A 107,298-nucleotide genomic window follows, 5' to 3' on the forward strand; every position below is an offset into this window, starting at 1 on the left:
CAGTCAGCTTTCGTAGGATATTGTTTCTAGCATCTACTTTTTGCTTGATATTCAAGCAGTGCTTGTAGGTCTGAGGAAGAAAATGGTTAATCAGGGGAATAGTAGTAGTAGTAGTAGGAATAATAATAATAATAATAATAATAATAATAATAATAATAATAATAATAATAATAATAATCCGGTGGTGATGGGCACATTGGGTGCCGTGCCAAACGATCTCAGCCGGCATTTGGAAACAATAGACATTGACAAAATTACGATCTGCCAACTGCAAAAGGCCACCCTGCTGGGATCTGCACGCATCATCCGAAAATACATCACAGAGTCCTAGACACTTGGGAAGTGTTCGACTTGTGATTTTCTGATATGAAATCCAGCATATCTATCTTGTTTGCTGTGTCATAATAAAATAATAATAATAATAATAATAATAATAATAATAATAATAATAATAATAATAATAATAATTTTATTCTTATACCCTGCCCCATCTCCCCGGAGGGACTTGGGGTGGCTTACATGGGGCCAAGCCCGGTCATGACAATATAAAGACAAGCAGTAAAACAAATCAAACAACAATAAAACAAGTTATAAAAACACATACAATACATCATGATAAAATCATGGATAAAATCTGTAGGAAACTGGGCTAAAGTGCTAGTTAAGTTGATATCATCAGGAGGGAGTGGTTATCCAAAGTGTCATAGCCATCAAAAGTGCTAGGAGAGGCGTATAAACGGGACTATTAGTGAAAGGCGACTGGTTAATCTTACTAGCTCAATTTTCAAAGGCCTGCTGGAAGAGCCATGATTTTAGGCTCTTCCGAAAGGAGAGAAGGGTGGGGGCCTGCCTGATCTCCCTGGGGATCGAGTTCCAGAACCGGGGGGCCATGACGGAGAAAGCCCTCTCCCTTGTCCCCACCAACCACGACTGTGAAGGTGGTGGAAGTGAGAGGAGGGCCTCTCCCAACGAGCGAAGAGATCGTGCAGGTTCATAGGGGGAAATGTGGTCACGAAGGTAGGTGGGTCCCAAACCGTTTAGGGCTTTATAGGTAACTAGCTGTGCCCAGCCACGCGTTGCTGTGGTTAGGACTTTATTTTTCTTTTCTTTTTGTTGTATGAACGTAGAGGCGTGGATGAGAGGTTGTGCTGTCAATTTTCAAGGTTATGGGGCATTTAGTTTAGTTGTTTTGTCCGGTGCCGTGATTCCATTACCCTTTAATATATATAGATGACCTGCACCTTGAATTGGGCTTGGAAAATAAACGACAGCCAATGGAGCTCCTTAAACAGGGGAGTAGAACGCGCCCTGTAATTTGCTCTGGTTAAAACCTGGCTGCTGAGCGTTGTACTAGTTGCAGTTTCCGGGCCGTCTTCAAAGGCAGCCCCACGTAGAGTGTGTTGCAATAATCCAGTCTAGAGGTAACTAAGGCATGGACCACCCTGGTCAAGTCTGACTTCTCAAGGTACGGTTGCAGCTGGCGCACAAGTTTTAATTGTACAAAGGCCCTCCCAGCCACGGCTGACACCTGAGCCTCAAGTGTCAGCGCCAAATCCAGGAGGACCCCCAAGCTGCAATGGACCTGCGCCTTCAGGGGGAGTGTGACCCCGTCAAGCACAGGTTGCCACCCTCTGCCCCAATCGGACATACGACTGACCTGGAGGACCTCTGCCTTGTCGGGATTAAGTCTCAGCTTGTTCGCCCTCATCCAGATCAATACAGCGGCCAGACACTGGTTCAGTATCCCAGAGGCTTCCTTTGATTTAGGAGCCTCTGGTGGCCTAGGGGATAAAAGCCTCCTGACTTGAAGGTTGGGTTACTGACCTGAAAGCTGCCAGGTTCGAATCCCACCCGGGGAGAGCGCGGATGAGCTCCCTCTATCAGCTCCAGCTCCCCATTTGGGGACATGAGAGAAGCCTCCCACAAGGATGGTAAAACATCAAAACATCCGGGCGTCCCCTGGGCAACGTCCTTGCAGACGGCCAATTCTCTCACTCCAGAAGCAACTCCGGTTGCTCCTGACACACAAAAAAAAAAAAAAGGTGGAAAAGAGTAGAGTTGGGCACCATCCACGTAGAGATGGCACAGAACTCCAAAACTCCGGATGACCTCACCCAACGGTTTCATGTAGATGTTAAAGAGCATGGGGGACAGAATGGAACCTTGTGGGACCCCACAGGTCAATGGCCAGGGGTCCGAGCAGGAGTCCCCCAGCTTCACCAACTGAGAGCGACCCTCCAGGAAGGAGCAGAGCCATTGCAAAGCAATGCCCCCAAGACCCATTCTTGAAAGCCGTTCCAGAAGGATACCATGGTCGATGGTATCGAAAGCCGCTGAGATGTCCAAGAGAACCAGCAGGGTCACACTCCCCTGTCCAGTTCTCTGCGGAGGTCATCCACCAAGGCGACCAAAGCCATCTCAGTACTGTGACCAGGTCTGAAGCCAGACTGCGAGCGGTCCAGAAAATCAGTATCTTCCAAGAATCCCTGGAGCTGAGAAGCAACCACCCGCAATAATAATAGTAATTGTCCGACATGTGATCCAGTACAACAGCCAGCCGAGTGTCTGCTGTGGACTCATCTTGTTGTGTTTCAAATAATAATAATAAGCCTTGATATGTACCCTGCCTCCATCCTCCATAGGGACACAAGGTGGCCTACACAATGACACACAATAGTGCCATCGCATATACAATATGACAATATATCACTCAGAACCCAATAGATAAAAACCAACATATAGAATTATTAAAAGCAACCTCAATTAAGTAGAGACAGTAAAATATGGTCATAGCCACAATTAGATCCGCACAATGGTTCAGCATCTCAACTGTATCATCTTAAACTATTGAAGGTGCTATTATAATGGCAATTAGGTTGGCAATTGTCTCAGGTAAAGGTAAAGTTTTCCCCTGATATTAAGTCTAGTTGTGTCCGACTCTTGGGGTTGGTGCTCATCTCCATTTCTTTCTTTCTTTTAATTTGTTTTTATTAATTTATCAATCCAAATGTACAAGCTCACATTTTCCTCATTCTACAATATCTCAAACACATCACGTTGCATACAATCCGACAGCAAAAAAAATAAAAATAAATAAAAAATCAAGAACATCCCCAAGCATATTTCTTTTAACTTTTCCATTACAACTTCACTATACATCTCTCCACTACACACCCTTCATCTACCTATACATGTTTTATTTTCAAGATTATTATTATTACTCATCTCCATTTCTAAGCCGAAGAGCCGGCGTTGTCCGTAGACACCTCCAAGGTCATGACTGCATGGAGTGCCGTTACCTTCCCGCCGGAGCAGTACCTATTGATGTACTCACATTTGCATGTTTTCGAACTTCTGGCAATTGTCTAAACAGTGTGAAAACAAATACAAATACATTTAAAATTCTTTTCTAAAGTGTTGTATTGTGGAGGCTTTTCTAAGGAAGAAGCAGTGGATGGTCTTGGCCCATTCTGCTCAGTCCCTTGAGTTTGTGAAGTCAGAAATACTCTGCAGATGCTCCTGAGCAGCCCTGTCCATACTTTGGGTTCCAAGTTGGAAGAAGGACGTGATGCAAATGAAACCGACCCTTTCTGCCCTCACATTCCAAGCTCAATGTCATGTTTGTTCGTGACTAGAGTGCAGAGCTTCAGCCAAGACTCGTAGAGTCAATTTGTCTTCCCTCGACCAGTTTCAGGTCAAGGCTAACTCAGGGGTGGCCAATGGGGCACGACTTGCAGCAAGGTGGGTGGATCAGAGGTAATCTCTGGCCGGGAGCCTGCGTGGGGCAACCCTGAACTCCCAGCAGGGCATCACAGCTGCTCTACGTCTCCCTTCAATCAGTCGAGCTTCTACCCTTGTGTGATCGGAGTTCCAAAACAGGGAATTCATAGTTTTGCCAAGGACGCCAGGCTGGAATGATCCCATAATCCCCTATCTCTCCCCATGTGGGAACCTAAGGCTTTTTCCATGGCCCCACATGGCAATGCCCCTGTAACCCAAACTAACATCTGACCAATTTGGCTATTACCGTATATACTCGAGTATAAGCCGACCCGAATATTGTTACCAGGTGAGTGTATAGCGGAATCAGTAGCGTCCAGATAACACCATGTGCAAAAGACTCAGACCAGGCAGAGGAATTGAAATGAACAAAAGGAAACTTTACTCTTGCTTGTTGAGTTGAAATCAAATAAACAGTTCTGCAATCGTACAATGTCCATGTAGTTGCATAAGATCAATAACTGTCACGACCCAGGCTACAGAGCACCAATAACCATACGCAGAGGCCAGATTCTATCTAATATCTTTATTAAGGAAATATATAAAGTTAGTAAAAGCAAATGTAAAAGATAGTCCAGTAGCAGACCTTTCAGGAAAGGTCAAAATTAGTCCAAAGAAATAATGTCCAATATGAAATATTAAGGTCCAAAGTTGTAATCCAATAACCGAAACACTCACTTTGACAAGCAAAGTGAGGGGAGATGACAAGGTCCTTTAGTCCATGAAACTTGAGCGAGGCTAGGAAATAACTTGATACTTGAAACAAGGCTTGAACGTGGAACAAGGTAACTAAGAACAAGAACAAGGTCCGTGGAATAACTTGATAAATCCGTGGAACAAGGCAAGGATTGATCCTGGGAAACAAGGCAAAGTCCGTAGATAAACAAAGGCTGGGAAGCAAGGCGAAGGCTGGATAGCAAGGCAAGGCTTGAGCAGGAGCGAGGCTTGAACCGGAGCGCGCTGTCCAGACACAACTCGCTCCGTAGGCTGACGAATTGACTCCGCGAAGTTACTACGCGGGCAAAACACCTATATAGAGTCTAACTTTCCCACCGAAACAGTTCTCTGGGAATCAGAAACGAAAGCTAAACTCTGAGACCAGATGTTAAACTCCTTAAAGATTCTCACGAGAAGCAGTCTTAATTGGCTACATTCTTAGCTGCAATTCTTGCACTCCTGCGTGAAGCTGAATCCAAACTTCTCTGTTGTTTACAAAACTCCCGGCGCAAGAACACGGGAGAAGTAGGCTCTGGGCTTGTTTGACATACTTCTGGGAGACAACTTTCTTGCAGGTGCAAGGTTCCCAGATCTGCCTGGGAAAGATCTGGCTGAGAGGAATCCAGTTCAGACTGGGAAGGTAAAAAACCCAAGTTTTCATCTTCATCAGGAATTACCATGTCCTGAGCAGGACTACAAGGCCCATGGGTCATCACACTATCCCCCTCCTCAAGGCCCCTCCCAAACTGGGGCCCTCTCCCCGAGGCGCGAGGTCGCGGCTTGGCGGGATAGGTCTGATGAAAGCGACGGGTTAGCTCAGGAGCATGGACTGTGGAGGCGTCTTCCCAAGAGCGTTCCTCAGGGCCAAAACCCACCCAGTCAATGAGATATTGTAGGCGGCGGCGGTGAAAGCGAGAATCCAAAATGTCCTCAACCTCGAACTCCTCCTCCCCATTCATCAAAACAGGAGGGGGGGCCGGTTGGTCTGTATCAGGACGCACACCATCCGCTGGAAGGAGCAGGGAACGGTGAAACACTGGGTGAATGCGCATTGAACGCGGAAGTTGGAGTTTGAAAGTCACGGGGTTTAATTGCGCCACCACTGGATAGGGGCCAATGAAACGGGCATCTAATTTCCGGCAAGGGCGGTGGGAGGGCAGAAAGCGAGTGGACAGAAAAACCCGATCTCCTACCTTGATTTCGGGGCCCGGCTGGCGATGTTTGTCAGCGTGGCGTTTATAGTCCTCCTTGGCTTGGTCCAGTTGCTGGAGCAAAAGTTGTTGTACCGCTGTGAGTTCCTGCAGCCAATCCTCTGCTGCGGGAACTTCTGAAGTTTCAATGACAGGGGGAAAGAAACGTGGATGGAAGCCGTAGTTTGCAAAGAACGGCGTTTCTTTTGTAGAAGCTTGAACTCCATTGTTGTAGGCAAACTCAGACAGTGGTAACAGAGAAGCCCAATTGTCCTGTTGGTAGTTTACATAACAGCGAAGATACTGCTCCAAAGTGGCATTGGTGCGCTCCGTTTGCCCATCTGTTTGGGGATGATGAGCTGAAGATAAGCGAGAGTCTATGCCCAATAGTTTTTGTAGCGCCTTCCAAAAACGAGAGGTGAATTGAGATCCACGGTCTGTGACTAAACTCTTGGGCAATCCATGTAGTCTGAAAACATGTTGAAGGAATAGATCCGCAGTCTCTTTGGCCGTGGGGAGGCCTTCGCAGGGAATGAAATGGGCTAACTTGGTGAAAAGGTCCACCACCACTAAGATCGTGGTGAATCCACAGGAAGGTGGTAGGTCAGTGATGAAATCCGCAGAAATTATTTCCCATGGGCGAGATGGGGTAGGAAGGGGGTGTAAAAGTCCTGAGGGCTTCTCCCTTCTTATCTTGGAGCGCTGGCATACTGGGCAGGTGTTGACATATTTTTCCACATCCTTGCGGATCTTGGGCCACCAAAAATCCCTTAGGATCAGATGCATGGTTTTAAATAGTCCGAAGTGTCCTGCTGGTTTGCAATCATGACACAGACGAAGCGCTTTTTCCCTGCCCGGTCCGGGTGGGATATAAACATGATTTCTATAGCAAAGCAGCCCATCCTTAAGCGAAAAGGGAAAATGCAGACCTTGGCGAAGTTGGTCCTGCGCCCAGGCATCTGCTTGCTGACTAGCCCTGATTTCTTGAGCACAGAGGGGTCCTGGAGTAGAGGAAGTTGAACCAATGGGAATGGATTTGGTGTTCCCCACTGTGAGCGTGGCAAAGTTCTCGGGTTGTAGTAGTTGGGATTCAAAGGTCTCCTTGCGTCCTGCAGCGTATTCCGGTTTACGTGACAGGGCGTCTGCTTGCTTGGTCTGGGCTGGGGTCACATAATGAATCTGGAAGTCGAAACGTTCGAAGAATAAAGCCCAACGTTGCTGCCTCTGATTTAGTTTGCGGGCAGTTCTTAGATGTTCTAGATTACGATGATCAGTGTGGACTTCAATGGGAAATTTGGCCCCTTCTAGCCAATGTCTCCAAGTTTCAAAGGCTGCCTTTATGGCCAGTAGTTCTTTTTCCCAAATGGTGTAATTCCTCTCTGGTGTGGTTAGTTGACGAGAGTAAAAGGCACAGGGATGGAGGTGATCTCCCACCGGTTGTAAGAGTACAGCCCCAATTGCCACATCTGAGGCGTCCGCTTGCACAACAAAAGGGGTTCCAGGATTTGGGTGCTGTAGAATTGGCTGGGAGGTGAATAGTTTCTTTAGTTGCTGGAACCCTTTCTCTGCTTGATCAGTCCAGCGGAAAGGCTGCTTTCCACGGATGCAGCTAGTGATGGGGTCGGACCAGCGGGCAAAATCTGGAATGAACTTGCGGTAATAGTTCGCGAACCCCAAGAAACGCTGCACCTCTTTCTTGTTAGTTGGCGCCCGCCATTCCAATACTGCTGAAACCTTGGCTGGATCCATGGAAAGCCCTAGAGGCGAGATGCGGTAACCAAGGAAATCTACCTCTTGTAGATCAAAGGCGCATTTTTCCAGCTTGGCATAAAGTCCATGATCCCGCAATCGTTGTAACACCATTTTGACGTGGTTCTCATGTTCTGATTGTGATCTAGAAAACACCAAAAAATCGTCCAGGTAGATTATCAAGAACCTGTCTAGATAGTCCTGAAAAATGTCATTGACAAAATGCTGGAACGTTGCGGGAGCTCCGCATAAACCGAAATTCATAACTCGGGACTCGAATAATCCGAATTTGGTCTGGAAGGCGGTCTTCCACTCGTCCCCTTCCCTGATGCGAACTAAGTTGTAAGCCCCCCGAAGGTCCAGCTTGGTGTAAACCTTGGCTCCTCGAAGCCGATCCAGTAGATCCGAGATTAAGGGCAGGGGATAGCTGTTCCGCTTGGTGATATTGTTCAATGCTCTGTAGTCCACCACCAAGCGTAGTTCCCCTGACTTCTTCTTCACAAACATCACTGGGGAGGCGGCTGGGGATTGAGAGGGTCTGATGAATCCCTTGCGAAGGTTTGTCTCTATGAATTCCCTGAGAGCTTCTTGCTCTGGTTCAGTCAGGGAGTAGAGATGCCCTCGCGGGATCGGGGCCCCCTCCACCAAGTCAATGGCACAGTCATAAGGTCTATGTGGGGGTAATTTTTCGGCTTCTTTCTCATTGAATACATCCCAATACTCGGAGTACTTCTTTGGCAAGGTGATGATGGGCTCGGTGTCCGTGGCATGGCAGACCTTGGCTACGAGGCAATGGTTTTGGCAGTACGGTGAAGCAAACTGCAGTTCTCTGTTGGACCAGGAGATGTTAGGGTCGTGGAGAGTCAGCCATGGAATTCCCAAAATCACAGGGAAATGGGGAACCTCGGTAACAAAGAAGGAAATCTCTTCCATATGTTCCCTTATCCACATCCTGGTGGGTTCCGACCACTGACTTACGGGGCCCGTCTTGAGGGGGCGGCCGTCTATGGCTTGCACCACACGGGCATTCTTGAAATCATGATATTGTAATCCCAGAGAGTCGGCATACTCTCTATCAATGAAATTGTTGGTAGCTCCAGAGTCTATCATGGCGTGGATCATGACGGGTCCCCTTTTTGCTGACCATAATGTGACCACGAGAAGGAACAGGACCCCGGTTGGCGGCTCTTGAATGGATTTTTTGACCGGGTTGGCGAGCCTCTCTACACCCGGTCGTTGGCTTCCCCCGCCGGCTGTGTGCCAGTCGGCTCAGACGCCTTCGTCTCCGTGGAGGACGCCGCCGCAAGACGGGCGGCAGGCTTCCCTTTGGCTGGGCACTCTCTGGCGAAGTGGCCCCCGTTCCCGCAGTACCAACAGAGGTTTAAGCGTTGACGACGGGCCTTCTCGGCGGCATCTAGTCTGGGACGCACATTGCCCAACTGCATCGGCACCTCCTCGCCTCCTCTGGGGTATGGGGTTGGCGGTGGGGGTCTCCACACTGGACGTGGCTGAACGCTGGCGGGAGCGGGGGGTTTTGCCCCGGCTCTACTGCCCTGGCCTCGAACCCACTGTTTCCTGTTGGCAATCATGACTTCAGCCCGTAAACATTGATCAATGAGTGCCTCGAGGGTCTGGGGAGGATCCACCTTGGAGATTTCTTCCAGCATTTCAATGTTGAGACCCTCCCGGAATTGTCCTCTGAGGGCTACATCGTTCCAGCCGGTGTTGTGGGCCAGCACTCGGAACTCGGCTATATACTGAGACATAGGTCTGTCTCCTTGGAAAAGGCGACGGAGTTTGTGACCGGCTGCCTCCAAATTGTCCTCGATTCCCCAAGTCTCCTTGAGGTGGTCCAAGAAGTGTTGCGCTGATCTTAGGTGTGGAGAGGCTTGGTCGAACAGTGCCGTCGCCCAATTGGCCGCTGGCCCGTCTAGAAGACTGTAAACCCACGCCACTTTGATGTCTTCTTGGGGAAACTCGGCATCACGGGCCTCTAGATAAGCTTGACATTGGCGACGGAAAACATGAACCTTAGAAGCTTCTCCAGTAAACTTGGTAGGCAACGCCATGGCCGGGAGGCGGATTCCGCGCTCCCGCAAGCCCTTTATTTCTCCATCCTGGGCGTTGAGTCTGTCGCGGATGCGATCCACTTCGTCCTTGCTGATGGTGTAGCTCAGTGGCTGCCCACCGGGCACGGTTCCGGTAGACATTCTGGCCGAGGTTAATTGGTGCTTAGGGTGGCGGAGTCAAACTGTCACGACCCAGGCTACAGAGCACCAATAACCATACGCAGAGGCCAGATTCTATCTAATATCTTTATTAAGGAAATATATAAAGTTAGTAAAAGCAAATGTAAAAGATAGTCCAGTAGCAGACCTTTCAGGAAAGGTCAAAATTAGTCCAAAGAAATAATGTCCAATATGAAATATTAAGGTCCAAAGTTGTAATCCAATAACCGAAACACTCACTTTGACAAGCAAAGTGAGGGGAGATGACAAGGTCCTTTAGTCCATGAAACTTGAGCGAGGCTAGGAAATAACTTGATACTTGAAACAAGGCTTGAACGTGGAACAAGGTAACTAAGAACAAGAACAAGGTCCGTGGAATAACTTGATAAATCCGTGGAACAAGGCAAGGATTGATCCTGGGAAACAAGGCAAAGTCCGTAGATAAACAAAGGCTGGGAAGCAAGGCGAAGGCTGGATAGCAAGGCAAGGCTTGAGCAGGAGCGAGGCTTGAACCGGAGCGCGCTGTCCAGACACAACTCGCTCCGTAGGCTGACGAATTGACTCCGCGAAGTTACTACGCGGGCAAAACACCTATATAGAGTCTAACTTTCCCACCGAAACAGTTCTCTGGGAATCAGAAACGAAAGCTAAACTCTGAGACCAGATGTTAAACTCCTTAAAGATTCTCACGAGAAGCAGTCTTAATTGGCTACATTCTTAGCTGCAATTCTTGCACTCCTGCGTGAAGCTGAATCCAAACTTCTCTGTTGTTTACAAAACTCCCGGCGCAAGAACACGGGAGAAGTAGGCTCTGGGCTTGTTTGACATACTTCTGGGAGACAACTTTCTTGCAGGTGCAAGGTTCCCAGATCTGCCTGGGAAAGATCTGGCTGAGAGGAATCCAGTTCAGACTGGGAAGGTAAAAAACCCACGTTTTCATCTTCATCAGGAATTACAATGTCCTGAGCAGGACTACAAGGCCCATGGGTCATCACAATAACTAATCAATCAACATCAATATATACAGCATAGCATATTCAAAACTACTACTTGACCGTAGCTAGAGAGCCCTGTCTTTTTCTGTGCTCTCCCTCCAAGCTCAAATTCCAACTGACATTCTCAGCCACCTGCCATCAAACCGATACATTGTTTTAGGCATGGCTTTGCCTCTGCAAAGCTGAGCTCTTTTGCAGAGTTCCCTTTGCAAACCAACTTTGCAAGGATTTCTTTACACACACACACATATAGCAATTTGGCGCAATAAATATAAGCCGAGGCACCTTCCCCTTAGACGTACCGCTCCGGCAGGAAGGTAACGGTGCTCCATGCAGTCATGCCGGCCACATGACCTTGGAGGTGTCTATGGGCAACGCCGGCTCTTCGGCTTAGAAATGGAGATGAGCACCAACCCCCAGAGTCAGACATGACTGGACTTAACGTCAGGGGAAACCTTTACCTTATAATATTGATAATAATATTATAATGTAGTACAACATAACACTAATAATAATACCATATAATAATATTAATTATATACTCTATATTACATATAATATTACTAATAATATTACAGTATAGTGGTACAGTTCAATATAGTAATATATAATGCTAATATTGTGCTATGCTAATCTATATATATAAAAGAGTGATGGCATCACGGCAGCGGACAAAACAACAAAAGTAAACACCCCACAACCTCGAAAATTGACATCACAACCCCTCATCCATGCCTCTAGGTTGATACAACAAAAAGAAAAGAAAAATAAATTCCTAATTAGAGGGAGAGGAATAATTGTTTTTATCCAATTGCTGCCAGTTAGAAGGCTAAGCTCCGCTCACTTGGTCTCCTAGCAACCCACTCAGCCCAGGGGACCCTTTACCTTAACTACCACCAATTCCTCAATACTTTATTTCCCATACCACCATACTTCGCCACAGCAACGCGTGGCCGGGCACAGCTAGTAATATAATATATTGTATGTACATATAATTTATAAGCCACTCTGAGTCCCCTTTGGGGTTAGAAGGGTGTGATACAAATGTAGTAAATAAATGCAGTAAATAAATAAATAATAAATAAATAAATTTTAGACTTAGGCTCGCCCAAAGTCTGAAATGACTTGAAGGCACACAACAACAACAACAACAACAACAACAACAACAACAACAGCAACCCTAATTAACTTGACTATCTCATTGGCCAGAAGTAGGACTACACTTCCCATTGAAATCCTGATAAATGTATGTTGGTTAAAAATTTTATTTTTAAATATTGTATTGTTCTTTCATTGTTCTTGTTGTTGTTGTTGTTGTTGTTGTTTTTGCACTACAAATAAGACATGTGCAGTGTGCATCGGAATTTGTTTGTATATTTTTTTCCAAATGATAATCCGGCCCCTCAACAGTCTCAAGGATTGTGGACCGGCCCTTGGCTTAAAAAGTTTGAGGACCCCTGGCCTAAGCTATCGCTGAGTTGTTGGGCAAACATTGGTCACCTTAATGTTATCATTTTTACATTGTTTCCCCCCCTGGCTCAATACAGGAGAAGTCCCACGTTTCCTTATTGTTTCCTGAGTTCCGTGTTTTAAAATTATTTTTTTCCCCTTTCCTTTTAAAAAAAGTTGGCCTTTTAGGGACTGCTCAACGGTGTTGGCGGAAAGAACCCATGGCCGCCCCCAACGATAAGCTGTTTTCTTTTCTTACTCCCTTCCTGCACATTTTGTACAATGCTTTCTTCTTTCCCTATATGAGAAACCCCAGCAGCTTTGTATTGGGGGCCCCTGGGTGGGGTCAAGAGGCCACAATAACCAGAAATATAATATAATAATATAAACTATAAGACAGTATTTCCTATATATGCTACTAGCTGTGCCCGGCCACGTGTTGCTGTGGCGAAGTATGGTGTTTTGGGAAATAAAGTATTGAGGAATTGGTGGTAGTTAAGGTAAAGGGTAAAGATTTTCTCCTGACATTAAGTCCATTTGTGTCCAACTGTACACTGAAGTGGATCATATGGCAGTGTGCAGTCAAGATAATCCAGTTCAAAGCAGATAATATAAGATTATAAATGGGTTATATAGCTGTGTGGAAGGGCCTTGAGTATACACTGCCATATAATCCAGTTAAAATCAGATAATCTGTATTTTATAGGCAGTGTGGAAGAGGCCTAAGTGAGGCCTAACTCTGCCTGTCCCCTGAGCTGAGTGGGTTGCTAGGAGACCCAGTGGGCAGAGCTTAGCCTTCTAACTGGCAGCAATTAGATAAAAACAATTATTCATCTCCCTCTAATTAGGACTTTATTTTTCTTTTCTTTTTGTTGTATGAACGTAGAGGCATGGATGAAGGGTTGTGCTGCCAAATTTAGTGTTTCTGGGATGTGTAGTTTTGTTGTTTTGTCCTAGGCCGAAATTTCATTACTCTTTTATATATATAGACTAGCTGTGCCCGGCCACGCGTTGCTGTGGCTTAGTCTGGTGGTGTTGGTCAGTCTACATTAGGTTGTATTTATGCTGTGACCTCCACCCTTCTTTATACTCACATTAGTCGTAGTATTTGAAGTCTGTTACCTTCAAGTTTTGTGTTGATTGATAATTGCTTGAGATCCCTGTTGTCTTTTGTTTGTTGTTAATCGTGATGTCTGATTCTGCTGAGTGCGGTTTACATCTTATTGTGGTACAATAGTCTTTTTTCTTGTTTTGCCTGTGTAGGTGTTTATTATTGTTGTTGTAGTGGTCATGAAGGCTGGATAAGTTAGATGGTACTGTTTTGTTTTTTGGAGGCCCAGGGTAGCACTGACTGGCCTCTCAGCCTCAGTGCCTGGCTGCTTCTTGCCTGTGATGGTGTAGATTCTTATTGTTGTTGTTGTCATGATTATTGTAATTGTTTTTTTGGAGGCCAAGTGTGAATGTAGGGATTGGGGAGGTGGATGAGCACTGAATGGCCTTGTAGACTCAGTGCAACAAAAAGAAAAGAAAAATAAAGTCCTAATTAGAGGGAGAGGAATAATTGTTTTTATCCAATTGCTGCCAGTTAGAAGGCTAAGTTCCACCCACTTGGTCTGCTGTCAGTTAGAAGGCTAAGCTCCACCCACTTGGTCTCCTAGCAACCCACTCAGCCCAGGGCCACTTCAATCAGGCCTCTTCCACACTGCCTATAAAATAAGATTATTGTGACGCCCTTGGCTGCGAAAGCACTGGAAACCAATACACCGAGGCCAATAAACAATCTAATATCTTTATTAAGGAATTAAGGAATTAAAATGAAAACAAGTAAAAAATATAGTCCATCAATAGACCTTTGAGGAAAGGTCAAATATAGTCCAGTAATATATTGTCCAATATATAATATTAGAGTTCAAAGTTTGTAATCCAAAACCGAAACGCACTCAAACTTCCAACCAGTTTGAGTGGGGAAAATGTCCAAGTCTTTCACTAGAGTTCAAACGAGTCCAAAGGCAAGGAATTGAAGACAAGGCTGGATACACAGCACGACAAGACAAGACTGGATTCATGGCAGGACAAATCAAGGAACACGGCTTGGCAAAGCTTGACAAGGCTGGAAGGCAGTGGACTTAACGCAGTCCACACTTGGCTGGAAACGAAGTTATTCCTCCAAACTCACACGTTGACTCCGCAAGGACTAGCCAGTGCGGGGAACTTTTAAAGAACTTCAAATCTTTCTGCAAAGCAGGTGTCCAATGCTCCTTTTCCCAAGGGAAAAGAACTGAAACAACATTTTCGGCCAGATGCGAACCTCCCTAAGAACTCTCAGGGAAAATGAACTAATTAACGCCCTGTCTGGCCGCTAATCGGGCGCTTTTTCGTGTTTGCGCTTTCTCTGAGCGGCTAGCCTCCCAAAACTCCCTTCTCGCAAAGGGGGGAGAGGTGTTGGGAATAGGCGCCTGTTCAAGGTCCTTTTTAATGAGCTCCGGGCTAGAATTGTCAACAACAGGCAGTTGGAAAGGAACAGCATCTTGCTGAAAAGGCAGAAATCCCATTTCCTCATCATTTTGATCCATAATGGCGCTGTGGTCACGACCCAGGGGCCCATGGGACATTACAATTATCTGATTTCAACTGGATTATATGGCAGTGTAGACTCAAGATGAGCAGCAACCCCCAGAGTCAGACACAACTAGACTTAATGTCAGGGGAAAACCTTTACCCTTTACCTTAATTACCACCAACTCCTCAATAATTTATTTCCCATACCACCAGACTTCGCCACAGCAACACGTGGCCGGGCACAGCTAGTAGATATATATGTATGTACATATGTTTCTTTTCTCTTTTCTTTTTTTTCTCTTTTTTTCTCTTTTCTTTCTGCTTTTCTATAATTTTTTGTATATTTATTTTTATTATTATGTTCCTTTTCTTGTCCTTCTTATTGTATTTGTTCCCACACTTTTTATGCATTTGGAAAATTATAAATAAAATGTTAAAAAAAATTGGCAAAATTTAATGCCCAAAATGCAATCATAAAAACAAAACAATATAAACAGATCTATTAATAACATCGTTAAAACACATTATAAAAACCTTAAAAACGTATATATAATTAATTCCATTCATCCGAGATCCTCATGCTTCATCCTTAAATCAGGCCATGTCAACTTTGTCATTTTCTCATCAAAAGCTTGGGCACATAACCATGTTTTTACGGCCCTTCTGAACTAACAACTCATAAAAGTTAGAACTGATATATAAATCAACTAGCTGTGCCCGGCCACGCGTTGCTGTGGCGAAGTCTGGTGGTCTGGGAAATAAAGTATTGAGGAATTGGTGGTAGTTAAGGTCAAGGGTAAACGTTTTCCCCTGACATTAAGTCCAGTCATGTCTGACTCTGGAGGTTGGTGCTCATCTCCATTTCTAAGCCGAAAAGCCGGCGTTGTCCGTAGACTCCTCCAAAGTCATGTGGGATGACTACATGGAGCGGCGTTACCTTCCCACCGGAGCAGTACCTATTGATGCACTCACATTTGCATGTTTTTGAACTTCTGGGTTGGCAGAAGCTGGGGCTAACAGTGGGGGCTCTCTCAGCTCCCCCAATTCAAACCTGCAGCCTTTCAGTCCAGAAGTTCAGCAGCTCAGCGCTTTAACACGCTGCGCCATCAGGGGATATTATTTCCTAAAGGTTGTGAATATACAATATTTCTGATTGGTTTTTTTTGTTTGTTGGAGGCAAGTATGAATGCTGCAATTAGGAAAAATGATTAGGATGTAATGGCCTTGCAGATTTAAAGCCTGGCTGTTTCCTCCCTGAGTGAATTTTTTGTTGGGAGGTGTTAGCTGGCCCTGATTGTTTCCTGTCTGGAATTCCCTTGTTTTCAGAATGGCGTTGTTTGCGATATTTTATGTGCTTCTACTGTCTGTGGCCCTGAGAAAACAGAGGATTTGCCAGACTTTGATGATAGGAATACTTTGTTGGGAGGTGTTAGCTGGCCCTGATTGTTTCCTGTCTGGAATTCCCTTGTTTTCAGAGTGGTGTTGTTTGCGATATTTTATGTGCTTCTACTGTCTGTGGCCCTGAGAAAACAGGATTTGCCAGACTTTGATGATAGGAATACTTTGTTGGGAGGTGTTAGCTGGCCCTGATTGTTTCCTGTGTGGAATTCCCCTGTTTATTTACTGTCCTGGTTTTAGAGATTATATTGTTCTGCATTATTCTATCCCAGTAATTATTTCATATTAAAGAAGAATCTCACTTATCCAACATTCGCTTATACAATGTTCTGGATTATCCAACCCAGTCTGCCTTTTCATAATCAATGTTTTTGTAGTCAGTGTTTTAAATTCATTGTGATATTTTAGTGGTAAATTTGTAAATACAGTACAGTAGAGTCTCACTTATCCAACATAAACGGACCGGCAGAACGTTGGATAAGCGAATATGTTGGATAATGAGGAATTAAGGATAACCCTATTAAACATCAAATTAAGTTATGATTTTACAAATTAAGCACCAAAACATCATGTTAGACAACAAATTTGTCAGAAAAAGTAGTTCAGTACACAGTAATGCTATATAGTAATTACTGTATTTATGAATTTAGCACCAAAATATCACGATATATTGAAAGCATTGACTACAAAAATGCGTTGGATAATCCAGAACGTTGGATAAGTGAGACTCTACTGTAAATACTACATAGCATTACTGCGCATGGAACTACTTTTTCTGTCAAGTTTGTTGTATAATATGATATTTTGGTGCTTAATTTGTAAAACGATTACCTAATTTGATGTTTAATTGGCTTTTCCTGAATCCCTTCTTATTATCCAACATATTCACTTATCCTGCCGGCCTGTTTACGTTGGATAAGTGAGACTCTACTGTATATTTCTAATCTTATATTATCTGCTCAGAACTGGATTATATGAGCCCCCTTCTTCACAGCTGTATAAAATGCACACTGAAGTGGATTATATGGTAGTGCGGAGTCAAGATAATCCAGTGCAAAGCAGATAATATAAGATTATAAATGGGTTATATAGCTGTGTGGAAGGGCCTTGAGTCTACACTGCCATATAATCCAGTGCAAATTAGATAATCTGTGGAAGAAGCCTAAGTGAGGCCTAAATCTGCCTGTCCCCTAACTGAAACCTGGCTGTCCCTTGGTTGCTAGGCAACCAAGTGGGCAGAGATTAGCCCTCTAAACTGGCAGCAATTGGATAAAAAAATTATTCCTCTCCCTCTAATTAGGACTTTCTTTTTCTTTTCTTTTTGTTGTATCAACCTTGAGGCGTGGATGATGGGTTGTGTTGTCAAATTTTGAGGTTGGGGGGCCTGTAGTTTTGTTGTTTTGTGAATTGCCGTGATGCCATCACTCTTTTATATATATAGACTAGCTGTGTCCGGCCACGCGTTGCTGTGGCGTTGTCTGGTGGTGTTGGTGAGAAATTGTTGAGGTAGTGGTGGTATGGTTGTCTTTATGTTTAGTATGCGCACTGAAGTGGATTATATGGCAGTGTGGAGTCAAGATAATCCAATTCAAAGCAGATAATATAAGATTCTAAATGGGTTATATAGCTGTGTGGAAGGGCCTTGAGTCTACACTGCCATATAATTCAGTTAAAATCTGATAATCTGTGGAAGAGGCCTAAGTGAGGCCTAACTGTGCCTGTCCCCTGGGCTGAGGAGGTTGCTAGGAGACCAAGTGGGTGGAGCTTAGCCTTCAAACTGGCAGCAATTGGATAAAAACAATTATTCCTCTCCCTCTAATTAGGACTTTATTTTTCTTTTCTTTTTGTTGTATCAACCTAGAGCCGTGAATGATGGGTTGTGTTGTCAAATTTCGAGGTTGGGGGGCCTGTAGTTTTGGTGTTTTGTCCGCTGCCCTGATGCCATCACTCTTTTACCCTGTTTCCCCTAAAATAAGACATCCCCAGAAAATAAGACCTAGTAGAAGTTTTGCTGAATTGCTAAATATAAGGCCTCCCCTGAAAGTAAGACCTAGCAAAGGTTTTGTTTGGAAGCATGCCTGACAAACAGAACACCAGAGCAGGCAGGATCGGTAAATGTATGTACCGTAGATTGTTGTACATGGAAATAATCGTAGTAACAAGAAATTCTTGATAGGAATCACAGTTTGTCTGGTTATGCTGGTTTGTGATGACAACTACTGTACAGTATATAATAAATGTTCATTTTTTTGTTCAACAATAAATGTGAATTCTTCTTCATGGAAAAATAAGACATCCCCTGAAAATAAGACCTAGCGCATCTTTGGGAGCAAAAATTAATATAAGACACTGTCTTATTTTCGGGGAAACACGGTAAATCAAAGTAGAAATACATGGGGTAGGCAGTAGGTGGGGAAAAAGTCCTGTGGTGAAAAACAACTGTAAGGTGGAATAAAATAATTTTATTTTTAAATTTTATTTTTAAAGAGCCACAAAGTGGTTATTCGTTTTGCTCACAGATCCATCCGAGCGTGCTTTGCTCAGCCTCTCTTTCCGATGCCTGGGGCCGGGCTCTGCTCCAAGGGAAAGCTTTTGCTCCCGAGCCCTGGACTTTCACCTGGACTGTGCCCGGGCCCAGCACTCTCCTCACCTGAACTCCTGGAAGAGCCGCAGAGACAGGCAACGGAGTGCAGGGAAGGCAGGGAGTGCCGAGCATGGATGCCCTGAGCTCCGTGGCCTCCCACCCCGTCTGGTTTGCCTGCGCCTTGGCCCTGTCCACGGCGCTCTGGGTGCGCAAGAAGAGGAGGTGGGCTCCGGGTACCTGCCCCGTGGATCTGAGCGGCAAGACGGCCATCGTCACCGGGGCCAACAGCGGTGAGTCTTCTGCCAGGGCCGGGCCTGCAGGAGAGGGCCGTAGAATCATAGAAACAAGCCAAAATGTCTAAGGCAGGGGTCCTCAAACTTTCTAAGTGGAGGGCCGGTTCATGGTCCCTCCAATTGTTGAGGGGCCGAATTATCATTTGAAAAAAACACACAAAAACAAATTCCTATGCACACTGGACATACCTTAGTTGTAGTGCAAGCCCCCCCCCCCCAACAATTATTTATTTATTTGTACATTTATACTCCACTCAGAGCGGCTTACAAAGTGTATGTACATACAATATATTATATTATTAGCATGGTACAATATTAGCATTATATATTAATATATTGTACTATACCACTATACTGTAATATTATTAGTAATGTTAAATTTAATATATAACTAGCTGTGCCCGGCCACATGTTGCTGTGGCGAAGTCTGGTGGTATGGGAAATAAAGTATTGAGGAATTGGTGGTAGTTAAGGTAAAAGGTAAAGGTTTTCCCCTATAAATGGGTTATATAGCTGTGTGGAAGGGCCTTGAGTCTACACTGCCATATAATCCAGTGCAAATTAGATAATCTGTGGAAGAGGCCTAAGTGAGGCCTAACTCAGCCTGTCCCCTGGGCTGAGTGGGTTGCTAGGAGACCAAGTGGGCAGAGATTAGTCCTCTAACTGGCAGCAATTGGATAAAAACAATTATTCCTTTCCCTCTAATTAGGACTTTTCTTTTTGTTGTATCAACCTAGAGGCGTGGATGATGGGTTGTGTTGTCAAATTTCGAGGTTGGGGGGCCTGTAGTTTTGTTGTTTTGTTGGTCGCCGTGATGTCATCACTCATTTATATATATAGATATATAATTAATATTATATTATACATTATTATTATATTGTATTATTATTTTACCCGCCCTGAGTCCTCTATTGGGTGAGAAGGGCAGGGGTAGAAATACTGTAATAAATAAACAAATAAATACATAAATTTGGGGGGGGGGTTTGAACCCCCGACCCACCCGCCCCCTGGGGTTCAGACCTGTCAATATCTGCTTGAAATAGTGCCTGGAGGGATTCTTAATTTTTTGCGTCTCATAGACTTAGCATGGGGATTTGGTTAACCAGTTAAAATTCATGAGTAAACCAGGGTTTTTTTTTTAACTTGAAAAATTTCGGGGGGGGGGGGGGTTGAGCCCCTAACCTCCCCCCTTGGCTGCAAGCCTGTGTATTACATTATAATATTATTATCAAGATTATATGTATACACAATATATTATATTATTACCATAGCACAATAGTAGTAAATGAAAGAACAATGCAATATTTAAAAATAAAAACAGTTTTAACCAACATACTGTAAACCTCTCAGGATTTCAATGGGAAGTGTGGGCCTGCTTCCGGCCAAAGAGATAGTCAAGTTAAGTAGGATTGTTGTTGTTGTTGTTGTTGTTGTGTGCCTTCAAGTCATTTCAGACTTCGGGCGAGCCTAAGTCTAAAACTGAGGGAGGGGGCCGGGTAAATGACCTTGGAGGGCCACATCCGGCCCCCGGGCCTTAGTTTGGGGACCCCTGATCTAAGGGAAGAAACAACAAGTACTGGAAATGTAAAGAACAGGAAGGAACTTTCTTCCAAAAGCAAAACTCTGCATGACATTCTCCTGTCAAAGGACCTTATCGCATTAGCAAATATAGTAGAGTCTCACTTATCCAACCTTTGTGTTCTGTATTATCCAACACAGTGTCCAGACCAGGCATGGGCAAACTTGGGCCCTCCAGGTGTTTTGGACTTCAACTCTTGCAATTCCTAACAGCCGGTAGGCTGTTAGGAATTGCAAGAGTTGAAGTCCAAAACACCTGGAGGGCCCAAGTTTGCCCATGCCTGGTCTAGATCCAGGGAATGTAGGCTACCCTTCTATTCCGCCATAATAATAATAATAATAATAATAATAATAATAATAATAATAATAATAATAATAATAATAATAATAAATCACACATTCCTAGACACTTGGGAAGTGTTCGACTTGTGATTTTGTGATACGAAATCCAGCATATCTATCTTGTTTGCTGTGTCATACTTATAATAATAATAATAATAATAATAATAATAATAATAATAACCATCTGCCAGCTGCAAAAGGCCACCCTACTGGGATCTGCACGCATCATCCGAAAATACATCACACAGTCCTAGACACTTGGGAAGTGTTTGACTTGTGATTTTGTGATACGAAATCCAGCATATCTATCTTGTTTGCTGTGTCATACTAATAATAATAATAATAATAATAATAATAATAATTTATTTTTCCATCCCGCCACCATCTTCCCGAAGGGACTTGAGGCGGCTAACATGGGGTCAAGACCAAAATAGAAACAAAATATGACAAAACCAGTATCAATAACTAAAAGCAGTGTCAGCACAACAATCACATAAAATAAACAATTAAAACACAAAATACAATAAAATTCAATCGTGACCATATAAAATGAGGTAACAAAACAAGTGGCAGACTTGTTGTAAAACATGATGTTTTAGTGCTTAATTTGTAAAATCATAACGTAATTTGATGTTTAATAGGCTTTTCCTTAATGCCTCCATATTAGCCAACATTTTCGCTTATCCAACCTTCTGCCGGCCTGTTTATGTTGGATAAGCGAGACTCTACTGTACTGTGTTTCTGAGACTGTTTGGGAATGGTTTCGAATGGGTCCCATCACACAACGTTTGCCCCATCCCGTCTGTATTCCGTCGGAATCCGTCTGCAAAGCGTTGCAGAAATGGATTTTTTCAGGCGGAATTTTAATTGTATTTTTTTCAAACATTATGGATTCTTCCATTGCTGAAAAGATCTCGGAGTCCTTGTGGACAACATGAGCCAATAATGTGATGTGGCTGCTAAAAAAATCCTAATGGGATTTTCGCCTGCATCAATAGGAGTCTGGTGTCTAGATCGGGTATGGGACTATAGCTTTCTTCTGGGCAAACTTGGGTCCTCCAGGTGTTTTGGACTTCCTACCGGCTGTTAGGAATTGCAAGAGTTGAAGTCCAAAACACCTGGAGGACCCAAGTTTGCCCATGCCTGGTCTAGATCCAGGGAATTTCTGCTCCCTCTCTATTCTGCCTTGGTCAGACCACATCTGGAATCACTCTGTGTCCCATTCTGGGCAGCATAATTGTTGACTCTAAGCTGGAATGTGTCTAGAGGAGGGCGAATTAAAGGATCATGGGTCTGGATAACATGCCCTATGGGGAGCGGTTTAAAGAGCTGGGCATGTTTAGTTTGCAGAAGAGAAGGCTGAGAGGGTACAATATGGGATTTGAAAAGTATGTGGGAAACGGGGTTACAAATCATGGAACAAGAGATGAGAAATGTGGTAGAGACAATAGGGATGAAAAGGAATACCAGAGTACGAGAAATGAGGAGGAAAATATTGCACAATTTTTCGTACACCCTGCCAATGAGCATACTACTACCCTGTTTCCCCGAAAATAAGACATCCCCGGAAAATAAGACCTAGTTGATTTTGCTGAATCATAACCTAATTTGATGTGTAATAGGCTTTTCTTTAATGCCTCCTTATTATCCAACATATTCACTTATCCAACGCTCTGCCGGCCCATTTACGTTGGATAAGTGAGACTCTACTGTATTTACAAATCGTAAGAATCAGGTGTGATGAGGATACACCCTGTCTCAATACAATAGGCATCCAGTCCTAAAAACATAAGGGATGCATACTGATGTAAACAGACTATATCCCAATGTGATAAGGTCCAAAGATACAATTGGAGCCCGAATTATTTTTATTGGGAAAGTTAAATAACCAAACAAAATCATTAAAGTATTGCTACATGGATAACAGCAGCAAGAACAGTGCATATATACATTTGTTTCACTGTTTTTTATGAATATGTAAATTGTAAATAAAAACATATTAATCATGAGAATCATAGAAACTATATACAAATCAATGCACCATTAAAATCCTAGAATCCTAGAGCTGGAAGAGTCCCCAAAGGCCATCCAGTCCAACCCCCTTCTGTCTGGCAGAAAGACACAATCCAAGCCCTCCTCACAGAGGGCCATCCAGCCTCTGATGAACGGCCATTGGACTCCCAGGCAGCGGCATGTTCTACGTGCCCATGTGAGCCGCCCCAAGTACCAATTTGTTGTTGTTGTTGTTGTTGTTGTTGTTATTATTATTATTATTATTATTATTATTATTATTATTATTATTATTATTGCTGAACAGCTCTTACCATTAGGAAGTTCATCCTAAGGTTTAGGTGGAATCTCTTTCCCTGCAACTTTAATCCCTTGCTGCATTCTGTCCCATCTTCCAGGGCAGCAGAAACCAAGCTTATCCCCTTGTCTATGTAGATTTCAAATATTTAAACGTGTCTACTGTGTCCCCTTTCAGCTTTGTTTTCTCCAAACTAAACACGTTTAATGTATTGTCAAAGGCTTTCCTCATAGCGCTTGGCTTGCAGACCTTTGATCGTTTCGGTTGCCTTTTTCTGGACACCTTCCAGCTTTTTTGAATTGTGCTGCCCAGAGCTGGATGCAGGTTATTCCGGGTGAGGTTTCACAAAAACAGAATACAAGGCGACTCTAACTTTCTTCAGTCTAAACCCTAGACTCCCATTGATGCAGCCTAGAATCACATTGGCCTTTTTTAAGCTTCTGCATCACACCGTTGACCCTTTTCAGCTTGTGGTATCTTAAGACTCCTAGGTGCCTTTCACATGGAGTGTTTCCAAGCCAAGGTATCACCCATCCTGTATCTGTGCATTTTATTATTACTGCCAAAGTGTTGTATTGTACATTTCTCCCTATTGAAACTTAATTTGTTAGATTTGGCTCAGCTCTGCATTCTTTTCAGGTCATTTATTATTATTGCCAAAGTGTCATACTGTACCTTTTTCCCTGCTGAAAACCACTTGGTTTGTTTTGGCCCAGCAATCCAATTTACATTGCAACAGCAGCAGTAGCTGACATAGTGGAAGTGACCATAGTGGAAGCTGCCAAAAGGTGGTTTCCAGTAGGCAAAGCCTAAGGTGTGGAACTGGGTGGGAGGGGGTGAATTTGACCTGGATTGTGTTAGTGAGTGAGTATAGCGGAACCAGCAGTGTCCAGTTAACACCATGTGCAAAAGACTCAGACCAGGCAGAGGAATTGAAAGAACAAAGGAACTTTACTTGTTGAGTTGAAGTTAGATAAACAGTTCAGCAATCGTACAATGTCCTTGTAGTTGCATAGGATCAATAACTAATCAATCAGCATTCAATATACCCAGCATGGCATATTTAAACTGGTACTTGACCGTAGCTAGAGAGCCTGTCTTTTCTGTGCTCTCCCTGCAAGCCCAGATTCCCAACTGACAAACCCAGCCATCTGCCAGCAAACCGATACATTGTTTGAGGCGTGGCTTGCCTCTGCAAAAAGCTCAGCTCCCTTTTTGCAGAGATCTTTTGCAAGCAACTTTGCAAGGATTTCTTTACACACACACACACACACACATAGCAATTTGGTGCAATAGATTGCAGGTGAAAACTGAGAAAACTGTGGAAACTGAGATGTCTCCCACTGGTTCATCTCCAAGCCCTGTCAAAGAAACAATGGAAGAGGAGCAAAGAGAAGAAGCTGTTCGACTAATATGAACAAGACTGTGTCTGATGTGCAATGAAAGCTCAATGAGTGCAAAATCCACAGACTCCATGGCCAGGATATGTATTTCCTGTGTATAAGATTTTGACCCAAATAGCTCAGCGGATTCCCCTGGTTGGCCTACTCATGTCATGTACAAGTAGAGCTTTGTAAGTATGGTGTGGTGTTTGGAGGAGAAGGTGGGGGTCAAAGTGGTCATCAGAAGCTTGGTGCATTGGTTGCTAAACCAATCCTGCGATGGAAAAATGCAATAGAAATCTGCAACAGACACCCAAAAACAGAGTCTCATCAGAACAACTTGTGCTGGGCTGAAAACTTCTTGCTAATTCCCAGTGGAAAACGTCTTGATGAGAAAGGAAATACAGTAGAGTCTCGCTTATCCAGCAGAATGTTGGATAAGCGAAAATGTTAGATAATAAGGAAGGAATAAGGAAAATCCTATTAAACATCAAATTACTTTACGATTTTACAAATTAAGCACCAAAACAAACTGACAGAAAAAGCAATTCAATACACGGTAACTTTATGTAGTAATTACTGTATTTATGAATTTAGCACCAAAACATTGCAATGTTTTGAAAACACTGACTACAAAAACTGACTACTAAAAGGCAGACTGCGTTGGATAATCCAGAACACTGGATAAGCGAAGGTTGGATAAGCGAGACTCTACTGTAAGAAGAAAACAGAAAGAAACTTCTTCCAATTGTGGAAATGATTGTCCTTTGTCACTGACAAGAACTGATTTAAAGAGGGAGCAAAGACTCAAGACTTTTTACCTGTGAAGAACCTTTGCATAATGATGGTAATTTTAGGGCCTTGTTGAGATCTCGTGCCAGATCAGGAGACATTGGACTCAAAAGTCATCTGGGGAAAAAGTTTCAACCTCTCCCAAATGTTTTTTCTGGCTATGGGCCTGTATGTTGGGTGGGATGGTGGCCTGTTTTCGGAGGGTTGCCAGGGGCGCTTCTGCACCCATCTATATAGCAATGTCTGGCTCTGCAGGGATCGGGAAGTACGTGGCCCTGGACCTGGCACGCAGGAACGCACACACCGTCCTGGCCTGCCGCAGCTTGGAGCGGGGCCGAGCCGCCTTGGAGGAGATCCGCCGGGCCACAGGGAACCCCCGGGTGGAGCTGCGCCTGCTGGACACCAGCTCCATGGCCTCGGTGCGGGACTTCGCCCAGAAGTTCTTGGAGAAGAACAAGCGGCTGGACATCCTGGTCAACAACGCCGGAGCCTCAGGTGAACGGGAAAAGGCCTCAGGGGTTCAGGGGGGATGAGGAGCCAAGAGACTTTTCTGTGTAGTCTGACATGATGGCCGTCAGAGTGGCCCAGAATATCTGACTGTTATGACTCAGCTGGCACCTCAGTGACTCTGATGAGGATGATGGGGTTGTGCCGTCGCGCCTGGGGCTATAACTCTTAGTGAAAGAGGCATGGATGTGATATCTTTCCCCAGGGTAAAAGAAAATATACATTACAGTCTTTGATTGTTTTAAGTCTGTGGAGCTTTTCCAGATCCCTCTTTCTCTGGCTGTGAATGCCGGAGCAAACTCAGCCTCAGTCCAATGACCTATGTCTGAAGACAGAGTCTTCCTCTGTTGCCAAAGGACTGATATGAAGGCGCTTGAGACTCCTCAACGTCGTTCAGGTTGGCCCTGAACATGAAGCGTAAGTCCCAAGGGTAAGAACCTCAGAATTGGTGCTGAGAGGTAACTTTTAAAAGGCCTTTAGTTCCAAGTCTCTCTCTCACGTACATCCGATAGAGAGCTTGCTGGTGGAATGAAAGGAGGAAACACTGTCCTACTCCAGGAAGAGGTGGAGTCAAACAGTTTAGCTGAGTGAGCAATATAACAGGTACAAACAACATTGATTGGCAGATATAAATAACCAATCCAACTACATTTACAGGGTAAGGGCAAAATCAGGCATGATACAACTCAAATCTTGCAACTTAGTTTGACATATAGATGGCGCCACTCGCGCCGTCACAGGGGTTCAGGTTCAAAGTCAGGTTCAAAATGTTCCTGTTGTAGAAGATGAGGAAGAGAGAGTTCATTTTCCCACAGCAAGGAATGAGGTTGTTGATACTGAGGCTAGCCAGGTGCAAATTGACTGGGAAAAGGAGGACAATGAGGTTCTCTGATAACCTCTGATAATGAGGTTCAGCAGCAAACTAACAAGCAGGCTGACCTTGACGAGACAGATGAAACAGGTTTCTTAGATTGAGCTGACCATTTGGAATTCAGGGTTCGGAGGAGTACGAGATTAGCAAACAAGAGGGAGGTCAGAGGCCAAAGAAATGCTTTCATTCTGTGCAAAGGGTATTAAAGTAGCATGTTTGGAGATGAACCTTTATCAAAGCAACTCTCGTTTAACCAAGAAAGCAAGTGCTCGGTTTTCCTGGATTATCTTGCAGATTAAGGATTCATGCAGCCTATGTGTTCATGTTTGTGTGACTTTTGCTATGTTTTAATGGGACTTTGTCATTCCATGTGGTTCCCTGGATTATGCTCTAAGGATTTATTTTGGAACAATCTTTTGGAACTTTACTTTTGCTTTTAAAGAACTTTTCTAGCTTTTATTTCCTAATAAATTAAAAAGACTTCAACCTGTGTGGAGTTTGGTGTATATAGCAAAGTGAAGCTAGCCTGAGGTGCGATACTGACAATAACATGTCAAATCAGCTCTCTCGTTGCCCCATCTCCACACCATTGCTCCTCTTGTGTCCCTTCTCAGGTTTGCCGCATACCATCACCGTCGAGGGCTTGGAGCTGTCCTTCGCCACCAACGTTCTTGGCCCCTTCCTTCTCACCAACCTTTTGCTAGGTAAGCCCAAGCAGGGTTCTCTCCCCTCACAACATGACCCTCGGGATTCCCAAAGGGAAGCCAAGCCCTACCTGGGCCCATGAAGGTGACAGGAGAGTCTGGCCAGGTGCCTCCTCCATGAGGACACGGGCGGGAGTCCTTGCTCTAACCTTCCTTTCCCTTCTTCTGCCCTGCACAGATGCATTGAAGGCCTCGGCCCCTGCACGCATCGTCAATGTATCATCCTCCATGCATTACTGGGGCTCTGTGGATGTCAGGTGCCTTACTGGAGAGGAGCGGATGAAGAGCAGCAGCCAGGTCTACAACAGCACCAAGCTCATGAACGTGATCTTCACAACCGAGCTGCACCGGAGGCTGAGAGGGACAGGTGAGCACAGTAGCATGTAGTAGTAGTAGTAGTACACTCAGCGTGTAGTAGTAGTAGTACACCCATCATCATCATCACCATCATCCTCACCACCATCATCGTTTGTTACCTAGCTCTTCTCACAGCTTGTGGTGAGGTACAACATAGTTAACACATGGCGACTAAAAACACAACACCATCAAATCCATATATTAAAACCATACAATGGTTTTAACTGTTGATTTTTTAAATATTTCCAATGGGTTGTTCTGAGTTTCCAATGGGTTGCTCTGTATGGCCATGTTCCAGAAGCAGTGTCTCCTGATGTTTTGCCCACATCTGTGGCAGGCATCCTCAGAGGTTGTGAGGTCGGTTAGAAACTAGCCAAGTGGGGTATATCTACCTGTGGAATAATGTCTAGAGTGGGAGAAAGAACTCTTGTCTGTTTGAGGCAAGTGTGAATGTTGCAATTGATCACCTTGATAAGCATTAAATGGCCTTGCAGATTCAAAGCCTGGCTGCTTCCTCCCTGGGGAAATCCTTTGTTGGGAGGTGTTAGCTGGCCCTGATTGTCTCCTTCCCCTTTTCTTCTGGTTTCTCTGGAATCATACCCTTCCTTTACTTCTCCTTCCTTCCCTTGAGCTCACTAACTGTCCTTGCCTTCCCTCACACGAGTGTCGGTCAATGCGCTCCATCCCGGCATCGTTAAGACGGAGATCATGCGCTACTACAGCTGGTGGGCCCGCCTGCTCTTCAACATGTGTTCTTTTTTTCTCAAGGTGAGGCTGGGCAGAGCATGTCCCTCTGCATAGGAGCAAGGGAGGCAATGCGGGTGGGTTGGGGCTTATAGGAGAGACACCCTGGGGCACGGTAGGGTGGCCTTGTTGGTGGTGGCTGCTGTCAGGTTATGTGGGACCCACTCCCAGGAAAGACTGGTCCTTCTCTGTCCCCCATCCACTGGCAGGCAAAGGCCTCATTATCCAAACAGGTATTTGGCATTGGCTGGAGGGGGCAGAAGCACACACGAGGCCAATGCTCCAGCCAGCCTCCCTCTGTGACTAGCCAGATGCGCATTAGAGCCTCCTCCTGCAGTGGGGACACACCTTCAGGTGTAGGTAAGGCATCCATCGTGAGGGCACATGCCTGGCGACTCCTCCAAGTCTGCAGCAGTAAGAAGGCAAACTGGGAAGCCCATGGCAGGTCTGATTCCAGGTGTCCTGCCCACCTTCCTGACACCCCTTTCAGATATTTGGGTATTTGCATTAAGCTTGGCATCGAAAGGACTCAGGAAGGTGTACAATAAGATCTGGCCATACATGAGTTCAAAACAGCATACAACAACTGACATGGGCTTAAGATACTAAGCATTTGGTACCAGGCATGTCGATGCATTTGTTGGAGGTCTTGCACTTGCCAGTTTCTACATAGTCCTACATACTCTGCTCCTTGCTGCAGGGCCTAGTGGTCAGCGCTCAGGCCTCTCTCCGTGTTAATGTTATTGATTTTATTGAGTTATGTTTTAATCTCTGGTTGGTTTTAATTTGTTGTTGGATTGGGCATGTTCCCTGTGTAAGCCGCCCCGAGTCCTTCTGGGGAGATGTAGGCAGGATATAAAAATAAAGTTGCTGTTGTGATAATTGTTATTGTTTATTATTATTAGAAACACAACAAGATGAGTCCACAGCAGACACTCTGCTGGCTGTTGTACTGGATTACACGCCAGACACTTCCCAAGTGTCTTGGACTGTGTGATGTATCGGCGAATAATACGAGCAGATCCCAGTCAGGTGGCCTTCTGCAGCTGGCAGGTGGGGATTGTGTCAACGCCGATTGTGTTTAAGTGCAGGCCAAGGTCTTTAGGCACTGCACCCAGTGTGCCGATCACCACTGGGACCACCTTGACTGGTTTGTGCCAGAGTCTTTGTCATTCGATCTTTAAATCCTCATATCGTCGGATTTTCCAGTTGTTTCTCCTCAATCCTGCTGTCACCTGGGATTGCAACATCGACAATCCATACTTCGTTTTTAAACATGATTGTGAGGTCAGAAGTATTGTGCTCTAAAACTCTGTGTGAATTCAGGTTGTTGTTATTATTATTATTATTTTATTATGACACAGCAATCAAGATAGATATGCTGGATTTCATGTCACAAAATCACAAGTCGAACACTTCCCAAGTGTCTAGGACTGTGTGATGTATTTTCGGATGATGCGCGCAGAGGCCAGTAGGGTGGCCTTTTGCAGTTGGCAGATCGTAATTTTGTCTATGTCTATTGTTTCCAAATGCCAGCTGAGATCTTTTGGCACGGCACCCAGTGTGCCTATCACCACCGGGACCACCTGCACTGGTTTCTGCCAGTCTTTGAATTATTATTATTATTATTGCATGGGCCACTTGGGCAATGGCGTGATTGCACAGGGAAGATCATTAAGGACCATAACATCTTCAGGGAGGAGGCAGGGGCCTTTTTGCTGGGTCCCACCCTTACTATACTACCCTTGGGAGAGTCCCCATGAGAAGCCCCCTCCCCACCTTGTGTTCACTTCTCCTCCTGTTCTTCCAGACACCAAAAGAAGGAGCGACCAGCACCATCTACTGTGCCGTCTCCCAGCAAGTGGAGGGCATTTCTGGGAAGTACTTTGACAGCGACTGCAGCCTGGCCGTGCCCTTGCCCTTGGCGGAGGACCCGGCCATCGGGCAGAAGTTCTGGGAGGCTGCAGAGAGGCTGACGGGCCTGGGAGGGGGCGGGGAGAAGCTTGGGGGGAATAAGTGATCACCCCAATATCACAAAACTCTGGAAAGCCAGCAGGCTGCTCCAAGGTCTGCCATGAGTTGCCATTCTGCCCCATGAAGGAGAGGCAGCATCGTGCCCCTTGGATCCACTGGGTGGGTTTGTTTTCTGTGTCTCCATGTCCATGTACGCCACCCTAAGGCAAATCTATCAAGGGGTTTCTTGCCACGAATGGCACCCAGCCAGCGCTCAAGAACAGAGCCTGCTTGTTGAAAAGGCAGCATTTCATGTCTTATTATAGGCAACACACAGACTCCGTATCCCGAAATATTTCTTTCTTTGTTGCTTAGACAAGCCCTTCGACAAGTCAAGCCAAACACAGAGACAAGGCTGATACAAAAAGACTTTATTCAAGAATACATAAAAGTTTTTTACAAAAATATATTCATATAAATTTTAGTGTTGTGTCTTATGTTATACTTTTGTTTCCACAGTTCACCCTTGATTTACCTGTATGTTTTGATTTACCCTTTCATTCTGCAGTTGAAGGCTGAGAAAGAGTGTGCATTAATAAGGCTCCCTCTCCTCAACCTGTTGGCACGGTTCTCCTAGCTACTGGGAGGGGTTACAGTCCCCACCAGCCACGTCTGTTTCCCCAAGTTACTTCTGCCCTGCATGCGTTAGGGGCCCATTGTCTACCCTGGAGCCCAGCTGAAGCACCTGTTGGATGAGGATGTTGGGAACCCAGGAGGGTAGCTGCAGGAGCATTGTGCCCCAAGTACAAACTCTGTCCCACAACATGAAACTTTCCTCCAGTCCCCAAATTTCTAACATCACAGAGAGTGAGACACATGATACCCGTTCTCATCTAGAACACTTCCCTTTTCAGTATTACCAGTTGCTGGTCCTCCTTGCCAACCCCTTTGCTGAGGCTCTACTGAGATTTGAAATGAGTGCAGAAATTGGGAAGCAAAAGACTATTTCACAGGGAGTGGAATTCTTATATAGGGAGTGATGTCTGCATTTTGCTCCCTGCAACTAAAGCCCTGATGCAGTCTTTCAGCTCAAGGACTGGGATGCGTTCCTCCTTTAGAAATCATCTATGGCACAAACTGACAACCAACAACGTGGTCCCATAGCAGGGATGTGGGGCATAAGGGTCAAATAAAGTCTGGGAATGCAGCCAGGCTCAGCTCATAAAATTGGCTTGTAGTTCTAACCTGGTGGTCTGGTTTCCAACAATGGCACTGCCAACATGGGCAAAACATACAGGAGGAAAGCAAGCTTTAACCTTTCTGCAACTCTTCACCGTTCATTGCCCTTTCAAAGTCACACCTTTTCTTCCTTTGGAGCTAGCGCCATTCAGAGGTCGCCCTTGGACTACGCAGTAGTCTTGCGCATTCGAATAGAATCACTATCCATTCCTGTTTGTTTCATTCGTAAGGCCTCGTTTTAGTTTTCAACCACCTCTCCCGAAAACAAGAGGCTTTCCAAATGGGCTTTTCTGTCCAAGGTCTGAAAAAACATTTTTTTTCCGGCCCATTGGCAGCAAAGCGCCAGGGCCTGCATCCAGGTGCGCCAAGTGAGAGGCGCTTGGCTGTAGGCCCTGAAAGGCTGTAGGCCCTGCCTTGGAAAGAGAGTGCATGTGTGGCGAGAAGGCTCAAAGTGCCTGTGTCTGCCAGGGCCTGCAGCAGAGCACCGAAAATCAACCAACCAAACGGTTACCATTCCCACTTTCTTTTTGTTTCACTGATATTTCTGTTTTGGAGGGAGGTGGACCATTTTGTGCATGAACAAAATGGTACGAAAACACAAATTAAATGGAAGAGACAGTAATCGGGCCCATGACTACTACGAAGTCCAATTTTTATTACAGCAGCAGCAGCAGGGCCAGCTGCTGGGGGCCAAGGCACAGTTTGAGTTTGAGTCTGGGGTGGAAGGCTCCTCACTTCCACTCAATGCGCATCTCCAGGCCTTCCCTGCTGACCCGCCGGAGCAGCTCTTCATAATCCTTCCGGTAGATGTCTGGGCAGCGGTCCAAATCAAGGGAGTTGAGCGGGTTCTCCAGGGAAAGGATCTGGTGGATAGTACTGCTGGAGACTTTGCACTCAATCAGCGATAATTCGATGAGGTGGAGGAAGACCGCAGTGGTGCCAGGGGGGCCCAGCACTTCCTCGAAGACCCTGTCCAGGGAGAAGGGCAGGCCAATCAGCATCACAATCTGCAAGCGAGGAGAGCCCTTTAGCAGGGAGACCAGGCTGGCCGTCAAGCCCAGGGCCTCTGGAGGATCCTTAGCATCAAACACGTCGGAAAAGGTCAGGGTGAACTCCTGAAGCTGGAGGAACGAAAAGGGGGGCAGGCTAGCAACTTGGGCCAAGGCTTCTTCACCAGGGCTGTCTTTCTTCAAGTGGTAGAGGGAAGCACTGAATATCTGGAGGTTTGGGCAGTGGCTCAAGAGGACATGGAGGGACACCTCATCGTCCAAGGAGAAGCCGTCCAGAGAGAGGGTCTCCAGCTGGGTCCCCAGGCGTGCCGTGACAGGAAGCAACTCCTCCAGACGCCGAAAGTTGCAGTCCAGGCTGAGGCTGGTGAGGGAGCCCCAGGGAAGCAACCGCCGGGCCAGGACTGAGCTCTCCTCCAGATTCACCGTTACCTTTGCCAAGTGTGGGCAAACAGCAAGGACAACGGACAAATAGGACTCGCTCACTTCCAGGAGTTTTTTCAGAGGCAGCTTGAGCTGGGAGGGGGACCTGCTCGGGTGCAGAGAAACCCAGCGCTTCACCACTTCCTCCATAGTGGGAAAACCAGGAGGAACCTGGGCACCACTGAAGTCCCGGTCATGGATGAGGCACACGGCGTCTGTGGTAGTCTCATTCTCCAAGACAATCAGATTGGGCAGAGCCAGCAGCAAGTAGGCCAAGGCCCAGGGCAGGTCATCACAGCGCGGGCTGCTCTCCATACCGTCAACCTCCAGTGTCTGCAAGGCTGGGCAACAGAAGGCGCTGGCTATGGGATCGTAGGCTAGATGGAAGAGGGAGGCTGGAGAGAGTTTCTTGCAGTCGGAGATGTCCAGCTCTCGAAGCCTGCGGCAGGTGGAGCCTACGGCAGACAGGACCTGTGTGTTGCACTGGGTCCCTGAAAGGTCCAGCATGGTGAGACCTAGCAAGCCTTCAATGAGGTCCACCAGAGCATCTGTGGGAACCCGGCTGCAGCCGTGGAGATTCAGCGAGGTCAAATTCTGGCCCCAGGACATTGGGGTTAAAAAGGGACAAGGAGGGAGTGAGTAGAGAGAAAGAGTAATTATCACCATTTATTTCAAATTGTATCCAAATTGATGGTCTTGCCTCAGTCTTCCCTACAACAGCTCCCCTACATGGACATCTAAGGACCCCCATCTGCCTGCATTTCTCCCCCTAAAGCAGTGGTTCCCAACCCCCTTTTTTGACCAAGGACCACTCTCAAACATTACTGCCAAAAGGGTCACAAATCAGCTTTTGGTCAACTTTAGATTTGGTTTGGTTATCTGGGGTGCTGATTCAGAAAACTGCATTGGGTAGACCACATCAGCTCTCATTTCTGATACAGAACATATGCCATCCAGGAGTCACTATCTGCTCACCCACAGAAAACCATATTTAATAATCTAGGGCTGATATGGTCTATCCAACACAATTCTCTGAATCAGCACCCCAAATAACCCCAGGAACAGGCCTAAAAATGAAGACAACAAGGCGCCCCCGCTTTCAGGTGCCCTCCGCTCAGGAGGAGGGAGGAGAAGCAGCAGTCAGGAAAATGTAGTCGTGCCTGCCTTTCGTGGGTGGTCAGCCTCTCCCCTTCTGACATCCCTGTTGCCTCAGCATTATAAGAGAGTTTTGCGAGACCAGTCGCTCTCACTGCAACGGTGTAGTAACAGTGAGGCTGTGGACCGTATTTTAGTTCTTGGGGACCACTGGCGCTCCATGAACTACAGGGTGGGAACCACTGCCTTAAACCAACTTTTGTGCTGCTGGCATGGCTGCTAGACGTCCTCAGACAGTGGCCATATCTTAACTGGGGGGGGGGGGGAGGGGGAGAGGTAATGCATACGAATGTCATAGCCCCTGATAAGGTAAAAAGAAGGAAACTTGATGATATAATACTTCATGTCTAGTTGATGTGACAGAAGGAAGGAGTGGAGAAGCCACTGCCTTGTGGAGACTACCTGGCCTCAAAGACCTCACTGTGGTCACTCCACAGACCCACCCAGGTCCACTTGGAGGGGGCAGGTGAGGGAGCAAGTGCACAAACTGCTTGTGAAATAGGTCCAGGTGTTTTCCCTTGTGCCCTCAAGCAAGTGGAGGGCCAGGCAGATGCAAACCTGTTTCTGAGACCCAAATGATAACAAACAAGGCAGGAGGCAGGATCACGCCCCCACCCCCTCACTCCGGACACTTCGACTCCCTGCTCACCTTGCAGCGTATGGTCACCATCTGGGTGATGGTGTTGCTGACCAGCTTTGGGCAGGGGGACAAGTGCAGCTCTGTCAGGTGGGGCACCAGGAGAAGGTGCAGCATGGCGCGGGTCAGGCGCTTCCCCAGCAAGTGGATCAGCTCTTGGACCAGGGAGCCAGCTGAAGGCAGGCAGGTAAGAAGAGAGAAAATACTCAGCGGTTAACTCAGGGCCCACAGGGCACATGTTTGCTTCTGGCTACTTGATTTTTAAAGAACCAAGACCTGGAGAATATATCCCGTAAGAGCCAAAAGAGAAAAGGGAGACATGTCACAGGAGGATAAAAACTGGACACGTCTGGCCTGTTTTGGATACTCTAAAGCTCCTTCTAATAGTCAATGTCTGAACAATGAGCTCCTGCACCATTTCCTAGACAGAGGAAAGTGCCTACCTCATCTTCCATTGCCTGTTTGCTTTAGTCTTTGCCCAAATGGCCTTTGGCACTGCCCTCCCCTGCCTGCCTGTTGCTCACCCAGTTCGCTGAAGGGCCCCTGGATGTAGCGGAACTGGTATTCATCCAGGTAGTTGTCTGTGTAATCCTTGGCCCAGATGCGCTGCATGTTCCCAGCGATGTTCTCCAGGCAGAGCTTCTGGAGCGACCGGTGGATTTTCTTCCTGGGCATAATTGTGCAGGTGATGCTGTGGCAGAGAGAAGCAATTCATTGTACGAACATCAAATGGGAGTTCTTTTCTCCTACTGTGTAAACAGAAGCAACCCAAGGTATCATGCCAGGATTACAGCCCCACAAGGAGGGAGCACTGGATGTGAACTGCTATACAAAATGTCTATCAGGCACTGGGCTGGCAAAGACTGCTCTAGGAGCAAAAGTGTTAATATATTATTGTTTATATTGTGAAAATGCACAAGATTTGACTGGGAAACACTTTGTAAACACCTATGATGGGGAGGGGAAAGGAGGTGGATGAGGTAAAAGCAAGATTTGAAGTCATGGTTCAATGTTGTCATATAATATTGTATACAGTGAGAATTTAACCAAAATATATATTAAAAATACACAAGTGGCAATCTACAACACTAAGTGAATGCAAACAAAGATTCATGGCACTTTGGCATAACAGCAAAATCCAGATTTGGTCACTGCCATGTGTACTGTTTCTTATTCCAGGAGATCTAATAATTTTTCTAACCAATCCAAACTGTTTGTCATGACATCTTAATGTGTAGGTGTGTTGTACAAACATTACAAGAAACCTCTGAGCCTCTGCGAAAGAAGCCACAAAGCCTATATACTGTATTTACTTGAATCTAATGTATTTACCTAGAATTTTCTACTTACAGACACATCTGCTTTCGAGCTGCTTAGGTCAACAGCAAGCTAGAACTTTAACCCCGACCTGGGCTTTTAACCAATGACCTCACTGTCAGTGGTGATTTATTGCTGCTTGTTACTAACCAACTGCACCACAGCCCGACCCAAATGCTTTTAATCCTTGTTCTGCTTTTAAATTATATTTTACTATGTCATTTTACTATTTTGCTATGTTCAGTGTATAATTATGTTTTTATCCTGATTTAATTTGACTTGTTGATGATTTGTGTTATCTATGTATTTTATTTTGTTCTGTTGTACTTACCTGGGCTTGGCCCTATGTTAGCCACCCCGAATCCCTTCGGGGAGATGGAGACAGGGTATAAAAATAAAGTTATTATTATTGTTGTTATTATTGAATAAATAATAAATGTTTATTTAAATGCTTTAAATAATTAATATTTAATAAATATTTAAATGCTTTAAATCAGGGGTCCTCAAACTTTTTCAGTGGAGGGTCAGTTCATGGTCCCTCAGAAGGTTGGGGGGCCCGACTATGATGAAATAGTCCAAAATTAGGATTGTTGTTGTTGTGTGCCTTCAAGTTTTTGCAGATTTAGGTCAACCTTAAGTCTAAAGTTTAGGACAGGGGCCGGATAAGTGACCTTGGAGGACTGCATCCAGCCCAGGTTTGGGGACCCCTGATCTAGATGATCTCATAAGACCATAGGTAAGCAAAGAAACCCCTAAAGACCATCTAGATGGTCTCATAAGACCATAGGGTAAGGAAAGGGACCCTCAATGGCCATCTAGATGATCTCATAAAGCCATCCGAAGACCATAGATAAGGAAAGGGATCCTCAAAGACCATCTAGATGGTTTCATAAGACCATAGGTAAAGAAAGGGACCCTCAAAGGCCATCTAGACGGTCTCATAGAACCACAGATAAGCAAAGAGACCTCCAAAGACCAGGTAGACGATCTCATAAGACCATAGATAAGCAAAGAGACCTCCAAAGACCAGGTAGACGATCTCATGACACCAAACTGGGAGGGATAGCTAACACTCCAGAAGACAGGAGCAGAATTCAAAATGATCTTAACAGACTAGAGACTAGGGCTGAAACTAACAAAATGAAGTTCGACAGGGACAAATGCAAGATACTTCACTTCGGCAGAAAAAATGGAATGCAAAGATACAGAATGGCTCGACAGCAGTACGTGTGAAAAAGATCTTGGAGTCCTCATGGACAACAAGTTAAATATGAGCCTACAATGTGATGCGGCTGCTAAAAAAGCCAATGGGATTCTGTCCTGCATCAATAGGGGTATAGCATCTAGATCCAGGGAAGTCATGCTCCCCATGCTCTATTCTGCCTTGGTCAGACCACTTTACCTGGAATCACACTGTGTCCAATTCTGGGCACTGCAATTGAAGGGAGATATTGACAAGCTGGAAAGCGTCCAGAGGAGGGCGACTAAAATGATTAAGGGTCTGGAGAACAAGCCCTATGAGGAGCGGCTTAAAGAGCTGGGCATGTTTAGCCTGCAGAAGAGAAGGCTGAGAGGAGACATGATAGCCATGTACAAATATGTGAGGGGAAGTCATAGGGAGGAGGGAGCAAGCTTGTTTTCTGCTGCCCTGGAAACTAGGACGCAATGGAACAATGGCTTCAAACTACAGGAAAGGAGATTCCACCTGAACATCAGGAAGAACTTCCTCACTGTGAGGGCTGTTCAGCAGTGGGACTCTCTCCCCCGGACTGTGGTGGAGGCTCTTTCTTTGGAGGCTTTTATGCAGAGGCTGGATGGCCATCTGTCGGGTGTGCTTTGAATGCGATTTCCTGCTTCTTGGCAGAATGGGGTTGGACTGGATGGCCCATGAGGTCTCTTCCAACTCTACTATTCTATGATTCTATGATTCATAAGACCATAGATAAGCAAAGAGACCTCCAAAGACCAGGTAGACTTAAGTCAACCCTAAGTCTAAAGTTTAGGACAGGGGCTGGGTAAGTGACCTGGGTAAGGACTGCATCCAGCCCATGGGCCTTAGTTTGGGGACCCCGATCTAGACAATCTCATAAGATCATAGGTAAAGAAAGAGACCCTCAAAGGCCAACTAGACGGTCTCATAGGACCATAGGTAAGGAAAGTGACCTCCAAAAGCCATCTAGACGGTCTCATAAGACCATAGATAAGCAAAGAGGCCTCCAAAGACCATCTAGACGATCTCATAAGACCACAGATAAGCAAAGACCATCTAGACAATCTCACAAGACCACAGATAAGCAGAGATCTCCAAAGACCATCTAGACGATCTCATAAGACCATAGATAAGCAAAGAGACCTCCAAAGACCATCTAGACAATCTCATAAGACCACAGATAAGCAAAGAGACCTCCAAAGACCAGGTAGACTTAGGTCAAGTCTAAAGTTTAGGACAAGGGCCGGGTAAGTGACCTTGGAGGACTGCATCCAGCCCACGGGCCTTAGTTTGGGGACCCCGATCTAGACAATCTCATAAGATCATAGGTATGGAAAGGGACCCTCAAAGGCCATCTAGACGGTCTCATAGGACCATAGGTAAGGAAAGTGACCTCCAAAAGCAATCTAGATGATCTCATAAGACCATAGATAAGCAAATAGACCTCCAAAGACCATCTAGACGATCTCATAAGACCATAGATAAGCAAAGAGACCTCTAAAGACCATCTGGACGATCTCATAAGACCATGGATAAGCAAAGAGACCTCCAAAGACCATCTAGACAATCTCATAAGACCACAGATAAGCAAAGAGACCTCCAAAGACCATCTAGACGATCTCATAAGACCATAGATAAGCAAAGAGACCTCTAAAGACCATCTGGACGATCTCATAAGACCATGGATAAGCAAAGAGACCTCCAAAGACCATCTAGACGATCTCATAAGACCACAGATAAGCAAAGAGACCTCCAAAGACCATCTAGACGATCTCATAAGACCATAGATAAGCAAAGAGACCCCCAAGGACCATCTAGACAATCTCATAAGACCACAGATAAGCAAAGAGACCTATAAGACCAGGTAGACTTAGGTCAAGTCTAAAGTTTAGGACAGAGGCCAGGTAGAGGACCTTGGGGGGCTGCATCCGGCCCACTGGCCTTAGTTTGGGGACTCCTGCTTTAAATGATTAGTAAATAAGCCTACACTGTAGGATTCATGCAGTTTGAAGCACTTTAACTGCAATGGCTCAGTGCTATGGGATTCTGGGGGTTGCCCAGGCCTTTAGGCCTTCTCTGGCAAAGAGGGCCGAATCACCATTTCCAGGATCAAACAGCATGGAGCCATGGCACTTAAAGCGGTTTCTAACCGCATCCATTCCTTCCCCAGTGCAGATCCCACTTCCTCCCACTCGGCGCTGCCTCTTACCCGAATCCGGAGACAATCCGTGCCTGTCAGGCGGAGAAAGCACCGTCTCAGGACCAGGCCTCTTCCTAACCGGAAGCCAGCCAACTTCCGGCTCCCTCTCTGCGCTGTCTGTGTCTCTCATTGGGATGAGCTTTGCATGCATCTTAGCCCCGCCCCCTTCCGCTCCTCTTCCGCCTTTTGCGCGTAGAACGCTATCCGGATGTGAGAAGTCCCGCCTCTTTCCTGTCGTGGCTTCATAGGCTTAGATAAGGAAAAGGGGTCCTCTTTGCATGGGCTGTCTTTCTCAGTGCCTGCGTTGAGGTTTGAGACAGGCGGTCAAAAGAGGCGGCCTCTTTGGCTTGGGGCTTTCCTGACAGGGCGAGGAAGGCGGTTGAGAGAGAGAGACAAGAAGAAGAAGAAAAAGAGAGAGGAAGGGTTTGGGCCACAACAAGGCCGCCTCTCCCTCTGGGCCCTGCAGAGCCATAAAAGTGAGTAAGCATCCTCACCCTCATCCTGAGTCTGGGCATTTTAAAGGGAGTTTGAGAAAAGCAAATGTTTTTGTTTGGGCTTTGGATTCCTTTTAATTCCTGGAAGTGACTCTCAGGTCGCCACACTCCAATTCTGTGCATGTATATCAAGGCAAACCTTTGAATACAGTAGAGTCTCACTTATCCAAGCTAAACAGGCCGGCAGAAGCTTGGATAAGCGAATATCTTGGATAATAAGGAGGGATTAAGGAAAAGCCTATTAAACATCAAATTAGGTTATGATTTTACAAATTAAGCACCAAAACATCATGTTATACAACAAATTTGACAGAAAAAGTAGTTCAATATGCAGTAATGTTATGTTGTAATTACTGTAATTACGAATTTAGCACCAAAATATCACGATATATTGAAAACATTGACTACAAAAATGGCTTGGATTATCCAGAAGCTTGGATAAGTGAGACTCTACTGTATTTATTTATTTATTTCAACATTTGTATCCCGCCCTTTTCACCCAAAAGGGGACTCAGGGCGGCTTACAATAAAACACACGTATATACAAATCTATATCTATATGTATGTTTGTATGTTTGTATGTTTGCATGCGAGTATGTGGCAGCTTTCTGATTGGCCGCCACTGGGATTTGCAGTACCTTCACCCGATTCACCTCCCACAGTCCATTGTGAGCCCCACAAATGACACAACTAGACCAAACTTGGAACAAAGATGCAATGTGGCCCAAATGACTCACTTTAAATGCTGCTGTGGTTTCGGGGACAACCGACCATGGACGATGGGATTTGCAGTATCTTCACTCACTTCCCGACACCACTGCCACCCCCAGCAATGACAAATAAGGACCAAACTTGGTACACAGACCCCCCATGACCTACTCTACATCCTGCCACTGTTTGAAAGGGGATGGGCCATCGATGATGGGATTTCCAATACCTTTACTCATTTCCAGGGAGCACTGCGACTCCCACCAATGTCTGATAAAGACTAAACTTGACACATAGACTCCCCATGATCTACTCAACATCCTAGCATTGTTTGGAGGGTGATGGACCATGGATGATGGGACATGCAATACCTTCACTCACTTCCTGACAGCACTGTGACTCCCACTAATGACGAATAAGGACCAAATTTGGTACACAGAGCCCCCATGACTCACTCTACATCCTGGCACTGTTTGGTGGGGGATAGACCATGGGCGATGGGACTTGCACATGGGAGCTGTAGTTCATCCGCACCACTCCAGCTGACATTGGATTGAGACTACACTTGCAACACAGATAAACAATTCCTTTCTCAAATGACCCGGGCACCACCGGGTCCCCAAGCTAGTATAAGCTGCGAGTTGGTTCTCGCAGAAGCAGAGGAAGCAGGAGGACATTTTTGCTCCCTGGCTTCAGGTAGGACTTGGCTAAGATTTGGCTAAGTTTTTAAACTGAGTTTGGGCTTGGCTCCTGTGGTCAAAGTCTAACTGTTGTGTGACTGTTGTGTTGAAAGAGAGCCAGGTACTTAAGTTGATTGACAGCAGGCATTGTCCCCTGTTAATTGAGTTTCTGGGAAAGCTTTATTTGCCAGTGTGAGTTTCTGCCAGAGCCTGATCCCAGAAGGGCAGTTGGTTCTCGCAGAAGCAGAGGAAGCAGGAGGACATTTTTGCTCCCTGGCTTCAGGTAGGACTTGGCTAAGATTTGGCTAAGATTTTAAACTGAGTTTGGGCTTGGCTCCTGTGGTCAAAGTCTAACTGTTGTGTGACTGTTGTGTTGAAAGAGAGCCAGGTACTTAAGTTGATTGACAGCAGGCATTGTCCCCTGTTAATTGAGTTTCTGGGAAAGCTTTATTTGCCAGTGTGAGTTTCTGCCAGAGCCTGATCCCAGAAGGGCAGTTGGTTCTCGCAGAAGCAGAGGAAGCAGGAGGACATTTTTGCTCCCTGGCTTCAGGTAGGACTTGGCTAAGATTTGGCTAAGATTTTAAACTGAGTTTGGGCTTGGCTCCTGTGGTCAAAGTCTAACTGTTGTGTGACTGTTGTGTTGAAAGAGAGCCAGGTACTTAAGTTGATTGACAGCAGGCATTGTCCCCTGTTAATTGAGTTTCTGGGAAAGCTTTATTTGCCAGTGTGAGTTTCTGCCAGAGCCTGATCCCAGAAGGGCAGTTGGTTCTCGCAAAGGCACCTTTACTAACTATCCTTTGCAGTACATACAGGAAACAAAGCAACATAAACAAATACACAAAGAGGTGGTTTGTTGCAGTTTGCACATAAAGTGTGTGCATATTACTTAACTGTACAAAGATCCCACTTGGCCACCACGCTCACCAAGAGATGCAACAAAAGCAAAACATTCCCATCACATGCACCAGCTGTGGCATGTTCCGCTTTTTCACACAAAAACTAGACAACTACATCTGCTCCAAATGCAAACAGATGACTCTGATGGAGCAGAGGATCCAACAGCTCGAGCACCGTATTAAGACCCTTAAGGACATTCAGGCACTCGAGCTCTTCTTGGACACTGCACAACACGCTGCTGTAGATCAGCAGCCTGCATCACACCAACACCACCAAGACCATGATCAGGAACCTTATGGGGAGATCAACTCAAAGGTAGACAACCCTCAGGCTTGGAAGGAGGTCACCCATAGAAGGAGACGCAGGACCAGGCAGCCTCCGCAGAACTCCTCTGCTCAGCTGCATTTACACAACAGATTTGAAATTCTTACATCATTAACATACAATCAGGAAACACATCTTGTGGAGGACCACAGTTTCTTAGATACCACTCAGTGGACCATCCTGGATCAATGCGCAGGGGATAGCCCTGACGGGGACAGTGCATCACCACAGTCACACTTATGTAATCATGCAAATGCTCCATCCCCAATCATAGACCAGGAGCAACAGGAACATCCTTGGGAGAGTAATGGGCTCTCGGATGTATCTCAATGGATTGTCATTGATGAATGCACTGGGGATGTTGAGGAGGAGGACAACACTTTACACCTACATGATTCACTTCAACAGGAACACTCTTCAGGGGACATACACACTGTCTTGCACAAAAGGGACCCTGTCAATCCTCAAAGGAAACAGGTCTTGGTAGTAGGTGACTCCCTCCTTAGAGGAACGGAAGCCATCATTTCCAGACCGGATGGGATGGCTCGAGAAACATGCTGCCTCCCGGGGGCAAAAATACACCATATCACTCAGAGGCTCAGCAGGCTCCTAAAGCCCCATCACCCTCCCCACCTTATGTTGATTCATGTAGGTACCAATGACACCGCTAGGCATACTTTTCAAAAGATCACAAATGATTTTCGAGCTCTGGGAACAAAGCTAAAACTGTATAATGTACATGTGATCTTTTCATCCCTCCTCCCCGTTGTAGGACATGGCTCTACAAGGGCCGGAAAAATAGTACAGGTCAATAACTGGCTCAGAAAATGGTGTCAAGAGGAGCATTTTGGCTTCCTTGACCATGGTCTACTCTTCCAAGAGGATGGACTACTGGCAAGCGATGGGGTGCATCTCACACAAGTAGGAAAACATCTTTTTGCACACAGACTCACAAACCTCATCAGGCGCACTTTAAACTAAATCCACTGGGGGAGGGGAACAACAGCCTGGCGAACACTATATTACCCACGACCACAGGGAACCGCCGTAAGGCTAAACGGAGGGCTGCACAAACACAGCAAGGACCAAGTACAGAGAGCACAATAATCCCAAATAAACAGTTCGAGGGGAGGTCACAGGGGCTTACATGTCTTTACACTAATGCTCAGAGCATGGGAAATAAGCAAGACGAACTCCAACTCCTAGCACAGCACCACACATACGATGTCATAGGCATCACTGAAACCTGGTGGGATGACTCCCATCACTGGAATTTAACCATTGAGGGCTATAACCTCTTTCACAGAAATAGAACAAAGGGGAGAGGAGGGGGAGTAGCTTTATATGTCAAAAACAGTTACGTTGCAGAAGAAATGCAAGACTGTAATCCGGGAAACCAGCTTGAAAGCATCTGGATAAGAATCAAGGGAACCGGGACTCAAAAAGATCTTGTTGTGGGTGTCTACTACAGACCTCCGAGTCAGGATGAAGGACTTGATGAAGCCTTCTGTCAACAGCTGACCAAACAGGCACAAAGAAGAGATATAGTAGTCATGGGCGATTTCAATTATCCCGATATCTGCTGGAAAACAAACTCAGCCAAGAGTACAAAGTCCAACAAATTCCTCACTTGCCTTGCAGATAATTTTATGGTCCAGAAGGTAGAAGAGGCAACAAGGGGATCAGCAACTCTTGATCTAATCTTAACAAATGTGGAAGACCTGATCAATACAGTTGAAGTGGTTGGATCCTTAGGGGCAAGTGACCATGTGCTCCTGCAGTTTGCAATACAAAGGAATGCTGAAACTAAGACAAGTCAAACACGCATTCTGGACTTTAAGAGAGCTGACTTCCAAAAAATGAAGGAATTACTGAGCGGCATTCCATGGACGCCGATATTAAAAAACAAGGGAGTTAAGGATGGATGGGAGTTTTTCAAAAGTGAAATACTCAAGGCGCAAATGCAAACAGTGCCAACAAAGAAGAAAAATAAGACAAGTGCAAAGAAGCCAGAATGGATGTCCAAAGAACTTCTAACTGAGCTAAAGCTCAAAAGTGACATGCACAAGAAGTGGAAAAGGGGAGAAATCACCAAAGAAGAATTCAAACGTATAGCCAACTCCTGTAGGGAAAAGGTTCGCAAGGCTAAAGCGCAAAATGAGCTCAGGCTTGCCAGGGACATAAAAAACAACAAAAAAGGTTTTTTTGCTTATGTTGGTAGAAAAAGGAAGAAAAAGGAGGCGATAGGGCCACTGCAAGGAGTAGATGGGGTGATGGTGACAGGGGATAGGGAAAAGGCAGAACTGCTTAATGCCTTCTTTGCCTCGGTCTTCTCACAAAAAGAAAGCCATCTTCAACCTCAGCAACATGGAATGGACGAAGGATTGGGGGAAATCCAACCCCAAATAGGGAAACAAGTTGTCCAGGAACACCTGGCCACTCTAAACGAATTCAAGTCCCCAGGGCCAGATCAGCTACATCCAAGAGTATTGAAGGAACTAGCGGAAGTTATTTCAGAACCACTGGCAATCATCTTCGAGAGTTCTTGGAGAACAGGAGAAGTCCCAGCAGATTGGAGGAGGGCGAATGTGGTCCCTATCTTCAAGAAGGGAAAAAAGAACGACCCAAACAATTACCGTCCGGTCAGCCTCACATCAATACCAGGCAAGATTCTGGAAAAGATCATTAAGGAAGTGGTCTGCAAACACTTAGAAACAAATGCGGTCATTGCTAATAGTCAACACGGATTTACCAAAAACAAGTCATGCCAGACTAATCTGATCTCTTTTTTCGATAGAGTTACGAGTTGGGTCGATACAGGGAATGCCGTGGATGTAGCATATCTAGATTTCAGTAAGGCCTTCGACAAAGTCCCCCACGACCTTCTGGCAAACAAACTAGTAAAATGTGGGCTAGACAAAACTACGGTTAGGTGGATCTGTAATTGGCTAAGCGAACGAACCCAAAGGGTGCTCACCAATGCGTCGTCTTCATCATGGAAAGAAGTGACAAGTGGAGTGCCGCAGGGCTCCGTCCTGGGCCCGGTTCTGTTCAACATCTTTATTAACGACTTAGACGAAGGGTTAGAAGGCACGATCATCAAGTTTGCAGATGACACCAAACTCGGAGGGATAGCTAACACTCCAGAAGACAGGAGCAGAATTCAAAACGATCTTGACAGACTAGAGAGATGGGCCGAAACTAACAAAATGAAGTTCAACAGGGACAAATGCAAGATACTTCACTTCGGCAGAAAAAATGGAAATCAAAGATACAGAATGGGGGACGCCTGGCTTGACAGCAGTGTGTGCGAAAAAGATCTTGGAGTCCTCGTGGACAACAAGTTAAACATGAGCCTACAATGTGATGCGGCACCTAAAAAAGCCAATGGGATTTTGGCCTGCATCAATAGGGGAATAACGTCTAGATCCAGGGAAGTCATGCTCCCCCTCTATTCTGCCTTGGTCAGACCACACCTGGAATACTGTGTCCAGTTTTGGGCACCGCAGATGAAGGGAGATGCTGACAAGCTGGAAAGCGTCCAGAGGAGGGCAACTAAAATGATTAAGGGTCTGGAGAACAAGCCCTATGAGGAGAGGCTTAAAGAGCTGGGCATGTTTAGCCTGCAGAAGAGAAGGCTGAGAGGAGACATGATAGCCATGTACAAATATGTGAGGGGAAGTCATAGGGAGGAGGGAGCAAGCTTATTTTCTGCTGCCCTGCAGACTAGGACACGGAACAATGGCTTCAAACTACAGGAAAGGAGATTCCACCTGAACATCAGGAAGAACTTCCTCACTGTGAGGGCTGTTCGGCAGTGGAACTCTCTCCCCCGGGCCGTGGTGGAGGCTCCTTCTTTGGAGGCTTTTAAGCAGAGGCTGGATGGCCATCTGTCGGGGGTGCTTTGAATGCGATTTCCTGCTTCTTAGCGGGGGGTTGGACTAGATGGCCCTTGAGGTCTCTTCCAACTCTACTATTCTATGATTCTATGATTCTATGAAAATACAATACAAATCAATTAAAATAGTTAACTAATTAATGACAGCAACAGTCATAAAATACAATACTAAATAGCAGATAGGCGCAATCAGATCTAAAAATACGAGTCTATCAAATTGAGTTCCAGCACACATTATAATACTTAATGCTTCTAGTGTTGTTCGAAGACCTGGTCCCACAACCAGGTCTTAATTTTCCTATGAAAAGATAAAAGGGAGGGAACCTGCCTGACTTCGCTTGGAAGGGTGTTCCATAGGCGGGGAGCCACCACTGAAAAGGCCCTGTCTCTCGTCCCCGCCAGCTGCACCTGTGAGGCTGGCGGGAGCGAGAGCAGGGCCTCACCTGAAGATCTTAAACTTCGAGGTGGGTCGTAGCTAGAGACACGTTCGTACAGATAAGCTGGAAGTAATTCCCAATTGAAGTTTATGAGGTGCAACTTAGGCCCCTTCTACACTGCCCTGTAAAGTCCAGATTACACAAGCCAACAAGTATTTTTTGTCAGATATAATTTTAGGTCATTCGTAGAGAGTTTTTTTTTGTGCTGAATTCAGATCTGTGTTTGTTTTTTCTCTATTACATGTAGTGTTTGTGATAAGGCTAACTGAATAATGAATGCATTTACACACTGATATCAATAGAATCTGGAGTCCCCAGTGGTGCAGTGGGTTAAACTGCTGAGTTGCTGATCTAGCTGACCGAAAGGTTGGCAGATCGAATCCGGGGAGTGGAGTTAGTTCCCACTATTAGCCCCAGTTTCTGCCAACCTAGCAGTTTGAAAACATGCAAATGTGAGTAGATCAATAGGTACCGCTTCTGCGGGAAGGTAACAGCACTCTGTGCAGTCATGCTGGCCACATAGAATCATAGAGCTGGAAGAGACCTCATGGGCCATCCAGTCCAAACCCCTACCAAGAAGCAGGAAATCACATTCAAAGCACCCCTGAGAGATGGGCATCCAGCCTTTGCTTCAAAGCCTTGGAGGCATCTATGAACAAGGCTGGCTCCTCGGCTTAGAAATGGAGATGAGCACCAACCCCCAGAGTCAGGCACGTCTAGACTTAAAGTTAGGGGAAAACCTTTACCTTAACTATCAATAGAATCTAATTGATATCAGTGTGTAAATGCATTACTTATTTGCTTAACCTCATCTCAACAACTACATGTGATAGAGAAAAAATAAACAGTGCAAAAAACTCTATAAGAATGACCTAAAATTATATCTGATGAAAAATAATTGTTGGTTTGTGGTTAATTATATTCTATTGATATCATTGTGTAAATGCATTAATTATTCAATTAGCTCCATCGCCAAAACCACACATGATAGAGAAAAAATAAACACAGATCTGAATTCAGCATAAAAATCTCAATTTTCCATAACTGATGAAAAATACTTGTTGGTTTGTGTTACAAGAATATGATGTGAAATGTGCAGACTTTACAGTAGTCTGTTGTCTAAGGCTTTCATGGCTGGAATCACTGGGTTGCTGTGAGTTTTTCGGGCTGTGACCATGTTGCAGAAATATTCCCTCCTAACGTTTCACCCACGTCTGTGGCAGGCATCCTCAGAGGTTGTGAGGTATATTGGAAAGTAGGCTACTGAGGTTTATATATCTGTGGAAGGTCCAGGATGGGAGAAAGAACTAGTCTGCTGGAGGAAGTGTGAATGTTGCAATTAATCACTTGATTAGCATTTAATGGCCTTGTAGGAGTCTACCATATACCACACAGCTGTGGACAAGTCTACATAAGGACCACCAAACATAGCAGCATTTCCCAAACACAAATCAAGGAACATGAAAGGCACTGCAGAGGGCAGAGTACTTCAGTCAGAGAAGTCAGCCATAGCAAAGTACTTGATGAACCAACCTGGACACAGAATATTGAGAACACAGAAATGCTGGACCACTATAACAACTACCATGTCAGACTACACAGAGAAGCCATTGAAATCCACAAGCATGTGCACAATTTCAACAGAAAGGAGGAAACCATGAAAATGAATAAAATCTGGCTACCAGTATTTAAACAACTCTAAAATCAGGACAACAAATAAAATATAACACTCTAAAAACAGGGGAATCCCAGACATGAAACAATCAAGGCCAGCTAAGGATTCCCCCAGATAGGAATCAGCTCTGAAGCTGCAAGACCTATGCTAATCAGGTGATTAATTGCAACATTCAAACTTTCTCCAGCAGACTAGAGTCCCACCTTGGACCTTCCACGATATATAAGCCTCAGTAGCCTAGTTTCGAATATACCTCACAACCTCTGAGGATGCTTGCCACAGATGTGGGCGAAACATCAGGAAAGAATGCTGCTGGAACATGGCCATACAGCCCGAAAAATTCACAGTAGTCTGCTGTAATATACCATTTGCCATATTTTAAAAAGTTCACATGATGGGAAAAAATAAAGATATACGGTATTTAAAATCAGCATAAAAATTAAATTAACCTGTGCTACTCTCATTTCTGATGATTACAAAAAGTTTGATTTTGTTGGCTTGTGTTATCAAAGCAGATCATCCACATGATAAAGGGTTCTTTGGTAGAATGGAACCTGCATTCTGCCTTGGTCAGACCACACCTGGAATCACACTATGTCCAGTTCTGGGCACCGCAGTTGAAGGGAGATGTTGACAAACTGGGATGTGTTCAGAGGAGAGCGACTAAAATGATCAAGGGGCTGGAGAACAAGCCCTATAAGGAGCGGCTTAAAGAGCTGGGCATGTTTAGCCTGCAGAAGAGAAGGCTAAGAGGGGACACGATGGCCATGTATAAATGTGTGAAGGGAAATCATAGAGAGGAGGGAGCAAGATTGTTTTCTGCTGCCCTGGAGACTAGGACACGGAATAATTCTTGCCAGCTGGGGGATGAAAAGATCTAAGAATCCATCAGATGGACTTGAGGGATTAATGTGGCTTCTGACATATAAATTTTGTAAAACCTTTACAAGTGCCAGGAATGTAAAAGAAGAGGAGGATCAAAATGTACAACGTCAGTAGAAGATTCAGGTGCATAAAATGTACTCAAACACTTAAATGACACATTTCTACAAAGTGTCCCCTGTCACGCAGCCTGGAACTTTTCCCTGCTTTTTTCTAAGCTTATGAAGAACATTTAAAGAAAGGAGAAACAAGTGCATTCATAGCTACCAACCAAGTGTGCAGTCTTGCTTTTCATGAGAGCTGGTTGGGTTGTAGGTGAGGAGCTGCCAGCCCTCCTGGTTTTGGATGTTGGGGCGAGGAGTATCCGGGTGAATCCTTTCCTGGGAATCTTTAGCAGTGGCTGGAAGGAAACCATGGATGGTGCACATCTGTAGCTGAACAGCATGTCCTTGTCCAGAGTGCAAGGGGGATATGGCCTGTGCTGCCTTCCATGAAGTTTTCTTTAACAAACAGATCCGTCTGATTATTTTCTTCAGAGCTGCTGCATACTAGACATGTCCTGTAGCTCATGAAGAGAGAATCGGGCTTGGTGCCTCAGTGCCGCTCCTTTGTCTAACATGCTGGCTACCAGAGCTGTGGCGTGTTGTTGGCTGAGTGCCTAGCGTCTGCTGAGACTGGGGTGTTTCTTTCTGCCATTGGACAAACTTAACTGAAGTGGGTGATCCTTTAGAAGCTTCCTTTTGTGGCTGGTTGTGACTGGGCAATTCTGTGCTTTGGCCTGATGGGCAAGGCCAGCCCTTGGTAGAAAGAGAGCTCAGCTGGAGGTCAGCCCTTCCAGGGGCGCAGGGCTGGTTCTTGGGTGGCAGGAACTGCAGCTGCCCTCACTTCTCTCGTCCCAGCTTTGTTGTGGATAATTCAGCAAAAGACAAGGAGGAAATATGGTTAGTAAGTTGGCAGAATCTGGTTTTTCAGTGAGTTATGTTTGTGTATTTATTTTCCTTGCCTCAGTGATTTGAGTCTAATATTTGTTACCTTTTTCTTTACTTTTCTCCGTCGTGGCCCCCCCGGCTTTGGAACTCGCTCCCTAGAGAGATCAGGCAGGCCCCTACCCTCCTCTCCTTCCTTAGGAGCTTAAAAACCTGGCTCTTTCAAAAGGCATTTGATACTTAATTTGGAGTCGGACTGATCTATCTGCCCATTTTATAATAACCCCATTCTCGAGGTGTTGCCAATGCTACATTGCACTTTGTGCATTTCAACTGTGAAATTACCTTCCCCATTTTGGCGCATTTCGGCACATGTTGCACTTTGCCTGGGTTCTATGAATTAGTCTCCAGTGTTAATATTGTATGTTTTATGTTGATTTTAAAGACTGTTTTTACTGTAATTGATGTTTTTATTGGATAACTGTTTTATTGCTGTGTTTTGATATTTGATTGTTTTATCAGGCAAGGCCCCATGTAAGCCGCCCCGAGTCCCTTTGGGGAGATGGGGTGGGGTATAAAAATAAAGTTATTATTATTATTATTATTATTATTATTATTATTATTATTATTATTACTCCAGAAAATATGGCAATGGTCTTGTTGCATCCTTATTGGTTTATTAACCTCCACCTAGGCAATTTTTTAAAAAAAATATTGGTTGCTTTAATCTCTGAGGTATGTTCTAGATTCAGTCTCTCCTTCTCCCTTCCTCCTTTTTATGCTGCAAGAGACACAACTACATTGAAAACTATTTTGCTTTGTATTGCAATATATTTTACCAGAGCGAGAATGAAAGACTTCCCTGGTCTCACAGCAAAAGTTACTTTGCATGTAATGGCAGCCATGACCAAATTCTTAGAGGGAATTTTGCTCTCCATAATGATCTTTTTTGTATGTAGAAGTTTGAATACATTCAGTTAACTATTAGTTAGGAGTAAATTAGAAAGCATTGGGGGAGGGGGCAAATGAAGAACATTTTGTTACAGCAGCTATTTATTGGAATTGTTTTCAACTGGTAATTCCTGATTATATGTAGAAAAGATGCAGGAAATGGATGGAGTGAAACTTAATCTAGACTGCATTGGAAAAGCTAAGATGAAGGAGCATGAGCAGTTTTGCATGCAGCACAAAACCTTTATATGGAATCATGCATAAATATTTCCAAAAAGTAGCATTAATGCTAGATCAATTTATGTTCTAAAACAGAAAAAAGAACTATCCTCGATTGACAACTGGATTCTTAGAAGTTCTAGAACTGGCAAAAAAAGGGCAAGTTATTTTGTTTGATCTAGATTCTAGAAGTCAACTGGCAATTTTTCAAAAGAATGGGAACGATTAATGTCATTTATAAAGAAAAGAGAACATGTAAAAATGCTTGCTTGTTTTGAAGATTAGATGAGATATTGAAATAGTAAGATAGAGTAAAGAAATTGTTCAAGATAAAAAGTTAATGGGATGACCGTGATTATATTTTCATCATATGTCTTTAAGATGCGAAGTGATGGGAAGTCAATTTTAACTCTATTTTTTATGGTCATTGTTTTTAGGTAGAGAGTGGAAGAGTTAATTTTAATAGGTGTACTGGTGATATATGTGACATACTGCTTCCTGGGAATTATTTTGCTGAAATATGTATCTAAATATATGGAAAAGCGAAGGTGGAGGAGCATGAGCAGTAATTGCATGCAGCACCAAACTATGGCTTAGCATTATGCATGAATGTGGCCAATAGGTGGCATTAATACAGTAACTAACCAGCTTCCATCCAGGCACAGGGATATACCTGTAGTTCACCTGTTCACAGAAAAGTCCTTTCAGTTTACTGATTTACTGAATGGGCTTTGGCACCTCTTCTTACATAGCCAGGGCCCCATGACTTGTCTTCCTGCTTTCTGCTGCCTGAACTACCTTGACAGGATTGCTTCCCCTTCCTAATAAAAAGAGCATATGGATTTGAAACTTCTTTCAAAAACTACAATAAGATAAAGTGGGTTTAAGAGATGTTTCAAAAATGCTGCGGTCTCTCACTTAGAGCTCTACATTCTGTTTGGGGAACCAGTGGCTGTCCAGTGGTGGATGAGCCCCACTTGATCACAGACCCGACCCCCTCCCTTTGCTGTACCTACTTACATGGCTGGGTTCCAAGTCCTGGAGTATGTGGCTTCTCCCACTTTGTGCCTCAGTTTCTCCTTTGAGGAGCATGGCAGCAATGCTTACTTCTCAAGACAGCAGTTTTGGTGTGCATTTTCATCTTCTGTTAGCAAGCCTTGTTTAATAGGGAAGGGATTGGGTAGATTCTCTGTTTGTAAGGGAAAAAAAGTTCTGCAATTGCCCAGCGGCCAGAGTTCTAGGAGTACTCTTGACTCTCCTGGGAAGTTCTAATGAAAAAGAAGCCAAAGGGGCATCATGCACAGCTATGTGCGTCAAATAGAAATCCCAATCAAGTGGTCCTTGATAAACCGAGAACCCAGGGAAACCGACTGAGAGTATTGTGCATTCAGAAGAGACAAAAGAAGGCCCTGTTCTGTACCGCACTCCAGGCAGATGGTGAATTGCTCCTTAGGCTATGCTGTGATATTGAGCCTTTTAAGACTATTGGCTAATTCATCAAGCTCAGGGGTGGGCAACACGGGGTATTTTTTGGCCCCGTGATCTCAGATTCTTCTGGACTGTCTTTTTAAAGCATGAAGGTTGAGCAGAAATTCTCCTTTTAAGTAGGTTCTGGGCCACACCTACATATCTTATTTTTAAAAAACGGAAATGATACATTTGGTGGACTACTTTGATCCAATCTTGTTTGGGTTTTATTTGGGGGGTGCATTTTTGATACAATACACAATTCTTTGAAGGGTCCTGAGGTCAGAAATGTTACTTCTAGATCCAGCCATGTTGCATGCCTTTGGTTTTCCCTTGTTAAGATGGTAGGTGAGTAGGTGGGTATTTCATTTAGTTTTTTAAGGTGACCTTTCATGCTGGCCATAGTTTAAGTGGTTGTAAGAATGCCCAGGCAGGGATGAAATGAAGATAAGTTTCATGCTTAGTTGTTACCTATCCTGATGAATGAAGGACTACAATAGCAGCTGGTAGATGATACCAGTGAACAAGAGAATGCTGATAGGGAATGGGAAAACCAGAACAGATAGCAAGATGAGAGAAATCTTGGCTGTGAAACAGAGAACAGAAGTGTGACAGTGACACACCAGAGCAGCATCGACTCCTACACAGATGTGTGCAGCAAAGGAGAGTCTTCCTTTTGTGCATAGGAGCAGAAGATGGATATACATGGAAAGGGGACTTAGTTGTGCAATGAGGGGGTGAGTGATGGAAGTGACCCAGAACTGAAATAAACTAACCTCCTTCTGTTACCAGACAGCAGCATCCTCAGCTCCTCCATGTGTTGCTATGGTTACCTTTTCAATGAAGCAGGATATATTGATCTACAGTTTCTGTTGTTGAGCTGTAAAAGAGAAAGATAGAGAAGAAAGAAGAATGGTTTCGTACAACATCTCTGTCAAACGGTCTCCGCATGTTCTTGCAGCAGCTGCAGCTTTGCTCCCACAGCGAGGCTTTTTCAACTACGGCTGGAATTCTGAAATGCTGCAGTTTGTCAGTGCGCAGGTGCATACTTCTTGACTGGAGCGGGGTCCTAGTGCCAAGTGGATCACCGTTTTCTGTGTGGAGAAGGGAGCCAAGTTTCTCTGAGTTCCTCAGCTCCCCTGAAGGCCAAAATAACTGAAGGAAGGGCCTCCTCCTTCAACCCCTTTGACTCAATGCATAAGCTGCCAGAACTGGGGCAGAGAGCCTTTGGTCCTCAAGATGATAGTGGAGTACAACTCTCCAATGCCCAAAGCCAGTACCCATGCTGGTTGCAGCTCATGGGATTTGAAGGACAGCAGCATTTTGAAATCTGCATGCTCCTTACTCTTGTGTTAAAAGCCTGGGCCATTAGCCCCAGCTGAGCAGCTCCTTAGCAGGAAGGAAGGAGTTTCTTTTGGGTGGCCTGTCCTTGTCTTTTGATAGTATACTTCCTTACCTGGTACAATTACGTCATTTATGTCCCACCTTTCTATAGACACAGAACCGAAAAACAGCTCACAACAAGCTTGCCCTGATAAGTGCCAGCTGCTGATTGGAGCAGCACTAAAGTTTCTATGTGCCTGTTTGCATTTGTCAGATGTACATTTGATTGGTTACATATGTGAGAAAAAGTTACACAGATGACAATACAGCTGCAATTGAAGACTTTGGGTTTTTTAAAATCCTGTGATGAAGTAGAACTTTTAATACTTGACTGCAGTTTAACATGCGCTTCAGAGGCACATGCTCTGGCTTGTGTGCTCCAAGCCAGAAATAGACTTCAGGTCTGTCCTTCCAGTGTTTCCTTTTTTGGATGATTCATGTGGACCCTGGAGGATTCTGAGGCCAAAATGTGGCTCCCAGTTCCACCATAGATGCTCATCTTTGATTTATGGTAATTAAGATATATGTGTGGCTCCTTGTTCTGTCCAGAGATCTCTAAATGGTGAAAAAGAAAACTTTCCTGATGCAGTGAAAGCTTGGGAGGCCTTGGGAGGTTGTCCTTTTTATTTTATTCCTCAGCTATTAGAGCCTTGCTAAAGGCCAGTGTGGGGTGGTGACTGAGTATTGTACCACAGCTCTGAATACCAGACTTTGAATTCCCAGTTGGCATTGAACCTCAGAGGATTGGAAAGACACACTCTAATGAACTAATAAACTAATTCTGTCAAGAAAGCCCATGATAGATTCACTGTAGGTTGCAATAAGTTTGAATGGCATGAAAGGCACAGAACAGCAACAATAACAAAAGGTCACTCCCCAGGCCATTGATTTATACCAGGAAATAAATGGGAGGCCAGTGCACCTATTTCATCTTAGTTGATTACATGTTCTGGGTATGTAATCATTCATAAATAACACTTCCATTTGGATTACAGCAGTTTAGAGCATTGGTTTTCAACCTGTGGATCCCCAGATGTTTTGGCCTTCAACTCCCATAAATCCTAACAGCTGGTAAACTGGGTGGGAATTCTGGGAGTTGTAGGCCAAAACACCTGAGGACCCATAGGTTGAGAACCACTGGTTTAGATTATGGTGTCGTTATCCAGATGTGATGTTTTATCATGTACAGATCTGGTTTAAAAAAAAATACCCTAAAGCCATTGTTGCTACAGGTAGGCTTCCTTCGTTTTAAGTCAGCCTCTGATCTTTATTCTCTGCCCTATTTTTACCACACAGTGCTCACAATACCTTATATATTGAAGTAGAAATTCTAAACCTAGTAAAAGTGTTTATAGCCAAGAGAGGCCTCTGATCTCTCTAGCCAGAGAATGACCTTCAAATATATCCTCCAATCAAAAGAATTAGTTGAAAATGCAATTTGATAGGCCACTGTTTTTTATCACCTCAATCTGATGTCATTTTCAACATGACAAGGAGAACAGATATAGCTAAATACAAGATCTTGCTCCCTGGGAGTAACCTTAATTTCATAATGAAGAAAAAGTTAGCCCTGTCACCTTTTCAGACAAATGAGTATTGGAAAATTGCTTGGCAAGATAGAGTGCAAAACTGCTAAATTCAATGTTAAACACAGAAAAATGTGAACTTTTCCCCTATTTAATTTAGAAAGAACTTTTAAAGTATGAAGGCAAAACAGGCGTTTTCAGATTTTTATGTGTTTATGTGGCTGTAGACATGGATCATCTTGCAACAAAGCCTAGGGAGAGTTTGCTTGAGATGAAGGATTGTTGCACACTGCCCATCAGTGGTGCTGGTGCATTTGCCCTTCTGTCAGGGAAAGGACTTCAGATGCAGCTTGGGTTGGGGGTTGGCTCTCTCTCCTTGCCTGACAATATTCGTGGCAGGTTTGTTTGTGGTTTCTAATGACATTCTGTACTTGCAGTGCTGCCTTTTGATGCAGAGGAAGGAGCATGAGCTAGGTGGGCCTACATCCATTTTTTTGGCATTCTAGGCATGCTGGTGGCCATTGAGAGGGGAAGAACGGGCCTTTCTCAGACAAGCTTCCTTTTTTAATAGCTTTCTAAACTATTTTGGGTTATTGCAGAAAGTTAGCCTCTTCATCTGGCCTTCCTCTCACCCCCCCTCCCTGCCCTGCCCCACTCTAACACTCTTTTCTTCCTTGAGGTCTTTCTGGTCAGTGAGCTTGTTTTGGTGTTGTTTTTGCTCTAGAGTAGCATAGAGAATTGAAGGATTGCTGAAAGATCTTGGTCTACTTGCAGAGGCAGAACGGGGCCACTATCGGCCTCAGCGCCTGCAGCCATCTCTCCTAGCTTCAGGGACAGGGCCCTATGGCCAGGTGCCTGTTCTGCTATGTGCCAGCTTCTAGCCTGACCTCTAGTTGTGAATATCATTTGCCAAGATTTTCCTGGGTGAATTCCTATCAAGCTTTGGGGCAGGTTTATATATTTGGTCCTATGAAACATGAATCTAAGGTGGCCGCATCATGGTTGTGCCACAAGAATATCTGGCCCTGTTGTGTCCCAGTTTGCAGCAGGATAGGATTTATGGCTGGTGTAATAACAGACAGGGATAACCTATTTCTGAGAAATAGACCAAGCAGGAAAGAATGAAGGATGTCATAATTCAAGAATGTCCACACCTGTGAAGAGATCATGACTTAAATTTTGGAAGCTAGGTGGAGAGCAACTAGCCAGAAACAAAGGAGGAAAGGAACAGCTTCACCTCTCCGCAAAGGGGTTGTCAATGGGATGGGTTGCCTGTTAAAGTCTAAGGGAAGGGTTTCCTTGTCACCGTACAACATGTGATTGATAGCAAGGTTGATGTGCATGTGGCAGCCTATTTACGTTAAATATAGCCAAGGGAATGAATTGCTCACAACATTGATTTTTGTGGGATGAGACTTTAGAAAAGGAGATGATCTCCACACTTTCTGGCCCCAAGGGATGAAGGCGCTGCTTCAGCCATGAATTCTTGGAGTGCATGCCCCCTAAAAGCTAATGGTCTCAAAGGGCCCCCTCCCCACGTCGTGTCTGTTTCCTCCTCTTATAGATGAAGGCATGTGTTTGAGGTTTCAATATTGATTCTGGATTTACCAATAATTTGAATACCGCTTGCTATTTTTTTTTTTTTAAAAAAAACTCTGCCATTTGTGGTGCATTGGCATCACAGGGCGGTTGGCCAAATGGTAACCTAAATAAAAATGCAATTATCGTTAAACCCAATAGCTGCTCCAGTTAAAGATTTTTAAGTCATTCCCAAAGGCAGGCTGGAATAAGTATGTCTTCTCTGTTTTGCCTTCTCAAGTGCCAGATGTTTCTCCCTAGAAGGAATCTGCCAGATCAGTGGCTTTTGCTGGTGAGGGGATATGTGAAGGACCAAAACAGAAAAAAAGCAGAAAGGAATATTTGAGGGGGGAAATCTGTTTTCTACTTTTTTTCTGAAGCCTTCCCCCTCCCTTCCAAAATTGAGTAGGAAACATTCTCTTTTAGAGTGAAGAATAAGGTATTCTATTATTTACTCCCTCCAAATTATTTCTAAAAACTATGTATCAGACAGACTTTCAGTGCAAACATTGTCATCATTGCAGTTCCAGTATTGGTTTATTTTTGTCTGTTCTTTTTATGAGAGTGTTTTATATTTGTTTGAAGAGCTAGATTACATAAATTAATTTACTTTGTTTTACTAATGCTGATGGATTTTTTTTATGGGGGAAGGGTTTACCTGTTTCTCATATTCTAGTAAAACCAACAATGTTCCTTACAATTCAGGTGTTTCTTACAGCAACATCTTGTAGTTCCATTTCTGGAAAAAATGCATTTTAATATATCAGTCATAATAACTGCATGACTAATGAAATGCATGTAATGCATGTTATGTTCCTAAAATAGTTAAATGCCCCTTTATCTGTAAAGGGTTGTTTAAAGCTACGGACATTGTGGTTGCTGTTGCCCGTTTTTGGTCTAAAACTACTTAGTTGCTTGTGATTTCCTTTTTTCATCATTTTAAAATGTATTTGTTATGCAATGCTTTTGACACGAAATAAATAAATCTGTAAAGGGTGATAATACTGCATTTTTACAATTTTGCTGAACATTTTTGGGGGCTTTCTGAAATAAACCAGGGAATGTTTTTTAATATATAGTTTTGATAGAAAACTTGAAAATTACAGAATTGTCCTGTAAGTGGGACGCTCCTCTTCCTCTACCTGCCTTAGTCTCTCTTAGGTGAATGAATGACCTTTTAAAGCAGTGGTTCTCAACCTGGGGTTCCCAACTGTTTTTGGCCTACAACTCCCAGAAATCCCAGCCAGTTTACCAGCTGTCAGGATTTCTGGGAGTTGAAGGCCAAAAACAACTGGGGACCTCAGGTTGAGAAACATAATTTCATGGGATGTATTGACCGATGAGTAAGTGCTCCCTGAACATGATTGTGCACACATACAGCCAGACAGTAAGCATCTCTCCTTCCCCAGGTCATTTTTCTAGAAGTCATCCTGAGTATAAGGTTACAATAAGTAGGGCTGGTTTCCTCTGGAGTGATGATTTTTCACTTTCACCTGTGGGATAATTCAACAGCCATCTCCTAACTAAGGGCCCTTCTACACTGCCATATAAAATTATCTACTTTCAACTGGATTATATGGCAGTGCAGACTGATATAATCTAATTCAAAACATAATGTGGGTTATCTGCCTTGATAATCTGGGTTATATGGCACTGTAGAAGGGCCTAAGAGACTGATTAGGACCTTTCAGATTTTCAGTTACATTTGTTTTGTGATGGTGTGAATGTGGGGAGGGGTCTGACTGTATGTGTGGGGCAAGACAGGGACTGGAGGGACTCAAGAGAAGCAGTGGGATTTGGAAGAGCGGCATGGCAGCAAAGGAACAGAACCAAGGAAAGCAGGTGCAGGATGGGTTTTGAGCTGGACTCTCAAGGGAGGGAGGGAGGGAGGCAGCCACGCTGGGGATGATGGGGGTGGATGCTATTCCAAGCCCAGGAGCTGAATGGCAGAAGGCTTGGAGGTGGAAGGAGAGAAGGAGACAAAGGGGGCTAATAGCAGCAGCAGCTGAAGGATGGAACTAGGGTTTCTAAAAGCCGCTTTTGGTGGGCCGCAGTGTGAGTGGGACTTTGGAGAGGTTTGTGGCCTGACTTGCTGTGGCCCTTCTTTAGCTCTGATGAGGATCACCTGATGGTTCTCAGTTAATGGCTGAATCCATGCATGCAGCCTTTTCTTTCCTTGGAGGGGCTTGTAGGAAGAGCCTAAGTAAGAAAAGCTTTGATCAGGCTGTATCTACTTGCCCTTAAATTTACACAGAGGCGACCCCTGGGATGGTTTGCTGGCCGAGTAGGACTGGGATTACCTGTCTCAATTTCAATGTTAGCAGCCAATAATCTGCTGGGGTTTTTCCTCTTTGTTTCAAAGCATGTTAAAGAATCTTGTTCTGCCAGAAGCTTAAGCCATGGCCTGCAACTCCCCCACCCCACAGACACATCCAAAGGGTTTTTGGACTTTTCCATCCTGGTATGTTGACCGACTGGCTTCAGAGCACTTCTGGTTAACTCCCGTCTCTCCTGTCCAATGCGGTTGTGGCGAGCAGCTGAGCTTTGTGGGGGTCTGTGCCATCTTCCGTGCGTGCCGTAGGGAGTCCTGGCAGGAGATATCTGGTACAGGGTGCAGAATTGCAGACCCAAGGGTGCCTATTTCTTGCTCAGGCCGAGGTTTCCCCAGACTATTTCGGAAAGAGAGCGGAGCATCCCTGGTGCCCTGGCTGCCCATTGCCCCTGTGGTGCACCCGCCTGCTGCTTCTGCTGTTGTTTCCAGACCTGGTTAGAAGGGCCCCAAGATCCTTCTGTTTCCTGGTCCACCTTCCCAAGCCCTTCCACTTTCTCCTTCTGACACCTCAGAGGAGAACAGTCTGGCATTAGGACCCAGTGGGCCATCAGACTCAATGGCAAGAGTCTGGAGCAGCACTAGCGCAGAGTGAGTCTCCCCATCAGCTGGGCAGGATTTGCAAGACAGAGAGAGACGCCTCTCCCCGGGAAAGGGCTCCTTTCTTCTCTCCTTCCCTGCCCTGCCCTACCGGGGAGAGGGTGGCTCTCGAGCGAGCGGAGGAGGAGGGATGGTTGTCGGCCTCCTCTGCAGCGGTGGAGGGGCATCCTCCCTGGGCAGGCTGCCCCTTCCCACCAGCTAAAGCCCAGCCTGCACAGAAATAATTGAAGCGGGCAGGAGATGGCCAGCATGGCCCAGACCAAGAGGCACGCGTTCAGCCGGGTAAGTCACACACGTGGAATCATAGGGGTCAAGGCCCTCCTCCATACCTGGGCCGAGGGGCTCTGGGCAGAATTTCTCCCTGCAATCTGTTGCCAGGGAGGAGGCTGGTGGCCCCGATTCAAGGGGTGGGGGCAGAAATCATGTTTGTGTGCTGGTTCTTCCCTATGAAAGATGCATTCCTGCCAGCCTGCAGCTGAGGGATGCTGTGGGCTTGGCTGCTTGGACTGAATTTCTCTTGTTCTCCCAGCCCTTTAGGATGAGATTAGTCACTGTTATTTCTTGGTAATGAGTGTTGGTAGCGTAATGAGGCGTCAGCTGAGCCTCTGGTGACGGTAGGTTCTTCTGTTCTCAGCCCTTGGTCCCCTTACCCACAGTCACACACCGAGAAGAAGCCGGAATGGCCTCTGGAGTCCAGACTTCCACCATATTGCAGTTTAGGCACCGACTGCAATCACAGTAGTGGAACCTGAGGCTGGCCTCACAGTGGAGTTTTTTTTATTGGGGGGGGGGGCTGTATTTGTTATGTTATTCTTGTGTCTTTTTACATCTTCAGCCCTCTCCTTTCTGTGATTTGTAACACTAGATCAGGATGGGCAGCTGTGATGGTTCTGAGAACCAGTTTTCTACCCACAGGTTCTTCTGGGGGGCGTTTGGACTTCTAAACATGTCCCAGCTTGGAACAGAAGGAAAAACAAGACCAGAGGCAGCAAAATTCCACTGCTACTTTTGCCAAAAATAAGGTGTTTTAAATGTGAAACCTTGCAGCATCACCCTGCAACCTACTGGAAAAGCCATGTGGGTCCTAGTGGAAGCTTTTGGAGAGCCAGAAGATAAGCGATCCAGGGGTCTTTCTGCCAAAAAAAAGTATTGGGGGAGGTGCCCTCCTGAGGCCCTAGAAGCATTATTCCCCCCCACCCCAAATGTTCTTTTGCACTTCATCTAGGGCTGGCTGTTGGCATGTTTCTGGTACTGTTACCAGTTGGCCAAGGCATTTTCTTGACCCATGGTACTAGATGGTATGTTTATGTTTTCCTTCCAGTGCGCCAAAGACACAGCCCATGCCCCCTCATGCCTCCCAGTGACTTCTTTTAAGCTCCTGTTTCTCCCTGGAGCTTTGCTAGTGGACAGACTGGTTTGTTCTCTGTCCTGAAGCTGCTTCGTTTTGTCCGAAGTTGCTCAGTGAGAAGGGGGGTGGCTATTTCTGAAGCTCAGCTGACAATCAGAAGTGCAGAATGGTTATCTCAGGAGTTTCCTCATGTGCTTCCCTGGTGTGGCTCTGTGAGGGGCAGCTTAGGGCCCACGCCTACCTGGAAGCTGGATGGAGCTTGTTCTTGGCCTCCTCATATGCTGTATGCTTGCCGGACTTGATCCAGCAAGGCTGCTCTCTCCCTCTTAGAAGTGTGTCTCCTGGAGGGTGCCTTAGCTGGTAGAACAGGGATTTTTGTTATGCGCAGGGTTGGGGGACCATGTGGAATCCTTTTATTTATCCTCTAGCCCAAATGTGGCAAGTTAAGAGTTGCCAGAGATTGTGGCCTTGAGATGTGTGTAGTGGCCCTGTCAAGGTAGGCCTCTGTGTTCTCAAAGGCCTTGATGCTGGTTCACTTGGAAAGGGACAAAGGGGCATAGTCCCCAGTGTAGCTCCTGGCATTCTGCAGATAGGGCTTGGCAAGATCCCCTTCTAGGAATGTAAAGAGACACTTCCAATGTGTAGATGGGACTCAGCCAGGCTTATGTAGAGCTCTGAGTCGGGAAAAGGCAGCATCTTTGTGAAATAGTCTTAAGGAGGCCTTGCTGGTCTTTTTGGAATAGTGAGGAGATCAGGCATTGTAGTCTGACAAAGCTGGGTTAGTGGGAAAGGGGAGGGTGGCTTTCAGTGATTCTACTGTGGATTAAGATGCATCCTTCCTACTCTAAGGTTTCACCAGAACAGCCTGGGATCTGGTTGTGGGATCTGGAGAAGGCTCATTTTCTTTGTCCTTCCATTGCCAGCTTGAGGGCTGTGGCATTGCTGCTTGGTCCCTCTCCAGTAGAATGTGCATTGACTCATTGGCTTGAGTTGTCTGGAGTAGTTGCTGTTGTTTGCTTTTATGAAGTGCTGGACTAGTTTTTTCTGGTCTGGGTTGTGCAGGCCCATTTCTTACTGGACAGATATCTTCTTCTTGGCTGGGAAGGAGAGGAGATGATTCTGGGGTACCTTCTGCCACTCAAGGCTCTCTGCACTCTCTTGATGAGCATGCCCCTTTTGCAGGCTGGTCTCCCCCATTGCTCTACTCTATACATGGGTTGCTCCTAAGCAATTTTCTCCTCCTTCTCCTCTTCCTTCCTGTAGCCTCGAGGTAACACTCACCCTGCCTCTTTCTTCAGATGAGATCACTTCTTTCTTCCTTAATCCATGCCAGACAAATGCCCAGGTTGAGAGAAAGGTCCGGTGGTGTGCAGGTCTTCTGTCAGGCAAACAACCAAGCTGCTTTTTTTCTTGTTCTCTTGTCTCAGTCGGTTGTCCCTGCTGTTTAGATCTCCTTTGATGAGGCAGCAACCACCCCCATTCTGTCACTGGGTGATGAATCTGCTATTAATCCTTAAGTAATCTCCTCCACGGGTGAGGAGGGAAGATGGCAGCACCATGGAATGGCATGCCTGCTGATAAAGAGGTTTGGTTGCCTGAGCCAGTCAACTTCATGCTGGGCTTACTTACCCCCACTCCCACATGCCCACCACATCAGTCCATCCATGACTTAGTCAGAAGACTGAGGTGCTTTTAGCCTGCAGTTCTGCTGTGTGTAAAGGCCGCCTTCAGTGCCCTGTGACTATTGAACAAGGCTCCAGGTAAGACCTTCTATCCCAAATGTAATCTGCATTGTTGTAGAAGATGGTAGCAAATGCCTGTTACCTTCAGGCCAAGCAAGTGGGCTCTGGTTCTCCCAGGTCTCCTGACTTTACCTCCAAATTGAAATGCACAGTGATTGACTATGAGTTAGTTAGGTTCTGCCCTTTTTGGGAGTTTTTTTTGCAAGCTGTGCAAATAGTGTTCTTGATTGTTAGCCTTGACTCTTAAAGGTTTGCATCTAACATTTGACTTGGAGGTGGATGCAGTGCAATGAGGGAAAAGAAGGAAAAGGAGAGCTGCACCCCCTTCTAATGTGGCTTTGGGATAGAATTATAGAGCTGGAAGGGGCTCCAGCGAGATCATCTCTGGCAGATAGCTGTCTGGCCTCTTTTTATAGATTCCACCACCTTTCTAGGCAATGGGTCCCATTGTCAAATGGTTCTTACCATCAAGAAGCTCCTTCTAATGTTCAATAGAAATCTCTCCTCCTGTCATTTCAGGCCTTTGGGTCTGGTCCTACCCCCTGAGGCTGCAGTGAACAGGCTTGTCCCCTCCTCTCTGTGACAGACCTTTAGATATTTAAGGAGGACAGTCTCATCACCTCTCAGTCTTCTTTTCACCAGGCTGAAAGTACCCCATTCCCTCAACCTCATGTATTTTGGTCCCCATCCATCTTATCATTCTCATTGCTCTTTTCTGAACCTGTTCCAGTTTGTCTATATCGTCTTTCAAATAGGTTCCCAAAATGGAATGCCTCACTCTTGATGAGGCCTTATTAGTGCAGATTGTAGCGAAACTGTCACTCCCTTTGTCTTGGAAATTTCAGTTCTATAAATGCAGGCTAAAATATTATCATATATGCCTGTGTATAAGTTGACGCTATGTATAAACCAAGAGCAGATTTTGAAGCAAAAAATATGAATTTTGCTATGACCCATGGATAAGTTGAGGGTAAAAATGAGGCATGTAACAAATCTTTTCCCTCTCCCTTTAAAAATGCATGGGGGTGGGGGATGGAGGAATACATACTAAGAGCTAAAGAGAAGGAGAAGATCTCTTTATTTGGAGGGTTGCAGTGGATGTTTGTGTGTGTAAATTGCATTGCTGATATTAAAATGCCCACATCTATGCAAATGCAGATAGGAAAAGAAATATAAAAGAGAAGAAAGAATGAAAGTTCAGTCTGAATAAAAGGAGAAAAGTAAGGAAAGCATTCTTCCTCTATTAGTGGCCTGATGCAAAGAGGCAAGAATTGCTCCCACCTCATTGTCCTCTCTTGTCCAAACTGAAGGAATAAAGGCAGCCCTCCTTCCCCACTCGTCTTATGTTGCCTGCCCAAGTGGTGTTCAGCAGCCACATGCCACACTAGCCATTTTGGACCTTTAAGGGAGAGTGGCACGATGGTGGTGATTTCAAATCTGGGTTTGCTGTAGTTTCTCTGCAAGACTCACAAGGCTTTTAGAGTAGCCCCTTATTAAAAGTGGTCACTGTTAATTCCACGCCACTCCACGTGCCCAAAAGAACAGAGAACACAGAGCATCTTCAGTATTGACCTGTGGATAAATTGGTGTGTGTGTGTCAGATTTACTTATACATGAGTATAAATGGTATTTGCAATTTTTGCTGAAATATCACAGCTTCTAGCCTAGCCTAGGCCAATTCAGTGTAGACTTTGGGCTACAGAGTTCATGAGAAGCTAGTCAGATGCTTTATGATGCTCTGCTGTTTTCCACAGGCCTGAGATGCTGGTTCCTATATGAGGCTCCTTACTCTTGTGCCAGTCTTGATATTCAACCGGGGGTGAAGAAGCCAGTCTTTCTACTCATTTCCAAAAGTGTCTTTCTCCCCTGAGACGTCCCACGGGTTGGAGTTCTCCAAGGATGTTTGGAGTTTTCCCAGGAGATAAAAGGCATTCTCCCTAAACTTCCTTCAGGGCGGATAATGCAGTAGGCTTGTTTTTGGGTGGTATCTGCATGGTTTTTTTTTTCAAAGTTCAACCATTTGTCCCCTTCCGACATGTTGGGCAGATGTCATGGCTGCTTCCTCTGAACATATATGTTATTTCCAGGTGTGCTCTAGGTGCTCCAATGTGTGTCCCCTCTGTGTGTGCAAGTGGGGCTCAGCTGTAGCCCCACTGCTGCCTCCATGGCGTGGCCTTTGTTGGCCTGAATGGCAGTTCAGATGCAAAGACACCCGGGGGCTTCTTTCCCCCTAGAGAGCTTCCCTGCCGTGGCTCCCTGCTTGCTTTCCAGCCTTGGCTCTTTCCTGAAACCGGTGGGTGTTCTGCAGGGGGTTGCTTGTGTCTTCCAGCAGAAAATGGCCGCCTGTTGAGGGGGATGCAAGCGCAGCTAATTTTCCTCCCTGAAATCTGGAGCTTTTCTAGAATCCTCCTTCTCCCCATGCTGCTGCAGACTTCTCAGCTTGCTATCAAAGTTTGCAATTCCAGCATATTGCAGCCTCCTGCTGCCATTAACTGAGATTAATTCTTTTTGTTCTGGAATTGCAGACCCCTTAAGGAACTTTTTCTCAATATAGGTGGAATGCTTTCAGCCGCTCTTCTTCTCAGTGCAAATAAAATAAAACCCAGTACACGCAAAGGATAAAATGCTGGGCAGATTAAAATGTATTCACCCACAGGCTTAACACCCCCAAAATGAAATCCTCCCTGTCATAACTTAGGAAAGAACTCCATCTCCAGTGTCTCCATCAAAAGCAATGCCAAGCAGAGCATCCCAGGAACCCTGAATTAATGAATGAATGGAAGCCCAGTCTCAAACCATGTGAGGCATTAAAGGGTATGGGCAGCCCATGACTTGGGGACAGAGTAGTATGGGAAGCCTCAGGAGTCCTGGGGGTAAAGAAGTGTCCCAGCCTCTTAGCTGGGCCTGGTCTTCAATCCTCTGGAGCAGCTGGCATTCCAAGTGCTTCCCAAAAGCGGCACTAGGTAGCTCCGGGAGTGTGTGGGTCTTTGGCCTTCCCTCTTACCTGGATGTGGAGCCAGTGTGTAACCAGTGCTAGGCTTTAGAAGATGCTTGGCAGCATATTTTAAGGAACTGCTTCTTAAATTGAGGATCTTGACACCCCAAATGGGGTTCCCTTGAGCTCAATGTTGGGGTCACCTACTTTATATACCTGGGGTCATGTAAAAACATTTAGGGGAAAAAGGTGTGAGTGGAAAAAGTTTTAGAAACCCTGTTTTAAATGACATTCTGGCAGGGAGGTTGATTTTGAGAACGTGGGAGACATGAGATTCTGTGGCTGGTGTGCAAGACCCCTCCCCCTCAATTGAGAAGCTTGGGCCGGCTGCCTGCAATTAGCCGCCTGGGGAAATTACTTATTGATTTTAAAACAGGCCGTTTCTGTCTTTGAAGCTCTGAATTCACATACCCTGAGCACAAGAGTAAGCATTTTTCAGGGCACCTGCATTGCTGTGTTTTTGATAAGCTTCTAACCAGCATTTTTACCAGTTCGTTTTAAGAGCCACAGCATGCATAATATTTTCCAAAATGTCCAACTGGTGTTAGTCTTTTTCTCCCACGTTCCTCTTTAAAAATAATTATGTAGGAAGAGGTTTTTTCTTAGAATGCTACTTCTCGCTTGCTCATACTTTGTTTATGTGGAGGGTTGCTGATTTCTAGCTCCCATGGATTGTGCCCTCTGATGACTGGTTGGCCCACTGGGTAGCCCCCCAAACCTTTGATCTTTTGGTTGCTGTTCTCTGAACACTTTTCATCTTGTCAATATCCTTCTTGAGTTGTGGGGCCCAGAACTAGACACCATTTTATTCCCGATGGGATCTGCCAAAGTAGAATAAAGTGGGAAGTCATGGTCTCTATTCTACTTGGGTCAGACCTCACCTCCAATACTGTGTCCAGTTCTGGGCCCCACAGTTTAAGAGAGATATTGACAAGCTGGAAGGTGTCCAGACGAAGAGGGCGAATAAAAGGATCAAGGGTTTAGAGACCAGTTTAGAGACCATGCATCCCTCCGAGGAGCGGCTTAAAGATCTGGGTTGGTTTAACCCAGGGGTCCCCAAACTAAGGCCCGGGGGCCGGATGTGGCCCATCGAAGCCATTTATCTGGCCCCCACGGCACAAGGACAGAAAGAGGTTGGGCTAAATGACCCAAGGGGTCTCTTCTTCTCTTACTATTATTATTATTATTATTATTATTATTATTATTATTATTATTATTTAACATTGAGGCTGGGTGGCCATCTGTCAGGGATGCTTTGCTTGTGCTTTTGGTGCACAGAGGCAGAAGGGGGGTGGACTAAATGGCCCAAGGGGTCTCTTCCAACCCTCTTTATTATTATTATTATTATTATTATTATTATTATTATTATTATTATTTTATTATTGCTCGGTGGCTAAATATAGTCCGGCCTTCCAATGGTCCGAAGGATCGTGAACTGGCCCCCTGCGTAAAAAGTTTGGGAACCCCTGGTTTAACCTATAGAAGAGAAGATTGAGAGGAAACATAAGGCATATTGCTTTTATATTTGGTGAAAGAGAGACATGTGAGAAGGCCCCCACCTTGCCAGTTCTGGGATTTGTTTTAAGGTTGTGTGTTTCTGGGTGCCTTTTATTTTTGAATTTCAGTTTGTGAATCAAGCAGGAGATAGAGTCCTTGATAGTTGAATGGGCCCTCCTTCCTTAGCAGGTGGACTGTGCTGTCTTGCCAGCAAACAGCATTTAGAGGTGGCAACCCCATACCATGTCTGTTTAGCTTGTCTCTTTTCCTGCCATTTGAATCCATGGCTCCATTGTGTCCTAGTCTCTGTAGCAGGGACATAATTTCCAATATTTAAATATGGCTCTCATGTCCTCTTCTCAGCCTTCTCTCCAAGCTAAACATCCTCAGCACCCTAAACTGCTCATCGGAGGGATACTGGGTTTCCAAACTTTTGACAATTTTGGTTATCACATTTTGGACATGTTCCAGTTTTTGTCCACATACCTTTTGAATTGCTTTGCTCGGAACTGGTCACAGGATTATTCCAGGTGAAGGTTGAGTGAGAGGTGGACCCAAACCTTGGGGAGAACGCATTGCAGAGAGATGTTGTGGCCTTGTAGATTCAAGCTTTATTTCTGGGCAGTACTGCTACTGACAGTGTTGAAATATGGGCAGGGGAAGAGGTTAATTCATCTTCTGTCCCATTGAATGCTGTGGGTTTTCTACTCTGGAGGGAAGAGTGACTGGCAAGTGTTCCCGAGCTGCTTGGTTACCACATTGCACTAAAGCTCTCATTGTGGTAGATCTGTTCGCTTCTCAGGTATCCCAGGGACTCTCTTGTTTCTTCTGTGACAAACTGATACGTCTGCCCCTCACTCAATACCGGGGCCTTGGGTCATTTTGTGAAGCTCTGTAGTGGGTTATTCAGGACAAACCCTGTGGCAATTCTCTCTGCACTTGACTATGCCTTTCAGATCTTCTCATTTCCATGAGCATATTTGTTGTTATTGGTTTAGAATTTGTACTTCTCACCGGGCTTGAATTATGTGCAATTCAGTTACTTGAATTATGTGCAATTCAGGCTCAACCTTTCAGCCTGCCTGGTGTCCCAGATTCAACCTGCCAACCTGGAGAGGCAAGATGAACAGAGAAGGCAGGGGGAGGCCATGCAAATCGATGGCGTTGGCCTAGTTTGAAGGCTGGCCACGCTGCTGGATCTTTGGAACAAAGGGAGCTGTGCTGCAGAGCTTTGATAGAGGCCTCTTCTGCTGGAGGAGGACGGTCACTTCAGAGAATTGTGATGGACTTTGTTAAGAAGGAAGCACTCAGAACCGGGAATGAGTAGTGAGGTTGGAGGAGGTCCCAAAGGTCTCCTGGCTCAACCCCATTCTGCCATACAGGAACTCATAGGGAAAACACTCCTTGGTGTGTGCACGTGCATCTAGCCTCTGTTTAAAAAAATCCAGTGAAAGAGTTGCACTTCTTGCAGGTTCTTACTGTCCTTCCTGATATTGATGTGGTGCCTCTTACTGTTTAAAACACAGTGCTGCTTGTTTGACATAACTTACCCAATAGATTCAAGACTCATACTAGATGCAAAATGTCCCAGAAACATATAGGAGACTCTTACTGGGACTTGTTCATTTTCAGCGAAGCTGTCACAGCTGTGTACATGAACCATAGTGTCATAGCTCAGGAGGAGATGAAGGAAGAGTAAAGCAAAGCTGGAAGGGTTTTCTGCAATGGGCTGAGACGTCCCACTGATTCTCCCTTTTGTGTCTCCCCTCCAGGCATCCAGTGCCAGCAGCAGGATGAGTTCCGTGGAGGCAAGCGGCAAGCCCCTGAAAGTGGGCTCCAGAGTGGAGGTCATCGGGAAGGGGCACCGCGGGACTGTGGCGTACGTGGGGGCCACGCTCTTTGCCACGGGGAAGTGGGTTGGTGTCATTCTGGATGAACCAAAGGGCAAGAATGATGGCACGGTGCAGGGCAGGAGGTACTTCACCTGCGAGGAGAACCATGGTATCTTTGTGCGACAGTCACAGGTAAGCTTCTGCTTGGGTGCCCACCTGTGAATGGGACTAGACATTTTCCTCTACCGTTTGTAGCTCCTGGATTTTGAGAGCCCTTTTCAGTGCATGTGTATGGGAAGCAGGGAGGCAAAGGGCGAATTCACATAGTGTAATGAGTCGGGTGTCCTGGCCTTTTGGAGGGACTGCGCAGTCTGCCCATTTGCTCTTAACTTTGTAGCAGGGCAGAATAAACAATCTTTGGCTTTGTGTCCTTCCCAAGCTCTAAGACTTTTGCAGGGAGACCCTGCTCTCAGTCCAGCTGCTTTCCTAGGCATAACTAGGGAGACAGGGCCTTCTTAGTGGCTGCTTCCAGGCTTTGAAAGTCCCTTCCTAAGGAGGCTGGAGTGGCTCTCCTGCTTCCAGCATGCAAAAAAATATTATTCCAACAGGCTTTTAGGAATTTGGGGGACTTCTAATATCATGCTGTGTTTTATGTCTTGCCTTTCAATGAATGTTTACATACTTTTAATGCTGTAGATTACTTAAATGTTATGTATTCTTACTGATGTTTTAAACTGGTTCTGGTTTTAATATTTTGTAAGCCACCTTGGGTTCCATTATAGGGAATCAGGTGAGATACAAGTGAATAAAATGAAAATGATGATGACGGTGATCACAGAATCCTAGAGTTGGAAGGAGCCCCCAGGGACCATCCAGTTTAACCTCCTTTTGCCATTCAAGGAGACACAGGTAGCCTGCCAGCCTGTGTTGAAAAACCTCCAAAGAAAAACACTCTATCACACTCCCAGGCCACAGTGGATTCCACTGATGATGATGGTGTGGCAGCTCCCTTCAATTGTTTATCTCCCTCCCAATAAAACAAGATCAAGCTCTGGATTCTTTCTCTGATTTGTTGGGAGAGAAAGAGACTGAAGAAGGGAAACTGTCTGGCTTTATGTAAGCTTCTAATCAAGCCACAGAGCAAAGCTCCATAGGCCACAAGGGAGTGGATGGTCAGTCAATTGCCAGATGTGGAGAGACATCTCAGTGGATCATAGGATTGTATGATGGTAGAGATATGTATCCTTGCTGTATTGCAGAACAGAGGAGATAAATTCCTTTCCAGCCTGTGGTTGAGCATATAGCGCTTCCAGTAAAGGCTTGCCAGTCATGGCTTGTTCAGACTTATTACCTACTATTTTCACAAGTTGCTTCTTGATATAGAAGTTCCAGTGATTTCTTTTAATGAAATAGATGGCATAAAATAGAATTGGGCTACATGATGAGCCAAAGAGAAATCATATACTGTGCTTGACACAGATTGCATCTTTACTATAAAAATAATGCAGTATGATAACTTTAACTGCCATGGCATAGTGCCGTGGAATCTTGGGATTTAAAGTTTGATGAGGTACCAGCACTCTTTGACAGAGAAGGCTAAAGAGTGTGTAACACTGCAATTCCCATGATTCTATAGCATTGAGCCATGGCCATTAAAATGGTGTCAAATGCCAAATTTTACAATGTAGCTGCACCCACATGTATTCAAACTGTGTTACCCTTTGTAGAGGAAGAAAAGAATATTTGTAATTATTCTCTTCCCGCTTGGAATTAATTATCCTCTCCCAGGTAACTGGGAGATTGTTTTTGAGACTCTTGTGTCACACCATGTTCAGCCTAGGCCAAGCATGCCTTTCAGGAGAGTCTAGCATGAATGTGGTTGGGCTCAGTCCGTGCGGAGGGAAAGGGAAGCATTTTCTCTTCTGTTGGAGACAGAGAATGAAATTTGAAGTTGAGTAGAAACCGAAGTGAAGTTTCAAGCAAGTTGTCTTTTTTGCTCCCATGTGCAATTTCTCTGTGTTCCATCTTTTTGCAGATCCAGGTTTTCGATGATGGCGCAGATACAACATCCCCAGAAACACCAGAATCTTCCACTTCAAAGGTCCCCAAGAGAGGTAAGGGGTGTCCAGATGCTTTCCTCACTCCCCCGCCCCCTAAGCTTCAGATCCAGCCCTTGAGGAGGGCACCTCTCTTCCCTCTGGTGCATCTTTTTTCTTTCTTTCAAAAATCCCCCTTTATAGCTGGAGGTATAGTACAAACCCTGAGGTTGGGCCCCAATTGACTGGTCCTGTTTAAGCTTGGATTTCTGAATGATCTTTTTTCCTGTTCCTCTTCTAGATTCTTCAGAAGGTCCTAAAGCCAGCAAACTGGTGAGTACTTTTCTTTGAGTCTCACAACTTTGCATCCATGTCTTTTTTATGGTTTGATGTGGATGAGTTTTTCTGCAGAGTTGGCATTAGATATTGTGGAGCTGAATGGCTTACATTTCTCACTGCAGAGGGATTGTGCTGGTGATGGAGGAATCTGGTTGTACAGCATGTTTTTGTCCTTCCATAGCAATAGTTTAAAAATCAAAGAAACAGTGCAAAGGGCATGCAGCTAAATAAGCAGCATGCAGAAATATCATCTTGCCTTCCTGGCTTTCACCTGGTGGATCTGCCTCTTCATTCTTTGGGACACAGAATGTTTATCAGGAGCTTTTCCAGGCTGTGTTTGCACGGAGAGTGCAGCAACATTTGCAGACTGTGTGCTTCTTGTAGGTGCTGTTTTCCTGAATTTTTCAAACCTGTTCCAAGCAATGGGTGAAAATGCCTCGCACCATCAAGGAATTAGGTGGAGTTCCATCTTCAAGGCAGGGCCATGGAGTCCCACCTGCTGAGTTCAAGTGGAAGTGGCCTTGAGTTCCTTCATGGCTTTGAATTCCTTTCTGGTTTTGTTGACTGAGCAAGGCTCCCTCTGAGCATTTTAGGCTTGTTCATGCTGAAAGAGGACTGGGCCTGCAGCAGCTGTAAAATCAGGCACCACCCTGTGGCAGCCATCTCCCATTGGGACACTCCACGAGCATTGTGGATGGCAGCATCCTGCAGCTAGACATGGGCTACAGCATGTGGCGGAATGGGTTACTCCTGGCTAGTGTGCCTTTGGGGTTCACAAGTGCCCGTGTCCAGTTGCTAACCTAAATGTGATCTTAGGGGGGTGTGCAGTCAGGGGTGACATACATTGTGGGTCATTTTTATTGAATTTCCTTGTTATCGGGTGGATGTGTGCATGTATATGTGTGTTGCAAGTATTAGGGTTCACCCTGTGCCAGAACCATTTTCATTTTTTCACTGTGCGTGCCATTCACTAGGCTACTTGCTGCAACCTTATCACTGAGACCACCAAAGGCTGAGTTTGAGTCTGTGGCACATCCCTGGGATGGAAGGACCAGTGGAAGAAGAAAAGCAACTGTTTGGGAAAAGAGGGGAGTCCTGGGAGAAACAGAGGGGACAAGTGGAACGGGGGAGGGCATTTCTCTGTAGTGACTGCAAATGATTGCCTGCTCTTAAGCAAGGTCTTGCAAGTGGAGCAAGACAATGCAGGAATCAGGGAGGCTGTAAAGCCACCCAAGAGGGGAAGATAAGCCAAAGCATGGAGCCAGAGAACCAATCCATCCCTGCCGATCATTGGCACCTTTCTTCCCCATTTCCCCCTTAGCGACCCAGAGCTCTTCTCCTCCCTCAGAGGACTTTGCCTGCTCTCCCTTACTGCCCTTTTAGGGCTCCTTCCTTCCCTTCATCAAGTTCCTCCACAAAGTCTTCTCTATCTCCCTCCTTCCCAACCAACTCTGGCTGATGATACTGGACTGCAACTCCCATCATCACTCACCATTGGTTTGTTGCCTGCAGTGGGGATGGAGGGTTCCCAGTTGCCCACCCTTGCCCACCTGTGGCTGAATCTCAGGATGTGTAGAAGACAGATCCCTCAGTCTTTAAGCTTGGGCTCATCTTCCTCTCTGGCCTCCTTCTGTCTTTGGATTTTAGATAGTAGGTTTCTTGAGGGGAGGAGTTAGGAGGTTTTTAACTTTGCAGATCATTGTACACATTGATTAAAAATGAGCAATCCCACTACTTACAAATAAGAGTTGTGCTTTGGTGTTGCTGTCTCATCCTCCTTTGGGGAATGTTTGCCTCCTTTCATCTCACCTCCTTTCTGTTTTCTCTCACTGCCTTTCTTCCTTCTCTCCTTCATCAAGAAATCCCTCAGTTTTGAGGCAGTGATGACTTCCTTCTTTCTTATAAGGATGAGGAAGTTGAATGCTGGGGCTGTGCGCCACCTTTCTCCACCCGTGCCTTCTGCATGATACCTCCTGCCTCCCTCCCTCATCATAAGGCGGCGGAGTAATTTTGCTCCGCTAGATGTCAGCAGAGACAAGGAGATCTTGGAGAGAGCAGTTGCCGAAAAAGCTTTGGGTATCTGAAGGGGATCCAGAGAGAGTCCTTGGGAACGAGGCCTTTTTAACCCTTGGAAGAACACTGCGTCATTACACTTGCTTCCCTTTTACCTATTTGTACAGTGTTATGGGTTCACATGCATACCAGTAACCTCTAAGACTACGCACAGGGAGGCCATCTTGAAATCAATGCCTAGCTTTTGTTCTGCCCTGGGAACAACATGCTTTTTATTCTGCAGCTGTTTGGAATGTCTCTAAGTGCATTTGGGCCTAGTTTGCTGTAATTTTAGTTGCAATTGGCAGCTTCCGCCGTGAGGAGAGCCCTCCCTTTTGAAAGGAGCCCTGACAACCCAGTTCTTGAATGTTGTGGCCGTGGGACAAAGCTGTTCATGCAGCAGAGGGACTGTGACACCCCTCCCCACCCCATCACCCCACCCCTGGGGACTTGCATGGGAGCATCTCATTGGACTTACAATGGAGCTTGCTTACACATAAACATGGTTACAGCAAGGGTGTTGCTGGCCTCTTGTTGAGACTGTTAACCTGTGGTCATTCACCAATAAAGGTCGCTGGGTACTGGCTGCCAAATTGGTGGCAGTGGGGATATCTGTCTCTTTATGTCCCCTCACTGTCCTACTTGTTGGTTTTTGGGTCCAAGCTGTATTTGAGATGAGCTGGGTTCAAGAATACTTTTGGACCTCTGTTATGAAGAATTTGTCTATGGACAACGCCGGCTCTTCGGCTTAGAAATGGAGATGAGCACCAACCCCCAGAGTCAGACATGACTGGACTTAACGTCAGGGGAAACCTTTACCCTTTTTTTATTATGAAGAATTGGTTTCTCTGGTGTTGCATTGTTAGATTTGAGTTTTTTCTTGAAAGCTATATCATATACTTTCATATATCTAAAGCACTTCTGTAAATACGAAGTGCTCGGTTTTGGGCATGTGCGTGGGTGCGTGTGGAGAGGTCCATACGGCAGACCCCTCTTTCAGGACTGGGTGGCCACTGCAACCATCCTCCTTTCTCATGTTCTGGTGCAACTGCCGGGGGCTTAGAGAGCAGGCCAGGTTTGTTGGGTAGTGGGCTGCCTAGCTGGGTCTGGGAAATCCTCTTTGCTGTCTTTCCATCTCTTTAGCAGCAGCCGTGCTGCTGGGTGGTCCCAGTTTGCCCTCCAAGAAGCCGCTTTCTGTCTAACTTCTAACCTTTGTCCTCTTTCCATGCAGCGTGGAGTGAAACCTAAAAAGGTGGTGCCTGTTTTATTTCATTTTTCTTCTGAAAGAGACCCGTATGCGCATGAAACCGTTCTCAACATGGCTGGGCTCATGGCTTTGTGGCCTTCGTCGTGCGCACGCATGTCTCTCCCTTGCATGGCTATTACTCCCACAGTATCCGGGTTGTCTTAAAAATTGATGGGCCGTCTCTCTCCCCCCCCTCCCCCCCCCCCCCGATGTAACCCTTGTGGGCACTTTCAGTGACAAGTGGGCTTCCATGCCAGAATGGCCAGCAGCCATGTGACAGGTTTCCTCCTTTGCATGCAGATCAAGGTAGAGCTGGCAGGACTCTGACTGTTTTCTGGGAGCAAGAAGTCATTACTGCCAGTCAGTGGTGGCATTATGGGCCTTAGTGTACCAGTGGCCAAACTCAGCTTGAGACCATGTCCTGTGCTGCTAGCCACTCTTCAGTCTTACCCCCATGTTACAAAACACCCAAATGGGAAAAAGGTTGTGTGTGTTTAGTTATCTTTATTCTAACTCCTGTAAACCACTTTGACTCCTAAACTGGAAGATATCAGCAGCAGCAACAACACCAGGAATGCACACTTGGCATCCTGAACAAATGGCCACAGAGGGAAAAGAGATGGCCACCGGGGCCTCAACCAAGGCAACAAGAGGCTGAGGCTGGTCCTTCTTCTTGTCTGCCATATTTGCAGTTCTTAGGAGAAAGGCACATGACCTGCCTTGCCCCTCCCTGCACCTGAAGCTGTTCCCTCCCATGCACTCCCATGCCTCAGGAAAAACTATCAATACTATGTTATTTTCTAGTTGTGAAGATGTTGTTGGCTGGGGAAATGAGATGAGCATAAGCAGCTCTGAAAGATTGGAGCCAAACAATTCCAGTTTGGAGGGCATGCCTAGAGGTCCAGTGGTGACTCTTCCACCTCTCCTCTACATTAGCTACTCTAGAAAAGACATCTTACAAAAGGATGCACACAAAGAAAGATCCTACCTGTTGGCTGCTTCCAGGTGGAGGTGGATGTCTCGCCTTGGCCTCCCAGATTTCATATGACCCAGTTTTGAAAGTGTCAGTGCAGGGGGGTCTCTTCTGTGTGCCTTCCCAATTCCAGTGGCAGTTCCTCCCTCTGTTCCTTCTGCTGCATGCGCCTGAGGCCTCCTGACTCGCATGTGCTGCGTTCCCTCTCGCTTGCCTGCAGGGCCAGGCACCTTGGTGCTTTGCATGAGGCACTCACCCGGTCCTGGATCTGCCACCCCTCCCTCTGACCTTAAAGGCACATGGAGGAATCTGTTGTGTCCCATGGAGCATGTGCCGATGTCCCCTCTGCGGTGCTCCTGCCGGCAGCTCTTGGCTTGTGTGATTGTTTGTGAGGCTGCTGTATTGTAACACCTGCCCCGTCCCTGGGGGGAGTTCCCATGCTGTAACCAAACTCCTTGGAAACAAAGGTGTTTCTCCGCCTGCCTTCTTCATCTCCTTGGGAAGAATGGGGTGGATGTGTCTCGGGGCTCCTCTCATGGCATCTTTGCCCCCTGTTCCTGCATGTGGGAAAGTGGTCTCTTTAATCGGCTCCCCAAAATGTCCGTTGTTGTTTTGTGCTGAATTTGGTCCCAGCTCTGCTGAGGAACCTTGTCCAGTGTTTTAAAAACAAGGTTCAGTCTGGAAGAGCTGAAGGTGACAGTAGGTAAATCCTGCTTGATGAGATTAGAGGGCTCCTTCCAGCCCAGTCCAGCCCAGCCCAGCCCAGCCCAGCCCAGCCCGTGCGGTTCAGGCTCAGCCGCTAATCGGGTTACCGGCTCCCTCCGGCTGTGTTTTTCAGTGTGACAGATGGCCCTGGTGGTCCCAGTGGGAGACCCCTACAAAGGGCCTCCTCCTGGCCCCAGGCCTATCATCCTCCCCCTTTGCTTGACCCGCCATCTGCCTGGTCTCTTTCCTCCGGAGGGGATGGCTGCGTGCCTGTTGGGGAGGGGCTGGCAGTCTGTTCTCTGGGGTGGGCCCCCTCTTCTCAGCTTTGCACACTAAATGTCTACACAGCCCTTGCAGTGTATGCACCCCCTTAACCAACATACACTGGCCAGAACCTGCATGGACAAAAGTCAGAAGTGCTTCATTTGATAGGGTAACAGGGTGTCTGGAAGCGAACAGGTGCCATGTTTATTAGCTTTGGGGAGCCGGACCACTCTGCAAGGTGTTAGGGTTGCTTAGACTGGGAAGGCCTTCCTTTGAGTTGGCTCCTGCCCACAGGTCAATGGAGTCACTGCCTTTACTTCTTACCAAGGAGTGCGAGAATGCCAGCTCCTGAAGCTGTATCAGACCCTGGTTCCGCATCCTCTTTGGAGGGGCCCGTGGGCAAGGCATGAGCATGGCTTCCTCTCTGCCTCATGTGGCTTCCCAATAGGAGAGATGATAAACAGATTGCCTTCTCAGTAGCCACTGATGGTGTGTGGGATCCTCCTTTAAGGCTCTCTAAGTGTGGACCATCTTGTGCTAGGAGAATAAAGGCACAGTTTAAGGTTATGGGCTGTGTGGGGAAGCCTGGCCACCTGCCTCTGTCCTGAATCAGCTTCAGTGGCGCTGACCCCTTTGCTTTTGGGCACTACAACAGAGGGAGGCTTGCCCCTTCCTCTGTCCGCTTTCTCTGCTGCAGCGAGCATAACATCATGCTCCTCTCGCCTAACTGCCCTTTCTCATCCCCTCTACAAAACCTAGAGCCCAAATCTTTTCCGCTCAGAGGAGTCAGATACCCTGGGCTAGAGAAGAAAGGGCTGCTGGTGTTTCTCTTGCTGAGGCCTGTGCAGAGTGTGGATATGGAGCATGGACAGGTTGGTGGGCTTGGAGGAGGCCTGGTGTGCCCAGCCAAGGCATCCTCTCCCTCCTCCTCACCCCCACCCCCCAGTGACTGGAGCAGGCCCTGTTTTCCAATGCTCCCTTGGCTCCTGGCTCTCTCCCCTCCGCAGCTGAGGCAGAGCAGAGCAGCTGGGGTCTCCCCTGGGAAAGAAGGGGAGGAGGGCCAGGGATATCACTGCTTTGAATCCAGCAAAGCCCCACCTTCTGCCTGCAGCCTTGGGTGCCTGCCTTGTGATGGAGCTGGATGAGGGTTCTGCGTAGCTCTTTCCTCTTCTCCATGGTTAACTGAAGTTATACCCATTAGACAAAAATGAATGAGTTTCTGCAGATTTGGTTGCTTATTTTATACATACCTTTATGACACACGTGGGACTTCCTTTTGGAGTGCCGAACTCACACGGCCCTTTGAAGGGAGGCTTTTTATTCAGTGTCTTTTGGAGAAAGAGGCCCTGAGTTCAAATCCGGGCATCACCCACCAATGCATCAGGTAGCTAACTGGGCAGTCCCTTCCTTTCTGGTTCTGGAGATCTGATGCCCGTCAAGGGAAGCCACACTGGGTTAGTTTGTGACATCACCTGACCTGATCAATGCCATTTTCAGTGGGCTCCAAGGCCACCTTGGGCTTTGCTTCGGCCTGGATTTCTACTCACTCTAGTTCTTAACATATTTAAAATGACATCTGTGTTGCCTTTAAGTGGGCATGTTTTTTCTTTTGCCCCTTTCCCTCCCCTCAGCTGGCTGCTGCTGGAAATGAAGGGCCCTGTTTCCATGCAGCCATCTCTCTAGGGAGCAGTACTGTTGCTTCTCAAAGCCTTCCCCACCTCCCCGGGGCCCTTGGGGCTTGGCAGCCTCTTCCAGTGTCTTGCATCTCTGAGCTCCGTTTCCTGACCAGCACTGGCAGGTTCAGCTCCTTGGCTTCAAAGCAGTTTCTGAGGCAGTGTTCAAGTCGGGGCTGTTCATTACTAAGAAGGGTTTCGCTGTAGTTTCCTTGGGCCTCCTTCCTCAGCGCTGTGGGGCAGACACGACTTGCTTAATCCAAGATAACCTCATTTTGTCATATTCGCTTTCTTCTTTCTCTTCTGGCTGTGCTAGCATAGCTTGCTTAAGAAGGAGGAGGGAAGTTGTGAGACATGCATGGGTTTCCAAGGGCAATTTTTTATAAAGGAAATAAAGATTAAAATGGGGTGGGAGGGTACTTCCAAGCCTTTCCTGGACAATAAATTCTGCCCAGAAGATCGTAGGATAGGATGGCCTTTGGTTAACATGAAGACAAAACCCAGGGCCTCTTGCTCTGGTTTATTTATTTCATTTATTTTTTAAGACATATGACTGGGTTGACATTTATTTATTATTTATTTATTTCTCCCATTTATATCCCGCCCTTCTCACCCGAAGGGACTCAGGGCGGCTTATAACATTTCCTAGCACTGGTTTATTTGCATGTAACGTGGACTTAGTAGCCACTGTTTCTTCACAGTGTAAGACCACTTATTTCTTGTGCAACATCCTGGGTGCCACCTATTAGGACAGTGGTTCTTAACTTGTGGGTCTCCAGGTGTTTTGGCCTTTAACTCCAGAAGTCCTAACAGCAGATAAACTGGCTGGGATTTCTGGGAGTTGTAGGCCAAAAAACCTGGGCACCCACAGGTTGAGAACCACTGTCATAGGGTTATTCATAGACCCTGTGGTACTGAGGAACTCTGCACTCAGTTATGGTCTCAGTGAGTTCTAACACACGACCAGCCCTTGCCTTCTCACCAGAGGCCCAGGTGGGAATTGTGCAGGCCCCCAAGTATGGGCAGCCCTGCAGCAAGTGTAGTAATGGTGAGGCGTGTTGGGATGCTGCACTCCAGCAGCATGATGCCCAGTTCTGTCGGGATTTTGCATGAAGGATGAATGCTGTGAGCCTGCTTCTGACAAATGGGCAAGGATCCACAGAGATCCAAATTCAAGCATCCCAGTAGCTGCACCCCGTTGCTTTCCTGAAGGCATCCACCCATTTTACAGTGGAATTTGTAACTGTGTGTGTTCCATGTGGGTGGATGTGTTTATTCTGCTACACACGGCAGCAGAAGCCAGTGGATGTCCTGAACTCGGTTGCTTAAGCCCTTAATGGTATTGGAGAGTTGCTTTGCCCAGGGTCCAGCCCAGCTCAGCCTGTCTCTCCTCCTGCCCTTCTTTGCAGGGGAGACCCTGGGGGGGGGGCTCTGAGTTGTGGAAGGGGACCCACTGCTGGGCAAGGAGCCCCTTGGCAGGCAGTAGCTGGGAGGGAGGGAGGGGAGGAAGGAAGGAGTGAAGGAAGCAGTGAGCAGGCGCCTCATTAGCCAGGCAGACAGAAGGCGTTGCTAAGTGACGGGAGGAGCACCACTCTGGGAGGGTCTCCCAGTAGTAGCAGCAGTGCATCCTTCTCCCCCTCTTTAGCAGGAGAGGCATCCTCAGTGCAGCAGCCAGGCAGGCAGGCAGGCATCAGTGCCAGTGCCTGGATCCAGAGTGGCTCGTCTCATGCCTGGAGGAGCCTGGAGAAGGAAGGGAGGGGCTGGTGGAGTAGTGGTGATGTAATGAGCAGCTGGGCGGTGGTTGGAGGCCGCCAGGCAAGGAGGAAGGGATGTGCGGCCGGCCCCCGGCTCCTCCAGTGCTGCTGCTGGGATGCTCCCAGGCTCTAAAGCCCCAGTGATCCGCCCAGGACCTCAGAGGAGGAGGAGGAGGAGGAGGAGAAGCCACCGCTGGATCCTCGGGTCAAAGACGACGACGACAGAGCTGCAGCCATTTGCAAGAGCTCCAGAGAGGCTGTGCCGGGGAGGAGGAGGAGGAGGAGGAGGAGGAGGAGTGCGGCATTGTTGTGACCGGATGGTCTAGTCTTCCACCTGCCTCTCGCTCAATCTGTTTTTCTCTCTGTCTCTTTCTCTCTCTCTCTCTGCCTGCCTGTCTCTTCTTCGCTTTGCTCCGTCTCTGTCTTCTGCAACCATGAAACAGGCCGCAACCACACGGAAGGTACAGTCTCAGGGGTCTGCAGCCATTGCCGTTGCTTTTCCTTCTCGACCGACCGCTTCCATTGCTTTGGCGAGAGAGAAACAGAGTCATTTCATTTTGAGTTCTGAGCTGGCTAGGGAGGGATGAGCCCAGGGAGAGGGATTCAGGGCATGGGGAGGCTGCCGAGATGCTTGACTCCAAGGCGACATGCTTGCGTTTCGATACCTGCCGTTTTGAATTTGAGTTCCCTTTTCTCCTCATTTCCACGTTGTTGCATGCAATATACATATCTAACTGCTGCATGGATGAAGGCCAGTGATGCGACCAGGGGAGACTTTTGGGGGGGGGGGGCTGCCTGCTCTGGAAAAGTTGCATGTTGCCGGCTCCCTCCTCCTTTCCCTTCTTCTCTCTCACCAGGCTGGCTGATCAGCCATTTTCCCCTGCTTCTCGTACTTTAAAGCCAGTGCCTGCCAGAGCTCTGGGACCCTTCTCCTACTCTAAGGGCTGCTTACCTTGGGGGGAGGCACACCTGTCAGATTTGCAGGTGCCATTTCTGGGGTCCCTTGTGTGCAATGTGGGCTCTGTGAGCGATTAAGAGACAAATGTGCAGGTCTTTTGCCGCATTGGGAGCACTGCGTAACCTTGTTTGAGAGATGAGTGTGAAGTCCTCTGATCCTGGGGCATCTGGCAGAGTGCTGCTGGTTTGCCTTGGGGCTTTTGAAAGTTCCTACCTTGAAAGCCTGGCCTGAGAAGGAGCTTGTTCTTGAGCTGCCCTTGTCCTGGCCACCTGGCAGAGACAGGAAACCCACATCCCCTTCTGGAACTGAGCAGCTTCTGTCCTCCTCGTGGACAGGTTTGGAGTAAGTTCACTATTTGGATGCAGTGACCACTCCTGGAGCCCCCAGATGGCATAGTGGACTAAGTGACTTGAAGGTTGGGTTGCTGACTTGAAAGCTGCCAGGTTCGAATCCCACCTGGGGAGAGTGCAGATGAGTTTCCTCTATCAGCTCCAGCTCCATGCGGGGACATGAGAGAAGCCTCCCACAAGGATGGTAAAAACATCAAAACATCCGGGCGTCCCCTGGGCAACGTCCTTGCAGACGGTCAATTCTCTCACTCCAGAAGCAACTCAAGTTGCTCCTGACACGAAAAAAAAAAGTGACCACTCCGGCTTCTAGGCGAGTGCAAAGGGCCCTTCTGTATAGAATGACTGTCCCTGGAAGAGGCTCCTTGTGGCAAGGCCCCATTGGTCTTCTCAGTGTGAGGTGGATGAGGGAGGAAGGCATGGGGCAGTTGGGTTTGGCCCATCCTGTCAGGCTCTGTGGATTTTCTCAACATGGCCCTCCAGATTGCAGGGTTCACAATCCCTCAGCATGGTCTGTATTAGCCAACCTTAATAGAGAGCCTCTGTTTGGGGAGTCTCCTATAAGGCTAGGCTTATAGGCCAGGCTGCCTGGTCACCCATCAGACAGCAGCAGTCATTTCCTCCTATATTTGGACAGAAAGGAAAGACAGTCAGGGTGGTTTCGTTGTGTGCCAGAAAGAAAAGTGTCCCCGAGGCCAGGGAAAACCCAGCCTGAATTGTGAAAACGGAGGCCTGTCTTTTAAAGTGATGTGGCCCCAAAGCGATCCCTGACACTTTGATTCCAGCTGGGAGAGTGAAGTTCTTGCTGCATGCACCTGTTGTTCAGCCGGTTACTATCAGGAGGATGTAGTGGATGGGCAAGCAGGAAGCAAGCACCTCACTCTGCTGCCAGGCTCAGCCTATCACCTGCTGGCCTTGCCTAGGTCCGTGGCGGGAGGGGACGGCATCCAACCAGCTGAGATCCTGGTGCAGATGATGGTTTAGCTGTTAAGGAGTAGATGACCCCAGGCATCTTGGCATCGACCCCCAATCCCTTAGCTTAGGAGTCATTAAGGGCGAGTGGGCCTTCCTGGTAGCCTTGTAGAACACTTGGTAAGCGTTTGGGTAGTCGTGGAGTGAGAAAATGGAAGCCAGCTTAGAGAGGCATGTTTGAAGCAGAGAAGCTATAGGATCCAGTGGGGTCCTCCAATCCAGAAAAATGTACGGAATTGGATATACTCATCAGGTAAAAAATGAAATATGTGCAATGTGTACTTAAAGGAATGTGTATTGCAGCTTGTACAACTTTTTAGATTGGTTTCACTGCTTTTGACACCTGCCTTGCTTCCACCTAGATCCGTGATTCTCAACCTGTGGATCCCCAGATGTTTTGGCCTTCAACTCCCAGAAATTCTAACAGCTGGTAAGCTGGCTGGGATTTTTGGGAGTTGTAGGCCAAAACTTCTGGAGACTCACAGGTTGAGAACCACTGACCTAGATGCTCCCTCCAAATCCTTGGTGTTTCTTCCCCGGGTCACTTGCGGCTTCCCACTAGACTTTGGCACCGATAGACAGCCATTGCAGTTTCTGCTTTGTTGCTTGCCTTCTGTTTTTTTTTCTCTCTCCCAGCAACGCAGGGCCTTCAATTGTTGAGCGTCTTTTCCCTGTCTCTTTGTAGTAAGGCCTCTGTGTGACATAGTTGTTGAGGTGAAAGGTTCACCTGGGCAGAAAGTGAGGTGGAATAAATTGAGTTTTGTTTTCCAAACCATCACAGCTCCATCTCAGGGCAGTACCTTTCAGGCTGTGCTGGAGATGGGTAACTGGAGCAGGGTATTGATCCAAGGGAGAGAATGAAAGAGTGAGTCAGTTCTACTTGTCCAAATGGAAAGGCACTCCCTGTATTTGTGCCATTACTGACATCCAGAGTTGGAGAATATCTCTATTAATTCCAGCTAAATGTTCCCCAAATTGCAGGCATGCTTTTAGGAACCAGACTTTTCCCTTGAGAGGGGTGTCTGCGTGCGTGTGTATGTATGTATGTGGTGGGGAAGTGGCTGAGTTTAGATTTCATCATGATGTTTGCTTGGTTAGCATCTCAGGAAGAAATAAAAGAAATAAAAGAGGCACCAACTTCCGTGTGCCAAGCAGAATTGCTGTGCAATGCACCCAAGGGAACACCACCATGCACCAGCCTCATGCCCCACATTTGAAAATAACACACTTCAGCTGCTACTTATGAGGAAACCATATAGTTTCCATGTTAGGCTGTGAAAAGGAAAATAAGGAAAATAGTCTCTTAAAAGTATTAGCACAGTACTTTTAGGTGATTTCCCACATAAATGTCAATGCGGATACTAGTATTACCTGATGTGTTTATGAATATACGTACTTGAAAATCCAGGCCCTTTGGATGGGATGTTGCATTTTAATGAGTAGGGTTCTGTATAATATTGGTGTTTATGGCACATGGACTGGGTAGGAGGTATACATGGCATGTTCTTAGCAAAGAGGATCACTGGAGATGGCATTTCTTTCACCTAGACAAGACCCAAAAACTGCCACTTGGTGTGGGGGGTGGCATTCCTGTCTGTGTGGGAAGAGCACAGCGTTGAGGGGCTGGATGGTGGATTTGCCCTTCATGGGACCGTTTCTCATTTGGGGGCAAGGCAGAGGCTTTGTGCCCCCATCCTGAGGTGGATATGGCTCTTGGGAAGATCATTCTGCTTACCTGTGTGCTGCTGCTTGGGGTTCCTGCAAGTGCGTGAGGTGAAGGAGAACTTACATAACAGCATCAAATATTTAGATTTTGGCATTCTGAAGCAGGAAATGTCAGGGTTACGAAATATTCAAGATTGGGGCAAGGAGTACCTTCTGGGCCAGAGTGCCCAGATTGCCCACTTGAGCAGAAAGAGGCCTTAAAGTGCAACATCTGGAAGACTGCGTAATGCACCTGCCTCACTTCCAACAAAATGCCCTCTTTTTCCTTGGTGTTTCTTACCTGGGTCACTTGGGGTTTTCCACCAGATGCCAAGGCTGTTTGATAGCCCTGGCCAGCCCCATCTGCCCCACATATCACACCCTTGATCTGAACCTATTTCAGGGGTGTTTCAGACCTGATTTTGGGAGTGAAGTAGCTTTGGTGGCATTTACAGGTGATCCACAGTAGAAATACATCTTGGTTGAGTACAGTTCTAAGTCCCCATGACGAATATAGGGCAGGATAAAGTTTATTATTATTATTATGTTGGATCTCTGTCATTGTCCTGGTTGGGAAGATCTTTGCAGGGCTGGACTTGAGTGGACGATCTGTCTCTTCTTTGGAAGAGATCCCCTGAAGGAGCTGCACAGGGAGCCATTGGAGCCTGTTTGGAGCCCTTTCTGTCCTTCCTGCAGTTTAGCAGCTACAGGGATTTGGAGTGTGTTGTCAGCAGAAGGCTGGTTACACCCATCTCTGTTTCCTCCTATCATCTGACCAGATATTGATGGCTTAGATAGGAAGAATCTGGTCTGGGAGGAGTTTGGAATGAACAGTTAGATGTATTGTGTAAAGGGGAACACCTTGCGGGCAACTCTTGGATCCTGCTTTTCACCTGGTCTTTGCCCAATTTAGCCTGGTGCCCCAGTTAGGCCCATTATTCCATAGGACATGCTACAGTTGCATCCAGGCTAGATTACTGCAAGGGAGTGTTCCTGGACTACCTTGGAGAAGCACCACTGTCCAAATTCATAGTTTCATAGAATTATAAATTGGAAGAGACCCCAAGGGACATGTAGTCCAACCTACTGTAATTCAGGATAATACAACCAAAACCCTTTGAACAGATGATCATCTAGTTTCTGCTTTACAAACCTCCAGAGGAGACTTGACAAGACTCCCAGGCTGCAGCAGATTCTATCGCCAAACAGCTCTGACCCTCAGGACTTTTTTCCTAATGTTTTGATGGGACATTAGGAAGACCTTCAATCCAGGAGTGAGTGAGCTAATGTATGGGTAGGGGAACTGGCCCAGGCATCATGGGGCATCTGTTCTTCAGGATCTGCCCTGGTTGCCATCTTGTTCCTGGGCACATTTTGACAGACCAGGGCCCACCCTTCAGATTCTAAGTGGATCCAGGATGCAAGGGGCCTTCTCCACACTCCACCATTAAAGACTGCTGGTGCTCAGTTTGTATAAGAAAGCATTTATCTCATCATGTAATTCTTCATGCAGTGGCCTCCTTTTTTAGAACAGTTTTATCTCCTAGTCCTTTATGCTGCCTCAAGTTTGCTTTTCACTGTGGTAAACCACTTTGGAAGCGCAAATGTGCTGGAAGGGTGGGAGCCTTCCGTTTTCTAAATAACATCAATAATGCATGAGTCCTGGAGCCCTTCTGTGCGCAGTGTCTTCCTGGGCATCTAAGCTTAATAGCTTCAAGGGAATCGGGACATCCTGTGCCAAAATCTTTGTGCCAAGAAAATTCAAAGGCTGGAACCAGGGTGGATGTGTTTTGCAGATGAAGCCAGGGGACACAAGTGGGGTTGCCCCAGAGATGTCCTGGGAGCCTCTGGCAGAGTCCCTTTTCCCAGGCTTATTTCTGGAGACCTTGCCAAGGGACAGACTCAAGTCCCTTTCTCACACGCCTTGCTCCTTTTGCCATGGAGCTACAGGGACCCTTCCGCTTCTCTGCACAATTGTCAGCAGGAGCTTTCGTGGTAAAGAGGAGGTTGGGGGCAAGATCCATCCTGACTGCAGACACCCCTCCTGCAATTACTTCTCCTCCAGCTTAGCTTCTGAGATGTTGCCAGCCACCAGGTCGGGTGCTTTTGTCAGTCCTGTGGTCTCTAGAAGGTTGAAAGGAAGAAAGTAAAGGCTGAAAATCTCTGACCTACTCTTGCATCCATTCTTTCATGGCAGCCATGTAGTTGCCCAAAACGCAGGCACCACTCAAACTTGAAGTCGCCAGAAATTATCGCTGTGGAATTATTTTTGACTGTGAAGCTTTCTGGCATTTGCCCACCCCCACTCCCATCACCGGCCCAATGAGCTCAGTGGAGCATGTGAACAGTTGTTGTCCAAGAGCAGTTTGGAGCAGCCTCCCTTTTCTGACAATGGGGCTTTGTCTCCTTCATGCAGCTGTTCTGCAAGAGGTGCAGTGGGGGTGGGGGCACGATTTCTTTGATCATGTCAGCTCCTGGGAAAACTAAAGCCATGAGGGAAGCAGCTTCTGGCACCAGGAGAAGGCCTCATTGTCTAACACAGATCAGCAGTGTCTTCCAGTGCTACTCTGCTTCTGGGCCCTTTTGGATGATGAGCCTAAGTCCATCCTGGCATGGAGTGCTTTCAACAAAAAGAAGGGTGTTCCTTGGTTTTGGGAACAACCTTTGGATTGGGGCCTTCTCCTGAAGGCTAGGCTGTGCTTTGGAGGTGCTCAACTTCAGGGAAGGGGGCCTAGTCCAGAGGTGTCTGCATGCTGCAGATGCCAGGTTCAGTCCCTGTACCATTCATTTGCCCCAAACCCTGGAGTGATGCTGCCAGTTTGTGTAGGTGCCCTCTCTCAAACACAAAGCTTTAGGTGGCTGCCAGGCATGGTCTGATTCTCAGGGGTCAGAGAAGCCGGTAGAGGGTCAGATGCATCAAGCGTGAACAGAAGTGCCTTGGAAGGGGCTTCACTGGCATGTGCACAGAGTGCCAGCGTAGCCTCTGCTTTGGGCCGACTGAGATGTAGTCACTGCAGACAAGGAGGGGTCTCCCAATAACATCTAGACCACCTGTCCTGCTTTGAAGATGCTTCCCCCTAGAAGCATGTCATGGGTGGAGTGAGGAAGGGGACCCCAAGCTTTGCCTGGCTGTACTTCTTCAGAGGCACCCCAGACCTGGCAGGAGGAGGGTGGACTGGGCAGCATCTGGCTTGCATGTGGATCAGTGGCAGTTGGGCAGGTGGGATGGAGGGAATGGGGTGGCATGGCTGACCACTGTGCCAGTTCTTGAGCCTGGGGAACTGGTGGAAGCACACTAACCAGCCTCCTGTCTTTCTTGTTTCCCGCCTCTGCACTTTGTCCTTCTGCTGCCGCTGCCGTTCCTGTCTCCACCGCTGCGACGCTGTCTGTGTCTCTCTGTGCCTCTTCCCCCTGTTTTGACTGTCTCTCCTCCTCTTCCTCCTCTTCCTCCTTCTGCGTCCCTGGCCTTCAGACCACCACCAGGAGGCCCAAGGTGAGAACCCATGAGCTCAGGAGGCTCTCTGGAGGGTCCTTCCCACCTTTGGACCAGTACTTCTTTTGCTGTCAAGAAATCTCATTCTTTCATCTTTTTTTTTTTTTTTTGGCAAAAAAAAAATAACTTTATTGCTTCCTTCATATTTTTTTCCTGCCATATAGCATCGCTATTTGTGGTTTAGATTTTGAACCTAGGTCTCCAAATGTCCTAGTCCAACACTCAAAGCACTATATCTGGGGCACAAGCTGCTGTTTGCTCACTCGTTCATTCATTCATTCATTCATTCATTCATTCAGTCTTTCATTTTTATAACATTTTAAAACCACCCTTGCCTCATATTTAAGGATACCGTGGGAATGTACAAATGTTGTACATTAAATAACTAAATAACTAAAACTATCAACATTGAAAACATATTTTTAATGTAAGTGGTGGAGCCCCTGGTGGCTTTGTGACTTGAAGGTTGGGTTGCTGACCTGAAGGCTGCCAGGTTCAAATCCAACCTGGGGAGAGCGCGGATGAGCTCCCTCTATCAGCTCCAGCTCCATGCGGGGACATGAGAGAAGCCTCCCACAAGGATGGTAAAAACATCAAAACATACGGGCGTCCCCTGGGCAACATCCTTGCAGATGGCCAATTCTCTCACACCAGAGGCAACTCAGGTTGCTCCTGACACGGAAAAAAAATGTAAGTGGTTGTGGAGCAGACCAAACTAGCGGCTTAGAATGCCTTAGTTAACCAAAAGGTGTTGAATTAATATGTAAACAGCCTGATGTTGATGTGGGTTGCAGTCCTCAGTGATGTTGCGTCACACCTCTCACCTTCCTGGTCCTTCTCTCCTGGAAACCTGTGGTCCCACTCTTTTTGGGGTCAGTGTATAGTGCCTTATCTTTGTCCGACTTGTGTGAATCCTTTCCTCCAAAAACAGCATGGATATTTGTGTACGATTGAACCCATTGGTTACATTGCATTTGTTACGCATCTTGTGTGAGATTCACCACCCCTCTGAGGTTGTGTGGCCTGGACCGTGCCATGGCACTGGAGAACAAACAGTTGCCTTCTGGGCAAAGACCCTCCTGACCTCTCTCTCCCCCCTTCTCTCCCCATGGTCGCCTTGCAGCCCACTCGGACGGCCAGTTCAGCAGCGTCCAGTGGCACCACTGGCCTCTCGGGATCAGCCTCAGCGTCTGCCGGCGAGATGAGTAGCAGCGAGCCCAGCACCCCGGCCCAGACACCGCTGGCTGCCCCAGTGGTCCCCACACCCTCCTTGGCTTCTCCTGTGGGACCTCCAGCCCTCCCGTCACCCACCAAGGTGAGTGAGCCCTTTGGCTTTTGAACTGGCAGGCCCTGCCCTCCCGAGTTGAAGATACCATGAACTGATTCCTAAGGATGTGTATTCTTCACAAAAGAACAGCACAGAGTGGAGCTTACCAATGAACCAAGAAATGCCAGTTAGATACCTTTGCTTCCCGTTGGCTTTTCCATGGTGCACAGAGGGGAGTAGGAGGACAGGAGATTCCCCCCCCCCCCCTTTAGTGTGGCTGAAAGAGTGTGGCTTTCTGTGAGGTTCCTCATTCTGGACAATGAAAGGAGTCTCATCTTAATTTGAAAGCAAGCACCCTCTGCTCATGCTCCCACTGCACCATGTCTGCTCGCATCCTGGGACTGAGGGTGGGTCTGCCTTTCCCTTGTAGGAGGAGGAGAACTTGCGCAGCCAGGTGCGAGACCTGGAGGAGAAGCTGGAGACCCTCAAGATGAAGCGGAACGAAGACAAGGCCAAGCTGAAGGAGCTGGAAAAGTACAAGATCCAGCTGGAGCAGGTCCAGGAATGGAAGAGCAAAATGCAGGAGCAGCAGGCGGATCTCCAAAAGCGCCTGAAAGAGGCCAAGAAGGTGAGGGGGCTTGGGACAGGGAAGGGCAAAACTCTCTAGCCCCGTGAAGGATCCCATTGAATGGACAGAGTCGGGTTCCAGAGATCCCTTGGCCTGCCAGGAAAGGTGCCTGCCTAGATGGGCCTTCTGGCCTGAGAACATGGCCTCTCCCTTGACTGGCAGGACATAGAGTACTGGGCCCGGGCAGGAACTTCTTTGTACATTCCCTGCCCCCTGACTTCGCAGCCCCCCCTTTGAAACTGACTTGAGCCCTGGGCCACAAAAAGGGAAAGTTTGGCCAAGAGAGAGAAGCCAAGGGCCTGACTTGCCAGGCATGTCCACCTCCTTTCCCCTCAGGAAGCCAAGGAGGCCATGGAGGCCAAGGAGCGCTACATGGAGGAGATGGCTGACACGGCTGATGCCATTGAGATGGCCACTCTGGATAAGGAAATGGCAGAGGAGCGGGCCGAGTCCCTGCAGCAGGAGGTGGATTCCCTTAAGGAGAAGGTGGAGTACCTCACCATGGACCTGGAGATCCTCAAGCACGAGATTGAAGAGAAGGGTGAGGCAGGAGGGCAGCTGAGGGGGGCGGGTGGGAAGCGAACCCTTCAGGAAGGAGGGCGAGAAGGAGTTCCAGGCACCATGAATGCTTGGCCCTGTGGACTGGGGCCCTCTTGTTACGTTAAACCTACATCAATAACTGTCAATGAGGTGTACGTTGCCTGTCCCTTGCTCAGCCAGCCTCCTTTTGCCTATTTGTGTCTTAACACTTAACAAGCACAACCTGTTTTCAGCTTGAGCTTTTCTCCCCTCCCAAAAAAGAGTACACTCTGTCTAGGCAACCTGCATCTAACTGAAGCAGGAGGGACCATGGATTCACTACAGCTGTGCATCCAAGTGGCAGGAAAGTGGGCTTATGTGGGGAGGGGGTCTCTGTAAATGTGGAGGCTTGTTCTTGAGAAAGTTGCCTTGTTCCTCCCACCTGTCACTCTAGGTTCAGATGGTGCGGCCTCCAGTTACCACGTCAAGCAGCTGGAAGAACAGAACGCACGGCTGAAGGAGGCCCTTGTGAGGTAAGGAGGATGGATGGGAGGAAGGCGGGCAGGAGGGAGAGCTACCCAGTGAGTCTCTTCAGTCTGTGCCCAGTCCTGCCTTATTGACCGAAGTTGGCAGGAGCGCCGCCTGATCCTAGAGTGGCAGATTCAGTTGGGCATGAGCCCTGGGGAGGGGCAGCGGAGCGAAGAGCAGGAGAATGGCTCTTTCTCCAACTGGCTTAGGAATGGGGGTGGGAGGTCCAGCACTGGGCCCAGAGGGCAGCTACTGTCCAGGTCCAATCATACCTCACAACCTCTGAGGATGCCTGCCATAGATGTGGGCGAAACATCAGGAGATAATACTTCTGGAACATGGCCAGACAGCTCTCCAATCAGTGACTTTGACACTATTTTACTTTGATAGGATGAGGGATTTGTCTGCCTCAGAGAAGCAGGAGCACGTGAAGCTCCAGAAGCACATGGAGAAGAAGAACACCGAGCTGGAGTCCCTCCGCCAGCAGAAGGAGAAGCTTCAGGAAGAGCTGAAGCAGGCCGAGAGGACTGTCGACGAACTGAAGGAGCAGGTTAGACAGGCAGCAATTCTAGCCATTCTTTTGCAAGATCAAAATATAAACATGCAGGGGGAAAAAAATACTCAGAGCATAAAACTGTTTTGTTTGTGGGATTAATCCAGGACATTTGCAGGTGAAGATACTACAGACTCTCTGAAGTGGTACCTTGTAGAGGCTCAGCCCTGCTTTCAAGGGACAGGTGGCCTCTGCCAAGTTGGTCAGTTGTAGAAATACAGAGGCCATGATCTCAATGAACCTCTGAATTCATGTTGCCTGAGGTCAAGGTTAACCATCTATTCCTCTCTCCAAGGTGGACGCTGCTTTAGGAGCTGAGGAGATGGTGGAGACGCTGACTGAGAGGAACCTGGACTTGGAGGAGAAGGTCCGGGAGCTGCGTGAGACTGTGGGGGACCTGGTGAGTTTGGAAGGAGGGAGGGAGGGAGGGACAGAGAGCAGGGGGCTGTGGCTCCTGGCAGTGCCCCAGTGGGACTTCCTACTTCATGGGAAAGGGTCCTGAGTGGCTGATGTGGTCCCAGGGGAGCTGTTGGATGTTGCCCTGATCTGTGGAGCCTTTACCTGCACAGCATCCACAGCATCCCAGGCATCATCCACCTGATCCTCCCAACTGTTTCTGGAGGCCTCTTTCTCTCTGCTACTTACAGGAAGCCATGAACGAGATGAATGACGAGCTGCAGGAAAACGCCCGGGAGACGGAACTGGAGCTGCGGGAACAGCTGGACATGGCAACGGCTCGAGTCCGTGAGGCAGAGAAGCGGGTGGAGGCGGCCCAAGAGACAGTGGCCGACTACCAGCAAACCATCAAGAAGTATCGGGAGCTGACCGCACACTTGCAGGTACAGTATTCCTTTAATCAGGTGGGCCTCCTCTGACTGGGGCTCTAGGGCACCTAGTCCTGCTGTGTTCAGAAAACGCTTGCCCATTGGCTCTCCCAGGACAAGAGGCCTGGGGGATGGGGGCAGGGACAGGCATGTTCCCATGCAAGTGCCTTTGCTTGAAGGTCTATGTGGAACGGAAGCCTGTTATGCTCATGTAGAGGTTCTGGCACAGTTGCCTGCAAGTGTGAGCTGGCTGTGCGTCTTTTCTCCTTCTTCCTCTTGAACCTCTCCTTTGGTGGACCCTGTTGGCATATGGAGTGCCTTAGGCTTCCTCTCTGCCTTCTAGGACGTCAACCGGGAGCTGATGAGCCAACAGGAGGCCTCAGCAGAGAAGCAGCAGCAGCCGCCCCCAGAAATGTTTGACTTCAAGATCAAGTTTGCCGAGACGAAAGCTCACGCGAAGGTATGGCTCTGTGGAGCAGGCGAGCACATGTGGCCATGGAGGCAAGCCCTACTTCCTCTGCCAGAGATGTGGGTCCAACTGTTCTCTGATCCCAACCTCATTGTCCTCTGCAGGCTATCGAAATGGAGCTGCGCCAGATGGAGGTCCAGCAGGCCAACCGACACGTCTCCCTCCTCACCTCTTTCATGCCTGACAGTTTCCTGCGCCATGGCGGGGACCATGATTGCCTCCTGGTGCTCCTTCTCATCCCACGGCTGATTTGCAAGGTGGGTGGATAGAGGGTGAAGGGAAGGAGGGCTATATTGCTTCCAGGCTCCAAAGTGCAAAAGCCACAGTGTCCGCCTGGGTGCACAAACCTCCCCGCATGCTCATGAAGCCGTGAAGCAGCTGGTCTTGTTTCCACACTGGCAGTGTTGGTTCATCACCACCAGAGCTGGTATTGGCCGTAGAAGAAGTGAATGAATGAATTTTATTATGGTCTCAGTCCAGGAGTGCTGTAGAAAATGTTATGCTCTCCAACACAAAATAAAATAATAAATGATAATAAACTTTATTTGTATCCCGCCCCCTTTCCCAAAAGGGACTCAGGGTGGCTTACAACAAAAATACAATATACATAGTAATAATCAACAACCAAAGCACCACAAATCAACAAATCGTAGCACAAAAATAAAAGCAGCCAAGACATTCTGTGCAGAAAAGGACTGACCCTCAGGCTTTGGAGATCGGCTGCTAGTTAGACTATGAGGGGGTGTGTGGATTGGCAGGATCAACTATGTGGTTGGGCGACAGTAGAGCATTTTCCTGTATGTCAGGAAGTGTCCTTGTGCTCTGTGGGGGAAAAACAACCAAGTGTTGCACAGGAGTCAAATTGAGTATGGGAAGTCATTGGATGTGGGTCTGAAGTCCCCTCTGCACCCCTACCTTGGTGTGGAATATACTACCGACCCAGGGCCTGCTTTTGAGCAGTAGCTTAAATGATGAGGTAGGGAGGGCTGGGATGCTTCTCTAACAGCCATTTGTTCTCTGGAACAGGCTGAGCTGATCAGCAAGCAGGCCCAAGAGAAGTTTGAGCTGAACGAGAACTGTGCAGAGCGAACCGGCCTCCGTGGGGCTCCAGGGGAGCAGCTGAGCTTTGCCGCCGGATTGGTGTATTCCCTCAGTCTTCTGCAAGCAACGCTGCACAAATACGAACAGTGAGTATCCCTGGTGATGATCTGTGGGGCTGGCCCTGCAAAAGAGCCCTGCAGGAGCTCTGGGCCTGGCCTCATGGCTTGTGCTTCCACCCTCTCTGCTTCCTGCAACTCGCAGGGCCTTGAACAAGTGCAGCGTGGAGGTCTACAAGAAAGTGGGGACGCTTTACCCGGAGATGAGTGTGCACGAGCGCTCTCTGGACTTCCTGATTGAGCTGCTGCACAAGGACCAGCTGGACGAGACCGTCAACGTGGAGCCGTTGACCAAAGCAATCAAATACTATCAGGTGAGGGACAGGGTGGGGCGGGGCTCCCCCAAATGTTGGCTGCATGATGACATCTAGCATCCATGGGGTTGTCATGAAAGTTATGCTCCCTCCAGGTAGTTGTGCAGAGTCAGGGCTTGTTTAACAGCTGTTGTAACCTTTCTATACCTGGTTCTCAAAGTGGCCCCCAAACCAGGCTTCCTGTGCGGGTTTTGGTTTCTGTGGCCACCTGCACATGATCCTGAGGAAAGGACCAACAGACAGGAAAGCTGCCCGGAAGTATTCCTGTGTGAGCAGCTCCAACTCTGGAGTTCTCTTGGCCCCATGGGCAAAAGACAGCCACATGTGGCCTTTCAGCATGCCCTTTCTTTTTCCAGCACCTGTATAGCATCCATTTGGCTGACCAAGCTGAGGACTGCACGATGCAGCTGGCTGACCACATCAAGGTGAGTGGTTGTTTGCCAGGGGTGCTGGGAGACCTGCCTTCCCTTCTGAAGGATGCAGGCCGCTTTCCAGGGCTGCCCCAGAGAGAGAGCATGGGGACTGGATTGCCACGGGTTTACCCAGGTTTCCCCCAGCCCATCATAAGGCAAAAAATACAGGAACTGAATGAGAAGAAGGTGATGGCCTAAGGGCACCTCCCCATGCAAGTGTGTGCCGCTTTGCACCAAATGACAAGGCATGTGCTTGTGTTGCAGTTCACCCAGAGTGCCTTGGACTGCATGGGCGTGGAAGTGGGCAGGCTGCGCTCCTTCCTGCAGGTAAGTCCTGTGTGCAGGTGGGATGACAAAGGGCACAACGGCCTCCATTGGGAGATAGTTCCAGGCGGCTGAGACCCCAGGCGAGGCCTTGCTGACTTTGCCTTCTGTGCCGGCAGATCGGGCAGGAGGCCTCCGACTTGGCCATTCTCCTGAAGGACCTGGAGACCTCCTGCAGCGACATCCGGCAGTTCTGCAAGAAGATCAGGCGCCGTATGCCAGGCACTGATGCTCCTGGCATTCCTGCTGCACTTGGTTTTGGACAACAAGTAGGTCATCTAAGATGGGGTCCCCAGTCTGCCCCTCCTCTGGCAAGGAACCTCCCCCCCTGACATCAGTCATTTGTTCCTCTGATTCTTCAGGTCTCGGATACCCTGCTGGACTGCCGCAAGCACCTGACCTGGGTGGTGGCTGTGCTGCAGGAGGTGGCGGCTGCCGGGGCGCAGATGATTGCCCCCCTGACAGAGAACGAGGGGCTCCAGGCCATGAAACTGGAAGACCTAGCTTTCAAGGCCAGTGAGCAGGTAAGGAAGCCCCTGCTTCACCCGGGAACATTGTCAGTTGCTGTCCTCCTTTCCAGTCTCCTCTTCGGGGGTTGGTGTCCCTGGTGATGGGATGTTTGGTCCAGGGACTCAGAGGCAGGGCTAAGCAACACAATGATTTTTGGACTGGTGCCTCTGGCCACCAACAACTGGTCCCTGTGGAGTTTCCAAGAAAAGAAACAAAAACAAATATGGGATATTGCCAATCCCTCTTATAAGATAGCTTAAGAAGCACTGGGCTAGAAGATGGGGGCTGGATTGCTAGGTTATAGTTCCACTTTGGAACTCTCTGCCTTCATATGCAACTAGTGCAAGGATGCAGCAAAGTGGACAGCTAGCCCAAGTGGCCATAGTTCACAGCTGTCCTGAGTTTGCCTCACAGATGTTAGTGTGTAGCAGAGGGAACTGAACCATGGGGCCTCTTCATGGGGGCCTCAAAGCATTGCTTCTGGACTAGTTGATGTGATAGGGAAGGCCTTGGCTGCAGTCCTGAGTATGAGGGTGGATTCTCTGTACCACCAGAGAGACTGGCCTGGGCCAGTGTGGTTTGCTTCTTGGGCCCTGGTCCCCTGTCCCTGCTGAGCCTTTGCAAGCCACCTTCTATCTCGTTCCTTCCACAGCTGTGCTTTCAGCTCGGGATTGGATGAGTGCAAGACGTGTTCCTCTCCCAAGCAGGGACTGTGAAAAGTCTGTAGTGTCTCATACTCTTTCTTCATTCTCCTGGTTCCCTTTCAGATCTACGGTGCACAGGGTATCAATCCCCATGAGTGCTTACGCCAGTCCTGCAACATCTTGATTGCTACCATGAACAAGATGGCCACTGCTATGCAGGAGGGTGAATACGACGCTGACAAGCCCCAGACCAAGGTGAGGCAAAGGGCTTCTCTCACTTGTCAGCGACTGCCTTGGGCCAAGGGAGCCAGGGAGCTAGGGTCTTGTAGCAAGTCCCACCCTCCTCCTTGGCCAAGTGAGGGGGGGGGGGCTGCAGGGACACCTGTGGATGCTTGTTTGTGCACCAGCGAGAGTGAGCACCCTGATTTGTTGCACTGTCATGGTCCGTCTCCCTTGTACTGCAAAGTATGAGTGAGTGCCTTGCACCAAGGACCACAATGGGGTGGGGTAGGACAAGGTGTCTGGTTGTGTTTTCTTGACCCTGAGTTGCCTCCCAGAACCTGAGCAAGCCTTGTTTCCCCTGCAGCCCTCTCCCCCAGTGGACCTGCGAGCAGCTGCCTTGCGGGCAGAGATCACCGACGCAGAAGGCTTGGGGCTGAAGCTGGAGGACCGGGAGACAGTCATCAAGGAGCTCAAGAAGTCCCTCAAAATCAAGGTCAGGGGTCTGGTGCTCCTTCCCCCCACTTTTCCTACACCAACTCAGATATGAATTGGTCTGGGCAGTTGTTCAAGGCAGGTGGGCCCTTGGAGCCTGTCAGAAATACTAAAAATTAACTAGGTATTTTAATTACAAAAATGTGAGTCAAGCACTGAAAGGGTTAAATAAGCTAGCATCGCCCTGAGGAGAGTGAGTAGACCAAAGCCTGTTAGAGTTTGTGGGCCAAAGCCTTTGTAGTCCTCTGTAGGCTCCAGTGTGAGAAAGCCCCAGGTTGAAAGCCTGGTGTGTAAAGCTCATGTGTGAAGCTCCTGTGAAAGTTTGGTGTCAGAGGAGGCTCTGTGAGAGCGAAACTGTTTATCTGCATGAGAAAGAAGCCTAGCGTGGAAGCAAAGAAGGAAGTATAAAGAACTTTATTTATATTATGGAAACCTTGTTTTTGTAAATAGTGCAACCATATGATTTTACTACAAAGAAAAGTCTCCAAAGGAAGAGATAATATTGGTCTGTGGTTTTTTTTTACCACTTTTGGCTACTGGTCCTGGGTCACACTGCTGCTAATAGTTTGCTATACATTCATGGGGAGGGTCTTTTGTTAATAAGCCCACTCGCTCAACAGAGCCTAGTGGGGTGGGGGACTGCCATCTTGCTGCTGGGCTCCTCTGTGATGGGAGCATCGGCAGGGTCTTTGAGTTGGGGGTCAGTGGTAGTGGTGCTGCTTTTCCCCATTGGAGGCCTCATGGGGTTTTGGATTCCATTCTTCCCTCCTATCTGCTGTCCAGGGGGAGGAGCTGAGCGAAGCCAACGTGCGCCTTAGCCTGCTGGAGAAGAAGCTGGACAGTGCCTCCAAAGATGCAGATGACCGGGTGGAGAAGATCCAGACCAAGTTGGACGAAACCCAATCTCTGCTCAAGAAGAAAGAGAAGTAAGAGGGGGAGCTGATGGTTCGGCTGTTTGGGAGAGGGCAGACTGACTCTGACGCTCTATGAACACAGTGTTGTTAGAGTTAAGCCAACAAAACCCTTAATGCTTTCAGAGGCCACTGGGTAAGAGGGCGGAGAGCACTGCCATGTCGAGTGAGGAGTGCTATGTGGATTCTGGGGAACAGGACGGGGCTTTTGGGAAACCTCGGCCATCAGTTTGTCGAGTGCTTCAAAGCTCATTCTCTTCTTACATTCCTCCTTTTTGCCCAACCTTGGCTGCCAGATGTGGGGGCCTCCATGAAGCTTGCAGCAAAAGCTCCTTGGTTGCTTGCTGGGTAAAGCTGGGTAGATGAGGCATTGGCATAGTACAGTCCCCCCAGATGTGGTTGGTTGTCACTCCCAGCATCCTGTCCTGGTTGGGTTGGTCTCCTTGACGTTATGGCTCCAGAACATCTGGAGGATAGCCACATGGACATTTCCATGGCTCTGTTTCCCCGATGAGCCTTTGTGAGGAGGCTGCCCAGGCCTGGGGGCAGCGGAGGAGCAGCTCCCTTCAAGAAGGAACTGGAGGGAGGGTGGACATGGCGGGAAGTTGCCACATGCCCCCAGTTAAGTTGGCAGTTTTTCTTCTGGGCATCAGCTGGACCCAAGTGGCCTTTGTACCCTGTCTAATTCCTTGTGTTCGTTCCTCCTGCAGGGAGTTTGAGGAGACCATGGATGCTCTGCAAGCGGACATTGACCAGCTGGAGTCGGAGAAGTTGGAACTGAAGCAGCGCCTCAGCAACCAGTCCAAGCGCACCATCGAAGGCCTGCGTGGCGCCCCTCCCTCCGGCATCGCCTCTGTCATCTCTGGCATCACGGGAGGTAAATCCTCATTGTGGCTGTGAAGGGTGTGGGGGTGGGATCCTCAGGTTTAGGGCAGGATACAAATATCTGAGTATTCTGACCAGGGGAGCAAATGCCAAAGCCATGGGTGCTACTGGGGCAGCAACTGCAGGAAACCCTGTATGGAATCATTATATATTCAGTAGAGTCTCATCCAAGCTAAACGAGCTGGCAGAAGCTTGGATAAGCGAATATCTTGGATAATAAGGAGGGATTAAGGAAAAGCCTATTAAACATCAAATTAGGTTATGATTTTACAAATTAAGCACCAAAACATCATGTTATACAACAAATTTGACAGAAAAAGTAGTTCAATATGCAGTAATGTTATGTTGTAATTACTGTATTTACGATATATTGAAAACATTGACTACAAAAATGGCTTGGATTATCCAGAGGCTTGGATAAGTGAGACTCTACTGTATGTGTGTGTGTATGTGTGTGTGTATATATGTGTGTGTGTGTGTGTGTGTGTGTGTGTGTGTGTATATATATATATATATATATATATATATATATATATATATATATAAATGAAACTTTATTTATATTCCGCCATATCTCCCTGAAGGGACTCAGGGCAGATTCCAGACATAAAAGGCAAATTCAATGCCCAAACACAACAAAAATACACCCGTAATAATGAAAATTGACAACCCAGCATATAAAAACATTTAACAACTAAAATTAAATTTAAAATATTACCTGTTATAAACATTAAACACCGAACAGAAGCGTCAGTTTCCCAGTTCCTTGGGGAAAATAGATTGATCATTGCTCAAGATTTCTATTGAGTTGGTGGGGCTCACTTCCCCACTCCCATGTTCCAGAAAAGCTGAACTGCATTGCAGCCAGGGGAGTGAAACCGGATAAGCAGAGAGGGTGCGCACAAATGAGCACTTCATCTAGATGGTCAGGAAGCAGCTTTGTACCCCACATACCGAATCATAGTGTTGGAAGAGACCACATGGGCCATCCAGTCCAACCCCCTGCCATGCAGAAAAAGCACAAAGTACCCCCAACAAATGGCCACCCAGGTTGTCCAAGAAACGACTGTGCCCCCCTAGAATGTCCCTGTTGTCATTACGTGGGCCTGGCTCTCTAGTTCCCAGGCATGGGGCTGGCCATTGGGCAATCTAAAGGTACCTGCAGCACAGACCCCAAGAAACTGCTCCTGGTGCTGCCTTTTCCTTCCTCTGTTTCTATGTGCATTGCCTTCCTCTAACTCTGCCCCTTCTTCTCCTCTCTTCCACGCGCCCCATGCAGAGGAGCAGCAGAGAGGTACCATAGCATGTGCCACACCTTCGCTGTCTGTGGCTGGGCCTTGCAGGGGGGTGTTTGTGTGTGCGGAGTTGGGGGGTGAGATGAGGCAGAAGTCTGCCTAGGAGTCTTTAGAGGAGAAGGGAGTTGGGGGTCAGGGATGTCGCACAAGAGGGTTTTCTATGTGGAAGGAGTGGGAGGCCTCTGGTACTTGACATGGAGGATACGAGCTGTGTGGGCCAGGATTAGGGGTTAGTCCAGCCACCTTGGGAAGGCCCCCACCCCTCTGCTCTTTGAGAAGGTCAAAGGATGGAGGCTTTGGCAGTTGAAGGGGAACGCTTTGCCTGGAGCCTTGGAATAGAGGTGCTGGAAGGATCCAGAAGAGGCTCCCTGGAAGAAGGAGTGCTTTCCTTGCTTCAGGCCACCCTTCTTCCCCTCCATCCTGCCCTCTGGTTATGGGGAGAGAACCCTAGAGAAGGATTTGTAGGGGAGAAAGCGTGAGGAGGAGTCTATTGCCACTGCCTATTTCTTGGTCAGTGTCTCCAAGCTCTCTATCTATCCATAGTGCATGCTGGTACTGTTCTACCTGACGTCAGGGCCCAGGATAGGCAAATGAAAGTCCTGCATGTGGAGACACATTCAGAGGTTTAAAACCAAGGCCGGGAGCCCTGTCCTTGGTAGCCAAAAGGCATGACTTGAAGACCCATAGTTTTGTCCTGGCCTTCCTTCTTTGCATGAAGCAACTGCTGATGCTGTTTCTGTCTCTGCTTGAGTGTGAGATTTCCCTTTCTCCCTCCTCCCCTCGCCTTGTCCAGTATTTAACTGGGGACTTTTGTGCTTTCTATGCCCTTCCATGAGTGGGCAGAGTGCCTCTTTTCTGGCCCTTGGTGGGGAGCCTGCCAAGTCAAAAGTGACCCCGCTGCTCCTGTGTGGATACATGATGGTTGTCTGCTTTGGCTCTGAGCATCTTCTGGAACCTGACATCCTGACGCTTTCTCTATGGCTTCCTTTGCAGGCTTAGGGGCCGGCCAGATGATGATGGGGGGCTCTGGCCCAGTGCAGGTGAAGGACTCCCCTCTCCTGCTCCAGCAGATTGATGCCATGCAGCTCTCCATCAAGCACCTCAAGAATGAGAACAACCGGCTCAAGGTGAGGGGTGGTGGAAGAGATGGAATGAAGTCCCAGGAGACTTGTAAGCGTCTCAGACCTGGTCCAGTCAAGTGGGAGGTGGCAGTCTTTTCCACCGATCAAGACTGAGAGCTGGTGTTGTGCTTGGGTGGTGTAAACCTGTGCTCTTGTGATTGCATAACAGTTGCATTACACAACATTCCTGCACCTTCTTTGAGACAAGAAAGAGAATGAACTCAGTGAATTTGCCTTTGCAGCTGTAGTGCGAGCTGTTAGGGTCTGCGGAATACTAAAGTTGGGCTCAGTGTGGTCACCTGGGACTTCTTCCTCCTTCCTTCCTTCTCAGGGAGCTCAGATGAGGAGGGAGTTGGCGTCGCTGACCCCGCTGCGCGTGCCCAAGCTCTCCCTCCCCAAGGACAGGCAAGGAGAGGAGGTGGTCTCCAGCTCTCTCTACCGCAAGACCAGCCAGATGCTGGAGGCCCTCTACCAGATGAGTGCCAACGCCAAGGTGGTGGACATCACGCGGCAGAGGACGGGTAAGCTTGGTGTTGGGCCAAACGGGAGGCATAGGACAACTGTGCCGCCTTCCCTTATGTCCCTGATGGTCCTTCAATTCTCCCTGCAGCTGCCAGCCCAGCAGCTCAACTCCTGGAGCAAACGGCCCGCCTGAAATCCCTGAGCGAAACCATTGATAAGCTGAAGGTAATCCTTGGGTGCCTTTGAGTACTGTCCCCTCTTCTGGGCTGCAAGGGAAGGGGACAGAGATTGCCAGAAAAAGGGGGAGAGAGGTGGCAGCTGCTGGGGATTGTAGCCTGCCATGTGGGAAGATACTGTGAGGAAATCATGCCGGGTGGTGCCAAGAGAGCAAGGGATGGCTGTCCAGGGCTGCTGATCAGCCCATTTCCTCTCCTGCAGGGTGAAGTCATGAAGGAGACAGTCCTGCAGCACCCTGGAGCTAGCGTTCCCACGGACTTTGGCACCTTCCCATCAACCCCTTTTCTGAAGGTGAGGCATGGGTTTCACTTTGGGAGGGGGAGGGAAGGTCTTTGGGTTCCTCCAGAATGAAGGACACAGGGCTGGAGGATTTGCCTGCCTCTTCCCTGATCCTTTGCCGGCCATTGTCTCCACTGCAGGCCAAAGAGGAGCAGAAGGAAGACACGGTCTACATAGGCAAAGTGACCTTCCCCTGTCAGCCAGGCCACAGCCAGGTCCACAGACTGGTCCTCACTCCGGAGCAGCTGCACCGGCTCCACGTCCGCCTTGTCTCCTAAAAGAGCCCCCTCTCCCCTCCCCATTACTGCTTCCACTTCCTTTCTCTCCTGTCTCAGACTGACCTTGGCTGCGGCAAACCTTTCTGTGTGCTATTGACTGTCTGAAGCTGCGTGTGTGCTGTGTGCCTGTCTATAGAATGACCTGCATACCTGGGCAGGTGCTGTGGCCAAGATGGACACTCCACCTTGCCTTTGGGGCGGCATAGGCCAGCTGCCCCTTGCTCCCAGCTCAGGCAGTTCTGGTTCCTGCCCTGGAGGAGGTGGCTGCACATGGCTTCCATCGCCACCTTCACCACCACCTTGGTCTCTGGCATCTTTGGGTCTTTCTGTGGGGCAAATGCCAGGGGTGGAAAAGGAGTGTCCCACCTGGTGGATATGCCCCACATAATTCATCAAAGCCTGTCCATTTAAGCTGCTCTCTCTTCACAGAAGCCGCTCTGCTTCAAAGGGACCAATAGTGGGAAGGCTGCCTGCAGTCTGAGCAAAGGGAAGGCATGCTCTTTCTGGCTTAGGCTGATGAGGGAAGTGTCCCTCCCTTCTATAAACACTACACACCTCCTGCAGCCCAGCCTCGTTTCCTTCCTTCGTGGGAGTGGAAGGGGGTCTCCTCTAGGGCAGGGAGCAGCTCTGTAGCCTGGAGACCTACAAGCACTTTTGAGGCAGAAATCTTCTTGCATGTTGACTTCTTGGAGCTCATGAGACAAATAAAACCATCTTGAACCAAGCTACGTGGTGTGGTGTCATTCTTTGAACAGGTTAGGAGTCCCCAGGCCTCTTGGCGCAGTCCATGCCAAGGCTTAAGGATGTTTCCGTGCTCCTTTGCCAACTTCTCATTCCTATCTGAAGCTCGATGTCCATAACCATGTCCTGCACTGAGCAGTAGGTAGCCCTGTCAGAAATCATTGGACTACAAACCACATCATCCCTTACTGTTGGCTGTCCTCTATGGGGCTGATAAGACTAGCAGTCCAGCTACATCTAGCTATCCACATGCTCCCTATCTGGGCAATGCTAAGGCCCTGCCTTGCTGAAGTTTCGGGCAAGCCTGGTCCAAATGGAGATGGTCAATATACTGAATAAAGGCCTTGTGTACTAGCAGAATAATCAAAGCTTCCTGCTTAAAATAGATGCTTTTGTCTTCTCTTGTTTTGCTGCTTCATTATCTTGTGGGAGTCATACTAACAGAAAAAGAGGTTGCTATTGAAATAGACATAGATTATGGATAAATCAGAATTGTTTTTGAAATGGCCAAATTTAATAAATTGGGAATGGAAAGTTTGGCTTTTAATCAAATAAATTATAAAAAAACCAAGAAAATGAGAACTCAAGTGTTGTGAATGGAAAATATTCTTACCCAGGTATAATATTATCTGGGGAGAATGGGCCAAGCAGGCAATAGGAAGGACCAAACGGATCTTGTCAATGAGAGCATTAAGTGGGACCCTGCCAAGACCTGCCCAAAGCACATGCTGAATGAGCCAAATCGCCTGGTATGCTCCTGCCCAGATGCACCTTTCTCGGTACATTATAGAATAAGAGTTGGAAGAGACCCAAGGGCCATCCACTGCAACCCCCTGGGTACTGTGCATTCCCTTCATATGTTGCAGTGAACTTTCTTTCTCCTTCTGCCTTATGCTATGAGAGAACACTCAAAAGTCAATGTTTCAAATATTCTTAGGCCTTTAGTATATTTGCAGAATTCGGAGTTATTGGAAGAGCAAATCCATCCATTGGGTAGAGTTGGGCTTTATGTCACCTGAAGCAGCAGTCACAGCCATGCAGTTGTGGTGTCTCCCTCAAATAATAATTGTATTTCTATGTTCTGCTATAGAATTAACTTATATAAAAACTAGCTGTGCCCGGCCACGCGTTGCTGTGGCGAAGTATGGTGGTATGGGAAATAAAGTATTGAGGAATTGGTGGTAGTTAAGGTAAAGGGTAAAGGTTTTACCTTACATTAAGTCCATTATAAATGGGTTATATAGCTGTGTGGAAGGGCCTTGAGTCTACACTGCCATATAATCCAGTTAAAATCAGATAATCTGTATTTTATAGGCAGTGTGGAAGAGGCCTAAGTGAGGCCTAACTCTGCCTGTCCCCTGGGCTGAGTGGGTTGCTAGGAGACCAAGTGGGCGGAGCTTAGCCTTCTAACTGGCAGCAATTGGATAAAAACAATTATTCCTCTCCCTCTAATTAGGACTTTATTTGTCTTTTCTTTTTGTTGTATGAACGTAGAGGCATGGATGAGGGGTTGTGCTGCCAAGTTTAGTGTTTCTGGGATGTGTAGTTTTGTTGTTTTGTCCTAGGCCGAAATTTCATTAACCTTTTATATATATAGATATGTATTGCATTACTTACATCCAGGGTAGCCTAGTGTCCTTAAGAGTGCATCTAGGATTTAATTCTGTTTTAATATTTGTATGTTTTAAACTGTATTTAAATGATTTTAATGTAAACCGCTTTGAGTCTCTTGTGGAGAGAAAAAGCCGGTATATAAACAAACATACAGTAGAGTCTCACTTATCCAACATAAACGGGCCAGCAGAACCTTGGATAAGTGAATATGTTGGATAATAAGGAGGGATTAAGGAAAAGCCTATTACACATCAAATTAGGTTATGATTTTACAAATTAAGCACCAAAATATCATGTTTAACAACAAATTTGAAAGAAAAGGTAGTTCAATATGCAGTAATGCTATGTAGTAATTACTGTATTTACGAATTTAGCACCAAAATATCATGTTGTATTGAAAACATTGACTACAAAAATGCGTTGGATAATTCAGAACGTTGATTTTAATGCTTGTTGATTTTAATGATTGTTTTTATTGATGTTGATGTTTTTTACTGGGATAATTGTTTTATTGCTTTGTTACTGTTATTTGTTTGTTTTATCGGGCCAGGCCCCATGTAAGCCGCCCCAAGTCCCTTCAGGGAGATGGGGCGGGGTATAAAAATAAAGTTATTATTATAAGCAAGTGTTGGATAAGTGAGACTCTACTGTAATAACAAAAGGGCCAGGCTTAGCACAACAGAATAAATGTCTGCACTGTAGAAAAATCTTGCCAATTGAATGGTCAGCAATTTGAGTTCAGGTCAGGGTGAGAGCACCTGCCCAGCTCACCTGCCCACCTACCAGGCTGAAAGCAATGGGATTTTGGCCTGCCTAAATAGGAGACTAGAGCCTAGATCCAGGGAAGTCATGCTACCCCTCTAATCTATTCTGCCTTGGTCAGGCCACTTTACCTGGAACACCGCTGTGCCCCATTCTGGGCACCGCAATTGGAAGAGAGATGTTTAAGCTGGAATGTGTCCAGAGGATGACAAAGGATCAAGGGTCTGGAGAACAAGCCCTATGAGGAGCGGCTGAAGGAGCTGAGTAAGCCTGCAGAAGAGAAGGCTGAGAAGAGACATGATGATGGCCATGTATCAATATGTGAGGGGAAGTCCTAGGGAGGAGGGTTCAAGCTTGTTTTCGGCTGCCCTGGAGACAAGGACGCAATGGGACAATGGCTTCAAACTACAGGAAAGGAGATTCCACCTGAACATGAGGAAGAACTTCCCAACTGTGAGGGCTGTTCAGCAGTGGAACTCTCTGCCCCGGAGTGTGGTGGAGGCTCCTCCTTTGGAGGCTTTTCAGCAGAGGCTGGATGGCCATCTGTCGGGGGTGCTTTGAATGAGACTTCCCTGCTTCTTGGCAGAATGGGGTTGGATCGGATGGCCCATGAGGTCTCTTATTTATTTTATTTACAGTACAGTAGAGTCTCACTTATCTAAACTAAACGGGCCGGCAGAAGCTTGGATAAGCAGATATCTTGGATAATAAGGAGGGATTAAGGAAAAGCCTATTCAACATCAAATTAGGTTATGATTTTACAAATTAAGCACCAAAACTTCATGTTATACAACAAATTTGACAGAAAAAGTAGTTCAATGCGCAGTAATGTTATGTTGTAATTAATGTATTTACGAATTTAGCACCAAAATATCACGATATATTGAAAACATTGACTACAAAAATGACTTGGATTATCCAGAGGCTTGGATAAGCGAGGCTTGGATAAGTGAGACTCTACTGTATTTATATTCCGCCCTTCTTTCTCACCCCGAAGGGGACTCAGGGCGGATTACAATGAACACATATATGGCAAACATTCAGTGCCAACAGACAACAATATATATAGATAGACACAGAGGCATTTAACTTTTTTTTTTCCAGCTTCACCATTCCGGCCACAGGGGGAGCTGTTGCTTCACCGTCCACTAGTGGCTGTACTTCCTCATTCCTTTCCTCGTGTTTTGCTGGCAGTTTTATGATGTTGTAAATTAGTTAAATTAGCCTCCCGCATAAAGCGTCCCTAAATTTCCGTAATTGACAGGTACAACTGTCTT

General features: G+C 46.9%; 3 protein-coding genes across 14 annotated transcripts; 2 read left to right on the forward strand and 1 right to left on the reverse strand.

Moving 5' to 3' along the window:
- The first annotated feature begins 18,634 nt into the window (after window positions 1-18,634).
- On the forward strand, window positions 18,635-30,964 carry LOC100558375 (retinol dehydrogenase 13). The gene is made up of 6 exons (XM_008121616.2): window positions 18,635-18,939; window positions 25,600-25,839; window positions 27,337-27,426; window positions 27,605-27,793; window positions 28,448-28,551; window positions 30,338-30,964. Exons 1-6 carry the CDS (start codon window positions 18,780-18,782, stop codon window positions 30,545-30,547), a joined length of 993 nt encoding a protein of 330 aa, XP_008119823.2. The 5' UTR covers window positions 18,635-18,779; the 3' UTR covers window positions 30,548-30,964.
- Window positions 30,897-54,714, reverse strand: LOC103281007 (uncharacterized). Of its 4 annotated transcripts, none has more exons than XM_062981935.1 (4): window positions 54,003-54,714; window positions 49,935-50,562; window positions 35,466-35,632; window positions 30,897-33,743 (listed from the first exon to the last, which is right to left on the reverse strand). In XM_062981935.1, exons 2-4 carry the CDS (start codon window positions 50,089-50,091, stop codon window positions 32,451-32,453), a joined length of 1,617 nt encoding a protein of 538 aa, XP_062838005.1. In that variant the 5' UTR covers window positions 50,092-50,562; window positions 54,003-54,714; the 3' UTR covers window positions 30,897-32,450. The 4 variants fall into 4 exon arrangements, with proteins under 4 accessions (XP_062838005.1, XP_008119821.2, XP_008119820.2 ...); XM_008121614.2 differs by lacking the exon at window positions 54,003-54,714 and adding an exon at window positions 34,954-35,114 and having other exon boundaries at window positions 49,935-50,074; XM_008121613.2 differs by lacking the exons at window positions 49,935-50,562; window positions 54,003-54,714 and adding exons at window positions 34,954-35,114; window positions 39,678-39,796.
- Window positions 40,013-103,628, forward strand: dctn1 (dynactin subunit 1). 9 transcript variants are annotated; one of them, XM_008121610.3, is made up of 32 exons: window positions 40,013-40,144; window positions 69,997-70,248; window positions 72,092-72,170; window positions 72,394-72,425; window positions 75,715-75,735; window positions 81,542-81,559; window positions 88,552-88,572; window positions 89,696-89,887; window positions 90,270-90,467; window positions 90,804-91,008; window positions 91,441-91,519; window positions 91,905-92,064; window positions 92,363-92,467; window positions 92,715-92,906; window positions 93,235-93,351; window positions 93,465-93,617; window positions 94,387-94,547; window positions 94,663-94,831; window positions 95,188-95,256; window positions 95,509-95,571; window positions 95,688-95,837; window positions 95,931-96,092; window positions 96,846-96,977; window positions 97,309-97,437; window positions 98,220-98,362; window positions 99,058-99,224; window positions 100,512-100,526; window positions 101,521-101,654; window positions 101,980-102,169; window positions 102,259-102,335; window positions 102,549-102,638; window positions 102,767-103,628. In XM_008121610.3, the coding sequence occupies exons 2-32, from the start codon at window positions 70,018-70,020 to the stop codon at window positions 102,902-102,904; spliced, it is 3,792 nt and encodes a 1,263-aa protein (XP_008119817.1). In that variant the 5' UTR covers window positions 40,013-40,144; window positions 69,997-70,017; the 3' UTR covers window positions 102,905-103,628. The 9 variants fall into 9 exon arrangements, with proteins under 9 accessions (XP_008119817.1, XP_008119814.1, XP_008119810.1 ...); XM_008121607.3 differs by lacking the exon at window positions 40,013-40,144 and adding an exon at window positions 50,587-50,604; XM_008121603.3 differs by lacking the exon at window positions 40,013-40,144 and adding an exon at window positions 60,634-60,924.
- The last annotated feature ends 3,670 nt before the right edge of the window (window positions 103,629-107,298 follow it).

Source organism: Anolis carolinensis, chromosome 5 (genome assembly GCF_035594765.1).
Source record: "Anolis carolinensis isolate JA03-04 chromosome 5, rAnoCar3.1.pri, whole genome shotgun sequence".
NCBI classification, from domain to species: Eukaryota; Metazoa; Chordata; class Lepidosauria; order Squamata; family Dactyloidae; genus Anolis; species Anolis carolinensis.

What these genes read in the sequence shown, in the direction of transcription:
- dctn1 (XM_008121603.3), top strand. Translation starts at nt 60,883, where the DNA reads ATGGCCAGCATGGCCCAGACCAAGAGGCACGCGTTCAGCCGG. An exon ending in TTCAAAGGTCCCCAAGAGAG is followed by an intron (nt 72,171 to 72,393) that starts GTAAGGGGTGTC and finishes TTCCTCTTCTAG; the next exon opens with ATTCTTCAGAAGGTCCTAAA. An exon ending in GGCTGCGCTCCTTCCTGCAG is followed by an intron (nt 95,572 to 95,687) that starts GTAAGTCCTGTG and finishes CTGTGCCGGCAG; the next exon opens with ATCGGGCAGGAGGCCTCCGA.
- LOC100558375 (XM_008121616.2), top strand. Translation starts at nt 18,780, where the DNA reads ATGGATGCCCTGAGCTCCGTGGCCTCCCACCCCGTCTGGTTTGCCTGC. An exon ending in CGTCACCGGGGCCAACAGCG is followed by an intron (nt 18,940 to 25,599) that starts GTGAGTCTTCTG and finishes CTGGCTCTGCAG; the next exon opens with GGATCGGGAAGTACGTGGCC. An exon ending in TCTCACCAACCTTTTGCTAG is followed by an intron (nt 27,427 to 27,604) that starts GTAAGCCCAAGC and finishes TGCCCTGCACAG; the next exon opens with ATGCATTGAAGGCCTCGGCC.
- LOC103281007 (XM_062981935.1), bottom strand. Translation starts at nt 50,091, where the DNA reads ATGTGCACCATCCATGGTTTCCTTCCAGCCACTGCTAAAGATTCCCAG. An exon ending in AAAGCAAGACTGCACACTTG is followed by an intron (nt 35,633 to 49,934) that starts GTTGGTAGCTAT and finishes TCTCTGCCACAG; the next exon opens with CATCACCTGCACAATTATGC. An exon ending in GGGGCCCTTCAGCGAACTGG is followed by an intron (nt 33,744 to 35,465) that starts GTGAGCAACAGG and finishes TCCTGGGGCCAG; the next exon opens with AATTTGACCTCGCTGAATCT.